This window comes from Harpegnathos saltator, unplaced genomic scaffold (assembly GCF_003227715.2).
Source record: "Harpegnathos saltator strain DR-91 unplaced genomic scaffold, Hsal_v8.6 scaffold111, whole genome shotgun sequence".
NCBI classification, from domain to species: domain Eukaryota; kingdom Metazoa; phylum Arthropoda; class Insecta; order Hymenoptera; family Formicidae; genus Harpegnathos; species Harpegnathos saltator.
This window is the reverse complement of record NW_020229886.1, coordinates 1107314-1208991: the sequence shown is the minus strand read 5'-3', so window position 1 is coordinate 1208991 and position 101678 is coordinate 1107314. Positions and strand designations below refer to the sequence as shown.

The 101678-nt window shown below is 36.9% G+C and overlaps 2 protein-coding genes and 1 pseudogene across 5 annotated transcripts; all 3 read right to left on the bottom strand.

Moving 5' to 3' along the window:
- Nucleotides 1-20024: 20024 nt before the first annotated feature.
- Nucleotides 20025-20360, bottom strand: LOC112589068 (uncharacterized; annotated as a pseudogene).
- LOC112589109 (pituitary adenylate cyclase-activating polypeptide type I receptor-like) lies at nt 20119-81757 on the bottom strand. 3 transcript variants are annotated; one of them, XM_025301183.1, is made up of 7 exons: nt 46693-46886; nt 45964-46149; nt 45821-45904; nt 42404-42638; nt 23246-23287; nt 23069-23161; nt 20119-20286 (listed from the first exon to the last, which is right to left on the bottom strand). In XM_025301183.1, the coding sequence occupies exons 3-6, from the start codon at nt 45886-45888 to the stop codon at nt 23099-23101; spliced, it is 408 nt and encodes a 135-aa protein (XP_025156968.1). In that variant the 5' UTR covers nt 45889-45904; nt 45964-46149; nt 46693-46886; the 3' UTR covers nt 20119-20286; nt 23069-23098. The 3 variants fall into 3 exon arrangements, with proteins under 3 accessions (XP_025156968.1, XP_025156966.1, XP_025156970.1); XM_025301181.1 differs by having other exon boundaries at nt 46703-46886; XM_025301185.1 differs by lacking the exons at nt 45821-45904; nt 45964-46149; nt 46693-46886 and adding exons at nt 75613-75663; nt 81651-81757 and having other exon boundaries at nt 20184-20286.
- On the bottom strand, nt 57422-58519 carry LOC112589108 (uncharacterized). Of its 2 annotated transcripts, none has more exons than XR_003113285.1 (3): nt 58304-58492; nt 57565-57750; nt 57422-57505 (listed from the first exon to the last, which is right to left on the bottom strand). XR_003113285.1 is itself a non-coding variant. In XM_025301177.1 (3 exons), exons 1-3 carry the CDS (start codon nt 58502-58504, stop codon nt 57489-57491), a joined length of 414 nt encoding a protein of 137 aa, XP_025156962.1. In that variant the 5' UTR covers nt 58505-58519; the 3' UTR covers nt 57422-57488. The 2 variants fall into 2 exon arrangements, 1 of the variants encoding a protein (XP_025156962.1); XM_025301177.1 differs by having other exon boundaries at nt 58294-58519.
- Nucleotides 81758-101678: the final 19921 nt, after the last annotated feature.

Sequence of the window (101678 nt, the reverse complement as noted above, 5' to 3'; positions counted from 1 at the left end):
TTTTGAATTTTTTTTATGTTATGCACTTGAGGCACTATCACCATTTTCTCTCTAAAAAATCTTTAGATATTCTAGAATAACATGTCCGAGTTTCAAAACGATCGGAAGGGTAGTACATAGTTTTAAAATGTGAAGATCTTGAGTGCGTCACGTACGGCATATGGCGCGCTGTACAGTCCTTTGCTTTGTATGCAACAGCATCTTATGATTCATTGTGTGACTAGGAATAGTTAAATAACTGGCCAAATTTTTTTTTTAAAGACTTAAAATACAAAATATTATGTTTAGTATAACGGCAATAATTGTTTGAAGAATTGAAAAGTTGAAGTGAATTATTTGCAGAATCGTATAATTTTTCTGGCCAAGTCATTTATTCTAAATCTGGCTAAATCTCTAAACCTCCTCACAATTTACAAACTGAAAACGGACAAATTAAAAACAAATCTATACAATTTTTCATTCAAATGTCTGCGATCAGTCTACGATAAGTGTAGTTTCTAAGGTCTGCTACGGGGAGGTTGCAGTACGTTTTTAGCCTCTTTATTATGAGATGTTTATCGTGAGTCTCCTCGCCTTTCACAAATCGGGGTGCTTTTTAATGTGAGTCCCCTCGCCTCTCACAAATCGAGGTGCTTTTTTAATGTGAGTCCCCTCGCCTCTCACAAATCGGGGTGCTTTTTTAATGTGAGTCCCCTTGCCTCTCACAAATCGAAGTGTTTATTGTCTGCAAGATTCAATCCTCATCACTGTCATTCTCGATTACAGGAGTAATATTATCCTCCTGAAACATTATGGTCAAGCATTCGGTATTTTTGTTTCAGTATTCCATGGACAACTTCTACTGCCCACCGAATTTTCGTTACATAGCGAGACTCATTTGATTCTTTTGTGGTCAATTGCTTTCGTTTCCCTTTCAATGCAGGCATCAACACTTTGATCTTCTTAAGTTCTAACTCAGCCTTGACGTCTCGAAAACCACGATCGAGAACTGCATAGTCATCCTTTTTCAACAATTTGCACAAGCTGTTTGGATCTTGTAGGAGAGATTTTAAGATCTCTGCGTCATTTACATTTGCAGGATATGATCCCAATACATCAACTACGTAGCCATCAGTTGTGCAAATCGTGAAAGGCTTGCAAAGTGGGACTTTCTTTTGCCCAGAAAATTATTTTCTTTGAAACTCATTATTCATACTTTTTTGATGACAAGCATACGTTCCATCAAAGATCAACATTAGATTTTCGTGACAAGTAAATAAATTCTTGGCAATTTCAGTATCGTACTGCAACCTCCCCGTAGCAGACCTTAGAAACTACACTTATCGTAGACTGATCGCAGACATTTGAATGAAAAATTGTATAGATTTGTTTTTAATTTGTCCGTTTTCAGTTTGTAAATTGTGAGGAGGTTTAGAGATTTAGCCAGATTTAGAATAAATGACTTGGCCAGAAAAATTATACGATTCTGCAAATAATTCACTTCAACTTTTCAATTCTTCAAACAATTATTGCCGTTATACTAAACATAATATTTTGTATTTTAAGTCTTTAAAAAAAAAATTTGGCCAGTTATTTAACTATTCCTAGTCACACAATGAATCATAAGATGCTGTTGCATACAAAGCAAAGGACTGTACAGCGCGCCATATGCCGTACGTGACGCACTCAAGATCTTCACATTTTAAAACTATGTACTACCCTTCCGATCGTTTTGAAACTCGGACATGTTATTCTAGAATATCTAAAGATTTTTTAGGGAGAAAATGGTGATAGTGCCTCAAGTGCATAACATAAAAAAAATTCAAAAAGATTTTGAAAATTTTTTTTAAACTGTATTTTTTGAAAAAAAAATTCCATAATTTTGTTATAATATTGTGGCATTGAAACCCATAACATACATTTTTTCCATCAAAATCGGTTTGACCGTTCTCGAGAAAAAAATTTTTATCGATTTTTCTTTCTACTTCCATAATTCCTATAAAAAATTTTTTTTAAATATAATCTCTTGGGAAATATTATCTTACATCAATGTCAACTTATTGTAAAAATCTCAACTAGATCCAAGCGGGGGCAGCACATACATGCTTATCCTGCTATGCTCTTTATTTCAATTCGGAAATTGTGTATTTTTATATTAATTTACCATCAGTCGCTGCAGCAGAATTCTACGATGGCCGACATCCCGAGTAGAAAAATTAATAGGGCTTTGGTAAGGGCCTGATTATTTTTCTCTAACATTCAGTTCATCAATCAGAGCTAGTAGTGATAGAAAGGACCTTACAAGATATATAACAAATGGTTTAGTGAATTCTTACAAAGCAATATTATAAAGATCTTAACAGGAAATATTAACAGGGGTTTTATGAGGCAATATTAAGAGGACTTCAGGGTATTAAGGAATCATATTAAGATGTAGAGTTAAAATCCATTCTAAAATTTGAGATATTCACTCTTGCAATTACGACTCGAAATATTTTTATTATTGCTGGAGTAAAAATATTCGTTCTTTTCATTCCAAGAAATTTAGACTGCAATTTCTTTATTTCTTTATAACGTTGTTCTTTATAACCTATACAACAAGAATTTCTTATTTTGAAAATATAGCATACTTTACGCATAATCCTGCTATTGGTTTTATTAAAGTTTGCTGCATTTCAAAACGAAGGCAACATTAGAAACATTAGAAAAATCTTTAGAAAAGGCTAATGAATGTGACAAATAATAAAATTAACTAATAAAACTAATAAAACTAATAAAACTAATAAAACTAATAAAACTAAAAAAAACTAATAAAATTTATTTTTAATTGCGGTATAATTAAAAAATCTTTAAAAGAATAAGATAGAGCATACCTGCTAAAACAATACCGAACTATTATAATTTTATTACATGCTTCAGATCTTATTGATTTTTTATAACAAAATTTGACTTTGTATATCTAAAGCATCCTTAAAAGATCCTTCTAAGGCCCATATCGGTTGTCCATGTTAAAGCCTTACTTATTAAATCCAAGTCATCCCTTAAAAATCCTTCTGAGGCCCTTCTCAGTTTTTCCTATCAAAGTCTTATTTCACAAAATCTAAGGCATCCTTTAAAAATCCTTCTAAGACACTTCTCAGCTTTTCCTATCAAAGCTTTATTTCGCAAAATCTAAGGCATCCCTAAAAAATTTTTCTAAGGCTCTTCTCAGCTTTTCCTATCAAAGCCTTATTTGTTAAATTTAAGACACTCGTAATGAGCCCTTCTAAGGTCCTCATCAGTTTTCCTTATCAAAATCATATTTCGTAAGATCTAAGGTATCCCTAAAAGATCTATCTTGGGGCCTGACGTAATAATAATGATAGGCATCCCTTTTCAGGGCATCCTACTTTCAGCCTTATCGGAGCCTTATGCTTCATGAAGATAACCCTAAGAATTTTTTGCTCGGGATGACGGTGGAATTTGTTGTTTGCGTGAAAGTATAAGCAGACACGATACGCCGAATTTCGCGGGTAATGAGACGGGAAGACGCCCCGACGTTAATTCTATGCTCGAAAAGTGGAGTCACGCGTCCGTTTATCGACATGCGCGTGATAAATACGCGGCTCGCGATAACCGGCAAGAACCACCCCGGAATCGTTCAGTGTCCTCGCAAAGCGGAAGCACATCCAACGCGAGATCGTGTGCGCCGTATGCGCGGCGCGAATGCAACAAATTCATGCGTTTAATTCGGCCGCGTGTGTATTCGGGTCAGTGAATATCTCATAATCATGAAAATCAAGTACGAGTAATTTCCGTGACTTTAATAAACGGATCTCCCGCGTCCGGTGGTCCCGGTGGCGATAAATAATTCATGAAGTTCCGGGGCTATAGGCGGTCTCCGGCTTCTATCTTCAGATTGCACGGCACTTGATACGGTAATAAGATAGATACGCGCGAGTCCGGGCCTCTTTTCTTCGATCCCGGTCGGCCGGATCGGATTAACATAGACCCGGAAGTGATATCGCAGTTGCATGCGGCGACACGATAAATTTTATCAACGCGAACAAACGATAATTGTATCCTGCCGCTGCCGCACTCTCGGCTTATTATGTATCGATGTGGAGATTACGCTATCACTTGCGCGCTGCATCACGGTTTATTGGCACTCGCGTGCGCGGTCTATTAATACTGCGGGACTGAATGAATTGCCGATGCCATGCCTGTTGTATTGTCAAATAGAAATCGAGCCGTACATCGCCGTCGATCGAACGTGCTAAATTTGCGTCGCGTGACGTCGGCACTGACGTTACAACAGCGATCGCATGATCTGTTGTTGTAACGTTGTTGATCGCATGTGCTGTTTGATATCGACACGGCTCGATACTTTGCACGCGGCGCGGAAATACACCATCGGAAATGCAACCAACTGCAAAAATCCGCGAATATCCGCTCCGGTCGCGATAAATCTCACTATCGTTCGCACGATTGCCAATTCCGGAGATTTCCCACGCTTGACGTTACAATGTCATCCCGGCCATCGTCATTCACGCTGAATTGAGCGTGTATATTTATCATTTCTGCAGAAAGTTTGAATTTGTAAAAATGTTATTCCTTGACGAACGCGCGCCCGACGAGAGGTCTTCTTTTCCTCTCTCTCGATCCGGCCGAGAACGCCGTGCTCCCCACGATTTTCGCGGGTTTTCCCCCGAGCGACTCTCGACGTATATTCTCCCGGGACGTACCGGAATTTGTCATGTACTTTTTCGTCAAATCACCGAGTACCGATTGCGTCGGAATGATTGCGGTCGCGCGGGTGCAGTGGATTGAAACGAATGCGAAGCGACGCGGTTGAAATGCATCAACGAACTCGGTTATCAATGCGAAGAATGGCGAGAGTTTAATTCAAACACGAACCACACACGTCACGTGGCGTAGCGCCAGGGTTGAGAAGCAACTCGTTACTTGTAACGAAGTTATAGTTACAGTTATCTTTTTTTGGTAACTCAACTTCGCTCCGTTTTTGCCGTCTGTAACTGTAATTTAACTTGATTACATTTGTTTGATAACTATTGGGTGTACAAATTAGTTCGGTCCGTTTTCAAAAGATGGCTCCGGCTGTTATGAATGGTTCATAGTGACTGCCAATTTTGGCGGTTTCAGAGAGGTTAGACATCTGCCAATAATATTCAGTTTATATCGCTTTGAGTTTCATACAAAAACCTTGCTTTTTACAGTGTTGAAAATGTCGAATTTTGTGTTAACCAAGCAGCATTTGCGGGAGGTTTCAATTTTCTGCTTTAATTGGAAGAAATGTGCAGCTGGAGCCCATCGAATGCTTGTTGAAGTTTATGGTGACGCTGCTCCAACTGATAAATCATGTAGGGAATGGTTTCGACGTTTCAAGGAGATTTCAATGTCAAAGACAAGCCTCGCTCTGGACAGCCAAAAAAATTCGAGGACAAAGAATTAGAGGCATTACTCGAAGAAGATCAGAGTCAAACGCAAGAGGAGCTTGCAGAATCATTGGGAGTGACTCAACAAGCCGTTTCCGTACGATTGAGAGACATGGGAATTATTCAAAAACAAGGAAATTGGGTGCCTTATGAACTGAAACCGAGAAACGTTGAAAGGCGTTCTTCATGACAACGCTCGGCCTCATGTCGCAAAAGTCGTAAAAAAATATTTGGAAACGCTCAAATAGGATGTTTTACCACATCCGTCATATTCTCCGGACATTGCTCCTTCTGATTACTGGTTGTTCCGAAGGATGCAGCACGATTTGGCAGGTCACCGGTTCACTTCTTTCGCAGAAATCGAAAATTGGCTTCAAACTTGGATCGCCTCAAAAGAGGAGTCATTTTTTCGAGATGGAATTCGAAAATTGCCTGAGAAATGGGAGAAAGTAGTAGCCAGCGATGGAAAATACTTTAATTGATCTGTTCATTCATTTTGTTTTGAAATAAATACATCTTTTAACACAAAAAACGGACCGAACTAATTTGTACTCCCAGTAGCTTAACTAATTTAATAGTTACTTTAATGGTTACTTTATATATTGGTTACTTTATATATTAAACTTAAGTTTCTGACAGACCAGCGCGATAACGTGACGCTTGATATCAAATAAACGTACAGTTATTCTAACTGCATTTAGAAAATGCGTTGTTGCGTGTTCAAAATTATTTATGCAAATAGAACTTTGATTGCAAATTTAAGAAAACATATGAGTGTATGTCTTTATTTATAAAATATCAATATATTTTTTAGTGAAAAAATGTAATTTTTGATGTTAAGATTACTTTTAGTATTTTTAGTGTCTATTATTCTCATCAAATTCATTCACTTTCTTATAATTGTTATTAATAGTCTTAAAGAATAAATATGAATTGCTTATTTAAATTAATGAATCTAATTTGTAAAATTATATACAGTATGAGAAATATAATAATCAACAAACCACCACTTTTATATACAATTGAAGGAATTTACACAATTACAAAATCTAAAATAATAGTACAATTATTGTAAAAAAGTAACTGAAAAGTAACGACTCGTTACTTTCTAAACAACTATAACTGTCACATGTTATTTTTGAAGATAACTTGTAACTGTAATTAGTTACTTTTTCAGTGAAAAAAACTGTAACTTTAACTAGATACTTTTACAAACTAGATAACTTTCCCAACCCTGCGTAGTGCATACAGCACTTGGATGTAAATCGCATTGATCGCGGCGATATTGATCGACGAGGAGAGTCACCGCGCGAAAAGACTATTTTTCGCGAGAGCATGAAATTATTTAAAGTAAATTCAGGAGTCACCTGTAGCGCTTTGGCGTTTAGCGCAAACAAAATCTAAAATTGAGATTCTCGCTAAAAATTGTATGGTCTGTCAAACGATGTTACCTATTTTATTTTTCTATGTTCTATGCTATTTTTTTATATTCTATATAAAAATATTTGTGTTGCAGTTAACATAGTGTTACATTTACGATTATCCTTGCATTCATCACTCTTGTCAGCGTGAAATACTAAACGCACAATTAATTTATAAGTCCCTACAGATGTATTACCACATTGAAATTCCATCATAGAAATAACGCCACGATATGTATGTACAAATATTGCCTTGTTTCACACACATACATCCTTTGTACATTTGCACGCTGTCTTAAGTCGAGTAGGTTTCAACGTTGCAAATACTGACTGATTCTGCTTGTGAAAACAGATATTTTACTCTTAAGCCGAATAGGTCTCGGAGATGATTTCCCAGAGAAGGGCAGGAGTACAAAATCTGTGAGTGAATATTTGAGAGGCACAAATTATCATGCTTCGAGTGTAGCAGTACCGATTGATTCTGCTGATGGAATCGGGTACTTTACTCTTGTGCCGAATACGTTTCGGGGGTGGTTTTTCAGAGAAGGGATGGGGTACAAAATCCGTGAGTGAATATTTGAAAAGCATAAATTAGTATGCTTCGAATGTAGCAGTACCGATTGATTCTGCTGATGGAAACGGGTACTTTACTCTTGTGCCGAATAGGTTTTGGGGGTGGTTTTTCAGAGAAGGGGTGGGGTAAAAAATCTGTGAGTGAACATTTGAAAAGCACAGATTAGTATGCTTTGAATGTAGCAGTACCGATTGATTCTGCTGATGGAAACAGGTACTTTACTCTTGTGCCGAATAGGTTTCGGGGGTGGTTTTTCAGAAAAGGGGTGGGGTACAAAATCCGTGAGTGAACATTTAAAAAGCACAAATTAGTATGCTTCGAATGTAGCAGTACCGATTGATTCTGCTGATGGAAACGGGTACTTTACTCTTGTGCCAAATAGGTTTCGGGGGTGGTTTTTCAGAGAAGGGGTGGGGTACAAAATGCGTGAGTGAACATTTGAAAAGCACAAATTAGTATGCTTCGAATGTAGCAGTACCGATTGATTCTGCTGACGGAAACGGGTACTTTATTCTTGAGCCTAATCGTGGTAAATGTAATTCGCCGTTGTTTCAAGCAGAATGGATCTATTTAGCTGCTTGTTTTGGACGGCACAAATTAGCACAAATTCTGGCCGTTGTATTTATATCTTTTTTTTTGTTTTTTTTTCTTTTTTTTGCATGTGGTCCTGCTAGCTTAATATTAAGCTAGCAGCGCCACGATTTTTTTCAAAACGGCACGTGGCACAAAATTTTTATTAATGGCACAAATTAGCACAAAATAAGCACTAAATAATGCAATAGGTCTGAATCGATTCTGCCGATTTGGTCCTACCAGCTTAACAGAGGTCCATTTTGTGTGTGCTTTCTCATTACTTGGCAATCTATAATTTAAAATATATTATTATTTTGTGTTTATATATATCTTATGCATATATATGTATATAAATATAGTGAAAGAATTTGGATAATTGCTCAGACATATAAATAGTTAGATGCAAAAGTGAACACAAATACTTATTAAATTACTAATATTTGAAAAACATTGATGATAATTAACACAATCTTGAATAATACATTTTTTGCCCATTTTTATTGCCTGCTTTTCCTATTTCCAATTTTGCCACATTTAATAACCTATAATTATATGTACTATAAAACAATAATCAATAATCATAAAACCTATGATTTATATAATTTTATATTAAGTAAAACTCATTTGCGATTTATATATTATAATATAAATAAATATATATATATATTACTATTCCATATTATTAAAATTTATAAAGCTTACCATACACGCGTATATATCAGGTGTAGTAAAAATAAATCCATTATTTTTGCATGAAATTGAAGGCTTTAATTACCATAGTTAGAATGATCCGATTTAGGTCAAATATGCGTCGTTTTGTTCGATAACTTGTTGCCATTTTGAAGGTAATTTCATTATGCCTCTCTCATAGAAGCCCTCGTCCCTATTGGAAAAAAATTGAGACAGTCGATTTTCACAAGCCTCTCTTGAAGCGAATTTTTCACCAGGAAAATTGTTCGCCATGGACAGGAACAGATGGTAATCACTTGGTGCCAGGTCCGGACTATAAGGTGGATGCATAAGAACCTCCCAACCAAGCTCCCGGAGCTTCTGGCAAGTCACTATCGATGTGTGTGGCCTGGCGTTGTCCTGATGGAACACAATTCCTCTCCTATTGGCCAAAACTGGCCGCTTCTAGGCGATTGCTTCCTTCAGACGGTCCAATTATTGACAGTACAGTTCCGAGTTAAGAGTTTTGCCGTAGAGGAGCAGCTCATAGTAGATAATTCCCTGCCAATCCCACCAAACACACAGCAAAACCTTCCTGGCCGTCAATCCTGGCTTGGCCACCGTTTCCGCCGGCTCACCGTGATTCGACCACGACCGTTTTCGCTTGACGTTGTCGTAAGTGATCCACTTTTCATCACCAGTGACCAACCGCTTGAGAAATGGGTCGATTTTGTTGTGATTCAGCAGCGATTCGCAGATGGAAATTCGGTCCATGAGGTTTTTTTGCGTTAACTCGTGTGGCACCCATACATTGAGCTTCTTCTTGTATCCAGCCTTATTCAAATAGTTCCAAACGGTTTTTTGTGCAATCTTTAGCTCTTGGGCAATCGAAACAGTGCTTACATGACGGTCGGACTCGACAATGTCCATGATTTTATCGATATTTTCGACAATTGGCCTTCCAATGCGTGGTGCATCTTTGCCTCATCGAAATTACTGGAACGGAATCGACGAAACCAAAATTGCGCGTGATTGGCTGTTACAGTATCAGGACCATAAACACTATTCACATTTTCAGCCGCCTGGCTTGCGTTTCCGCCATTATCGAAGAAAAACTGTAAAATATAGCGTATTTTCTCTTTGCTAGTGTCCATCTTTGACGCGCGCTCAAACAAAACTGAGTCAACTAATCACAAAACTGTCACAGAAGTTTTTTTAGTACGAAATCTCATCTTTCTAACGCCATCTAGTGGAATCCGATCGGACTTATACAACGCGAGATACAGATAACTAAAGCCATCTATTGGAAAAATAATGGATTTCTTTTTACTACACCTGATATTATATTAACGAGGCAATATTTCTCATGTTCCAAAATTGTATTGTACGTGACATGCTGCAATGCTCGATACAGTCTTTTATATACGATAAATGTTAGGCGGCCTGATTGCGAAATCTGGCTTTGTAGAGACCTCGGGGATAGATCGAGGAATATGTTATAACAATTTGGTGCTGATATATGACAGCAACGAGGAGAAATATTTTTTCTTGTAATATGGTATTTCGCAGGACTCGCTGCGATGTTTCGTACAACGCACGCTTTATTAATATATGATAAATTTTTGATAGCCGGAATGCAAAATTTGACTCTGTAAGGGACCTGAATAATAGTTCAAGGAATATTCCATATCAATTTGGCGGTTATATATATCGCCAACAAGGCGGAATATCTCTTTTCTTGTGAAATTGTATTCGCGTGATCTACCTTGACGCTTGATGCATCTTTATTTATTTATAATAAAAGTTAGACAACCTGATTGCAAAATCTGGCTTTGTGAGGATCTTGGGAATAGTTTTAGAGATATGCAATAACAATATGATGATGATATATTACATCAGTGAAGTAATATATCTCATTTTATAAAATGGTATTGTACGCGATCCGTTCCGACGCTTCATAAATCTTTTTTATTTATGATACATTTCTCACAGCCTTACTGCAAAATCTGGCTCTGTAGGTTTCTCGAGGATAGTTAAAAAAAGATGTTATAACAATATGGCGGTGAAACATATCGTCAACGAGGTGAAATTTTGCATCTCCTACAATGATATTTCAACTGACTCGCTCCAACGCCTGGTACGACGGGCGCTTCATTTATATATTATAAATTTTTGACGACCGGATTGTAAAATTTGGCTGTGTAAGGATGTGTAAGCCTGTGTAAGGTTGCGAAGATACTGTAACAGTTTAGCAATTATACGTATCGTCAACGAGGCGAAATTTTGCATCTTGTAAATATTTATATTAAGTAGATATTTATATCAAGTAGATATTTCTTAAATAGTACACTCAAACGCAAAAAACCCGGTACACTAAAAATTTGAGAAAAAATTACAAAATTTCAAATGATCATAACTTGGTAAATAATGAAGATACAAATATGCGCAGAAATCCAGAATGAAGCTTGAAACGTCCTCTTTAAGAATATCTGAATGGCAATTATGCTCGGCTATTTTTTTCAAAATGGCGGATGATAAAGTGAGAGGATGCAAAATTGATAATCAAAGGTCCGTGTTTGCGATGGTGGATGGTGTGCATCAAGTATCGCAGCGTAATGGGACCAAATGCACATGAAAGTATAGAGTGTTATCTTTACCGCTAAAATGCTACTTTACCGAGCTCGATGTGATCATTTTTCACTGAGTTGTTCCAAATTTTGCTAAAAATGCGGTTTTCTTGTTAAATTTGCATAATTCAGTAAATAAGTATCGCATCAAGCTCTATAACGAAGTATTTTAAAGAAAACATTCTATACTTTTAGGTACTTTTCGTCCCATTGAGCTGCGACGCTTACTTTGCTCCATGCGCTGTCGCACGCTCGAACCTTTTTTTAGCAACTTTTCATGTTCTCCTTTTTATCACCCGCCATTTTGAAAAAATATCGTTGCGCACAATTTCGATAGATCTTTCGAAAAGTACGATTTTAAAGCTTTCAAACCGTTTTTGAAATTTGCTGCTAGGATATTTAGGTGTCGAGATATTCAATTTCGAATTTGCAACAAATGTCGATTCAGCGAGGCTTAAGGGGCTAAGAGGCTCTGCGGTTCGTTTGGCTCTTTCATAATTTCAATAGCTGTGTTCATGTTTCTCTGTATAATAATTTACATAACCAGCACAATATATTCAATGATTTGCATTTATTATTTTGAAAGCCAGGGAAATGAAAGTAAAATTCAATTTAGGTCCTTCATTTTGCGTAATCGATATTACGTAATAAAGATGAATTGCGTTTTAAGATACCGCTGTCATTAGCTCAAATTATGGTTGTAAGTCTTCCCAATATAAACCGCATGGAGTTTTACTGGTAGGAAAAGTCCCATTGTATATAGTGTGTGTGTGTGTGTTTATATACCACAAGGATAAGGACCCCGTGGTTCGTCAGCTCCACAGTATTTCAAGATTTCACACCCTCCTTGTGGTGTATGTGTGTGTGTGTGTGTGTGTGTGGTGTTACAGCAGAGATAAGGACCCCGCAGTTCGTCACTCCTGCAGTAATTAATGACTCCAAACCCTCTCTGCTGTGTGTGTGGTGTGTGTGTACTAATAGTGGGTATGATTGCCTCGTGCGCGTATTACCTCATTCATACGATCAGGCATACTCCTTATTAGTCTTTTAATTTCATCCTGCGTAATTGTATTCCATTCGTTTTCGAGAATTATTCGCAGTTCTAGCAGTGACTGAGGAGCAGGTACGTGATTTCGTACTTTCCTGCCGAGGTTGTCCCATAAGTGTTCGATTGGATTTAAATCTGGACTATTTGCTGGCCAATCGAGTCGATTTATGCCAACTTCATCGAAGAAATCAAGCACTCTTCTCGCAGTGTGTGGTCGAGCATTGTCTTGCATAAACAAGAAGTTCTCTCCGATGAAGGGTGCGTACGGAACAACATACGGAATGAGTATGTCTTCCACGTATACATCTGCGTTCATATTCTTGTCAAAAAAGTGCAGATCTGTATGAGCATTAGCTGAAATTCCTGCCCAAATCATTACAGAGCCTCCATTGTAGCTATGCCTCTCACTTACCGTACAATCTGCAAATCGTTCTCCACCACGACGATAAACTCGTTCTCGTCCATCTAGAAAATAGACACAAAAACGAGATTCATCGCTAAAGAGTACTTTGCTCCGGTCTGCGTAAGTCCAGTCTCTATGCTCAACTGCAAAATCGAGCTACGCGATGGTGACATTTAAGCAAAGGTACAGCTGCTGGCCTGCGCGAAAGCAGATTTTGTTCCTTTAATCTTCTCCGAACGGTGTTAACGGATACATTAATGTTGCGGACATTCCTCAAATTGTTTCTAATTTGAACAGATGTTCGATGTCTGTCTCTTAACGAATTTGAAACAATAAATCGGTCATCATTGTGATTGGTACATCGAGGATGTCCCGAACCAGGCCTTCTATGGAAAGAATTGATTTGTAAGTACCTGGCATAAGCACGTTGCACAGTTGACACTGACAAATCAAGTGCCTGAGCAACGTATCTTCGACTTCTGCCATCTTCAATTAAAGCAATAACTTGAGCAGCTTTTTCAGGATTTATCGTCGCCATAATCGACGCAATAATTTCGATGCGAAACAATCAATTATGGTTTAAATTGATGAAGTTGCACGAAGCAATGCGCCTCGAAAGGAAAAGATCACGGAAAAAGAAAAGTCGCACGAGGCAGCGGTTATCGGAGTGAACACGTTCGGAAAAGGAAAATTGTTTATCTTTGTTTATTGTCTTGGCACATACATTTAAGAAAAATCCAGTCAAGCAAGGCGTTAAAGCCCGACGCACCGACAGAATCTCAGTCAAGCCAGAACGTAAGTCCGGCGTACTGACAAACTCGCGAAGTCCAGCGTACAAGAGATAGTGCCACTATCGGCGGTGGACCGTACGAAGGCCAAAAGCTGTACGAAGGCAATCTCTGATCGTCTCCGCGGGCACTCTTATATGCCCTGGGCAGCTCGAACTCGCGTGCGAGCCGAGGGGCTCGCGCGCGCGACAACCCAGATCGCCGCGTCGCGGCGGCTCCGTGGACTAGGAGCGCCAGGGAATTTCGACGTTCAGGTGGCGTCCAGCGACTCGGCATCCCGCGCGCCGGACCCGCGAACTCAGGCGCGATCCTGAACAGCATATTCAAGCTGTGTACCATAATGGCCAATCGTACGGAGAAGGTAGAGAGCTAGGGACAGCTTCGCGAACTAAAGTGTATACCACAGTGATCATGTGTAACTGAAGGGTAAAGAATGATAACTTTTGGTAAAAATTAAATTTCCAATTCGCAAAACTGTGTAAATTATTGTATAGAGAATAATGAACGCGGCTATTGAAATTATGAAAGAGCCAAACGAACCGCAGAGCCTCTTAGCCCCTTAAGCCTCGCTGAATCGACATTTGTTGCAAATTCGAAATTGAATATCTCGACACCTAAATATCCTAGCAGCAAATTTCAAAAACGGTTTGAAAGCTTTAAAATCGTACTTTTCGAAAGATCTATCGAAATTGTGCGCAACGATATTTTTTCAAAATGGCGGGTGATAAAAAGGAGAACATGAAAAGTTGCTAAAAAAAGGTTCGAGCGTGCGACAGCGCATGGAGCAAAGTAAGCGTCGCAGCTCAATGGGACGAAAAGTACCTAAAAGTATAGAATGTTTTCTTTAAAATACTTCGTTATAGAGCTTGATGCGATACTTATTTACTGAATTATGCAAATTTAACAAGAAAACCGCATTTTTAGCAAAATTTGGAACAACTCAGTGAAAAATGATCACATCGAGCTCGGTAAAGTAGCATTTTAGCGGTAAAGATAACACTCTATACTTTCATGTGCATTTGGTCCCATTACGCTGCGATACTTGATGCACACCATCCACCATCGCAAACACGGACCTTTGATTATCAATTTTGCATCCTCTCACTTTATCATCCGCCATTTTGAAAAAAATAGCCGAGCATAATTGCCATTCAGATATTCTTAAAGAGGACGTTTCAAGCTTCATTCTGGATTTCTGCGCATATTTGTATCTTCATTATTTACCAAGTTATGATCATTTGAAATTTTGTAATTTTTTCTCAAATTTTTAGTGTACCGGGTTTTTTGCGTTTGAGTGTACTATTTAAGAAATATCTACTTGATATAAATATCTACTTAATATAAATATTTACAAGATGCAAAATTTCGCCTCGTTGACGATACGTATAATTGCTAAACTGTTACAGTATCTTCGCAACCTTACACAGGCTTACACATCCTTACACAGCCAAATTTTACAATCCGGTCGTCAAAAATTTATAATATATAAATGAAGCGCCCGTCGTACCAGGCGTTGGAGCGAGTCAGTTGAAATATCATTGTAGGAGATGCAAAATTTCACCTCGTTGACGATATGTTTCACCGCCATATTGTTATAACATCTTTTTTTAACTATCCTCGAGAAACCTACAGAGCCAGATTTTGCAGTAAGGCTGTGAGAAATGTATCATAAATAAAAAAGATTTATGAAGCGTCGGAACGGATCGCGTACAATACCATTTTATAAAATGAGATATATTACTTCACTGATGTAATATATCATCATCATATTGTTATTGCATATCTCTAAAACTATTCCCAAGATCCTCACAAAGCCAGATTTTGCAATCAGGTTGTCTAACTTTTATTATAAATAAATAAAGATGCATCAAGCGTCAAGGTAGATCACGCGAATACAATTTCACAAGAAAAGAGATATTCCGCCTTGTTGGCGATATATATAACCGCCAAATTGATATGGAATATTCCTTGAACTATTATTCAGGTCCCTTACAGAGTCAAATTTTGCATTCCGGCTATCAAAAATTTATCATATATTAATAAAGCGTGCGTTGTACGAAACATCGCAGCGAGTCCTGCGAAATACCATATTACAAGAAAAAATATTTCTCCTCGTTGCTGTCATATATCAGCACCAAATTGTTATAACATATTCCTCGATCTATCCCCGAGGTCTCTACAAAGCCAGATTTCGCAATCAGGCCGCCTAACATTTATCGTATATAAAAGACTGTATCGAGCATTGCAGCATGTCACGTACAATACAATTTTGGAACATGAGAAATATTGCCTCGTTAATATAATATCAGGTGTAGTAAAAAGAAATCCATTATTTTTCCAATAGATGGCTTTAGTTATCTGTATCTCGCGTTGTATAAGTCCGATCGGATTCCACTAGATGGCGTTAGAAAGATGAGATTTCGTACTAAAAAAACTTCTGTGACAGTTTTGTGATTAGTTGACTCAGTTTTGTTTGAGCGCGCGTCAAAGATGGACACTAGCAAAGAGAAAATACGCTATATTTTACAGTTTTTCTTCGATAATGGCGGAAACGCAAGCCAGGCGGCTGAAAATGTGAATAGTGTTTATGGTCCTGATACTGTAACAGCCAATCACGCGCAATTTTGGTTTCGTCGATTCCGTTCCAGTAATTTCGATGAGGCAAAGATGCACCACGCATTGGAAGGCCAATTGTCGAAAATATCGATAAAATCATGGACATTGTCGAGTCCGACCGTCATGTAAGCACTGTTTCGATTGCCCAAGAGCTAAAGATTGCACAAAAAACCGTTTGGAACTATTTGAATAAGGCTGGATACAAGAAGAAGCTCAATGTATGGGTGCCACACGAGTTAACGCAAAAAAACCTCATGGACCGAATTTCCATCTGCGAATCGCTGCTGAATCACAACAAAATCGACCCATTTCTCAAGCGGTTGGTCACTGGTGATGAAAAGTGGATCACTTACGACAACGTCAAGCGAAAACGGTCGTGGTCGAATCACGGTGAGCCGGCGGAAACGGTGGCCAAGCCAGGATTGACGGCCAGGAAGGTTTTGCTGTGTGTTTGGTGGGATTGGCAGGGAATTATCTACTATGAGCTGCTCCTCTACGGCAAAACTCTTAACTCGGAACTGTACTGTCAATAATTGGACCGTCTGAAGGAAGCAATCGCCTAGAAGCGGCCAGTTTTGGCCAATAGGAGAGGAATTGTGTTCCATCAGGACAACGCCAGGCCACACACATCGATAGTGACTTGCCAGAAGCTCCGGGAGCTTGGTTGGGAGGTTCTTATGCATCCACCTTATAGTCCGGACCTGGCACCAAGTTATTACCATCTGTTCCTGTCCATGGCGAACAATTTTCCTGGTGAAAAATTCGTTTCAAGAGAGGCTTGTGAAAATCGACTGTCTCAATTTTTTGCCAATAGGGACGAGGGCTTCTATGAGAGAGGCATAATGAAATTACCTTCAAAATGGCAACAAGTTATCGAACAAAACGACGCATATTTGACCTAAATCATTCTAACTATGGTAATTAAAGCCTTCAATTTCATGCAAAAATAATGGATTTCTTTTTACTACACCTGATATATAGGAAATAGGAAGTAAAAATACTATTTCCTAGACAGGTACTTCGTTTTCAACATTGTTATTTCTTTTTGATGTTTAAATTAGTATAACCTTATATTGCATATGCATAAGAAAATCGATTATAATCTATGCAATGAATATTATATAAATTTTACGCACGATTGGTTAATTTTCTTGTGCATATATATTGTAGAACTATATGCACGTTTATCTACATAAGTCTTAAATTGTGAGAATTTAATGCACTCCATATTTGTTTTAATGCCTTCTTACTTAATTATCTCTTTCTGGTTCTTTGTATAGAAACAGTTGCTAAACAAGACTGGTGAGTGTAACGCTAAAGACAATATCTATCGCAATTTAAAAAAAAATTTTTACAAACGAATGCGCAATGAAATACTCGTGGAAAGGAATACGCAATGATCTTAAAATCTCTGACTTGCATTTCATCCAAATTATGGAAAGTATGTTTTATATACAACATACATACAAAACTATATACATAAATCACAATTTTTATTGTTAGAACGTTGGTATCAGTTAATACATATCTTTTTTCTTTTCAGGAAAGGTAACATCGCAATATAGTACATTCACGGAGACCGATTTCGATTCTATTGTATCAGAATGGCTACGTTTCGCAAAACTGGAAGAAGAGAGAGAAAGTAATAGAAAACAGTGCAGCGGAAAATAATACCCAAGATTAATAATTTATAGTTCTTTATAGTCCAATATCGTTTTTTCATTTTCTATCTTAAACCTTTATGTTTTATTTTCTGTTTTATGTGTTTAGTATATGATAAAAGTTTAATCCAGAATACATATAAACGGATTTAAATATATATAGTCTTTGAGATAGGTATAGTTCTTTATAGATTTTTATCTTAAACATTTGTTTTATTTTTTGTTTTATGTGTTTCGTATATAATAAAAATTTAATTCAGAATACATATGAACAAATTTAAATATATATAAAGTTTTTGAAATAGGTAAAAATATAATTTTGACAAAATTTTAAAAAATTATTTCTTATTACTTCGACAATAAATGCAGGAGGCAATTATATTAATGAATATATATTTCCGATAGAAAGGTTTATAAAAATATAATACTTATATGTAAAATAATATTTATTTCTTATTATATATTAAATATAACATAATAAATATTGAGAATTACATTAAATATTAGTTGAGACACTTATAAGGGAGTATTTTTGTTAATAAATATTTTATAATTATATATTTTATTTTATTTACAAATGTTACAATTAGACTTATAACAAAAATGATTTGATGATCTTCAACAAACACAAGCCACATTTTCTAATTTAACAAAATGTTTGGTTTTCCTACAATTAATCAAGAATTTGTTGTCTTTCGGATTTGAGTTTCTTAAGAAACATTGATTGTATCGGTATAATTAGAAAACCTAATCCCAATTTGTTACGAAATTTGATATTATATACGTATTGATACATCAATGTATCAATACGTATTGTATATAATATATAGTATCATATAGTATAGTGCATATAGTATCTCAGTTTCGTCACAATTTGGAGTTAAGAAGTTTTCTAATGTATTTTAATAATAGTCATGTTACTATTATATAACAAAGTAACAATAGTTATATAACAGTTAAATAAGTTATATTCCAGCTATATAACCTTTTATCAACTTATATAACTGTTGCATTAGCTTCTTGTAACTAATGTAACGGTTATGTAACATTGTGGTAACATCTTATATTTATGTAATGTATTTGTCATTTCGCATGAGTAGGAAATTTTAACGAACATGTATGTTACATACAACATGCACGTTACATTACATGTTACATTTCGTTACATTACGGTAATGTAACTGTTACATGTTTGTATTTGTTGGGATTGCAATACAATATTACAATAATCTTTTAATGTTACATATAAACATAATATATTATTCACTATTATTGTAATATTTCAACATCATACAGGGTGTCTTAAAAATACCGGAACCCCCGGATAACTTTGCAGGATCAAGTTTTCATGAAAAACTTTAAATACAAAAGTTGTAGAAAATCAAGTAACAGACTTGATAGTGACCTTGAATTTAATCTTGGTCACGACCTTCAAGGTCATTTGGAGGTCAACTTGCGTTTTTTAAATAGGAACCCTTATTTTTTATTACACTGTTCTTTTCCAATTAATTTGAACAACTGTTGTCTAAAACATTTTTTTATTTGCCTAATATTTTTTGAGATATTTGAGGAAAACTTGATAACTTTTTTAATATTTAACTTACGATATCTCGCTAACTTGTGGGAAGAAAAAGTGGTACTAGACTTTCTTGTTTTATTTAGTCTCAAGAATATATTGTTACAATAGAGCCCTGACTTTTGTTAACTTACTGAGTTTTAGAAATTTCAAAATCATCAAATTAACAAAAATCAGAGCACTATATACTAAAAATATATTCTTGAGACTAAATAAAGCAAGAAAGTCTAGTACCATTTTTTCTTCTGACAAATAGTTAGCGAGATATCGTAAGTTAAATATTGAAAAAGTTATAAAGTTTTCCTCAAGTATCTCAAAAAATATTAGGCAAATAAAAAATGTTTCAGACAAAAGTTGTTCAAATTAATTGGTAGAAAAAAACAGTGTAATAAAAAATAAGAGTTCCCATTTAAAAAACGCAAGTTGACCTCCAAATGATCTTGAAGGTCATGACCAAGGTCAAATTCAAGGTCACCGTCAAGTCCGTTATTCCATTTTCTACAACTTTTATATTTAAAGTTTTTCATGAAAACTTGATCCTGCAAAGTTATTCGGGGGTTCCGGTATTTTTAAGACAACCCGTATATGCATACATGTAGGTATATAGTGTATATATATGTATTTTCAATCGCATCTCCTGCATAATTCGACGACACACGGACACATCAACATTGCGTCTGGTCACTCTCATCGTCCAAGTCGCCATACTTGATGAGCACCTGTGTATGATTGTTGTTACCATGATTACTGGTCCGACTGATCATTGGCGATCATCTGCACGGCTTGGTATTGTTCCTGATGCTGAGCCAACATCGGGTCAGTCAGCTTGCAGTCTTCCTGCGGCACCGACGGTGCGGCTGGTTGATAGTCACACCTTCTCCTCTCTCGCCATCGGAACTGCGGTCGAGCGGATAAACTGAAACAGCCAACGTTCCATAATGAACTAGACTTGGGCACGATGCTGTCACTGGCACGATACGGATGGATCATGTCTATATTCATATATACATACATATATATATGTATGTATGTATGTATGTATATATATATACATATACAATACATATACAGTACATATGTATTCTGACTCCAGTTTTACAATAAGTAGACACGAATGAAATAAGATCATCATGACAAATAAATTTCCAATCAGTTTTGTTATGGACTTCATAGCTATAAAGATGTTCATTATAACCAATTATATGAAACATAGTGAAAAGAGAGAATATATTATTTAACTTCTTGCAATAGATTATAAACCGTATTTGATCAAATATAGGTAAATTATCTTCGTTGTACGTTACAGCAACATACATACCTTTTTTAAAAAGCGTTCCAAATATTCCGACCTATAAGTTATGATTATTTTTTCGTTCATGTCTGGAAGTAGAGCATGACTGAACAAAAGAAGCCAACATTGAAATCAACATAATTCTCTTTATATAAGAGGAAAATTAATTGATATAAGAAGAAATCCTCTTGATGAAATAAGAGGAAAACAGAATAATATCTAATAAATTTTAGATGAATGGTTCACTTTAATCGCTTTATCGAAAGAGGAATCCTTTTTTTGTAAAAGGCTTCGCTTGAGCGAAATATAAGACTATGAGAAAAATCACTTTACGAATAGAACTTTTTTTTTGGATAAATTTGAGCGCGTCACTCGCGTAAATCGCAACAATTTTTGCTTAACACGTGAACAACTTGAGCGAGAAATAAACATGCTTAGGCATTACTCTTCATTCGACCGCCAACTCTCCGATTTCATGGCTTCTAGAAATATTTCGAAATTTCTGCGCGTAATTTGATAAATTTCCAATGGGTCGTTGCTTTTTTTTTCCTCACAGAAAAATCGCAGATATACAAAAATTGGTAAAAGTAGCCTGCGGTAATAATTTATAAAATTCGAGCGTATAACCTTTGAATGATTCGTGAACATAACACGTTTGAAAGCATCCCTGCGATTTCAAAGGAAAAAAAAATTACGCTTGATGCACGAATGTAACATTTCCCAAATTGAAGTTTCTCTACGCACGACTCGTCAATGGTGCGATGCAGACTAAACGGTCAGCCTCGAATTTTAATCTACACTAACGAACATACGTATATTAACATTCGCTCGTCAAGCTGTGATTGTGCAGTTTTTATTGGCAACGCGGTGCATCGTAACTGATAATAAATCGTGTGTCATAAACAAGTAAGCACGGAAAAAAGATGCAAGAAGAAAGATAGTGATAGAATGAGCTAGAGAGGATGCGAAGGGCATAGAAAAAGTATAGGAAGAAGAGAAGGCAAAAAAGAAAGAAGGAAAATGAGGAGAAGAGAAAGTAAAAACAGAAAAGACTAGGAAAGGGATTGGAGTAGCGGAAAAGGATGAGCAGAGAGAGAGAGAAAGAGAGAGAGAGAGAGAGGGGGGGAGGAGGAGGAGAAAGAGCAACTGCAAATAAGGGTGAAAATCGGAGTGACTCAGATCAATAATAGTGGCAGTGGGTTGTAAAGAAAAGTTAGGAAAGTTAGGGAAGTAGAGAAAAAAAAGTTGAGATGATGAAAAGGGAAAGATGGGGATAGACAAATGAATGAAAACACAAGAGAGAATGAGAGAAAAAGAAGAGGTGTGAATAAAAGAAAAAAAGAGTGAATAAAGAGGGGTGAGTAAGAGAGAGGGAGAAGTAAATGAAATTAGAGTGAGATAGTAAAAGAAGAAAAGATAAGAAAAAAGAAAAGAGAGAGAGAGAGAGAGAAAATGAGAGGGAGATAATGAAGGAGTGCAAGAGTATGAAATGGGAGAGAGAGAGTGAGCGAAGAAGAGAATAAAATGATGAGAGAACGATAAGAGGATGAGGCAAAGAAAAGAGAAAATAAAATAACAAGAAGGGGAGGAGCGAAAGAAGAAGGAGAGAGCAAAAGGGTAGATGGGAAGGGAACAGGAGGGGAATAAATAAATAAATATATATATATATAATATATCTGTATATATATATGTATATATTATTTTTCGCTGTAGGTAATAATAATTTTTTCAAATTAACTAGTATAACCAGTAAGAATAAGGTACAGTAAGAATAAATAATAATCTTCCTAAAAAAAGATTAAATAATCTGTGTATAAGAGGAAATTTATATTAAAATCAATAAGATTTGCATTATACATGTATAACATATAATCCCTCTAATTTTGAGAATAATGTGTTTATAATATTTTCCTTTTAATCTTAGAGGAATCCTCTTGAGGCCATATACCATATAAGAACAAAGCCCTCTAAAATTTAGATAATTCCTTTTGTTCTGAAATTATTTTTTTTTTTGGGTGTTGCAAGCAAAATAACAAATACTAGCGGAGAGCTGTCGATCATCGGCTTCATCGCGTGGAAGCGTTTGGGTGAGAGATTGTTGGTTCAGTCGTTCGCATAAAGAGAAAATGAAGAACAACAGGTTAGCAAGAATACACAGACGACGAGATAGAATAGGCAGGAGCAGGGAGGCTTGTCAATTAATCCCGTGATTTTAGAGATAACGAATTCAATTTGTAGAGAATGCATCCCCGCCGCATTCCTCTTGATCCACCCGCTCTCGACCGGGTTTTATTCCCCAACGGGAGTTTTCCCTCGCGTGAGAAAGTAAGCGAGAAAGCTGGGTGGCGTTTAAAATCGATCCTCGGCCGCAAAAACCCATCCCGAACTTTTCGTCAATATCACATACCGAGACAGTCGTGGTCGTGCAGGAATTAATTCATTTCCGCAACAGCACGTTGTTCTCCCACTTCTTCTTGAACTGCGCCATTATCTGGCAACACTACGAGGAAAAATATCATTACACATTGTTATTACGAGAAAGGCAAAAGTGGCCGTTTAACCGCGCTGCGTTAGTGGAACTTACCTCCCCGTTGCAAAAGCCGATAGGTACCGCCACACACAGGCCCTGGAAAAAGGAGAAATGGCGTTTTATTTCGATATTCGAGGTCGGAGAAAATGCAGAACGGCAGAAATGTCCGTCGACTTTACTGCAACGCGCTTCACACAGATTACGGAGAAGCGAGCTACACTTCCGGTCAACTTTCAAATTTAATCTATGTCACCGGATTGCACGCTTTCGTTGTACACCATTGTGCGACATTGAGAGATTACGATTCGCCAGATTGCGAAATCGACGCGGTATCGTAAAATGAAAAAGTGAAAAAGTGAAATAAATGAAAAGAAATGAAAAATATCATATCAAGGTCAATTCGTAATATTGATATATATATTGTTTATAGACTTCTGTGCTCGTACCAGCGTATCTTTGCTTTGTGGCAGATTATTGCAGTCATGGCCGAATAAGCTTGACAAACAAATCGCAAAGATAACCGATGGATTTTCGAAGAGTTCCTCGCTACATGCTGCATTGCCAAGAGATATGCATTTTAACCCTTTGAAGCACGAACTTTTCTATGCAATAATAAAAGAAACTGATTATGTATTATATATAGGGGGTTTCCTGGGTCGCTGATTATGAATCTGGAGTAAAAATTTAAAAATTCAAAATGGCGGATCTAATATGACGACTTCAAATGGTTAACTTTGATATGATATTATGGATTTTAATTTCCGAAATCTGATAACAAATTCGTGATCAGCGACCCAAAAAATCTTCATGTACCTATTTCTGTCGAAATTGAAGAATTTTGAACATCTTTGTCCATCATATTGAATCCGTCATTTTGAATTGAAATTCTGACCCCGAATTCGTAATTGGCGATCTCAAAAAAGTAAAATGAACAAGTTTTGTTACGACTGTTTTTATAGATCACCGTTAAATGAATTTTTACTGAAAAACATATAATTTTATGCAATTTGTTTATTTACAGGATGCTTAAATTAAAAAAAAATTGACATTTTACATTTTTAGCACGTATATCAATATCTAACATATCTTAGAAGTACAAAAAATTCGGACGAGAATATCAAAAAGATAGCTTAAATAACTAAAAATGAAGAAAGATAAGGTGGGATTGTGGGACCCCACCATGCTTCAAAGGGTTAACAATGGAGTTTTCCCGGTAAAATAAAAAGGAAGTTTAAATTGAGGCAAGTGAAATGTCGAGGAAAATGCTTCGTGTATGATAGTATCGTTCAGTGAAATCGCAATTCTATTGATCCGATACCATTTTACACGACACGAGGCGGTTCGTCCGTAACGGTGTAATTACGTTGATGGCGTCGTGCGATTCCATGTCATAGGAGCAATTCCACGTCAATTTTGGTTGCTCGAGGCACGCGTAGGCACGCTTAATTCGACAGAAGACTTATTAACAATGTTCATTTACTCCAGTGACATTTTATTCTGCACAAAGCGTCGGGTATATGAAGCGCTTCATCGATAACTAATTACATTTAGTACGGTGCAATGCTGTTATTTAAAATCCGGAATGTATCATTGAATCCAGAATTTTCGCGTAATAAAAAGAGTTCAAATGTCAAAGTATAATTGGAAGAATATTTTCTCTTTTTCATGCAGCACATTGTAATATAAAGTGCGCGTACACAGGCGATTCCTTTATTATATGCAACGTCACGGAGCTATCACTATCTTTCAATTAAGATTGCTTTAATTAATTCTTTTATTAATTAATCAATTCGCTTGATTAAGATTAATCTTTTTTTATTATTTAATTTACTTAATCAAGTAATCTCAGATCGAGAGTCTTGTTTAGCGAAGTGTGTTTTACCAGCGAGATTGTTATTTTTCCATTTTTTCCATCTTATTTTTAGCGCTCAGTAATTTGCAAATTAAGGTTGTGAAGCGAAACATTCTCGGAGTCTCGAAACAATTCCAAACAAAATTAAAATTGAGATTTATCGACACCTGTCAAGAGTCATTCTTATTTCTCTCACCATTTATATAAAAAATGTCTGATATTCCAATACTTATATCGGAAAGAAATTGACCGATAAAGAATATTCGCGAAATGTGCGTCTCCGATTTCGACGAAATTTGGCAAATATTTGTAGAGCCAAAATTCAGAGAGACTCATATCTTTTTTATCGTCAATAGCTCAGGTTTAAGGGATGAAACTGGCCCTCAGAGTTTCATTCCTTTATGTCATGTCTTAATAATTATTGCAGATAGGAAAAAACTTTTTAAACAAAAATTGTACGATTCTTATGCCAAGTTTCGTCGAAATCGAAGACGCACATTTCGCGGATGTTCCTTGTGAGTTTTTTTTGCTGAACATGAATGTGATAATTGCAAAACACCTAGCGTGCGGCTTGTATTTCTTTCATCACACATATACAAAAAATACATCTTTAACGTAATTGAACTGATTTTTACCGTTAAAAGTACGATTGACTTCACAAAAAGTAAACATACATACGCATTTTTTCTAACTGCAACATTTTCCGGCTATTCGAGTTTCCAGTCTCGGGCTTGGCAGTTTTCAAAAGAAAATAAAAAAATCCTGTTCCTTGTTGTGGAAAGCTATCAACCCGCGTAAAATCGCATCGTATCCGAAATATTTTTAGGTATTTTAATATCCCAAACTTCACTCGCCAATTTATTTGTTTACTTGTAACATACTTTTTCTTTCCTTTTTTTTTATTTTAATCTTGTATCTTTTTTTTATTTTAATCATTGTATCTTTAAATGTCGTATATTATTTCAAGAATTTGTGGAAGAATGACAGACGAGTTAATTCCACGATGACGAATGCCTCGAAATATTCGAATATTGATCGTACGTAGCAGAAGAACGCATTTGTGTACGCAAAGTTTCTCAACACATCCGTCACTTCTCAATAAAACGCATGCCTTTTAACAACAAGAAGAGAATATTTATGTTTATTATGCGATCATATTTATGCGTCGTCCAACATTTATATACCAAGCGTATAATAAAATATTATTATTATTATTATTATTATTATACTCACTATTACTATGATTATATATATAATATATTCAATCTTGATCAGTCGAATTAATTTTACTTGTATAGTAGAAATTCTCTCGAAGGTCGTCGATAAAGATTAAAGGCGCTCACCTGGAAGAAAGCTATGATCGCAGAAAGGACTTCGTAAAACTGCTCCCAAGGATGCTTTTCGGGCGGCCGAAATGGGATCACTAAATAGTGAAGACCCAAGAGAGGTACTAACAGTAACGTTGATGACAAAATATTAGACGTTATTTTCGTAAAATATGGACAACGGTGATAAATATTACTGCGAGTTTCGTACTCGAAAAAAGAAACACAGTCATTTTTTCCCAACGACTAAAATCACTCCGCGACTATCCCAAAGAGCATCAGCCATTTGTTCATTCACTGAGACAAAATTGTATTAAAATCAAACAAATATTTGTTTGAATACGACTGTGAATAGATTTATTCAAATTAAGCGACCAATTTCTAATACAGAACAAAGAAATACAGAAGTTCTGAATGTAAACTTTTTTCTTGAATTTCAGAAAATAATTGCTTAATTTAAATAAATGTTTTCACAGTCATAAATGTATTCGAACAAATATTTGTTTAATTTTAATACAATTTTTTCTCAGTGTTCAAAGTATTAACTTGGTTTTAAACGAGAGCAGACTGGTGCTTCAAGCGAAAGTTTTACGGCAGATTTATCGGCGACTAACAACGCCGCTTCAAGATGTCGTCGAGTGAATTCTAACGGGTGGACGATCGAAGCAATCTCACGAGGAATAATTCCTCGCGAGGAGGATACATTTCAGTCGATGACTGTCGCGCGGAAAAGAGACCCGTTCGTTACTCCGCGCTCTTATTGTTCTTTTCTTCTCTTCTCTTTCCCCGTGCCGTCTTTCGACATGAAACGTGACACGCTCTCGGAAACGGTTAACATACAAGGTATAAAGAATTCAGCTCGTGTGTCATCTGAAAGCCTACAGCATGAATCGCGACGGGCGTGTTCCGACGGCGGCTCCGGTGCGCAGCTTCATGAGGAGCACTCGCACAATGTTAAATAGGAAGAGCAGGTTCAACATGGTGGATATGTACACGGGATAAACAAGCACACTCATATAGCTGCCCTCGTCGATCCAACACCTAATTGTGACAGTAATCGTTGCATCACGCCGTCAACCAGTGTTGCCAGATCAAAATTATGTTTTTTCATCAATCTTTATCCAAAATTCTTCAAATTTCCTCACTTTTGGTAACAATTTCACCAAATCGACAAAATTTTTCACCAACTATGCTAAATCTCAATTTTCTTATTTGTTTTTAATAATAACGCATGCGCAAACCTAGAATTATGAGTATAGATAGATTACTCGGATTTGTCGATTTTTAATGAGAAACGAAGATAGAATGGTCGCGTTCAGCGGAGGAAGCAGCTTAGTGAGCGCTTAGTGATTATTGGTGTATTCTTTTAGAACTTTAATAGACTCAAAGTTATTTAATATCAATTCAATTCAATTATTTTTCTTCTTTTAGTCTTAAGATATATTATAACTTCGAAATATCTTCGTTCCTTCCTTTTGTAATAATGAGGGGTGGTTATACCACAGTATACACAGTAGCGACCCTCTCTGTCGGCACCTTTGATGTTAGCGTTTCCAAAAATGAATTGCACCTTTGTTATCTAACCAATAGCAAGCACAGTCTACTTGAGACTACGAGTACAAACGCTTTGAACGCTAAAAGGAAGGCTATTATACGGTGTTCAAAGCTTTTGCAACATTTAATGAATCGTACTCTATATGATTTAATCAAAATTTAAATAAATATATATATATATATTGTGACAGAAAGATGGTCTGCACTTTTTAGCTATACTGCTGAACTAAGTGTAATAAGTTAGAGTGAGACATATAGTATATCTTTTCTGCGAAAAAGTGAGATAGAAAAGATGTCTATATCGCTATTAGTTAGGTAACATAGCTGCGCATGTGCAGTTCATTTTTGGAAACGCGAAATTTGGAGAGTGTCATTACTGTGTATATTGTGGTTATACTGTCCGTGTTTATACAATATGTGAATATTGAAACGTAGTCAATGAATGCATTCTACGTACAGTATTACAACCGCTCACTGAGCCCTCAATCATCTTTTACATCCGATTGGCATATTCCTTTAGATCTAAAAATATACGTCAATCAAATGCAAGAGCTCACTTAGTACTCAGTGAGCGATTGTAATACTGAATGCACCCAATCAATTCCATCCAATCAAAGGACTCGTGGAAATTATATACTAATAATCAGCCAATCAGAAAATGTTGGCCACTCTCTTTTTAGGCTGAATCTACAATAGATATAGCAAGCCTTAAGTTGTAAAAAAATTGACTAATCACAGTCAATTATTTTCTTCACATTCGATTATGGAAATTTTTCTCAGTACCGGCTGTCAAAATTTACCAGATTTATGCTTTTCCCAAAAAATTTTCACTAATCTCCAAAATGTAAAAAAAATCACCAAAGGAGAAGGGTCCCTAAGGCCTGTTTTCGGCACCCTTCAAAATTGGACCAAAATGGCTGGAATCACTTCCTTATACCTTTGGAAGTAATATTTAGTCAATTCCAGCCTAAACGGAAGTATTTAGAGTGTATACTTCAAGTATACATGATGCATCAGCGCGGCCGTATCAAGCATTTCTTTGGAAAACTAAGCGTTTCTGAGAAAAATGTTTCAGATAAAAGTTGTATGGTTTCAAGGACATAAGATGGTGTCATTGGTTTGACCTTGGATAGTCATTTGAAGGTCACGTGAATGTCGATTTCAATATTTTATATAGAACCCCCTATTTTTACATATCTTGTAGCTTATCTCGAGAGCTTTCCAAAACACTATCGTAGATCACGTAGAAACACTTATTACAAATACTTCTGAAAGAAATGACTGATGTATTTTCTGCCGCAAGGCTAAATACGAAGTATTGAAAAGAACTGTTTTCAGAACTGTATGCACCTTTTTGAGCAACTACGATCCCTTAAGCTTTTAATTCAATAGACCAAGTTCTGCTTATGTCCATGGCCTTATATCGGACCCGATCTCACATCTTAATGTCAGAGATACACAAAATGCGTGTATGCGCGTACCTAGGGACCTGGTTACGATAAAAATAAAACTACTTCTTGTCAGAGCTGCCTCTCGAGATTTTCTTATTACGCAAAAAGATATCTTGTTATTTTTGAGTTTTTCTTATTTATTTTTCTCCTTCTTTAGTTTTTAATCTTGCATAATTATTCAGATTTGTTCTATAGTGAATTGCAATTTATAATTAGGCGTTTCCAATATGGCAGAAAATATTAATGTTCCTGCAAACGAAACAATAACTATTCCTTTTAGTAGACCATCTATAACACATATATGCATTATCTGCAAAGCTAGGTCGCCGCTTGTTGTTGTACCTTCCCTGACTAAACTTCGGGTTTTTATTAAGCGTGGATTGATAACACAGGTCTACAAAAAATGGGATCATGATTGTTCTTGGGCAGCTGGGGGTCGTTTCTCAAGTAAGTTTCTGTATAGAATTCGAATCCGAGGTCAGAATTGGCCCATCACGTCAGGATTTTGAGATATTTGAGGTTACATACTCGAAAAATGGTTTTCTGGGCTACTTTTGAGGTTATGTATTTTGAGGACGCACAAAATATTTTAGCTCTTTTCTTCTAATTGTATCATTTAGTACTACTCTCTCCCTTCAAAATGAGCTGTCGAATGGTCGTCTACGATTTTTCCTTGCAAAGTTACGGCCATTTTAAGATAACATGATGAGATTCCAAACCCTATTATAATAGGTTTGAGGTCAATCTGAGATCAGATTCGTAATCAGCGACCCCAAAAACCCAAAAACCCAAAAAAAAATATATACAGTTTTCAGTCCAGGTTTTCGGGTTTATAGTTCAAAGTTTACAGGTTTAATACGAATGCTCATGAGATTGTTGGGCTATAACGGCTAGGGATGGGCTTCGTCAAAAAAAAGCATCGTCTTCGATTTAATCGATTATCAAAAAAATCGTTTTTGCATAATCGATATTTTCTTAAAAATATCGATAATAATCAATGCTTTTCCAGTTTATTTTAAATTAATGTGAAGTTATATGTTGCAAGAATAAATTAATATATTATTAAAACCTTAAAGACTCTTTTACAATGGCTGTAAGCATAAACTTATATAAGAATAAGGTTGTAAGCGTAAGCTACAAGAAATAAACCAATTAAAGTCGGTTGTTCTTATAATAGTCGACTGTTGTTGGTTTATTTTTTATTGTTTACTGTTACAGCTTTATTTTCGCAACTATTGTAGCCTGAATAGTAGTAAACAAATTCCCTAGTGATAAAAATTTAGTAACAAATCTAGTAATATAATCGACGAAAAAAAATAATCGATCTAAGAAATAATCGGCCCCAAAAATATCGGACTGATAATCGATTTTTCAAGCAAATAAGAATCGATGCTTGTTTCATTGATCGATGTTTGCCCATCACTAATAACGGCGCAGGGTTTGGAATTCATCATGTTATCTTAAAATGGCCGTAATTTTGCAAGGGAAAATCGTAGATGACCATTCGACAGCTCATTTTGAAGGGAAAGAGTAGTACTAAATAATGCAATTAGAAGAAAAGAGCTAAAAAATTTTGTGCGTCCTATACATAACCTATACATAACCTATACATAACCTCAAAAGTAGCCCAAAAAGCCATTTTTCGAGTATATAACCTCAAATATCTCAAAATCCTGACGTGATGGGCCAATTCTGACCTCGGATTCGGATTCTACGCAGAAAATACTTGGCAAACGAACCCCAGCTGCCCAACAACAAAACCTTGTAGACCTGTATAATTGATAAAAAGTGATAGGCAAGGGGACTCATGTAAATCCAACACCCCACTCTACTTGGCTCCTTAAAGGAAGATTACGTTTACGATTTTACTGTTCACGTGTGGAGAATCAACAAGAATAAATAATATGATTTCAATCTCGGGTCTCCTTAAGTAACATTTCTACAAATCTATCTGTAAGAAGCCTCATAACTCGCAAAGTATTTAATGAAAAATGACTTAGTTTATAAGTTTTAGAAAGCTCTCGAGATGAGCTACAAGATATGTAAAAATAGGGGGTTCTATATAAAATATTGAAATCGACATTCACGTGACCTTCAAATGACTATTCAAGGTCAAACCAATGACACCATCTTATGTCCCCCTTGAAACCATACAACTTTTATTTGAAACATTTTTATCAGAAACGTTTAGTTTTCCAAAGAAATGCTTGATACGGCCGCGCTGATGCACCATGTATACTTGAAGTATACACTCTAAATACTTCCGTTTAGGCTGGAATTGACTAAATATTACTTCCAAGGGTATAAGGAAGTGATTCCAGCCATTTTGGTCCATTTTGAAGGGTGCCGAAAACAGGCCTTAGGGACCCTTCTCCTTTGGTGAAATTTCGCTAAAGTTGGCAACTATACCGTGAACTTTTACGATCGGGCCGGCTTTCCGGTTTTTGAACTGAAACTTTTTCGTACATGTTAAAGGATAGATCGAAATATGAGAAAAATATGAGTCCCTCGCCGCGCTGCTGTGGTGGATATCCGGCTTGTGAGAGTGAATTCATGAGTGCTCCTTACAATATCCCGCACGTTTTATACCGTGTACAATATTTACCCTAGCGCGCATGCATCTTTGTGTATGTGTGTGTGCGCGCTTGGGCGTGTGCGTGTGCGTGCGCGTGTGCGTGCGCGTGTGCGTGTGCGTGCGCGTGCGCGTGCGCCTGTGCGTGTGTGTGCGTGTGTGTGTGTGTGTGTGTGTATGTGTGTGTGTACTAGGTCTATAAAATATATCTGAAGCTTCGCTTCTCCCCTCGACATTTCCAACTTTCGAGTTTCTGGAGCTGCGAGAGACGTTACATTTGAATAACGGAATTCTGAAGTGCAAATGCTAGGACCTTCGGGAACACGAAACGCAACTCGGCCACTCTGTCTTGGAAAACTGCTAATCAGCCATTTGAGGTTCGTAATGAGAATACCGAGCACGAAATTTCGCAGACACGAGCGCGATATTTCTGCAATTCTGTTAATAAGGAAACAGAGAGTGAAACAAGGACGAATCTGTTCTGCATGGAATATCGACCGCCTTAGCCCGCGTCTGAGTATCAGTGCTGCGAAAACGAACCCGCGCACACCACAGCGTGCGAGGGGAAGCGTCCCCTCCATGCGCCTTCACGCACCAACGCTGCTGCTCCGCCTATCGACGTGAAGCCTCGTCGCCTCACGCCAGCCTCGCCGAGCGAGAAAGAGAAAGAGAATGAGATAGAGAAAGAGAGAATGAGAAAAAGAAAGAGAATGATCTTCGCTCCTTCTCGGTCCTTCTCGCCCCGACTCAACTGCGTTAACGCACGTCCGAGCGTATTTTGGCTTTCTCGGCGTGGATCTGAGTCGTGAGTGCGATTATGATATATCGTCGCTGCCGTGAAAAGATCCCCTATGTAAATTTTCTTATCAAATCAAGATGTTTACATCAATATACTATATGTATATTGACAATTATATATTCACAATTTTATTCTACATATAATGACACAAGTATGTTACAATCAGAAAACATGCACATAGGCTTTTTTACGGCAGCGACGATTTTTGACAAAATATGAAATAAATATAAGGCGAAAATTTAATATAACGTGCCGGTACGTCGCCCGGAGCGAAAGTAACATACTGGCAATTTCGTAACGAACGTTCTAAGTCTTTATAAGAAACTTTTAAGCCGTTCGTTTATCGTTATGTTCATGGAATGAATGCGGAACTGATATTATCTCTTGAAGCAGCTGTAGCACTATGAAAGCAATAGTGCTAAGAGAAGTTTATGCAACGTGTAAATGTTTATCAAATGGCGTTGACGGCGTTAATTCGTTCTTGATGCGAATCCAAGTCGCGGACATGACAATCATCTATACGACTATGTTAACCTACTCATAATAAAAACCACTGTTGAAAACCAAGGCTAATAGCAGTTTACAGTTTGCAATGTACAAAAGAGGATAGCCACTCTTTGCCAGCAACGTGGACGGAATCAAGCCTTAAAAATAGCAGATATTTTTACATGTTTTATTATGATCACGTTTAATGAAGTCTAAAAAATAGGAGATATTTGCCTTATTGTTGATGTCTTATTGTTATAACGCTAAAATCAGTAAAGAAAACTATTTTCATACATGCGATAGTATGCATTATGCAGAAGAAGTGACATGAAAGCTTGTCAATAAATTTTAAAAATGCAAGGTTGCAAGTCCACATTACTGCTCGATGGAAACCGCGGGAAGGTGGTGGTTTCTTCCATCAGGAGGAAATGTAAAACAATTATCTAATAAGACTCTTTAATAGAGAAACATTAGATAATGTTCTACATTTCCTAAGGAATTAGGGAAGGAGTGAGGGAAAAGATGCGAAAGCAATAATTAATGCAATTGCATGCAAGCGTTCAGCAAACAGTAACAACTAACATTAAAATAACTACAAGAACAATAATCTATAAAGATGTAAACAAAACAATTACTGTCGTATTTACAGTTACCAGAAAGCATGCATGTGCAACTTGTTCTTATGAAATGTGTAGTACGTAGTGAAAAGCAAGATGTAACGCGTACATCTTTTTTTCCCTGCCAAAGTTGCTTGTACGTATTGTATGTGTGAGTAATAACAAAATCCAAAACTCTGCGTAGAATCGGAGCACGAATGCTTCACAGACAAACTTTGGTCAATAGTCACAGTTGTGACTGAACAGTCAGGAACTGTGACGCAAGACAACGTCGTCTGGACAAACTCTGTTAAATATCCTCATATGTATTGACCAAAGTTTGTCTGTGAAGCATTCGTGCTCCGATTCTACGCAGAGTTTTGGATTTTGTTATTACTCACACATACAATACGTACAAGCAACTTTGGCAGGGAAAAAAAGATGTACGCGTTACATCTTGCTTTTCACTACGTACTACACATTTCATAAGAACAAGTTGCACATGCATGCTTTCTGGTAACTGTAAATACGACAGTAATTGTTTTGTTTACATCTTTATAGATTATTGTTCTTGTAGTTATTTTAATGTTAGTTGTTACTGTTTGCTGAACGCTTGCATGCAATTGCATTAATTATTGCTTTCGCATCTTTTCCCTCACTCCTTCCCTAATTCCTTAGGAAATGTAGAACATTATCTAATGTTTCTCTATTAAAGAGTCTTATTAGATAATTGTTTTACATTTCCTCCTAATGGAAGAAACCACCACCTTCCCGCGGTTTCCATCGAGCAGTAATGTGGACTTGCAACCTTGCATTTTTTAAATTTATTGACACGCTTTCATGTCACTTCTTCTGCATAATGCATACTATCGCATGTATGAAAACAGTTTTCTTTACTGATTTTAGCGTTATAACAATAAGACATGCAAATATCTCCTATTTTTTAGACTTCATTAAACGTGATCATAATAAAACATGTAAAAATATCTGCTATTTTTAAGGCTTGATTCCGTCCACGTTGCTGGCAAAGAGTGGCTATCCTCTTTTGTACATTGCAAACTGTAAACTGCTATTAGCCTTGGTTTTCAACGGTGGTTTTTATTATGAGTAGGTTAACATAGTCGTATAGATGATTGTCATGTCCGCGACTTGGATTCGCATCAAGAACGAATTAACGCCGTCAACGCCATTTGATAAACATTTACACGTTGCATAAACTTCTCTTAGCACTATTGCTTTCATAGTGCTACAGCTGCTTCAAGAGATAATATCAGTTCAGCATTCATTCCATGAACATAACGATAAACGAACGGCTTAAAAGTTTCTTATAAAGACTTAGAACGTTCGTTACGAAATTGCCAGTATGTTACTTTCGCTCCGGGCGACGTACCGGCACGTTATATTAAATTTTCGCCTTATATTTATTTCATATTTTGTCAAAAATCGTCGCTGCCGTAAAAAAGCCTATGTGCATGTTTTCTGATTGTAACATACTTGTGTCATTATATGTAGAATAAAATTGTGAATATATAATTGTTAATATACATATAGTATATTGATGTAAACATCTTGATTTGATAAGAAAATTTACATAGGGGATCTTTTCACGGCAGCGACGATATATCATAATCGCACTCACGACTCAGATCCACGCCTAGAAAGCCAAAATACGCTCGGACGTGCGTTAACGCAGTTGAGTCGGGGCGAGAAGGACCGAGAAGGAGCGAAGATCATTCTCTTTCTTTTTCTCATTCTCTCTTTCTCTATCTCATTCTCTTTCTCTTTCTCGCTCGGCGAGGCTGGCGTGAGGCGACGAGGCTTCACGTCGATAGGCGGAGCAGCAGCGTTGGTGCGTGAAGGCGCATGGAGGGGACGCTTCCCCTCGCACGCTGTGGTGTGCGCGGGCTCGTTTTCGCAGCACTGCTAAGTATATGTGTGTGTGTAGCGTTTAATATAAATTCTTATTATATAACAATCCCCAGATACAACAGGAGGATGAAAAATGTCAAGAGAATAATTCGAGAGGATGTACCCTGTAATAGATACGGAGGAAGGAAGGAAGATGAACAAGCAGCATTATGCAGTGAAACAAGCGTAACCGGGGATTGGAGGATCGCCAGATATTGTGTCTAGTTATTGGGGATCGGTTATAAAATATTTACCATCTAATGAGGAGTATACTACAGAAAGACACCGGCAAAAATAAACATACAAACGAGAGGCGGATGCTATACCGTCGGGATGATCATGCACGAATACGCGCGTTTACGCGAGCACGCTTCTCCGATAGTAAAAATAAAATCTCACTAACGAGATGAGACCGTCATATCGAAAACGTAAATCGACCTCTCTGGTCTGCTTCTCGTCGACTTCATGTTTCACGTCTTCGGTCTCCAAAGCGGATTGATCCCTTTTTGATCGCTTTATTCTCGCGTCAAGAAATAACTCGATAAAAAATAACCAATCAGGCTCTTAAGAATAGTCGTCACTTTAAGCTTGCCTCCAGTCGGGTACACAGATTTAAATTTTTCAGCCGAACTGAAATTGCCGATACAGTCGCGAGCAATTGAACGTCGACGTTGCGGGTTGCGAATACAAAGACGGACGTCAAATACAAATAGATGCCTCAATTGTACTTGTACCATCTCATTCTTTTGTTCCCAAGGACATGTGTAATTACGCATAATTATAGAGAAAACGATATAATTGTGCATAAGTGTACGGACACAATATTCATCATAGAATCATTTTTTCTTCGGAGAGACATCGCGTGTATCATATGATTCAACTAAAGAACTCGGTCTGTCTCTAATTTTAAATTCAAATTTCTGAATATCTCACGTGAGACAAGCGACGACTATTAATACGGACTAAGCTGTCCCTATTTCAAAACAAACATCTTAGTCGTCACGACTGCGTCTTAAGGCTCATCTACAATGGCTGCAAGAATAAGGTTGTAAGCGTAAGCAGTAAGACATGGACCATAATCGATTATTCTTATAATAATCGACTGTGGTTGGTCCATTTTAGTTCCTTCTGCTAATTTTGGTCTTGCGTGTACTCGTCCGTTATTTGCGCAAGATGGTTTCTTATTGGACGTTTTTCCCTTTTCTCTTTCTCTTTCTGTCTCTTCCAATTATACCGAAGTAGATAGTCACTCGTGTGTTAAATAATGAAAATATTATCGCGACAAACATGATAAGCGTGTCTCGCGGCATGCTTATGTCCAATTCCGCGTTCAAACAATTGATTCGACAACATTTGTTTTTAATATAGCATTATTTTCGCCGAACCAACGCTTTACGCATCGATGCGGCTCGTTATCGAGCCTTTTATTTCATCACTCTTCCGATATGTTTCAGTCGACATTGCTCACGCTTTTATAGCTGTTATAGCTGTGCGCTGATCGTTTCATGCTTGTACATATTTCGCGAGCGCGCGGCATATTTCTGGCGACTAGTGCGAAGATCGAGTCCTCGTATCGTATCCTGATTTTATTTTATCCGCTGAAACTCATTTCAAACGAGTCCTCGAGCTTCTACTCGAATGGCGGTTTTAATGACCCGATAATAGTTGCCGCGCGGACGGAATAAGCATTACGAATAATCGCGTGATTTGCATATCGCGTGATATTGCATATGCGATATGCAAAATTCAAATTCGTCTCATTAGATAGCAATTAGTTATACACGTTTGTTTGTGGAAGAGTTTGGACACAATGGATTGTGTTCAACTCGCCGTTTATAAGAAATTTCGAGGGGAAATAAATAGATAATAGAAATCTCGTTAGCCTCGATGGACGGTGAGATTAAGCAGTGCCGCTCGCCGACGATTAATGCACTTAGGCACTTAAGGGGGGAATTTTGTCTGTAGGCCAAAAAATAAGCTATATTCACGAACTTTTTTCGGAAACTAAGCGGACAATTGATTTCAAACTTGGTAGAAACAATAATAAATATTTAACTTATAAGAATAAATTTTTATAGTGTTATATGAATATTAATGTAGCAGATACAGAAAAAATAACGAGACGTGTTTAAGTGCATTTATAGAAAAGACTATGGACTGCTATGTATTGTTATGAAGATATAAAGCACCGTATATTGTGTTTTATTATAATTTCATGAAGTTACAAATCCGCCAAATCGGATCCCAAAGGGTTCCGTTGTATTTATATGTTTCCACTGGTTACATTCTCTAAACTCCAACGAGAATTTGATTTTGTTCCGCGCTGTATTCTTTGAATTTCAGACCTCACGTGTCTCAATTGCTTATAATTAATTATCGCACGTCGTCTGCATTAATTAACTTTCCTTAAAGCCACCGAAGCAGAGCGGTTCCGGTTTACGAAATTATTAATGCGAGAGAACGTTGGTGCAGAAATGTTTCGTTGTTTCAGGTCGAGCCGAAAGATAACACAATCAGAGCCACGCGAATATTATGCGAGTGTTAGAAAATAATACAATACACCATTTCCTCGAGCCTTTCAAGTATACTAGAAGAAAATGGGGAGACATGATGGCTGTCAGGGATTCTCTGAATTTAATAAGTACGAAAATATTTCCCCACCTCATTCCTGTTCCTTTCCCTGTTATCCTTGCAGCTTTAGGATACGCAAACTTAATCCCTCAGCATTGGGTTGGTACGTTTATAAGGCAGGTCACGTACGCACGCATGCACACACACACATACACACACCACTGCATGAGGGTCTTTTTCGGAAGAAAAAGTTCTGATAAGTTACATAGGCTGACCTCTCTATCGCCGGGTATAAGAAGCTCGTTCATTATAGAAAAATCGAACGTGAGATTTAGAAGGGTCTTAAATCAAAGCGTTCTGCTAGATTGTATATATTTATCTTCTACCTTTCAAACAAAAATAGAATTCTAATTCAATTCTTTGATGTCGTTCCTTTGTGATGTCATTCCCTTGTCCGTTCTTTACATAATTTTGTCACCCTCCCGCACGTAATTTGCGAATAATTTTGTTACATCGATGACAAAGTGGGAACTTTCTTAATGAGATTATAAAAACGATTTCATTCGTTTAAACAAAAAATATCAACTTATTTCGCAAGTTTGTCGTACTATTATAGAGAATATCCCATCACTATCGTGATGCCCGTTGATAGCCCAGAACCTAACTTAGTCCAACACGATGACGATAGCGGTGTCATGGTAAATGATCGATGGTAAACATTCTGTATATTTTTCAATGCTCTTATCGGTAACAGAGAAGCATGGTAATCGTGAAAACAATTTTATCGAGACAGTATTCTCATCTGAGTGTCGTCCACTGGAGGAAAGATCGAGGGAATTATTGTCCGTATCGACCGGTTGAGAATAAATATGATGCCAGCGGAACTGATGAATCACATCGCAATTTGTCGCCGTTTATTATTCCAATGCGAGTTATTTCAATCTAACAAAACAAGCGCGACGTTAATTTCCCTCGATATTGATTCGCCCCTTCCTCCCTCTGCGGACGTTATCTTGCTGGAATCAAGGGCGGTCTTTTTCTTCGATGTATATATCGACAGTTTTCATCTAGCTGTCAAATATAATGGAATGGTAACATGATTGTCGCATCGCGGTTTCGGTCTTCTACTCCGGCGTATTTAATTGCCTCAGTTTCACGATGCCGGACATATTTAATTTTACCGGCGATCGTACGTACGTGATCGAGCGACCAACCGACCGACCGCGCATGCCCTTCTTGTTGAGAAATTAATGTCGATCAACATCATCTTTTTGCTGTCGATGTGATGCGTCAATAATCCTCTTGAGTGAAGCTCAAACAATCGTTTGAGCTCATCTAATTCGCTTATCGACAGAACATTTCAAGAACAGCCGGTTTCTGCGAAACCGAAAGCGCGTGCTTCTGTAATTCAGCGGGATCGATCGATTGTGTCAATTTCGTTTCTGATAGCATTGTTCTTTCATGATTCCTGTTTTAATATCATCCCGCGAACGGAACAGTACTCTCTTTAACTTCTCGGAGTGAAATCTACGTTTCGCTCGAAGCGAAAATTCGCTCGAAGCGAACATAAAAGTATCTGTTATATCCATGATAAAGAAAAAAGATATGATGAATGTTTGACATCAAAACTATCAACGCCGTCGAAATGATCAATTTATAATTTCTTTAATAAAAAGATAATAAAATAAAATTAATCAACGCCGTCGAAATGATCAATTTATAATTTCTTTAATAAAAAGATAATAAAATAAAATTAATCAAATTAACCCTTTAACGCCTACTGGTAACTATAGTTACCAGAAACGCACTTAAGAATCTATAACTTAGTCAAAAAAGGAGATATTTTCGTTTCCTTTGCACCATTGTAAAGATGAATTCTTTTTTTAAAAAATGGTATATAGATTGTATGTAGATTCGGTTTAGTCAGTTTTTAGCTCAGTTTTAATGATAACATGTTTTGTCAAATTCCAAGCAGGTATAGTTAGCATTGTTACTGAAGTGCATCTAGAAGTGCACTATAAATGAATAGATTGGTATCTGTTGTAATTTTATACATTTAGAAGCTTTCTCAGATACAAAATGGGATTAAAAGAATACAGAAATTCAAAATGGCGAATCCAATATGATGGACATGAAAACCAAGAAATCAACCTATTTTCGTGAAACCTGGTAATCTACAGTTTTTTATGCAGCGAAAAATGAAGGTGAACGATTGACTAACTAAATGGTGATCTATTAGATATTCTTCTGAAATAGTAAATTTGACGCTCTGAACGATAAACTTCATTCACAAATATAGTAAAGTTTTAGCTCAAAAATGTCAAACTGACTATCAGAGTTATGTCGTATAGATTACTCTTCATTTTTCTCTGTATAGGTTGCTCATTTCATATATGCTTTTAGGATCCAAGTCGTATTTACCAATAAACAAAAAACGAACGATAAAAAAGCTAAATTAACGAAACCAACAAACGAAAAGCGGGAGCTTCATGTACTTATTTAATCAGAAGTAAACGATTGATGCTGATTTTCCGTGTAATTGTTTCACGGTTTTTTCATCTGGATAATCATCTCTGAGTGTGTCCATGTTTATCATTTTTACCGTCATATTTATAAAAAAAATACAAATTTATTCGTTCAGAAGTAGACTTACTTTACATTTTCTGTTCAAATGTCGATTGTTAGATTTCGTTTTTCGTACATCAGGAAGTGTTACAACAAGCACATGCCTGTTAAGGAAAACAGTAAAAGACGTTGTCAATTGTGCAGCTTGAAAGGGAAGCAAAGCAGGACAAAAATAATTTGCAAAACCTGTAAAATTCCCTTCTGCATCTCTCGATGCCTTATGCAATTCCATTGCGGGTAAATAAATATTAAGTTCTGAATATGAGTTTTATATTTCGAGAAATTTTTCCAATCATTAGGTATGATATAAAATTATTAAAACTAAAAAAGAGAATTTAACCGATCAGGCATATTTTTCGCTTCTGGGAGTAGATTCTGCTTGGGAAGGTAGTTTTTCGTAGATATAAAATTCTGATATTTTTTTTGGTTATCACTACTTATAGTCTCAGTTCAAAAAAACTCAAATTTTATTCTTAAAATATTTATAAAAAAGTCGGGCGTTAAAGAGTTAAATAAAAAAATTTAAATTAAAGATAAAAGTAATATTATTGACTTCAATATATTAAAAATTATTCCAATTTACAGCGATGTACTTCATACTTTTAACTGACGTTGAATAAAATTAAAGAGAATGAATAAATATATTTTTTCCTTGTATTATATTTTGTCCTTTCTCAAAAATTGTTATTTCGACAAATGACAGAAATCTCATAATCGTTAGTGATTTAGTTTAATATTAACGTCATGTATGAGAATCTTCCCTTTTTTTTCTCCCTCATATTTTTAAATCAATCCAACATTTGCGTGGCCAATTTTAGACCAATGTTGACTCACGTTCCCCGAATCGTTTGGAGAATACCTTTACTTTTCCTAAATCGATATTATCCCGACGTCGAAAAACATTTAACGTCTGTCTCAAACAAACATAACGCGGTGAGCTCAAATAGAAGTTTAGTAGGAGATACTCTAATCGATTGTCGAGCTACGCTATCCATCGCTTTCACGGGTTGCCGAGTTTGATTGAATTCAACAAGAAACATTGTAAATGGAAAAACTATTCGATAGTGAGCTGCGAAATCGTGCTTTAGTCGGGAAGAAGGAATCCGACACATCGTGATGTTAGGAAAGAGCGATAAATTCGCAATCTCTTGGAAATCCTTTGTCAAATCGTCTGTGGAAGAATGCTCCTTCGTCTAATGTTAGCAAATTTCCCCCGAATCTCGCGAAAAATTAAGTTGATAGAAAATGAGTGCAAAGGCGACTTTATTCGTCTCTTTATCTCGTCTTGTTTCGCGCGATAAAAGCTTTCTTTATCGACCCTAAAACCCAATTTCCCGCTCAATGTTCCTTTTTCTTCTCTCGGTTTTCGCCACCGCACTCTCATCGTCGCGCGATGATTTACGATTTCTTCGTTAAATGTTCTCGCGGGCTAATCCTCTCAACGCGATCGTCTACTGGCAAATTGTTACTTACTGCTCGGTGTCCGCAGGATCGTTGCTGGAGGCGCGTAGTGCCGTGTACAATGTGACGATTACAGTCGGCATCGACCATCCAAGTCCCATCAGCCAATTCACTAATTTGTGCTCGTTGGTGAATGCGTTTACCAGCAGGGTGCGCAGATAGAAGCCCTCGCAGAACATCCAGGCATAGTTTGTTAATAGGAAGTAATGAAAGAGCACATACAATACGCGGCATATCTGCAAAGGATCTGCAAAAGATACGTGAAAGTTCATGAATGGAAGTCCTTTCAAAACTGCTCAACTATTTGCGCACGCGACAGTAGCTCAATCAGAGCAATTGTGACATCGAGCTGCAAAATCTGATAGAAACGGCGCCGTGCTTCTTAATGATGCGGTTGACCGTTATTACCAAATTTGCGTAAATTCTTTTCGTTATATGTTACAGCAACACATATACGTCTGAGATATGTACGATAACGATAAATCAAATTGTTCGCAGAAGGGAACGGAGAGGTCGCAACCGTTTTCTTCACGAGCATTTCTCTTCTTTGGAATATTTCGCGCGAAGATTGTTGCGTGGCTCGAAAAATTGGCGAAAAAGCAATACAGAGATAACGTACGAGAATAACAAAAAATAACGTAAACTGGCAACTATATAGTGACCAACTATAGTCACGGGAAATGTGACCTTTGTACGAGTCTCATATTCTAAACAAAAAAAGCCTTTTACAGAAAAAGGATTCCTCTTTCGCTAAAGTGATTAAAGTGAACGATTCATTTAAAATTTATTAGATATTATTCTAACCATTTTCCTTTTATTTCAAGAAGATTCCACCTAATATCAATTAATTTTCCCCTTACAGGTTGCGTGAAAAGTACGCGGAGCGGAATCTATAAATAAACGGTAGAATTATAAATTGTAATCGGTTATATGGGATCACTCTTCACATGAACCTAGGTTAGGTTTCATTTCCATTTGTCAATTCTTTCTGTGTTTACAAGCCAATTGAAGTTGACGTGTCAGTATATTTGTTTGCAATGGAAAATCTGAAACAGCGTGCAGTGATTGAGTTCTTTGTTAGAGAAGGTTTAAAGGCAATGGAAATTCATTCCGAGATGGTAAATGTGTTAGGGGAATCTGCTCCTTCAAAAACAATGGTTTGTAAATGGACACTTGAGTTTCAACGTGGTCGTACAAGCATTGAAGATAATCCACGCAGTGGACGTCCAAAAAGAGCATCAACACCAGAAATCATTGAGCAAATACGTGTTATTGTTCTGAAGATCCAAGTGTGACTACATGCGTAAAATTGCTCATACCATAGGCATTTCAGATGAACGGGTACGGCATATTTTGCATAAAGAATCACAAATAAAAAAGGTGTTTGAGAAAGTGGTGCCGCATACGTTAACAATTCAACAAAAACTCGCTCGAAAACAAATTTCTCAGCGTCATTTGAATCGTTTTAAGAAGAATAAAACCGATTTTGTGCGTCGTTTTATAACTATGGATGAGACTTGGATCTATCACCATGATCTTAAATTGAAACAGGAACGTTTACAATGGACTGAAGCTGGATGTTCAGCTCCAAAGCAAACAAAGCATAAAAGATCGGCAAAAAAAGGTTTTGGCATCAGTTTTTTGAGATGCTAAAAGGATTTTGTTAATTGACTATCTGGAAAATGGTAAAACAATTAACTCTGAATATTATTGTAACCTTTTGGATTAATTGGACGCAAAAATTCGTGAGAAAAGACCTGGTTTGCAGCACAAACAAATCATTTTTCACCAAGACAACGCACCTGCTCATACAAGTGTTTTGTCAATGTCTAAATTCAATGAATTGAAGTACAAATTGCTTGATCATCCACTGTATTCGCCAGATTTGACACTCGGCGACTTCTATCTGTTCCGAAACCCGAAACAATTCCTCCGTGGAAAGCATTTTTTGTCGAATGAAGAAGCTATAGCAGCCGTAGATGCATATTTCACAGACCTTCCAGAAACACACTTCCACGATGGAATAAAATTATTGGAGAGCCATTGGGCCAAGTGTATTGAAGTTAATGGAGACTATATTGAAGAAGAAAATCATTTTATGGAATTAGGTATTCTTTATTTCAGTTTCGCTCCGCGAACTTTTCACGCAACCTGTATATGAAGAGGAATATGTTAATTTGATGTCGGCTTCTTTTGTTCAATCATGCTCCGCCTCTAGACATGAACGAGAAAATAATCATATGCTCATGGGTCGGAATATTTGGAACGCTTTTTAAAAAAAGTACAATCTATCTAGTAAGAGCGTGGTCGGCCTTACTTATAACTGATAAACGGTACCGCCCTGAATCTCTTGTGAGCCGATAGAGGGACACTTTGTCCTTGATGCAAGCAAGATGCTAGCAAGAAAGATTCAGTTGGAATCCTGCTTTAACACTACGTCAAGGACAAGCAAAATTAAAGTCAGAAGGTTTAGATATATCGCTTGAAACTATCCGAACTCATCTCCGCACTCATGACCTGAAATGGCGCAACAAAATAAAGAAACTTCTGTTGACCGAAAAACATGTGACGAAGCGACTCGCTTGGGCCCACGAGAACATCGATCAAGATTATAGCGACATAATTTTTTACCATGAATGTTCTATATGGGCACGTTGTATCCTCACGCGAGCCTGGTCGACTTCCACCAATAGGCTTGTCCAGCGAACAGTAAAACACGAAGTAAAGGTGCATCTTTGGGGCTGCTTGTCAAAGCAGGGATTCGGCACTTTGCACCTGTTTACCTACAACCTGAATGTCGAGAAAATGCTGAAAATATATAAAAAGGCTTTGTTACCGTCTGCCAAACGTTGGTTCATCGATAAAAATGAGGTTTGGATTCTGCAGCAGGACAACGATCTTGAACACCGCAGCAAGCTCTATATCGAGTGGAAGAAGCAATCTGGCATCATTACATTGGATTGGCCGTCGCAGTCGCCCGATGCAAATCCCATAGAAAATGTGTGGGCATACATTAGCAGAAGCAGAAGCTTCGTGGAAAATGCACGTACACTTTGAACAGTTATATATTGCGAGATTCGTCGGATTTGGAGATCCTTGCCGCTAAAATACGCCGTCAATTTGATCCAAAGCATGCCTCGGAGATGTCAGGCAATTATCGACGCCAGTGGTGACTGGACGCATTATTGACATTATTGCATCCTTCTTCTCATCGAATACAATGCATATATGTATTTAAAAATTTTATTTAATATATTTTTTTATAAATTAACCCGACCACGCTCTTACTTGACAGACTGTACATGACGTATCAAGAGGTAACTCCCGGATCTTTAGCGCAGTGACCTGGATGTATCGGCGCGGATACAAATTTTCATGCTCTGTCGACATAACGGCGGAAATAAAGGCGCCGATAAGTTACAAACTTACCGAAAATACGTGAAGATTCTAAGGAGAGTATAAGCGTCACCAAGGATATCACGCCTCGTAAATTTCATTAATTTTTTGCTGCCCCTATAACAATCGCAAATATATTCTCACCATGAATCCGTTCGTTCGTCTTTTCGTTTTACCTTGTTCGTCTTTCCGTTCATTTTCTCTTTTGATTTCGGTCTTTTCTTCAATGGTAGACAGAAATGTGGCTCGGGAAACGGAAGGTGATCTCTCGCCTTTTATTGCTCTTACACGTTCCGGCGATACTTCTCTGCTTTCCGCTAACATAATGCGTCGAATTTGTCTTAAATGTACCTTCGTCTCATCTGCAAAGCAAAGTCGGCCAGTTATAGGACGTCGTAACGTTGTCCTGTGTATGACAAATGTCCACTAGGCACGAAATGTTTATGAAACTCGGATACGACAGCCTGCCTCAAGGATAGCCACTCTTGCGATTAGAAACGAATCGGGCAATCGTTTTGGGCTCTCGGCTGGCGAGCAAACAGAAAACGCACGGCAAAGACGAATTCAGTAAAATTCCCGTTCATCAAATATTTAAGGCGGTAATGACGCACGGCGGAGGATGCAAAGGATCTGTTTTTATATTTATTACGGCCGGACGACCGGATGTCGATGTTTTTGAGCTTTGGCGCAATATTAACCCTTCCGCTCCGTAATGCGGTTGGGCAGCGCGGCATTATTCTTAACCGCACACATGCGCACACATCCACACACACACACACACACACGTCGCGTTTCTTATTAATAATGCGACAGCACGTAAGCTGTAGGCCATGCTTTCACGTTCCACTGCTATTTATGAATAAGGTACCAGCCAGGCTTTAGTTGCGCACAAAATATAAATGAACCTTTTATTACCGAACAAGTAAATCCACGCGGCACCGGCGAGTCAACTCGTCTGGTAAAACTCAGATTCAGTAATGAATATCGATCTGCGTCGAAAAAGGACGAATTTGTCGGACCAATCGGGTTGACCCTGCGTAGACACGACACTCTCACGAGCTTCGATCTTCTGTAAGTATCTACAGTACCGGCCAAAAATATACTACCTTTAACCATTTGAGCCACAAATTTTTCCTTTCAACCGATTTCTATAAAATTTTGTATCCAGGGATTTTTTGAGTCGCTGATTACTACCGTTGTCAGATTTTCGAAATTCAAAATGGCGAATCCAATATGGCTGACGTAAAATTCAAAATTTAACCAATTTCCGTGAAACTAGGTACCCAGCAGTTTTTAATGTCGCTAATTACAAATCCGTTGTCAGATTTTCGAAACTCAAAATGGCGTAGAAATCTAGGTTTTTTCAAATTCTCGCTGTATCAAATCAGCCATCGTGAATTTTGAAAATCTGATGATGGATTCATAATTAGCGACCTAAAAATCCCTCAATATCAATTTTTCTAAAAATTGAAGTTTTTTTTAAGTTTTTCGTCCGCCATATTGGATTGATCATCTTGAATTTTGAAAATCTGATAATGAATTCGTAATCAGTGACCCAAGAAAACCCTAGATACCTAGTTTCACGAAAATTGGTTGAATTTTTAATTTTATGTCCACCATATTGGATTCGTTATTCTGAATTTCTAAAATCTGACAACGGATTCGTAATCAGCGCCCCAAACAAATTCCTGCGTATTAATTCTCAGATAAAAATAATTAATTCCTCGCCTTGCCATACATTTATTTTTAAAAACATTTTATTGTGTTTACTTATTTACTATTAGCAATAATAAATTTAAAACATTTATAAGTAATTACAATTATTTTACATTAGTTAGGGTCTTAAGAAGCTAAAAAATATAATTGCTAAGAAATCGTTAAAATTGCTCATAAAATATGAACAACTGACGGAATACAGGTGGGTCTCTGGGTGTCCGCCTGCGTCACAAAGGGTTAAGATATTTGAGCATAACTTGGTTTGAAGTGTATGGATATATTCGGATATGTATTAGATCATAATATGTTTTGATAACAGGTGTAGCTTACCGAACAAAGCATAATACTTTCAATCAAACAACATCTCGTGAAAAATTTGAATCTATTTTCTTTACCATGAAGGAAGTTATGCTCAAAAATTCTAAAACTAATATATTTTTGGTTGATTTTGGTACTACAGAGAAATTTATTTCAATTCGGAAATTGTGTATTTTTATATTAATTTACCATCAGTCACTGCAGCAGAATTCTACGATGGCCGACATCCCGAGTAGAAAAATTAATAGGGCTTTGGTAAGGGCCTGATTATTTTTCCTTACATTCAGTTCATCAATCAGAGCTAGTAATGATAGAAAGATAAGGACCTTACAAGATATATTTATAACAAATAGTTTAGTGGGTTCTTATAAAGCAATATTATAAAGGCCTTAAAAGGAAATATTAACAGGGGTTTTATGAGGCAATATTAAGAGGACCTCAGGGTATTGAGGGATCATATTAAGATATGGAGTTAAAATCCATTCTAAAATTTGAGATATTCACTCTTGCAATTGCGACTCGAAATATTTTTATTATTGCTGGAGTAAAAATATTCATTCCTTTCATTCCAAGAAATTTAGACTGCAATTTCTTTATTTCTTTATAACCTTGTTCTTTATAACCTATACAACAAGAATTTCTTATTTTGAAAATATAGCATATTTTACGCATAATCCTGCTATTGGTTTTATTAAAGTTTGCTGCATTTCAAAACGAAGGCAACATTAGAAAAATCCTTAGAAAAGACTAATGAATATGACAACTAATAAAATTAACTAATAAAACTAATAAAAAGCTAATAAAATTTATTTTTAATTGCGATATAATTAAAAAATCTTTAAAAGAATAAGATAGATCATACCTGCTAAAACAATACCGAACTATGATAATTTTATTACATGCTTCAGATCTTATTAATTTTTTATAACAAAACTTGACTTTGTATATCTAAAGCATCCTTAAAAGATCCTTCCAAGGCCCATATCAGTTGTCCATGTTAAAGTCTTACTTATTAAATCCAAGTCATCCTTTAAAAATCCTTCTGAGGCCCTTCTCAGTTTTTCCTATCAAAGTCTTATTTCACAAAATCTAAGGCATCCTTTAAAAATCCTTCTAAGACACTTCTCAGCTTTTCCTATCAAAGCTTTATTTCGCAAAATCTAAGGCATCCCTAAAAAATTTTTCTAAGGCTTTTCTCAGCTTTTCCTATCAAAGCCTTATTTGTTAAATTTAAGGCCCTCGTAATGAGCCCTTCTAAGATCCTCATCAGTTTTTCCTTATCAAAATCATGTTTCGTAAGATCTAAGGTATCCCTAAAAGATCCATCTTGGGACCTGACGTAATAATAACGATAGGCATTCCTTTTCAGGGCATCCTACTTTCAGCCTTATCGGGGCCTTATGCTTCATGAAGATAGCCCTAAGAATTTTTTGCTCGGGATGACGGTGGAATTTTGTTGTTTGCGTGAAAGTATAAGCAGACACGATACGCCGAATTTCGCGGGTAATGAGACGGGAAGACGCCCCGACGTTAATTCTACGCTCGAAAAGTGGAGTCACGCGTCCGTTTATCGACATGCGCGTGATAAATACGCGGCTCGCGATAACCGGCAAGAACCACCCCGGAATCGTTCAGTGCCCTCGCAAAGCGGAAGCACATCCAACGCGATATCGTGTGCGCCGTATACGCGGCGCGAGTGCAACAAATTCATGCGTTTAATTCGACCGCGCGTGTATTCGAGTCAGTGAATATCTCATAATCATGAAAATCAAGTACGAGTAATTTCCGTGGTTTTAATAAACGGATCTCCCGCGTCCGGTGGCCCCGGTGGCGATAAATAATTCATGAAGTTCCGGGGCTATAGGCGGTCTCCGGTTCTATCTTCAGATTGCACGGCACTTGATACGGTAATAAGATAGATACGCGCGAGTCCGGGCCTCTTTTCTTCGATCCCAGTCGGCCGGATCGGATTAACATAGACCCGGAAGTGATATCGCAGTTGCATGCGGCGACACGATAAATTTTATCAACGCGAACAAACGATAATTGTATCCTGCCGCTGCCGCGCTCTCGGCTTATTATGTATCGATGTGGAGATTACGCTATCACTTGCGCGCTGCATCACGGTTTATTGGCACTCGCGTGCGCGGCCTATTAATACTGCGGGACTGAATGAATTGCCGATGCCATGCCTGTTGTATTGTCAAATAGAAATCGAGCAGTACGTCGCCGTCGATCGAACGTGCTAAATTTGCGTCGCGTGACGTCGGCACTGACGTTACAACAGCGATCGCATGATCTGTTGTGTAACGTTGTTGATCGCATGTGCTGTTTGATATCGACACGGCTCGATACTTTGCACGCGGCGCGGAAATACACCATCGGAAATGCAACCAACTGCAAAAATCCGCGAATATCCGCTCCGCTCGCGATAAATCTCACCATCGTTCGCACGATTGCCAATTCCGGAGATTCCCCACGCTTGACGTTACAATGTCATCCCGGCCACCGTCATTCACGCTGAATTGAGCGTGTATATTTATCATTTCTGCAGAAAGTTTGAATTTGTAAAAATGTTATTTCTTGACGAACGCGCGCCCGACGAGAGGTCTTCTTTTCCTCTCTCTCGATCCGGCCGAGAACGCCGTGCTCCCCACGATTTTCGCGAGTTTTTCCCCCGAGCGACTCTCGACGTATATTCTCCCGGGACGTACCGGAATTTGTCATGTACTTTTTTGTCAAATCACCGAGCACCGATTGCGTCGGAACGATTGCGGTCGCGCGGGTGCAGTAGATTGAAACGAATGCGAAGCGACGCGGTCGAAATGCATCGACGAACTCGGTTATCAATGCGAAGAATGGCGAGAGTTTAATTCAAACACGAACCACACATGTCACGTGGCGTAGCGCCAGGGTTGAGAAGCAACTTGTTACTTGTAACGAAGTTACAGTCACAGTTATCTTTTTTTGGTAACTCAACTTCGCTCCGTTTTTGCCCTCTGTAACTGTAATTTAACTCGGTTACATTTGTTTGATAACTAGCTTAACTAATTTAATAGTTACTTTAATGGTTACTTTATATATTGGTTACTTTATATATTAAACTTAAGTTTCTTAAGCATACAGTTATTCTAACTGCATTTAGAAAATGCGTTGTTGCGTGTTTAAAATTATTTATGCAAGTAGAACTTTGATTGCAAATTTAAGAAAACATATGAGTGTATGTTTTTATTTATAAAATATTAATATATTTTTTAGTGAAAAAATGTAATTTTTGATGTTAAGATTACTTTTAGTATTTTTAGTATCTATTATTCTCATCAAATTCATTCACTTTCTTATAATTGTTATTAATAGTCTTAAAGAATAAATATGAATTGCTTATTTAAATTAATGAATCTAATTTGTAAAATTATATACAATATGAGAAATATAATAATCAACAAACCACCTTTTATATACAATTGAGGAATTTACACAATTACAAAATCTAAAATAATAATAGTACAATTATTGTAAAAAAGTAACTGAAAAGTAACGACTCGTTACTTTCTAAACAACTATAACTGTCACATGTTATTTTTGAAGATAACTTGTAACTGTAATTAGTTACTTTTTCAGTGAAAAAAACTGTAACTGTAACTAGATACTTTTACAAACTAGATAACTTTCCCAACCCTGCGTAGTGCATACAGCACTTGGGTGTAAATTCGTCTTTTTCGTTTTAACCTGTTCGTCTTTCCGTTCATATTTCTCTTTGATTTCGGTCTTTTCTTCAATGTAGACAGAAAATGCTGGCTGCGGGAAACCGGTAAGGTGTGAGTGCTCCTCCGCCTTTATTGTGCTTCTTACACGTTCCGGCGGATACTTCTCCTGCTTTCCGCTAACATAGATGCGTCGAATTTGTCATTAAATGTTACCTTCGTGCGTTCATCTGCAAAAGCAAAGTCGGCCAAGTTATATGGACGGTCGTAACGTTGTCTCTTTGTATGACTAATGTCACACTAGGCCACGAAATGTTTATTTGAAACTTCGTGGATACGACAGGTCCTGCCCTCAAGGATGAAGCCCACTCTTGCGATTAGAAACGAATCGGGGCAATCGTTGTGTTGGGCTCTCGCTGGCGCAGCAAACAGAAAAGCGCACGGGCAAGAGCTGAATTCAGGTATTAAATTCCCTGTTCAATCAAATATCTTAAGGCAGGTAATGACGCACGGCGGAAGGATGCAAAAGATCTGTTTTTATATTTATTACGGCCGGACGACCAATGTCGATGTTTTGGAAGCTTGTGGCGCAATATTATTACCCTTTCCGCTTCCGTAATGCGGTTGGGGCAGCGCGCAAATTATGTCTTAAACGCACACATTGCCGCACACATCACAACACACACACACACACACCGTCGACGTTTCCTTATTAAAGTAGTATGCGACCAGGCAGCGATAAGCTGTAGGTCCATGCTTCTTCACGTTCCAACCTGCGTATTTATGAATAAGGTACCAGCCAGGCTTCTAGTTGCCGCCACAAAATATAAATGAACGTCCTTTTATTACCGAATCAAAGTAATCCACTCTGCACGCGGCATGTTTCCGGCAGTCAAATCTGTTGGTAAAACTTCAGATTTTCAGTAATGAATTATCCGATCTGCGGTCGAAAAAGGACGAATGTTGTCGACACATCGGGGGTTGAGCCCCTCTGCGTTAGCACGACACTCTCACAGAGCTTTCGATACTTCTGTACAGTATCTACAGTACCGGCCAAAAAATATGACTACCTTAAACCATTTGAGCCACAATTTTTTCCTTTCAAAAGCCATTTCTAAAAATTTTTGGTAGCCGCATGGATTTGTTGAAGTCGATGATTACGTGAATTACGTTGTCAGATTGTTCCGAAAATTCAACAATGGCGAATCGCAAATCGGCTGGAGTAAAATTCAAATTTAACCAATTTCCGGTGAAACTGAGGTACCCCAGCAGTTTTAAGTGTCGCTAATTACAAATCCGTTGTCCAGATTTTCGCAAACTCAAAATGGCGTAGAAATCTAGGTTTTTCAGAAAGTTCTGCGTGTATTCAAGATCAGCCATCGTAAGTTTTGGAAAATTCTGATGATGAGTTCAATATTAGCGACCGTAAAATCCCTCAATATCAATTTTTCTAAAAATGAAGTTTTTTTAAGTTTTTCGTCCGCCCATTAGTTTGGATTGATCATCTGAATTTTGGAAAATCTGATAAGAATTCTAATCAAGTGACCCGGAGAGAAAACCCTAGATACTAGTTTCACGGAAAATTGGTGAAATTCTTTATCTTTAGTGTCCACCAGTATTTAGATTCGTTATTCTGAATTTCTAAAATCTGACAACGGATTCGTAATCAGCGCCCAAACAAATTCCCTGCGGTATTATATCTCGGAGATGGGAAAAATATTAATTTTCCTCGCCTTGCCGAATACATTTTATTTTTAAAAAACATTTTATTGGTGTTTACTGTTATTTGATGATTAAGCAATAATAAATTTAAAACATTTATAAGATATTATCAATTATTTTACATTAGTTAGGGTCTTAAGAAGCTTAAAAAAATATATTGTGCTAAGAAATGCGTTAAAATTGCTCATAAAATATGAATCACACTTGGACGGAATACAGGTGGGGTCTCTGGCGTGTCCGCCTGGTCACAAAGGGTTAAGATATTTGACGCATACACTTGGTTTGGAAGGTGTATGGATTATTATTTCGGTTATATGTATTGATTACCGTATGAACTTATGTTTTTGATATGAAACTCCAGTCGGATGGCTCGCTTACCGACAAAGCATAATAGCTTTCACAATCACACAACAACATCTCGTGAAACATATTTCGCAATCTCTAATATTATCTTACCATGAAGGAAAGTATGCTCAAGAAAGATTCTAAAACTAATCTCATTTTTGGCGTTCATTATTGCTCACTACAGACAAGAAATTATCTTTTCATTCGAATTAGTGTAGTATGATTTATAAATTTACACAGTTCACTCAGCCAAAATGTCTCGGCATGCGACATCAACGAGTACGAAAATTAGGAGTAAGTCGACTCCCTTTGGTAGTAGGCCTGAAAAATTATCTTTTGCAGTGTGCCTTACCTACCATGCGTAAGTCCTTCAGCGTGCCTAACTCAGTATGCTTTAAGTAATGATAGAAGTTAAGTAGCACCTTTAACAAGTAATATATTTATAACAAGATAGTTTAGTGGGTTCTTATAAAGCAATATTATATAAGGCCTTAACAAGAGAAATATTTAACAAGGGGTTCTTATGAGGCAAATATCTAAGAGGACCTTCAGGGTAATTTGAGGGATCATATTAAGATAATGAAGTTAATAAATCCATTCTAAAAATTTGAAGTGATTCATCTCTGCAATTGCGACTCGAAATATTTTTATATCATTGTCGTGGATGTATCAAAAATATTCAATTCCTTTCATTCCAAGAAGTTTAGACTTGCTCAATTTCTTTATTTCTTTATAACTTCTGTCTTATAACCTATTACAACAAGAAATTCTGCTTATTTGATTGAAAATATAGCATATTTACGATAATCCTGATTGCGTTTTATTTAAAAGTTGCACCTGCTACCATTTGCAAACAGAAGGCACATTAGAAAAATCTCTAGAAAAAGACTAAATGAAAGTATCGACCACCAACCTATAAATTAACACATAATCAAAAACTAATAAAGAAGACTTAGATAAAATTTACTTTTTAATTTGCGATATAATTTTAAAAATCTGCTTTAAAAGAGTAATCAAGGAGGTTAAGTCATACCTGCTAAATACGCAATAACCGAACTGATGATTATTTTATTTCACTATGCTTCAGATCTTATTAATTTTTTTATATAACAAGACGATCTCGTACTTTGAATCGTAAAGCCATCCTCTAGAATTAGATCTTCCATAGGGCCCTTATCAGTTGTCCCATTGTTAATAGTCTTACTTATTAATCCAAGTCCATTCTCAGTAAAACATTGGCGCTTCTGAGGCCCTTCTCCAGTTTTCTTCTATCAAGTACTGTATTTCACAAAATCTAGAGGCATCCTTTAAAAATCCTTCTAGAGATGCACTTCTCCAGCTTTTCTCTTATCAAAAGTCGCTCCTTTTAGTTTTTATTTGTCGGGGCAAAATCTATAGGCATGGCCCTAAAAAAAATATTTTTTAAAGGCTTTTCTCTGCAGCTTTTCCATCAATAAGCCTTGCAGTGATTGAGTTCTTTGTTAAAAGGTTTAAAGGCAATGGAAATTCATTCCGAGATGGTAAATGTGTTAGGGGAATCTGCTCCTTCAAAAACAATGGTTTGTAAATGGACACTTGAGTTTCAACGTGGTCGTACAAGCATTGAAGATGATCCACGCAGTGGACGTCCAAAAAGACATCAACACCAGAAATCATTGAGCAAATACGTGTTATTGTTCTGAAGATCCAAGTGTGACTACAGCGTGAAATTGCTCATACCATAGGCATTTCAGATGAACGGGTACGGCATATTTTGCATAAAGAATTACAAATAAAAAGGTGTTTGGAAAAGTGGTTGCCGCATACGTTAACAATTCAACAAAAACTCGCTCGAAACAAATTTCTCAGCGTCATTTGAATCGTTTTAAGAAGAATAAAACCGATTTTGTGCGTCGTTTTATAACTATGATGAGACTTGGATCTATCACCATGATCCTTAAATTGAAACAGGAACGTTTACAATGGACTGAAGCTGGATGTTCAGCTCCAAAGCAAACAAAGCATGAAAGATCGGCAAAAAAAGGTTTCACATCAGTTTTTTGGGATGCTAAAGGGATTTTGTTAATTGACTATCTGGAAAAGGTAAAACAATTAACTCTGAATATTATTGTAACCTTTTGGTCAATTGGACGCAAAAATTCGTGAGAAAAGACCTGGTTTGCAGCACAAACAAATCATTTTTTCACCAAGACAACGCATCTGCTCAACAAGTGTTTTGTCAATGTCTAAATTCAATGAATTGAAGTACAAATTGCTTGATCATCACACGTATTCGCCAGATTTGCACCAGCGACTTCTATCTGTTCCGAAACCTGAAACAATTCCTCCGTGGAAAGCATTTTTTGTCGAATGAAGAAGCTATAGCAGCCGTAGAGGCATATTTCATAGACCTTCCAAAACACACTTCCGCGATGGAATAAAATTATTGGAGAGCCATTGGGCCAAGTGTATTGAAGTTAATGGAGACTATATTGAGAAGAAAATCATTTTTTTAGAATTAGTATTCTTTATTTCAGTTTCGCTTCGCGAACTTTTCACGCAACCTGTATATGAAGAGGAATATGTTAATTTGATGTCGGCTTCTTTTGTTCAATCATGCTCCGCCTCTTAGACATGAACGAGAAAATAATCATATGCTCATGGGTCGGAATATTTGGAACGCTTTTTTAAAAAAAGTACAATCTATCTAGTAAGAGCGTGGTCGGCCTTACTTATAACTGATAAACGGTACCGCCCTGAATCTCTTGTGAGCCGATAGAGGGACACTTTGTCCTTGATGCAAGCAAGATGCTAGCAAGAAAGATTCAGTTGGAATCCTGCTTTAACACTACGTCAAGGACAAGCAAAATTAAAGTCAGAAGGTTTAGATATATCGCTTGAAACTATCCGAACTCATCTCCGCACTCATGACCTGAAATGGCGCAACAAAATAAAGAAACTTCTGTTGACCGAAAAACATGTGACGAAGCGACTCGCTTGGGCCCACGAGAACATCGATCAAGATTATAGCGACATAATTTTTTACCATGAATGTTCTATATGGGCACGTTGTATCCTCACGCGAGCCTGGTCGACTTCCACCAATAGGCTTGTCCAGCGAACAGTAAAACACGAAGTAAAGGTGCAAAAATGCTTTAGGGCTGCTTCTCAAAGCAGGAATTTGGCACTTTGCACCTGTTTACCTACAACCTGAATGCCGAGAAAATGCTGAAAATATATAAAAAGGCTTTGTTACCGTCTGCCAAACGTTGGTTCATCGATAAAAATGAGGTTTGGATTCTGCAGCAGGACAACGATCTTGAACACCGCAGCAAGCTCTATATCGAGTGGAAGAAGCAATCTGGCATCATTACATTGGATTGGCCGTCGCAGTCGCCCGATGCAAATCCCATAGAAAATGTGTGGGCATACATTAGCAGAAGCAGAAGCTTCGTGGAAAATGCACGTACACTTTGAACAGTTATATATTGCGAGATTCGTCGGATTTGGAGATCCTTGCCGCTAAAATACGCCGTCAATTTGATCCAAAGCATGCCTCGGAGATGTCAGGCAATTATCGACGCCAGTGGTGACTGGACGCATTATTGACATTATTGCATCCTTCTTCTCATCGAATACAATGCATATATGTATTTAAAAATTTTATTTAATATATTTTTTTATAAATTAACCCGACCACGCTCTTACTTGACAGACTGTACATGACGTATCAAGAGGTAACTCCCGGATCTTTAGCGCAGTGACCTGGATGTATCGGCGCGGATACAAATTTTCATACTCTGTCGACATAACGGCGGAAATAAAGGCGCCGATAAGTTACAAACTTACCGAAAATACGTGAAGATTCCTAAGGAGAGTATAAGCGTCACCAAGGATATCACGCCTCGTAAATTTCATTAATTTTTTGCTGCCCCTATAACAATCGCAAATATATTCTCACCATGAATCCGTTCGTTCGTCTTTTCGTTTTACCTTGTTCGTCTTTCCGTTCATTTTCTCTTTTGATTTCGGTCTTTTCTTCAATGGTAGACAGAAATGTGGCTCGGGAAACGGAAGGTGATCTCTCGCCTTTTATTGCTCTTACACGTTCCGGCGATACTTCTCTGCTTTCCGCTAACATAATGCGTCGAATTTGTCTTAAATGTACCTTCGTCTCATCTGCAAAGCAAAGTCGGCCAGTTATAGGACGTCGTAACGTTGTCCTGTGTATGACAAATGTCCACTAGGCACGAAATGTTTATGAAACTCGGATACGACAGCCTGCCTCAAGGATAGCCACTCTTGCGATTAGAAACGAATCGGGCAATCGTTTTGGGCTCTCGGCTGGCGAGCAAACAGAAAACGCACGGCAAAGACGAATTCAGTAAAATTCCCGTTCATCAAATATTTAAGGCGGTAATGACGCACGGCGGAGGATGCAAAGGATCTGTTTTTATATTTATTACGGCCGGACGACCGGATGTCGATGTTTTTGAGCTTTGGCGCAATATTAACCCTTCCGCTCCGTAATGCGGTTGGGCAGCGCGGCATTATTCTTAACCGCACACATGCGCACACATCCACACACACACACACACACACGTCGCGTTTCTTATTAATAATGCGACAGCACGTAAGCTGTAGGCCATGCTTTCACGTTCCACTGCTATTTATGAATAAGGTACCAGCCAGGCTTTAGTTGCGCACAAAATATAAATGAACCTTTTATTACCGAACAAGTAAATCCACGCGGCACCGGCGAGTCAACTCGTCTGGTAAAACTCAGATTCAGTAATGAATATCGATCTGCGTCGAAAAAGGACGAATTTGTCGGACCAATCGGGTTGACCCTGCGTAGACACGACACTCTCACGAGCTTCGATCTTCTGTAAGTATCTACAGTACCGGCCAAAAATATACTACCTTTAACCATTTGAGCCACAAATTTTTCCTTTCAACCGATTTCTATAAAATTTTGTATCCAGGCATTTTTTGAGTCGCCGATTACCGTTGTCAGATTTTCGAAATTCAAAATGGCGAATCCAATATGGCTGACGTAAAATTCAAAATTTAACCAATTTCCGTGAAACTGGTACCCAGCAGTTTTTAATGTCGCTAATTACAAATCCGTTGTCAGATTTTCGAAACTCAAAATGGCGTAGAAATCTAGGTTTTTTCAAATTCTCGCTGTATCAAATCAGCCATCGTGAATTTTGAAAATCTGATGATGGATTCATAATTAGCGACCTAAAAATCCCTCAATATCAATTTTTCTAAAAATTGAAGTTTTTTTTAAGTTTTTCGTCCGCCATATTGGATTGATCATCTTGAATTTTGAAAATCTGATAATGAATTCGTAATCAGTGACCCAAGAAAACCCTAGATACCTAGTTTCACGAAAATTGGTTGAATTTTTAATTTTATGTCCACCATATTGGATTCGTTATTCTGAATTTCTAAAATCTGACAACGGATTCGTAATCAGCGCCCCAAACAAATTCCTGCGTATTAATTCTCAGATAAAAATAATTAATTCCTCGCCTTGCCATACATTTATTTTTAAAAACATTTTATTGTGTTTACTTATTTACTATTAGCAATAATAAATTTAAAACATTTATAAGTAATTACAATTATTTTACATTAGTTAGGGTCTTAAGAAGCTAAAAAATATAATTGCTAAGAAATCGTTAAAATTGCTCATAAAATATGAACAACTGACGGAATACAGGTGGGTCTCTGGGTGTCCGCCTGCGTCACAAAGGGTTAAGATATTTGAGCATAACTTGGTTTGAAGTGTATGGATATATTCGGATATGTATTAGATCATAATATGTTTTGATAACAGGTGTAGCTTACCGAACAAAGCATAATACTTTCAATCAAACAACATCTCGTGAAAAATTTGAATCTATTTTCTTTACCATGAAGGAAGTTATGCTCAAAAATTCTAAAACTAATATATTTTTGGTTGATTTTGGTACTACAGAGAAATTTATTTCAATTCGGAAATTGTGTATTTTTATATTAATTTACCATCAGTCACTGCAGCAGAATTCTACGATGGCCGACATCCCGAGTAGAAAAATTAATAGGGCTTTGGTAAGGGCCTGATTATTTTTCCCTAACATTCAGTTCATCAATCAGAGCTAGTAATGATAGAAAGATAAGGACCTTACAAGATATATTTATAACAAATAGTTTAGTGGGTTCTTATAAAGCAATATTATAAAGGCCTTAAAAGGAAATATTAACAGGGGTTTTATGAGGCAATATTAAGAGGACCTCAGGGTATTGAGGGATCATATTAAGATATGGAGTTAAAATCCATTCTAAAATTTGAGATATTCACTCTTGCAATTGCGACTCGAAATATTTTTATTATTGCTGGAGTAAAAATATTCATTCCTTTCATTCCAAGAAATTTAGACTGCAATTTCTTTATTTCTTTATAACCTTGTTCTTTATAACCTATACAACAAGAATTTCTTATTTTGAAAATATAGCATATTTTACGCATAATCCTGCTATTGGTTTTATTAAAGTTTGCTGCATTTCAAAACGAAGGCAACATTAGAAAAATCCTTAGAAAAGACTAATGAATATGACAACTAATAAAATTAACTAATAAAACTAATAAAAAGCTAATAAAATTTATTTTTAATTGCGATATAATTAAAAAATCTTTAAAAGAATAAGATAGATCATACCTGCTAAAACAATACCGAACTATGATAATTTTATTACATGCTTCAGATCTTATTAATTTTTTATAACAAAACTTGACTTTGTATATCTAAAGCATCCTTAAAAGATCCTTCCAAGGCCCGTATCAGTTGTCCATGTTAAAGTCTTACTTATTAAATCCAAGTCATTCTTTAAAAATCCTTCTGAGGCCCTTCTCAGTTTTTCCTATCAAAGTCTTATTTCACAAAATCTAAGGCATCCTTTAAAAATCCTTCTAAGACACTTCTCAGCTTTTCCTATCAAAGCTTTATTTCGCAAAATCTAAGGCATCCCTAAAAAATTTTTCTAAGGCTTTTCTCAGCTTTTCCTATCAAAGCCTTATTTGTTAAATTTAAGGCCCTCGTAATGAGCCCTTCTAAGATCCTCATCAGTTTTCCTTATCAAAATCATGTTTCGTAAGATCTAAGGTATCCCTAAAAGATCCATCTTGGGACCTGACGTAATAATAACGATAGGCATTCCTTTTCAGGGCATCCTACTTTCAGCCTTATCGGGGCCTTATGCTTCATGAAGATAGCCCTAAGAATTTTTTGCTCGGGATGACGGTGGAATTTTGTTGTTTGCGTGAAAGTATAAGCAGACACGATACGCCGAATTTCGCGGGTAATGAGACGGGAAGACGCCCCGACGTTAATTCTACGCTCGAAAAGTGGAGTCACGCGTCCGTTTATCGACATGCGCGTGATAAATACGCGGCTCGCGATAACCGGCAAGAACCACCCCGGAATCGTTCAGTGCCCTCGCAAAGCGGAAGCACATCCAACGCGATATCGTGTGCGCCGTATACGCGGCGCGAGTGCAACAAATTCATGCGTTTAATTCGACCGCGCGTGTATTCGAGTCAGTGAATATCTCATAATCATGAAAATCAAGTACGAGTAATTTCCGTGGTTTTAATAAACGAATCTCCCGCGTCCGGTGGCCCCGGTGGCGATAAATAATTCATGAAGTTCCGGGGCTATAGGCGGTCTCCGGTTTCTATCTTCAGATTGCACGGCACTTGATACGGTAATAAGATAGATACGCGCGAGTCCGGGCCTCTTTTCTTCGATCCCAGTCGGCCGGATCGGATTAACATAGACCCGGAAGTGATATCGCAGTTGCATGCGGCGACACGATAAATTTTATCAACGCGAACAAACGATAATTGTATCCTGCCGCTGCCGCGCTCTCGGCTTATTATGTATCGATGTGGAGATTACGCTATCACTTGCGCGCTGCATCACGGTTTATTGGCACTCGCGTGCGCGGCCTATTAATACTGCGGGACTGAATGAATTGCCGATGCCATGCCTGTTGTATTGTCAAATAGAAATCGAGCAGTACGTCGCCGTCGATCGAACGTGCTAAATTTGCGTCGCGTGACGTCGGCACTGACGTTACAACAGCGATCGCATGATCTGTTGTTGTAACGTTGTTGATCGCATGTGCTGTTTGATATCGACACGGCTCGATACTTTGCACGCGGCGCGGAAATACACCATCGGAAATGCAACCAACTGCAAAAATCCGCGAATATCCGCTCCGCTCGCGATAAATCTCACCATCGTTCGCACGATTGCCAATTCCGGAGATTCCCCACGCTTGACGTTACAATGTCATCCCGGCCACCGTCATTCACGCTGAATTGAGCGTGTATATTTATCATTTCTGCAGAAAGTTTGAATTTGTAAAAATGTTATTTCTTGACGAACGCGCGCCCGACGAGAGGTCTTCTTTTCCTCTCTCTCGATCCGGCCGAGAACGCCGTGCTCCCCACGATTTTCGCGAGTTTTCCCCCGAGCGACTCTCGACGTATATTCTCCCGGGACGTACCGGAATTTGTCATGTACTTTTTTGTCAAATCACCGAGCACCGATTGCGTCGGAACGATTGCGGTCGCGCGGGTGCAGTAGATTGAAACGAATGCGAAGCGACGCGGTCGAAATGCATCGACGAACTCGGTTATCAATGCGAAGAATGGCGAGAGTTTAATTCAAACACGAACCACACATGTCACGTGGCGTAGCGCCAGGGTTGAGAAGCAACTTGTTACTTGTAACGAAGTTACAGTCACAGTTATCTTTTTTTGGTAACTCAACTTCGCTCCGTTTTTGCCCTCTGTAACTGTAATTTAACTCGGTTACATTTGTTTGATAACTAGCTTAACTAATTTAATAGTTACTTTAATGGTTACTTTATATATTGGTTACTTTATATATTAAACTTAAGTTTCTTAAGCATACAGTTATTCTAACTGCATTTAGAAAATGCGTTGTTGCGTGTTTAAAATTATTTATGCAAGTAGAACTTTGATTGCAAATTTAAGAAAACATATGAGTGTATGTTTTTATTTATAAAATATTAATATATTTTTTAGTGAAAAAATGTAATTTTTGATGTTAAGATTACTTTTAGTATTTTTAGTATCTATTATTCTCATCAAATTCATTCACTTTCTTATAATTGTTATTAATAGTCTTAAAGAATAAATATGAATTGCTTATTTAAATTAATGAATCTAATTTGTAAAATTATATACAGTATGAGAAATATAATAATCAACAAACCACCGCTTTTATATACAATTGGAGGAATTTACACAATTACAAAATCTAAAATACAATAATAGTACAATTATTGTAAAAAAGTAACTGAAAAGTAACGACTCGTTACTTTCTAAACAACTATAACTGTCACATGTTATTTTTGAAGATAACTTGTAACTGTAATTAGTTACTTTTTCAGTGAAAAAAACTGTAACTGTAACTAGATACTTTTACAAACTAGATAACTTTCCCAACCCTGCGTAGTGCATACAGCACTTGGGTGTAAATCGCATTGATCGCATTGATCGACGAGGAGAGTCGCCGCGCAAAAAGACTATTTTTCGCGAGAGCATGAAATTATTTAAAGTAAATTCAGGAGTCACCTGTAGCGCTTTGGCGTTTAGCGCAAACAAAATCTAAAATTGAGATTCTCGCTAAAAATAGAACTAAAGGACCGCAAGCTCGATTCCTGGCAGAGACAACATTTTTTGCAAACGTGCCGGATCTATTGGCTTGAATAACAAATAATAGCGTGTTTAGGTCAAAGTGGAAAGACCTTAACGAAAGGCCGTCGTTCATTGAGATACTCCAAATTCTTTTTGCGCGGTTCCTCGCATAATAATAAGTTTTGACTCCCGGTTTCCATTAGCAATACCGACGTCTATTAAATCAAAAGATCGCCCACAATCGAGACTCATCGCCGTAGATTGAAATTTCCGTCCTTAAATCTCTTGGACCAACGTCATTTTCCAAAGTTTTGGGTGTGTACTGTTAGGTGCAAATACTGTCTTTGTCATCGCATATTACCTTCTTTAAATTCACGTAACGTCGTGAATGGTCGTTACTTGCATAAATTTCTTCGAAAAATTCATTTTGATTAACCAGTTAGTAACCAAATTCCGCAAAAGTGTGTGGCAACAAAAGTTTAGCGCAAACGACAAATCAATACTCAAGCAGACCTCTGTATTGTATACGAAACCGCAGCATGAAAATAAAATAGATAATAAACAGATAATAGATAAATAGATGATAAAAAATAAATTAAAACAGAAACTCGGTTTGCTTCCCTTGTGGAACATAAGCGCTTCGTGATATTCTGCGAAGAGGATAAATTCCTCTTTTGAATGCATGACAATGACTTTTCAAAAATTTGTGACAAATATGGTTTAAGATTCTATTATCAAGAAAAATATATTCATTGCCGGAGATAACTATTATTTTAGAAAAAGAAAAATAAACAAAGCACCCAAAGAAAAGTAATTTCGGAACAAGTGAAATCATTTAAATTTTAGAAAATTTTATTTTCATAGTATATAGCCTCAAGAGGATTCCTTTAAAATTAATAGGAAAATATTATAAACATTTTATTCTTAAAGTTAGAGGGATTATATGTTATATGTATAATGCAAATCTTATTGATTTTAATATAAATTTCCTCTTATACACAGATTATTTAATTCTTTTTAAGAGGATTATTATTTATTCTTATTCTACTTTATTCTTACTGGTTGTACTAGTTAACTTGAAAATATTATTATAATATACAGCGAAAAATAATATATATATATTATTTTTATATATACATATACATATATAAAATATATATGTAAATAAAAAAAAATATTTTTATATAATATAAATATATGATATATTTATATTTATATATATATAAAATTATATATATATATTATATAATTATATAAAAAAATATATATATATTTATATTTTATATATATATATATATATATATATAGATGTACTTCTGGCTCCAGTAGATAGGCATGAATGAAATAAAGTCAGCATAACAAATAAATTTCTAATCAGTTTTTCTATGGACTTCATAGTTACAAAGATGTTCATCATAACCAATTGTATGAAACATGGTTAAAAGAGAGAATATATTATTCAACTTCTTGCAATAGATTATAAACTGTATTTGACCAAATATAGGTAAATTATCTGTTACGTCCTGTGGACTCCGCGCACTCTGGACTTCTTTTATAAATAAGGAAAGTTGAATTTATTATTACTTATTATATGGCCGGATGCGCTTAGGCATGTTATCACACGACGCGATGGTCCTAGAATCTCTGGAAGTTTCGATGCTCCGGAAATATTAACAATCCTTGAACCAACTCCAATCTTGTTTCCCACGCGTTTAGTCAACGTTAACAATATCGCGACATCCTTCTTAAAAATATCGACATTTCCTTCTTAAGATTGCTGCCGCGTTTTTTTTTTGTAAGAATAAAGAGACTCTCGAAATCCTCTTATTGCCGTATGCATCCTATCTCCTACAACATTATCTTAAAGACACTGCCACGAACTCTTGATCCCTACCTCTAAGAAACATTCGAAGCACAGTCCTATGACCATATTTCGGCATAAAAATTAGATTTCCGAAGCAATCCTGCAAAACCCCACTCTCTCTATCGAGCTGACGTTTTGAGAAAAGCCAAAAGGCCACCACACTTTTCGTCAGACCAGCAGCCAAGACAGAAGCTCCTCTTCAGCACCCTTCAGGGTCTTCTAACAATCTAGCCTACTGGTGGCTTAGACAGATTAGTGTTCCTCCAGTCTTTAATTATTCTGTGCAACGATCTCGTGTATTTTTTGTGAGCCATTGTGAGCAATCCAGCTGAAACCAGCTTCCGCTTCTTGGCGCAGAACTTGGGTCATCCATCCTCACAGACCCGCAACAATTACTCTCTTCATTTTCGACAAATATCATAGAACCAGCAGTAAGTTATTTATACTTTCTTTTGCCTGATTGACTCCTTTCTTTTATTTTTTTTCTTTTCTTCTCTCTCTTTTCTTTTCCTTTCCTTTGCTTCCCTTTTTCTAGTCCCTTGGCATTCCGCCTTAATTGTTAAATCAGGTGCCAGTGGCCAATCTTTTCGATCACAGTCGGACATAACGAACACGGAATTTTGCTCAGACCGCGATTGTTTATATATATATATATATATATATATATATATTATATATGTACATATTATAAAACCTCACGAATTTCAACGGACATACTTCATTGTGAACTTCCGCTTAGCTATCAATAAAACGAACTATTTGTAATTATAAGGCCATCACGTATTCCTACTAATTCTTCAAAACAAAAATTCTCCCTTCCTTCAACTGTCGCTCACGGTCATATCCCAGGTAAAGGGATTCAGTTCCTCGACCTAAATAAAGGACCACCGACGTACACTCAGGCAGGTATGGTGTCCCTCGGCGATGTCGTATACGCCTGTAAAACAATCGAAACCGATGACAGGCATATACGCATACGCATATGGGCGTACTGTACAGCGCGAGAGAAGCGAAGAGGGAGAAGTGGTGGGAGACGTTCCGATGTTGCATCCTTATCGCACGTCGCACGAACGAGAGAGAAAGCATTACCAGACGTGGTACGGTTAATGGTGTCCCCAATAGCTGTCTCACTCTCTCTACGCTTGAATGCAGGCAATATGAGTGAGACAGCTATAGAGACACCGCGCTGTCTCTATAGGTGTCTCGCTTGCTCTAATAACCATATATCGCGCTTTCCTCTTTTCTCCTTAGCAGAAATGCCGATCAAGGAGGCAATCCTGTCTATAGGCCAGAAAAATAAGCTATTTTCGCGAATTTTTTTTTTTCGGAAACTAAGCAGACGATTGATTTCAAACTTGATAAAAATAATAATATATATTTTATTGATGAGAATGAATTTTTATGGCGTTATAAAATAGAAAAGCGCGATACATTTTTTATGCCGTAAGATATGTCAAATTGCGAGCATAAATGCCATTGGCTATTACAGCGAATGAGACACCTATAGAGATAGCACGGTGCATATAAAAAATTAATATTTTTTTTATTTCGCTAGTTCACACGATAGATAGACATGTTTCGAATATGTAATTAGATGCTGAAGTCGATCGATCGACTTTTTTATATAAAAAAAGTTTTTTCTCTGATTTCAGAAGATGCTATATAGCGTTCTCGTTATTATTATTGTAATTTTTATTATTATTAAATGTCTCCTAATTTTTTTTTTATATTTTCAAGAGCGGAGCCTATATTTTAAGTAGCATTTTAAGGAAGATGTTGCATTTATTCTCCCTCCTCGTAGTCTTTTCAAAAGTAAAGATATGTTGCGTCTAAAAAGAATTGCACAATTTGACATATCTTACGGCATAAAATAAGTTTTTTTGTAAATTTCATGAAATATCGTTTTCTTCAAATAAAATATTCTTAACGTAAAATCATCGATATTTATGACGATTTTTCAAATATAATTTTTAAATGCCTTAAAATATTAAAAAAGTAGTTCGTTTTTTATTTCCTTAATTCAAACGAGTTAGCGGCAAGTTCGTAGATTAATTATTTTACTTGCCTTTTTGTCCCAGTCTACCGTATTTCGAGATTTTATAGGAACCGTGAAACGGCGCGCGCCTAAACACGTCACGTTATTTTTTGTATATTTGCTACATTATTATTCATATAACGCTATAAAAATTCATTCTCATCAATAAAATATATATTATTATTTTTATCAAGTTTGAAATCAATCGTCTGCTTAGTTTTCGAAAAAAAAAATTCGCGAAAATAGCTTATTTTTCTGGCCTATAGACAGGATTGCCTCCTTGATCGGCATTTCTGCTAAGGAGAAAAGAGGAAAGCGCGATATATGGCTATTAGAGCAAGCGAGACACCTATAGAGACAGCGCGGTGTCTCTATAGCTGTCTCACTCATATTGCCTGCATTCAAGCGTAGAGAGAGTGAGACAGCTATTGGGGACACCATTAACCGTACCACGTCTGGTAATGCTTTCTCTCTCGTTCGTGCGACGTGCGATAAGGATGCAACATCGGAACGTCTCCCACCACTTCTCCCTCTTCGCTTCTCTCGCGCTGTACAGTACGCCCATTTGCGTATGCGTATATGCCTGTCATCGGTTTCGATTGTTTTACAGGTGTATACGACATCGCCGAGGGACACCATACCTGCCTCTGAGTGTACATCCGCGCCAGATAAAGGGGTCATTCCGATCCTTGATCTGCACCGCAGACTTGCGAGTACGTCGAAGCTTGTGAAAGCAAGCGTCCAGTTACTTTCCTCCTCCAGGACGTAACATACGTCCTTCGTTATATGTTACAGCAACACACATACTTTTTATAAAAAGCGTTCCAAATATTCTGACTCATGAGGCATATGGTTATTTTTTCGTTCATGTCTGGAGGTAGAGCACGACTGAACAAAAGAAGCCGACATTCAAATCAACATACTCCTCTTCATACAGGTTGCGTGAAAAGTTCGTGGAGCGAAACTAAAATAAAGAATACCAAATTCTAAAAATGATTTTATTCTTCAATATAGTCTCCAGTAACTTCAATATACTTGGCCCAATGGCTCTCCAATAATTTTATTCCATCGCGGAAGTGTGTTTCTGGAAGGTTCTGTGAAATATGCCTTTACGGCTGCTGTAGCTTCTTCATTCGACAAAAAATGCTTTCCACGGAGGAATTGTTTCGGGTTTCGGAACAGATAGATGTCGCCGAGTGTCAAATCTGGCGAATACAGTGGATGATCAAGCAATTTGTACTTCAATTCATTGAATTTAGACATTGACAAAACACTTGTATGAGCAGGTGCGTTGTCTTGGTGAAAAATGATTTGTTTGTGCTGCAAACCAGGTCTTTTCTTACGAATTTTTGCGTCCAATTGATCCAAAAGGTTACAATAATATTCAGAGTTAATTGTTTTACCATTTTCCAGATAGTCAATTAACAACATCCCTTTAGCATCCCAAAAAACTGATGCCAAAACCTTTTTTGCCGATCTTTCATGCTTTGTTTGTTTTGCAGCTGAACATCCAGCTTCAGTCCACTGTAAACGTTCCTGTTTCAATTTAGGATCATGGTGATAGATCCAAGTCTCATCCATAGTTATAAAACGACGCACAAAATCGGTTTTATTCTTCTTAAAACGATTCAAATGACGCTGAGAAATTTGTTTTCGAGCGAGTTTTTGTTGAATTGTTAACGTATGCGGCACCACTTTTCCAAACACCTTTTTCATTTGTAATGTTTTATGCAAAATATGTCGTACCCGTTCATCTGAAATGCCTATGGTATGAGCAATTTCACGCATGTAGTCACACTTGGATCTTCAGAAACAATAACATGTATTTGCTCAATGATTTCTGGTGTTGATGCGCTTTTTGGACGTCCATTGCGTGGATCATCTTCAATGCTTGTACGACCACGTTGAAACTCAAGTGCCCATTTACAAACCATTGTTTTTGAAGGAGCAGATTCCCCTAACACATTTACCATCTCGGAATGAATTTCCATTGCCTTTAAATCTTTTTTAACAAAGAACTCTATCACTGTACGCTATTTTAAATTTTCCATTGCAAATAAATATACTGACACGTCAACTTCAGTTGGCTTGTAAACACAGAAAGAATTGACAGATGGAAATGAAACCTAACCTAGGTTCATGTGAAGAATGATTCTATATAACCGACTACAATTTATAATTCTACTGTTTACTTATAGATGTCGCTTCGCGAACTTTTCACGCAACCTATACAATAGCAAAAATTAATTGATATAAGAGGAAATCCTCTTGAAATAAGAGGAAAACAGAATAATATCTAATAAATTTTAGATGAGTTGTTCACTTTTTAATCGCTTTATCGAAAGAAGAATTCCTTTTCTGCAAAAGGCTTCTCTCAGAATATAAGACTATGAGAAAAATCACTTTACTAATAGAATACTTTCTTTTGGGTGAGTATGTCGTTTCTCATGGTCGTTTCGACGGTAAAAGCATATTCTTGTCTGAGTGTATTAAGAATAGAAAAAGGTAAGGCAGGAAACGTCATTATATTCATGACTTTGTCTCAACCCGCAATGTATTATCGTGAATATGTGCAAATAAAATAATTTATTCAATTTCGTGTGCTGCGAGTATAGGAGGAGCATGCGTAAAGTTCGTATCGCGCCGCACACATCGTCAACAATGCATATCGATCGTTCGTTCGTTCGCGCATACGCACATGCGCCTCCCAAGCGTTCAACATGCCGAGCAAACAAATGAATAGTTTTCGGTTGCGGTACACAGGATGATTCGAAACAATCAGTTGTCCTTAATATGCCATATTCTTGAGCAATTCTAAGACTATTTTTCCTCTTGCAAAATGTTATGCGATGCTTAATTATTAAGTTATTAAGATAAACAGCTTGTCTTTGTTAAATTTTGTTAAAAGTTTGAAGTTCTTGAAAAATAATATGCATGAACGTTATCGCATGCGTCGATTAGCACATCGCACCAACGCGACGTGTGCCCCAACGGTCAATTGTTCCGTCCCTGCCTGCCTTCTGTACCTAGCCCGTAATAGACCAAATATTTATCTTAATAATTCAGTAAGCATCGAATAACATTTTGCAAGAAGAAAAATAGTCTTATTGGGTTGGCAACTAAGTAATTGCGGATTTCACTGATAGATGGCGTTAGTTGAATCTTTAGGTATATTTATGTATTCGAAATGTCAAACCCATATTGTTGTTTGATAGTTGGTACTTCAATTGGCATTCAGTAAGAAAATTGTATCGATTGATTGTGTAGTTTTTGTTTGGCGTCGGTTGAAAAATGCAAAAGCAAAACGAGCATTTTCGTTATATTTTGCTTTTTTATTTCCGCAAAGGAAAAAACGCATCGCAAGCTCGTAAAAGGTTATGTGCTGTGTCTGTCGACGCCTTAAAAAAACGGCCTTAAAAGAACGGCAGTGTCAAAATTGGTTTGCTAAATTGCCTTCTGGTGATTTTTCATTCAAAGATGAACAACGATCTGGTCGTCCAGGTGAAGTTGATGACGACCAAATCAAAGCAATAACAGGTCTACAAGGTTTTGTTGTTGGGCAGCTGGGGTTCGTTTCCCAAGTAATTTTCTGCGTAGAATCCGAATCCGAGGTCAGAATTGGCCCATCACGTCAGGATTTTGAGATATTTGAGGTTATATACTCAGACATATAAACATACATTAAAAAACATTGGAAACAATTTGGCTACATAAAAAAACTCGATTTATGGGTTTCTCATGAACTTAAAGAAATTCACTTAACACAACGCATTGCCATCTGCAATTTGTTTATGAAACTTAACGACAATGATCCATTTTTGAAACGATTGATAACTGGCGATGAAAAATGGGTTGTTTTCAACAATGTCAATCCAAAAAGATCGTGGAGCAAACAAAATGAACCGGGGCGAACAACATCCAAAGGTGATATTCATCAAAAGAAAGTTATGTTATCATTTGGTGGGATTACAAAGGAATTGTCTACTTTGAAATTTTACCACGCAACCAAACGATCAATTTAGATGTATACATTCAACAACTAACTAAACTGAACAATGCAATTCAAGAAAAGCGATCAGAATTGGCAAATCGAAAAGGTATTGTGTTCCACCATGCAAGGCCACACACATCTATCTTTGATCACTCGGCAAAAATTATTGGAGCTTGATTGGGCTGCGTTGCCACATCCACCATATGATCCTGACCTTGCATCATCAGATTATTATTTATTTCGATCTTTGCAAAACTTCTTGAATGGTAAAAATTTCAATAATGATGATGATGTCAAATCGCACTTGGTTCAGTTTTTTGCCGATAAAAATTAGAAGTTTTATGAACATGGAATTATGATGCTGCATAAAGTTATCTCGTTCCATGAAAAAATTGCTTTTATTTTCTTAAAAAAATCCGCAATTACTTAGTTGCCAAAGCAATAGAATTTGCTCAAGATTACGGCATATTAAGAATAACTGATTGTTTCGAATCACCCTGTATGTATATATAACTGCTGTGTATGACGCAAAAGACGAATTCCTCTCTATCTATTTCACTTTTCGGTCGAAACGCTAAGCTGTCCATGTATGGTGAAACTCGCGCGTTATTTCACGTTATCGCGTTTCTCATTAAATTCTCTATTACGCCCGAAGTATGAGCGCTAAGGTCAGCTGCATCTGACTAAGGGGATTATTATAACTATCCTCGCGCTCGGTGAGTAATTTAACTTCGAAAAGTAGCATGTGCAGACGGGCTTCCGGCCGCCTCCTCACCTTTTATCTCGCCGAGCTTTTGTCGCCGATAGCCAATTTTAACGACGCGATTCCTCGACCGAGCCAAGCTGAGCCCAGCCGACGGGCTGACTGAAAACTCCCGACCGTTTAAATCTGCAGGATTCTCAGGGATTTCAGTCCCGCGAGGAGACAACGAGATTTTTTATTTAAGTAAAAGGTGAACTACACGGTAGACAAAGTCACACGGACCCCTGTGAATTTCGCCTGCCTCCTGAGCGTGAGGTCGTTTAATGTCAAAAATTGCAAGGATTTCCGGCGAAATACAATTTCGCTGGTCGCGCGCGCGACGTTTCGTCGTGAATCTCGCGTGATAAAGTGCTCGCCTCGCATTGTAATTGAGCTCCTTTCCCAGCTCTTCGATAAGAAGAACGATAAATCTTTCATTCATCGACGAAAAGGGGACACTTTTTTGAAATTTCAACCGCGCGTCTCAACCGAGGCACACATTTCCGAAATTGAAACTCGAGCATGATTGTAAAGCGACGTTAGAATCATGAACATTTCACGCTGGCCATGTTTTTCCGACTGCCTCGTCGTTGTTTTCCGCAACGGATCTCACCGCTGCTTTCACGACAATTGACATATAAATAAGAGGAAGAACACTGATTGCCGATGCACTTTGTGTATTTGCTTATCTTCGGAATTGAACCGCGCGCTCATGTTGATTGTAAGAATCACTGCTAAACGCTCCGCGCTTTTTAAATATTGATTACTTATTTATTTACGAAAATTGATTTCCTTCATTTTATCTCTTCTCTCCCTCTTGCTTTTTCGGGACAATATTTATGTCGACAAGAGTCAAATGTTACAAGACCGTTAGGAGCTCCAGTGGATTATATATAAACATTCATTGTGTCTCAATCAATTCAACGGCTTTTGTTCTAGATATACGTGCATACATACACACACATACACATTGTGATATACCATGTGAGCACAAAGAGCCAGTTTCATTTGAAAATGCAACGTACGCGCCATGAATTTAGCTCACGTCAGACATGTATGAATTAAAAACTCCTCCTCGGCTGTAGAACACGTCGGTCTAGAAAAAGAGTGAGAGAGAGAGAGAGAGAGAGAGAGAGAGAGAGAGAGAGAGAGAGACGTTATTCTGTAATTTGCAGAAACAAATAAAGGGTTACGGTTATCCTCGTACGTGTAACGGACGAGGATAACCGTATTTGCCGCGGTCTTATTTAGCGGAGTTTAAAGGAGGATTACATGCCGAGCAAGCCGTTTTCAAAGCTATTGTTACGAACTTTTTTTAACGAATTGTTGCAACAGAAACGGTAGGTTGAATGTGGACTTGAAATTTTCGCAATGTATTCATTAATGTTCAAAATATAAAATAAAGAACAATGGGTAAAAAGGGCCAATTTTGGCCCATCGCGGGGAACGGACAAAACATCATTTCCAGAGGATTTTGACCCGCTGAATACGATGCCGTCGTTAGTTTTCGTCTAAAACCCGGGGAAGGGAACATTTTCTAATCCGAGGATTTATCATCCAGTAATCGAAAGGCCCGGGAAGCCTTTGCGTAAAATTTGCGTAGCTATTGCAAACGTTGTGCAAGCGTTGTGTCAGCTAAATTAGCTGAAAACAGTTTAGATTTTCGATTTAATAGAATTATTTTCGATTGAATAATTGAAAGTGTCCTCTTTTTATGTAATTGTTATGTAAAATTAATTGTTATGTAAAATTTAATGTGATATGAATTTTTGTAAACGCGATATTTTAGGGAAAAATGTTTCAGACAAAAGTTGTATAAATTAATTGATAGGAAAAGACGGTGCAATAAAAAATAGAGGTTTCCATTTAAGAAAAGTAATGATCGGTGAATATGTTGAAAGTGGTGCCATTTGTAAACAAATAGCTGTTCTTTTCTTCCCCTTTTCTTACGAAATTCATATTATAATTCACCCTTATCGCGATTGTTAATACTAAGAAATTGCTCCATCGCTTTATTCGCTTAATGATTAGCCCCGATTATCCCGTTGACGAGTACAAATGTCCATTCTGCCGTAATCTGCAATATACAACAATATATAATCTATCATCGCGCACGTGACGTAAAGCCAGATTATACTGACCGTCCATATACCTCACAGTTCACATGTTTTCGCTGCAAAACCCGAGATTGCAAGTCGCTACCTCCAATTTGTATTCCATTTTACAATTCGCTTATTCTCCTCCTCCCGTAAGCTCGTTCACCATCGGCGCGCGCCATCTCGTATCTCTACACGAGCAAAGAGACTTCTCAATTTCGAAGACGCTTCCCGTGGCGCGGGAATTCGCAATTTCAGCTGCGTTATGACAAAAAAAGTACAAGTATCGACGTTAATGTCAACGTGCGTTAAAGACTACATGCCGCACGACGAGCATGGTTATGACAGAACACGTTCCACAGGATGATCAGGCTGTGCGCGCGGGTCCCGAAATGAAACTGGTCTTAATGAATAGCGCTTGTCAAGTACGCGAGAGGGGTTGACGTGGATGGCGTTATGTAAAAGCCGCTTTGTAGCGAAACGGCAAACGCATTATCGCGGCCGTCGATAACGCAATTATTATAGAACCTCAACGTCATTATAGAACTGCGAAAGCGCGCGGAGAACGTTGGAAAAATGCGGCGTAGACACGACAATGTATCTCTGAATTTTACAGTGATTGGTGAAAGGGAAGAACAACAGAGGTATTCGTCATTCGCTGATCGTTTATCGCGAGACAACTGGAAATCGCGGCGGACGGCAAATCAATTCTTCAAGAGCAAATCGCAAACGCACAAACTCTTCCTCATTATGATTCAAGATGGGCGAAGTATCAGCGATGCTTAAGGGTAATAATAACTGGTCCAAAAAATCGATCTTTTTCTTCATAAGTCGATAGTAAAACATTTCGAAAATATATTCTCAAAGTTATAGAGTGAAATTCAGAGTCTTACGGATGCGTGTCAATGCCGCCAACCAGTATAATCGGAGTGCACGACGAGCCTGTCCCTCTTTAACCCCTCTGTACTATATGATGCAGCGCAGATGTTTGTGAAATATTATACTTATACAATATTTGATTTATTTTACTTCGCACTGTCAGTCGCGCTTCAAATTTCAGGCCGTGCGGAACAGCTTTAATCGGTAAAATGTCGTCGTATCCGAAAGGAACTAAGCAGCAACGCAGCGAGATATCTATACCGGCAAAAAGATGCTTTCATGGCGATCAATTTAGTGATAAAAAAGGTGAAAATATAAAACGAAGTGCGAGTGCAAGAAAACTAGATCTAGTGTGTGCAAGCAGTGAGAATATTAAATAATTGGAGTCCAATGCACTTTTTACAGAGATTATCGAATTTTGTACTGTTTTTACTATACTATCAAACTATTTTATTTGCCGTGAGTATAAACAAAATGTGATATTTGAGCAAACAAGAAATCGTGGTCTCGGTTTCAAATCTGTACTTGCATGTCATTGCGGTCGTCGAGATATCAATTCAGGACATCGATTTTTATCGACAATGGATTTGAAATTAATCGCTGGAATGTGTTTGTCATGCGATTTTTAAGCATCAGCAAAGAAGGGATAAATGTTTTCTGCAGTCTTATGTAAAACCTTATGTAAAACGCCGAAAATTACGACAAATACCGACTGTAAAGGCAGAAGCGCCGTAGCTTGAGTAACACCAGAGAAGCTCGGCTGGCTGGAAAACAACAACTTTTAGAGCAAAATGAATTGTACGAAGAAGAGGAAAGATTATTATACGACTCTGCAATTGCTGATTAATAGCCGTAAGTTACTAAAAACTTAAACTTTTTGCTTCTTAAAACTTTAAGTGCGTTTTTCTTGAAAGTAGTTTCTTTTTTTCAAATTGGCCCGCACGATAACTCAAAAACTATTTAACCAATCCGGTCTTTTGCAGACATCTAAATAAAAATATTTTTTTCTGTATAAACCTATTTTGACTAAATAATTACATTAGACAATTCTTTTCCTTGAAAGAAGACAACAATTTTCTGTAAAATTGGAAAATTCTAGTTTAAAGCCATGCCATTTTCTTTCTATTCAACTTTTCTCTTCACTTTTAGGTTCATCGACAGTGCAAATTCATACAGAGTTAGGAACAATTTGGTTTTTTGGTTTCAGATGAATACAGCATGCGCCAGAGTGCGGGCCATTTGAAATCACTGGTATCAACAATTGCTTTAACATTCACTATATTGATATTATTCTTTTATGCAAATAATATTTTTCACTTGTTTAAAGTACCAATTAAGTCTTCTCAAAGTTTCGAAACTATCTGCTTAATACTTTTCTTGCAATAAATTCATAAAGTATTGCTTTTTCTCATCGAATTGCATGGATTATCTCCTTTAAACGATAAGCTCCCTTAATGTCGGCCGCCGCGCGGCGTATTCCGCGAGATGGGCTGCGAAGTCGGGTGCTAAATTATCCCGCCCGATAACGTCGCAAATGCCAAAACGTAATACCTGTTTGCCGCATGCAACGTGCTTTTCAGATATTTCAACAATGGCGTATACCGGTTCGCTCTCTCAAATATTACTTTCGATATTACTTTCTGCGAGGGATATACGCGAGTCGATGCGCGAGTTACGGCCGTCGCGGAGAAGCCCTTAGGGTGACAATAGGATAAATCCGAGATAGATGGGCATAAGGGATGGGTAGTCAATTGCTATAATTTTTTTAATATATGCTAGGCGTCAGCGCTGATCGGTCAGTTGTAAGTTGGATGTACTCGTACCACGAGTAAGTGTGTTTCATCCTGATGCCTAGAAACACTACTATTGTGAGTAAATAAATGTTTTATGTTTCTAGTAATCTCCAAAATGTTTCATACGTCAAAAAAATACCTTGCGAATACGGTTTATTTTGAGTTGCAATATTAGACCTGAGCTTAAACGACTAAAAAAACATCGTATTTTCATATTTAGTCTCGAAATTCGTCACCGAGACGATGTTTTACGCGGTATACGCATTTTTACGTGAACTCTCCAAACGGGGATAGATGGTCCATTCTTTTTCAGAGTTAGATGGGCATCGGATCGACATTTTCTAAATATATACCAGGTGTGTCGGTAATTCCTTTCCGGTTTTTTCGCTAAAGAAAACACGTTATTTACAATGGATAGTTAAAATATATTTATTCAAAGTATTGGCCATTTGATTCTATACATTTTGCCCATCTCTCAGGCAATTTATGGATGCCATTCCAAAAGAACTGTTTCTCCTTTGAGCTAAACCATTCATCGAGCCATTTTTTAACTTCTTCGAAATCGGCGAAGTACTGCTCTGCAAGCGCGTGCCCCATCGATGCGAAAAGGTGGTAGTCGGATGAAGCCAGGTCTGGAGAGTACGGCGGGTGCGATAAAACTTCCCATCCAAGTGATTTCAACACTTCTTTGACTGGTTTTGCTGTATGAGACGGAGCGTTGTCATGCTGCAAAATCACCTTATCATGTCTTTGAGCGTATTGTGAACGTTTTTCGATCAATGCACAGTTCAAATTGATCATTTGTTGTTGATAGCGATCAGTATTAACTGTTTCTCCAGGTTTCAACAGTTCATAATATACGACACCAACCTGGTCCCACCAGACACAGAGCATGGTCTTGCGATCAAAGCGATTTGGCCTTGCAGTCGATGGGCCGCCTTCGCCAGGTGATAACCATGATTTTTTTCGCTTGGGATTTTCGAAATAAATCCATTTTTCATCACCCGTTACTATTCGATGCAGAAATGACTTCCTTTCATACCTTTGAAGCAGCATTTCACTGACGATTTTTCGATTTTCCAATTGCCTGTCATTCAATTCATGTGGTACCCATCTTCCCATCTTTTGGATCTTTCCCATCGCTTGTAATCGTTCACAAATTGCTACTCGGCTCACATTCAACTTTTCTGCCAATTGTTTTTGAGTTTGTGTTGGGTCTTCATCCAATAATTCCTGCAATTCCGCATCTTCAAACGTTTTCGGCCTACCAGGACGTTTTTTGTCTTGAACATCGAAATCACCACATTTGAATTGTCGAAACTACGTTTCACATGTTCTTATGGTGGGAGCATGCTCACCGTAAGTCTCTACCAGCAAACGATGACTTTCAGCGGCTTTCTTCTTTTGATTAAACAAGAAAAGCAATGCGTGCCGCAAATGCATGTTTTCAGGCACAAAACTCAACATTTTCAAAAAATTATTAATCTATAACGCTGTTATTTTGGCGGAACGTAACTTGTGTAGTTTTGAGGTTAATGTCAGTAGAATAAAATGACATATGTATCAAATCATAACATTGCATATTTATGGCTAGTGACATCTATTACAAAAACCGGAAAATAATTACCGACATAACTGGTATATATACGAGGGTGGTCCGATAAGTACTTAGCCTACAAAAGAAAAACGAAAATTTTGGAAAAGTGGCGATTTATTTCTCAACATAGTCTCCTTTTAGCTCGATACACTTGACCCAGCGATGCTCCAACTTCTTTAACCCGTCTGAAAAATACGTTTTCTCGAGGTCTGCAAAGTAGGCCTCCGTGGCGGCGATGACCTCCTCGTTCGACTTAAATTTCTGCCCGGCGAGTGACTTTTTCAAGTTTGGAAACAAAAAGAAGTCGCACGGGGCCAAATCTGGAGAATACGGTGAATGGAGCAGCAGTTCGTAGCCCAATTCGACCAATTTGACCGTGGCGAGGGCGGAGGTGTGAGCCGGTGCGTTGTCATGGTGGAAGAGCACTTTTTTCTTCGCCAAATGGGGCCGTTTTTTCTGCAATTCGGCGTCGAATCGGCCCAATAATTCGGTATAGTACAGCCCTGTGACCGTTTTGCCCTTCTCCAGGTAGTCGATGTAGATCACACCATGTGAATCCCAGAAAACGGTGGCCATCACCTTTCCGGCCGATAGGACAGTCTTCGTCTTCTTCGGAGCACGTTCGCCGGGTGAAGTCCACTGTTTCGACTGTTCCTTGGTCTCTGGTGTGTACCAGTGGATCCATGTTTCGTCGACGGTCACGAAACGACGCAGAAACTCCTTCGGATTGCGCTTAAACAGCGTCAAACACTGCTCTGAAGTGGTCTCACGGTTGCGCTTGTTGTCCGGAGTGAGCAAACGCGGCACCCATCGCGCCGACAGCTTTCTCATGCCCAAAATTTCATGCAGGATATGACCCACGCGGTCTTTTGAGATGCCTACTGTCTCAGCTATCTCGCGCACCTTCAATCGGCGGTCTGCCAATACGAGATCGTGGATTTTTGTCATGTTATCCTCCGTGGTAGCCGTTTACGGGGCACCTGGGCGTGGCTCATCAAAAACCGAAGTGCGACCACGTTGAAACTCGTTAAACCAATTTTTGACGGTCGCCATCGAAGGAGAAGAGTCACCGTACACAGCATCCAAGCGCTCTTTGATTTCGCTGCGCGATTTCCCTTCCAAAAACAAGAATCGAATCACCGACCGATATTGCTCTTTTTCCATTTTTCTAAAATCCGCGGACACGCCCGCTTCCACACGCGGTCAAAACAAAACTACGAGTCCGATTCGGCTGAAATTTCGACAGTAGTCGTCTACGAGAATGTACTACAGGATAGTAAATTTCTCTTGCGATAGTGGCGCCATCGGGAGGTGAGGCTAAGTACTTATCGGACTGCCCTCGTATATATGTTACGGTTAAAGTGATAAATCCAGTTATTGTGTGGTATAATAACCGGTTATTGTGCATAATGAGGTCTTCAGCCTTGGTTAATTTGATAAATTATTCATATTTTTGTAAATTTTATCACATTAACCAATGATTATGAACAATAACTAACATGTTTTGATTAAAGCGATAAATCTCATGTTTCTGCAAGTTTGAACTTGTCTCAGTCGTTACATAAGCATTACTCGTCTGTCTCGAGGCGAATTAATACCAATGACTATACTTACTGTTGTTTACGTGCACGTTGTCAAGGAGATTCATCTGAGTAATTCTCTGCAAAAATTAACTGCCAAACGACGTTAACTTAGAAAATATAGCAAATAAAAGTTTCATATGTGAGATACTGTCCATCATAAGCGCGTAAACTGCACGCACAGTTATTAAAACCCACGCGTAAGTTGCAAGTGCGTTTTGCATCGCGCACTACGCGCCGCGCGCGGTTGTTGAAACCCACGCATAAGTTAAAAGCACGTAAACCGCACGCACGGTTATTAAAACCCACGCATAAGTTGCAAGTGCGTTTTGTATCGCGCGCTATGCGCGCCTAATTACGTGTGAGTTTTAATAACCGTACGCTTGTGCAGCTTACGCACTTTTTACTTACGCGTAGGTTTCAACAATCGTACGCGCAGCGCGCAATGCAAAACGCACCTGCAACTTACACGTAGGTTTAATTGTTCATAACTTTGTAATATTTTGATATCGTTTGGAGTATTTCTGCTAATATTCATGACAATTGGACATAAATGGTTTTTCAAAAATTTCTCCAAAATTATTTTCTAAATATCATTTCCACTTTAACCAATAAAGATTGGTTATGTAAAATAGTTATGTAAAATTCAAGTGATAAATTGCATGTATTTTATCACATTTACCAAAGCTGTTGGTTACTATGCATAATAACCAATTTATCACTTTAACCGTAGCATATGTTCCATTCGACTGTCATTTTTTCCTAGTACCTAACATTAAATGTCAAACTTGTCAATACCGATCGGTCAATCGGAATTGGATGTACCACGAATAGATGTGTTTCTTCCTGATACACAAAAACACTGTTATTATGAGTAAATAAATGTTTTATGTTTCTATTAACCTCCAAAATGTTTCACACGTCGGAATAATACCTTGCGAATACGTTACGGTTTATTTTGAGTTACAACATTAGACCTGGACTTAAGCGACTAAAAAACATAAATATTTAACCTTAAAATTCATTACCGAGATAGTGTATGTCTAATTATCCTTTGACATTTGACCATCCAACCTGGACACCTGACCATCTATCCCTCACAGAATATTTTTAATATTTCGTTATTATTGGCGTCCCATGAATTTTTTTTCACAGAAACTTTTCTATATCTTAAACATTATCTTCTCTTATGCGTTTACGGTTTATTCTCTTATGCATTATGTATTATGTGTTATGCAAAAGCCTGTGCTTTTGCCCTATAGATTCAAGAATAGGGCCCCTGAATGTGTTAATATGTTGTTGACCATTTATTGCATTAAAACAAATGAGTTATTTGCAATTAAAAAAACTGTTCATCTATTCCATACTTACTCTAATTAGGCAAAAGCCGAAAATTCCTGTCAGGACGTTGCACGACTGTCGGGGAAGATGTAACTGGGCCTCGCGTGTGCGAACTTACATTACGATTTTATTTCCCACCGGGCAAAGGAAAGACGGAAGAAGACGAACATGAATGAGAGACGAGAAGGCAGAATTACGTCGCGATAAAACAGCTCAGCGCGACAGTATTAAAAATTCTTTTAAAAATCTTTCAAGATTTTTCCACTCTCTGATCCTGATGAAAGTCTTCGCGATATTCTCTATCTCTCTCGCTTTCTGTCTCTCTTCTTCCTTCTTTATGCTGTTCCATGCCTCTCGATATTTGTCTGATTCGATGATCTACAACTATCGCTAACCAATCCCTCCCCTTTGGACGGAATAATATATGAAACATTACTCACGCTCAGATTTAGCACGTTCAGGCACGTCGTGTGATTGCTCCATATTAGATTAGATGCCGGTATCAAGAGCCGTTCTCGTCACAATATTTGTGTGCTATTACTGTAATGGAAAAAAAAAAATAAGAACTTTCGAATGAAAAGCGCATGGCGACGGGGAGAACCAACGTCGGAATCGTCGACCTTATTGATTTTCCAGTGCTACGAGCTTCAGTATAATAGTACTACGATATTTTCTTTCTTATTTAAATATATTTGCATGTATTGTATAATTTGGACGAAATTACTCGGTTTTGAATACGAATCAGTGTGGAGGCATTCAACGATGATAGACAAATTACCATTAATATATGCGATAAATAACAATTATTAGCTCATATGTTGTACCGTAGCGTCACTCTCACAATGAAATCTATTAATAAGAGCATGGAAAAGAATGGTTTGGTTGATTGAGCAAATCTATAGTTTGCCGAAAAAAATTAAACGTCGTAAATAAGCAGATTTGCTTGCTGCAGCAAAGAAGATGTGTATGAAAGCAATCGTCAATTTATTCATAGAGTAAGCCCACTTTTGTTGAAAAATATCTTAGTTACTGTAACAAATTACTTTTGCTACATGCGGTTTGTAACTAGCGCCATTTGTTACTTTACTACAGTTACTACAGTTATAGCTAACGCGACGAGCGACACGATATTCAACATGTGATAGCCAAATGAACGTCATATGTCACGTATCGCATGTCACGTTGCGCGGCGTGCAGCAAAGATTTTTGGGTGGTGTTCGCACGCAGTGAGAGTCAAATGTTTTGGCAATCGCGTCGAGACGCAAGTATATGCACGACAGAAAAGAAATGCGGTTAAATGAGTAAAATGAATGCCAGTATTAATATATTGTGCTCTGAGTTGTGTCTGAATTGTGTCGCGTAAATTATTAATACAACTTAGAAAATTAGTGTTGGGGTAATATTCTATCTACTCTTTAAGCCATAAATTGAGAGAGAGAGAGAGAGAGAGAGAGAGAGAGAGAATAAATGAATGAATGAATGAATGAATGAATGAAGGAATGAATGAATGAAGAAATGAATAAATGAATGAAGGAATAAAGGAATAAAGGAATGAATGAATGAATGAATGAATGAAGGAAGGAATGAATCAATGAATGAAGAAAAATGCTGCTGAAGCCACTGAAATGATCTGTGTTGCATATGGAGAGAACGCTGTAAGTTATGCTACGTGTAAAAGGTGGTATCAAAAATTTCGCCAAGGAGATTTCAGTCTTGAAGATGAACCGCGTGCTGGACGCCCTCAAAAGATTGAAACGGACGAACTGCAAGCATTGTTGGATATAAACTCTGCACAAACTGAAAAGGAGCTTGCAGAGCAACTTGGCGTTACGCGATAAGCCATTTCCACACGTTTACATGCAATGGGAAAAGTTCAAAAGGAAGGCAGATGGGTTCCGCATGCACTGTCCGAAGACAACAAAAATCGACGGCGTGACACGGCACTTACTTTGCTTTCAAGGTTCCGGAAAAAGGATTTTCTGCACCAAATCATTACAGGTGATGAAAAGTGGATACTTTATGATAATCCGATGCGTAAAAAATCATGGGTTGACCCTGGTCAACCTTCGACATCGACGCCAAAGACCAATATCCACGCCAAGAAAGTTTTGCTTTGCATATGGTGGGATTGGAAAGGTGTATTGTATTACGAGTTGTTACAGCCAGGTGAAACAGTAACGACAGATCGCTATCAGCAACAATTGAGCAATTTGAGTGATGCGTTTGAAGAAAAGAGGCCATTTACTGGCAAAGGACGTCGTAAAGTGATACTGCTTCATGACAATGCCCGACCACATGTTGCGAAAGTGACTCAGGACCATATCTTTGCGTTAGGCTGGGAACTTCTCCCGCACACGGCGTATAGCCCAGATATGGCGCCTTCCGATTACTACCTATTCCGGTCTCTGCAGCATTTCTTGGCTGATACACATTTTGTGACACTTGAAGGGATACGAAAATGCATTGATGACTTTCGCCTCGAAGCCGGTGAGCTTCTACCATCAGGGAATTCGCAAGCTGCCCGAAAGATGGCAAAAGGTCATCGATGCAAACGGGGAATATTACGTTGATTAATATAGTTTTGTTTGTTTTTAAATAAATTTTGAATTTTGCAAAAAAAGCTCAGAACTTTTTTGCGCTCCTAATACTAATACAACTTCGAAAATTGGTGTTGGGGTAATATTCTATCTACGCCTTAAGCCATAAATTGAGAGAGAGAGAGAATAAATGAATGAATGAATGAATGAATGAATGAATGAATGAAGGAATGAAGGAATGCATGAATGAATGAATGAAGGTAGGAATGAATGAATGAATCGATGGAAACGGGTCTGTGATCTGTATTTACATTTCCCGATAAATGTGTTTATTTATGTTTCTTTTGGTTAACATCAAGTATGTACTCTAACGTCTTTTTTGTTTTTGTTGTATCGCGAACGCAACTTTGTGTTAATGGAGTTCAATCATGAATGAAATTGCTAAATGTTTAAATGCTTATAACTTTTGACAGACGCATTTTCCAAACAAATATTTCAGATAAAATTTACTTGTTTTACCCCATAGAATCCAAATATGCGACATTTTATAGCAGGTTCCATTTAAAATTATAAAGTTACTGCCGTCGTCACCTTAAAGGAAAAGCGGAGGCAACTTTACGTTTATGTAGTTAGGGAGACCTCTCGAATACATGAAACTTCCTTATGAACAATTTTTTGATTTGATAAATATTTTTAAAGTTATGGACTTATAACCCTTGACGTTTTTCCTTCTGCGAGTATTACTTTTCAGTTCTTTCCTTCTTCAGGTTTTAGTTATAAAATAGTGTTTATAATCTTTCCAAAGCATCATTTTATTAACATTATTAAGAACACAACTTACGTAATGCAAAATAAACACTTAATATTAATTAGGACACTCAAATAAAAATGCCGATTTGTTTTAAATGCAAGAAAGAACTTCGTAATGTTCAACTGTTGCGCATTCATTTCAAATTTAAACACAAAAGAATCGTACACTATAATTGTGCGGAAATGAATTGCTATAGAAAATTCGATACTTTTGAATCGCTAAAAAAGCATTTAATTTATCATCATAATATGCAACAACCACAAAGGTTAACTATAAATCAGGATAAAGAATCAGATAACGACGATAATGTTTATCATGTAAGTAATACAGACCCCTATAACGACAATAATTCTTGGAAATTGATAATTCTGATTTGCACACAGCTGTTTTTCATGACTCATTAAATAATGATAATACTATTAATTTTGAAAGACATACATTTGATAAAATTGCTTCTTTCTTCGCAAAATTATCATGTAATTACGGTCTTCCTCAAAGTCATGATCAATATCTATATAAAGAGATTAAAACATTATTTTTTGATAATTATTTCGAAAAAATTGAAAATATCCTGAGTTCCATTCAGAATTCAAATGTCAATAAAGTAGTTATGAACGAAACTCAATCATTTTGCAAAGATTATAAAAATTCTTTTGAATTTATGTCAACGGAGTATCGTAGAATTAAATATTTTACAAACTGTGGCCAATATGTACCTCCGGAATCATATATTATTCGACATGGGACTGAGCAAATTCTTAGTGAAACAGGACAATTTATTTCATTAAGACATATGTTGGAGCTTTTTTTCCAAATTCCTCATGCTTTGGAAGATATATTTTCAAATTTTAATTTCTTAATAAGTTCTTCAAATAAGGTATGCAGCTGTGTACAAACTGATACGTGAAAACGTAAATTATTACTTTATAGATCAAATGATATTGTTTTACCTTTAATGTTGTATTCCGATGATTTCGAATGTAATAATCCGCTTGGTCCCAAATCCGGTGAATTTAGTGTAGTTTACACAGTTACTTTGCCTTCCTTCGGAATGTCAATTCTCTTCTGATAATATATTTTTGACATTAATTTTTGAAAGTAATAGTAGAAGAATTTTTGGTAACAGAAAAAATTTTGTTCCCTTAATTGATGAACTGAATTTTTTGGCAAATGAAGGAATTTCGGTTACGACTAACAATGAAGAGATAAAAAATATACTTTACTACGGAATTTTGTACTAGTGACAATTTAGGGATTAATTCAATCTTCGGCTCCGTAGAAAGTTTTAATGCTCATCACTATTGTAGAATTCGTAAAAATTTTAAACGAAATATGTAGATTCAATGCAAAGATGATATATCATATCAACGAAATCCGCAAAATTACGAAGAAAATGTCATTAAAGAGAACAAAAAGTTAACAGGAACAAAAGAAGGAAGCATTTTTAATCAATTAGAAAATTTTCATGTGACTTTAAATTCTGCTTTAGATGCGATGCATGATTTCGCTGAAAGAATCTGTCATTATATGTGTCATATAATAAAACACTGCATAGAGTATGATTATTTTAGTCTGGAACAACTAAATAGTCGAATGTCTGTATTTAATTATGGACCTATAGATCAATTGTCTGAACCTCCTTTTATTTTTAAAAGCTTAACATTAGAAATGAGTGCTACTCAAACATTATGTTTTGTAAAATATTTTGCCTTTTTGATTGGTGATCTGATTCCTGAAAGTGATACTTTTTCTTTGTTGTAGACTTTTAGAGAGATCCTTGACATTTTTGCCAAAAATATGCACGAAAATTGTCCTGACATTTTGCAAGTACTTATAAACGAATACCACAAGTTATATAATATTGTATATTATAAGTTATATAATAAGTTATATTTATTACTAACAAAAGATTATTTAAAACCAGAGGATCATTTAATTGTTCATTATCCTAATTTTATGAAGAAAGTAGGACCTGCGTGCCAATTTTCATGCTTCAAATTTGAAGCAAAACATAAGTTTAAAAAAGGCGGCTTCTGCAAGTGTTTATGTAAGAAAAATATAGCTTATACAATTGCTGTAAAGCACCAATTGCATATGTGTTACAGATTTTTAAGTTTTTTTTCTATTCTTCAAACTTTTTCAATTGGCCTATGAAAAACATAAATCAATTGAAAAAGACTCAGATTTTAGCTTCTTTACCTGATAATATTGGGTGAGTGCAAAAGTTCGTGCGGAGTTTCAATAGATGGAGTTATAAGCGTCGTAAAGTGTTGTCATTAATACCTCCATCTTCATATTATATAACGTTGGAAAGGTGACGTCTTCAGCTGTTATTAAAAAAAAAAATCATTTGTTTTCATACAAACTGCTTCGAGAAATATCACTTTAAAAATGAGTATCGATAAGGTGCATTTACGGCATGTTATGCTTTACGAGTTTCGGAAGGGAATAAACGTTGCCGCAGCCGTAAAAAACATTCAGGATGTTTATCAGTATGAAGCACCAGCTAAACGAACTGTGGAAAAATGGTTTGCTAAATTTCGGCGTGGAGAATTTAACCTTGAAGACGAGCCACGCTCTGGTCGACCTTCTGACATTGATGACGATGTTTTGCGTACTTTAGTGCTCAATAATCCGCGAATTTCAACAGAAGTTGCTACAGCACTAAACATTGACCGATCAACCGCTTTTCGGCGTTTAAAAAAGATGGGATTCGATTTGAAGCTCGATATATGGGTGCCCCATTTGCTGACCGAGAAGAACAAAATCAAGCGAATTTCTGCAGCCGTTTCTTTACTCGGGCGGCTCAATAACGAGTCGTTTTTGGATCGACTAGTGACGGGCGATGAGAAATGGGTCCTCTACAACAATGTTCAGCGCAAACGGACATGGAAACAATCAGGTGAGCATGGTGACGCAATGCCAAAGGCCAGTTTGCACCCGATGAAGGTGATGCTCTCTGTTTGGTGGGATTGCAAGGGCATAATCTATTTCGAGCTTCTCCCCGCTGGCGAAACGATTGATTCGGACAAGTACTGTCGCCAATTAACCAATCTGAATCGAGAAATAAAAGAGAAACGTCCGATTTTGTCAAATCGCAAGGGAGTCGTCTTTCATCACGACAACGCCAGACCACACGTTTCGAAAAAGACGCTGCGCAAACTGAAGAGCCTGAAATGGGATGTCTTAACGCATCCACCGTATTCTCCTGATATCGCACCATCTGACTATCACTTGTTCCGGTCATTGCAAAATTATTTAAATGGAAAAAACTTTGACTCTTTGGAGGCCTTAAAAAACCGCGTCTCTTCGTTCTTCGAATCTAAACCGCGCAGTTTTTATGATCGAGGCATCCGTATGCTGCCAGAACGTTGGGAAAAGATTATAGAAAACGATGGAGAATATATCATTGATTGAATAAAGAATTTTGTTTGCCTAATCACTGTGTGACTTTTACTCACAAACTCCGCACGAACTTTTGCACTCACCCAATATAACATCTAATTTTATTAGGTAACATGACAAATTTTATGCAGCTCTACATATTTTGCTACTGCAACATAGCAAATGAGCTATCCATATATTACGGCTATAAATTTGCTACACTAGCAAAGATTTCTGTTGTCATAGCAAATATTTTTTTTTTACCGTGAGATGATCAATTATATTTAGTTGTATGATTAACGAGACATTTCGTTTCGCACATTTATCGCGTCAAACCGCAATCACAAGTTCGTTATTACACGTTGAAGAGTAGAAAAGTTTTAAAAGTTGATGAAACTTTGATATATATGGTCGATGATATATATGGAATAGCTTATTTGTCCGCTTAAAATTGCGCTTCTTGTTATCGACAGAAACGAACTTTGCGTAAAGAACAAATAATCGGATATGAGGGAAAAGGGAGGAGTTGGAAAGTGAACTGCCAGATTTTAGCGAAGACAACTCACCGGCGACTTCGTATCACCCTGACGTGACGTGTAGTCGTCGAAGAAAGAGACAAAACGGAGAGAAACATTTACGTACGAGAAAACACATAGTTATCCGATAAATCACTCTCTCGCTTCTTGTCGAAACTCTCTCGTTCAAAAGTTCTTTCACCTCGGCGAGACAACAAACTAATTTAAAATCACTAATCGCTCACTCGGTTTTCACCGCTGAACGCAATGAATCAGTGCGTTATATGTTCTCGTTTGTTTCTCACGAACGTTTCGGAACGATTGTTTCGTGAGGTATGATCGGAAATGATCGGAAAAACCATTGACCTTTATATATATTGGAGCGAACCATCAAGGAGTAGGGATAGCTCACCTTGCGGAAGGACATGCGTATGCTGGATTGATCGCCATTTCTGTCAATGACTCTCTGTGATTGGTTAATACCTGTTATTTCGTCATAAGTTTAAAGCATTGGTCTGTCGGATATTGTATACACAGGGTGTTTGAGACTACACCTCTTCATTCAAATAGAGTAAGGTTTGGTACTATTTTTTCTTCCGACAAACAGCGGAATATCGTAAGATAAATATTGAGAAAGTTGCCAAGTTTTTCTTAAATAAATTTTTCTTAAATATCTCAAATAATATTAGGCAAATAAAAAAATGTTTCAGACGAAAGTTGTTAATCCTTTCATTACGAGCGCCGGATATGTACGGTATCCACGCAACGACTTGTGTGTATACGAGCGGCGTCTATAGGGTATATATAAAACCATATCGAGACGGCGCGGCATTGTTCAAACGTAAAATGTAAACCCGAACGCCGAACACTGCACCACATGCAATGTATACACTTTTGGCGTGTGGTCCCGTGGTGACACTCCGGCGGAGCAGACTACTGTAGCGAAAGGGTTAAAATTAATTGGTAGAAAAATATGATAAAAAAAAGAAATTGGGATTTCCATTTAAGGAAAATAATGATCAGTGAATATCTCGAAAGTAGCACCATCTGTAAATAAAATGTTATAGCTGTTACATGTCCACTTTGACACCATTCAACTTTTGTCGAAAACATTTTTCTCCAAAATACTTAGTTGTTGAAAGAAAAGGGGTGTACGGATGGTCTCAGACAACCTGTATAAAACTGTAAATTTTTGATACTGCGTCAAATGGTAGTAAATATCGTATGTTTGTAACTAAGTTAGTACTGCGCAAAAAAGAGACGCATATCCCTCGGGCTATGTATCTGTTCTTCACACAAGTGAACCATAGAATTTTATACTTTAGTACAGGAAAGGCTCACTCCAATATATACTATAGAGCTCAATGGGAATAACTGAGTGTACTTCTGATGAAACCAGCCGCCGCTTTGGACGCAGAAATCAACGAATTAATTAATTAATCAGGGACCGAGAAAACCGACTAATAAATAAAAAACACCAAATGTGGAAATGTTGGAGGTTTACAGATTCATCCGCCGTAACTTTGAGCGTGCGTGAATAAAAAAAGCTGGAAGTCCTGCGGCGCTTTGCACATGAAGGATACATGTGCATGACGTTCCTTTCATCTATACGCAAATAAAATAAATGGAGGAAATATAATACAGACGAGACAGGTGTCAATAAATCGTAAAAAGAAGCCTTCCGGGCTTTATGAAAAAAACCGGGCAAGTGAAAAAAACAACGGAAACTGTGACTCGTTGCTTCTCAGTAACGACGCGATGGTGAGGTACTTTCCAAAACGAACAACGGCTACTGGAATGAGCTGTGATTAATGGGATAATGGTAACGAGTTACTTTTCAAAAGTAACTTCTCAACCCCGCAAAGAAGTAGCTCGCAACGGTAACGGCGTTGCACGTGACGCGCTGCCTTCCGACCCTATTGCCCTTATCAGCTTACCCAACACGGAAAAAAAAGATTTGCTATGACAACAGAAATCCTTGCTAGTGTAGCAAATCTATAGCCGTAATATATGGACAGCTTATTTGCTATGTTGCAGTAGCAAAGTATGTAGAGCTGCATAAGATTTGTCATGTTACCTAATAAAATTAGATGTTATAATACTGTAGATTTGTCAGTATAACAAAGGTGATTCGTTACTGCAACTAATGAAAAATACTGTTTAGTATATGTAACAAATCTTTTTGCTCTTATATCAAAGAAAATTTATTTCAATAACGAATTCTATTATAGCTAAATCATTAGTTGCTCCAGCAATAGACATTAGGTACAATAATATATCATATAACTCATTCAAATGTTTAGAATATTTACTTTGCAATATATTATTAAAGTACACTGCCACTAATATAAATATATCTATTATATATATAGGGTGGCCCACGTAAAGTTACAAGTCACAAGTCCATAACTTCAAAAATATTTATCAAATCAACAAATTGTTCTTAAGGAAGTTCATGTATTCGAGAGGCCTCTCTAATTACATAAACGTAGAGTTGCCTTCGCTTCCCCTTTAAGTGGGGAGCCTACTTTACAAAGAAAATTTTCGACTTTATTTTTACATAAATCGATAGTAGTATTCGTTGATAATATACTCCTAAAGTTATGGAGCGAAATTCGAAGTGGTTCGATAAATGCAGCTCATGGAACAAATACGCGTCACGCAGATAAGGTCGCAGGTAATGAAGCATGGAGAGTCCAAACATCCATCAAGATCGCGAAAAAGACAGTTTCATGGCAATAGATTTACGAAACAAGACGATGAGAATGTGGAGCGGAGAGTGCCAGCGGAAGAAAAATAAAGAGTGCGAGTAGTGAAGATATAATTTATAATCCGATGCATTATTATAGAATAGTAGAATTTTTGTCTGTGTTTGGCGCACTCGCGGAGTTGCTTATTTGTAGGCAGTGCAAGCAAAATGTAAAATTCGAAGAATCCGGTAACCGCGGTTTTGGTTTTAAACTTATTGTTAGATGTGTTTGTGGTCACAAAGAAATAAATTCAGGGCCATTGATTAATACCAGTTTCGAAATAAATCGTCTTTGTTATAAGATTCTTAGGTATCGGCCAAGAAGGCATAAAAATATATTAGTAGACTAATGGATATCAATTCAAAGTATAAACAAAACTACATACGATCAAATTATGCGACATATATACACACACAGTGACGCATTCAGTGTTGCATATTTTATGTAAAAAAGCCGTTGAAGAAGAAAAAAGAAAATGTCAACAATGGAAGACCTCCAACAGAGTTCAAAATATCTGGCGATGGATCATGGAAGAAACGTGGGTTTACTTTATTATACGGTATAACGACACTAAACGGAAATTATACTGGCAAAGTAATAGATCTCGTCGTAAAAAGTGGCTACTGCCAAGCGAGTGGGTGGTATGAACAGTACGAAGAAGAGTGTTTTGCAAACCATGCCGGTTCCGCGGGTAAAATGGTGGTCAACGCTGTGCAAGAAATGTTTCTAAGGTCTAAGGAGAAATTCGGAGTGACGTACGTAAATTACATTGGAGACGGTGATTCCAAAACGTACAAGGCCAAACGTACAATTTTAGTAGATCTAAATCCATATGGCGACGACATTCCGGTACTGAAAAGTGAATGCGTTGGACATGTTGAGAAAAGGATGGGCACGCGGCTCCGAAATATTAAAAAAACAAAAAAGCTTGGTGGTAAAAGAAAATTGACTGATGTCTTTATTAAAAAGTTGACTATACATGTATATTATGGATTGGTAATAAGACGAAATGTTCATTCTGTTGCCGAAATGAAAAGAGCTATAATAGCAACACTTGATCATTTATGCTCCACTAATAAAAATCCGAGACACGGCAATTGTCCAACCGGACCAACGACAACTGGTGCAAGCGGCGCAAGGTTGAGGCGGCAGGGAAAGAAAAATATTTCGACCATCCTCCTCCACTGCACCCAAAGGTCGTAAAATATTTAATTCCTATTTATGTCGACCTTTCGAAGGAAGATCTTCTGACGAAGTGTTTAGGCGGACACACAAAACTCCAACGAGAGTTTAAATTCTACTGTCTGGCGCCTAGCTCCGAAATATTTACATTCAGGCATAAAAATTGTAGAAATCGCCGCCTTCATTGCTGCGAGTGTACATTTTTCGCCAATAATTATGACGCGCAGCGAGTGACGAGGCAAGAGCGACATTATGGTACATGACTTTTCTTCTCGGCTACACCCAATCTATCTCCAACTTTTGTCTGCATGATCAGCTATCAAACACCCTGTATAGATACATATATACATATGTATAAATGTAACATATGTGTATACAGGGTGGTTGATTATAAGTTGCCAACCGTGCGAGACGTAGGTCCGGCGAGATAAAACAACGAATAGCAGCGCATTGTCTTTCCCCTCGACGCGCACCGGCAACAGTTTCTGGATCAACTGGGCCGCGCTACGGCCTAAGCAGCTGCAACGCTTCTCCAATCATCTATGTCGGCGCGCTCCCATTCCTCAGATTTCTGTCATTAATAACTCGATAATTATTGCTAATCTCGCAAAACGGAATGGGACTTTATGTTTATCTTAACCCAATCTACCTTCACATTTCGGGTTGGCAACTTATAATCAACCACCCTGTATATGTGTGCACAAATAATACGCAATTAATATTTTTATATTATATATAGGAAAGCAGCGATAAGATATATACCTGAATGTGCCATAAAAAATTTGCTCGTCTTTCACATAGTGATTCACATGGTCGCTTCAAGGTCTAGTTTCCACTTTTTCCTTTTCTTACAATTACTGTATATACAGGAAAAAGACAAGGTAATTTTAATAGAAGTTGAATCGCTTTTTCTCTGTAAACACACAAATTTTTTAAATTAATCTATTATATAAGTTACAATCTTCATTATTCTCGAAGTATACTCGATGTAAAATCATTTTTGCATAATTATGGACAATTATAGTACATATTTATATTAGAAACGACATGGAAATATTTATTAATTTAAGAAAAGCATCATAATAAAAAGCAAAAATTTTATTATTTTGTTATACCTGGATCCGAATATAAATACTTTAAATGCTGGATCTATTTTAGCAATCTTTTTTCTATAAAAGCGGACAATTTTAACCACTCTGCATACAATTTCATTACAGCATGAGGATATAACATCTCAAAGTCTTTCTCTAGCTAAAATAAGAAAAAGTAAAATTAAGTGTAAACATCACAAATATTTTAATACAAGAAACAGGGCAAATAGTCAAACAAAAATATTCAGATATACTTAATCTAATTTTCAAGTTATTGCCGCATTTAATGGGTTAGTCTCCCAAGTTTTGTAAACATTATAATTTACTTGTTAAAGATGAAGTGCGATAGTTTCAAATTAACATTTGAAAATGTCGCACCTCACCTTGAAAAAATAAACTGCAATGTTTATAAAATGTCAGAAACAAATTTATAATTCTTGCGACATTAACTGGCAAACCAGAGGAAGTTATTTCTCCAAGTCGGGGAAGCCTAAAATATCAGAGTATTTCGATATAAAAAAAATATTAACTGCAAATGAAATTTAAAACAAAACGTTATTTTTATATTACCTTACTAAAGTATATCCTTGTGGTTCTGCAAAACAGAATATAGTTTAAAATAATCTTAAATACTTTGTTTATCCGACTGCAAACATCTTAATCGTGTTTTTGAAGTTTTCTCCCATAATTGAGTTATTTTAATCCATGGTTTATCATTATTTCGCAACCACAAAATATATTCTTCACAATCAGCGTAATCTAAGATTTTAGAACATTTCATTTAAACAATATTGAAATATATGCAAAAGTTTATCTAATTTATAACACATACTCTCTAAAGAAATAACTGATTCTTCTCTTTCTTCTTTCTTTCCTTGAACTTTAATCGTTCCAGCTTTAATTACGAAGAAATTTTTTTTGTACGTACGAAGATTATTCAAATATAAATCGGATTTTTTACCTGCGGACTTAGAAAGAGCCGCAAGCGGGTCGAGGCGCTCCAAGCAGTTAGGTAGATATGTGTGGAGGGGAGCGACCCTCCGCAACATTCCTCAGTTGCTGTTCCCTCGTCAGTAGCACCATGACTGAACAAGAGGTTCAGTCTCAGCCTAGGACTGTTGCGCAACGCATTATCATCCGATTTCCCGCTAACAAAGGTGTCAAACCAACTGAAATTTTGACCAGACTCCAAGCACAGTTTAGGGATGGTACTCTGCCAAGAACCCAAGTGTTTGATTGGGCCAAAAAATTTCGCAGTGGTCGTAATGCTGTGGAAAACGAAAGTCATGAACGTCGTCCGCGATCGAATGTCACTGATGAGAACATTCGGGTCGTTCGCGAACTTGTGGAAGATGAACGGCGCTTAACTGTTATCGAAATCTCATCGGAGGTGGGCATAAGTATTGGGAGTGTTCACACAATTCTCTCAGAATACCTTGGATACCATGACGTGTCAGCAAGGTAGGTCCTACGTCTCCTCACTGAGGCACAGAGAAATGTCCGGAAAGACTCGGAGAAATATACTGGACACCTCTTGAACACCTCCTTACAGTCCTTCTCCTTACAGTCATATAAAATTTTATATGTATATAATTAAATATAGATTTTTTGTACACATTTATACATTCAATACATTTAATAGAAAAACTTACTTTATTTTCATTGGGAATAGCTCAATTATTTTGTCTCCAATAAAACTCGCACGTTCAGAAGTAATTCTATAACGTAATAAATATTTTTAATACGGAATAATTTTACACGCGGGATAAATAAATATAAATTTCAAAGTATTTCGTACCAAGCATCCAAGTTATCTTTTAATTCATAATATCTGCACAGTAATATCTGCTAGTATATTTCTAAGTCTAGTCTTTTCGTCTAATTCTCCTTGAAGTTCCGATTTATCCCCATGTGACTTTTACATATTTGGATCCCTGAAGGAGACTTTAGGATGGGAAAGATTCAACGACGATGCAGCAGTTGAGCGTACGTGCGTAATTGGCTGTCGGAGCGCCCTTCTTCTTTTTTTGATGAAGGGATCAAGAAGCTACATATCCGATGGAGAAAATGCATTTCCGTTGAAGGGAACTATGTAGAAAAATAATATATCGCTTTTGTAATTTCATCCGCTGCCAATAAATCTGTAAAAAAAATCCGGTTTATATTTCAATGGCTCTCTTATTCGAAATTTCATCAAAATCTTGCTTATGCCAATACTTTTTCCTTTTCTATACTCTCTAAATATCCAAGTATTCTATATTAGGTGTGTGAATTAATTCGGTCCGCTTTTTTCTTCCAAGAAAAGACTTAGTATGAAAAAACATGAAAAAGTACACTAATCGAAGTATTTGCTATCGCTTGCTATTATTTTTTCCCATCTGCCTGGCAGTTGTTGCATTCCGTGACGGAAAAACGACTCGTCCTTCGAAGCGATCCATTCATTGAGCCACTTCTCTATTTCTTCATAATTGTTGAAGTGCTCGCCCGAAAGTCCGTGTGCCATCGATCTGAACAAGTAATAATCGGATGGAGTAATGTCTGGTGAATACGGCGGGTGAGGTAAAACGTCCTATCCAAGTGCTTCCAAGGTGGCCTTCACAATCTTTCCAACATGTGGCCGAGCGTTATCGTGCTGGAAGATCATTTTGTCGTGTCTCTTTGCATATTCCGGCCGCTTATTCTTCAATGCGTTGTTTAAACGGATCAATTGTTGTTGGTAAAGTTCGGCAGTGATGGTTTGGCTCTGTTTTAATAGTTCATGATACACTACACCCTTCTGGTTCCACCATATACAGAGCATTACTTTCTTGCCGTGAATATTCCGCTTTGCTATCGATGTGGATGGTTTTCCTGGGTTGCTAATGAATTTCTTTCGGTTGGGATTATCGAAATATATCTATTTTTCATCTCCAGTCACAATTCGATGCAAAACACCTTTTCTTTTTTGCCTGGCAAGCAAGATTTCAGACATAGCTTTTCGCCTCTCGATGTTTCTTTCTTCCAATTCTTTCGTATGGCACCCATCTTTCTTCCTTGTAAATCTTTCCCATGGCTGCCAAACGCACAGAAATTATTGATCGATCAACATTCAACAATTGCGCGAGCTCATGTTACGATTGACACGGATCTTCATCGATTAGCGCCTGCAATTCCTCGTCCTCGAACTTCTTCGGCTGACCTGGACGAGGTTTGTCATCGGCATTGAAATCATCACTTTTGAAACGTCGAAACCATTCTCTGCATGATTCATCGATGGGAGCACTTTCACCATAAGCTTCTACGAGCATTCGATGAGCTTCAGCGGCTGTTTTCTTCAAATGAAAACAAAAAATGAGAACTTCCCGGAAATAATGCTTTTTTGGCTCGAATTTCGATATTTTCGAATCAGATAAACACAATGTTATTGTGACAAACCCAAACGTTTATCAACTGAATATTATTGCTAGATATCAAAACTAAAAAATAAAGCCTTTTGCAGATATTAGAGGTTAGAAAATTACATGTTACAGCAATTGACCGCCAGATAGACCGAATTAATTCACACACCTAATAGATAAACAGAAATAATTTAACATAAATAAATTCGATACACAAACATTAATGTAATTTTCTATGTTTATAATTTTGTGAACATTGTAAATATAAAATTTTATATGTATATAATTAAATATAGAATTTTTGTATATATTTATACATTCAATACATTTAATAGAAAAACTTAATTTATCTTCTTTAGGAAATAACTGAATTATTTTGTCTCCAATAAAACTTTCACGTTCAGAAGTAATTCTATAACGTAACAAATATTTTTAATACGGAATAATTTTACACGCGGGATAAATAAATGTAAATTTCAAAGTATTTCGTACCGAGCATCCAAGTTATCTGATAATTCATAATGCACAACAATATCTGCCAGTATATTTCTAATCTTTTCGTCTAATTCTCCTTGAAATGCATATGTAGATAATATGGTATTTCCTTTAATTAAATCTTTCAAAATGTATTCTAAACCTTGAAATAAAATAAATATAAAATAGATCTCAAAAAATTTTTGTAAATATTGTATGTGATTTTGAAATAAAAATTGTTTTTCGCATATTTACGTATGTACTGCCACCAGAATAATTATTTTTTAACGCTTGATTTATACATCTTGACGTCGACGCTCCACTTTCATAATCATTCTGCCATCCGACGTTATCATTTACCGTTTTCTTTTGCTTCAATATTGTGTCAAATATCTTATTGTGTAATTCTTGGTATCTACTATTAGATTCTGTATTATATTTTTGCTTCTTTTTGGGTACCTCAACTACTTCAGCACATGTTAGTATTTTACCTATTAAAATTGAATAATCATTTTGTAAAATATAAAAAATACAAGAATAAATTTTAGTAAAAATAGAATAATAATACTTGTCAAAACAATAGTACAATTTTAATGTCGTCACTGCCATAGAAAAACCTATGTGCATTGTTTGTAAATTCAAGATATGTATACATCATCATATTCAGATTTCAATTCTGCATATAGTGCCACAAATATCTCGAATTTACAAAAAAATGTACGAAGGTATTCATTGTTGTCAGTTGTTTCTTATATTCAGGACCATCATAAATTCATTTTCCAATGCTGTATGGATCATTTCATTACTTACAGAATATCTGAAGGGGAACTTCAGATGATCTTTGATACAAGATTCGACTAGGAATATCGGTCATAGGAAATTTTTCCATAGTAAACGGCAATCCAATTGTGTACTAATTACTAAACTTTTACCTTGCTCTTCACTTTCATGTTGAAAACATATTTCCATATTACAATTTGAATCAGATAAATTGTCTGTTAATAATTCTTCAACTTGTATGTACTGAATTTTTTCAATAACTTTCTCTTTGTTATTCTGATGATTATCAAACACATCCTGTCCATGTGTTTCTTGCAAATTTTCTGTCTGCTGTAATAAAAATAATGATTTAATATTTACAATTTCATGAGATACATTAGATATAGATTACTATTAATAATATAAACAGTTTCTTATTTCAGATTTTTTATTAAAAAATTCCTGCAATTTTTGTCGAAATAAAATTTGTGTTCCGATTTTGGATATTAATTCTTTTATATAAATATCGATCAAATATTGTAAGATAATGGGTGTAATATCATTTCCTAAATGATTTTAACTATATGTTATTAACTAATTTTAATACATTTTTGCGATTAACTTTTCATTCTTACCAACTATTCCAGATAATTATTTTATTAATAATTTTATTAATATTTATTAATAATGAAAATAATGAAAAAATTTAATGAATGATTGTTAAACCCAAATAGAAACATATGCAGTTTGCATGGATACTCGTCCACTTATTCAATATTAATACATTCAAAATTAATACATTCTCATTAATTATAAGTTATATAGTATGTAGAAATTAGAAGAAACGTTGCACTTTTATGCAACAAGATATGCAACAAATAAATACAAGTAAATACAAGGAATAGATCAGTCATAATATCATGAACATGTATCTGATAAATTATGTCAACAAGTACAGCCAAAAACAACTGATGATTAATTGTATATTTAGAAGCAGGTACAGTGTCCTTCGGCGATGTCGTATACGCCTGTGAAACAATCGAAAGCGATAACAAGCATATACGCATACGCGTTGGGGCACTACAGTATGCCATATAGGCGTACTGTAGAGCACGAGAGAAGCGAAAAAGGAGAAGTGGTGGGAGACGTTCCGATGTTACATCCTTATCGCACGTCGCATAATCGAGAGAGAAAACATTAGCAGACGTGGTACGGTTAATGGTGTCCCCAATAGCTGTCTCACTCTCTCTACGCTTGAATGCAGGGAATATGAGTGAGACAGCTATAGAGACACCGCGCTGTCTCTATAGGTGTCTCGCTTGCTCTAATAGCCATATATCGCGCTTTCCTCTTTTCTCCTTAGCAGAAATGCCGATCAAGGAGGCAATCCTGTCTATAGGCCAGAAAAATAAGCTATTTTCGCGAATTTTTTTTTTCGAAAACTAAGCAGACGATTGATTTCAAACTTGATAAAAATAATAATATATATTTTATTGATGAGAATGAATTTTTATAGCGTTATATGAATAATAATGTAGCAAATATACAAAAAATAACGTGACGTGTTTAGGCGCGCGCCGTTTCACGGTTCCTATAAAATCTCGAAATACGGTAGACTGGGACAAAAAGGCAAGTAAAATAATTAATCTACGAACTTGCCGCTAACTCGTTTGAATTAAGGAAATAAAAAACGAACTACTTTTTTAATATTTTAAGGCATTTAAAAATTATATTTGAAAAATCGTCATAAATATCGATGATTTTACGTTAAGAATATTTTATTTGCAAGAAAACGATATTTCATGAAATTTACAAAAAAACTTATTTTATGCCGTAAGATATGGCAAATTGTGCAATTATTTTTAGACGCAACATATCTTTACTTTTGAAAAGACTACGAGGAGGGAGAATAAATGCAACATCTTCCTTAAAATGCTACTTAAAATATAGGCTCCGCTCTTGAAAATATAAAAAAAAATTAGGAGACTCTTAATAATAATAAAAATAACAATAATAATAACGAGACGCTATACAGCATCTCCTGAAACCAGAGAAAAAACCTTTTTTTTATAAAAAAAGTTTTTATATAAAAAAGTCGATCGATCGGCTTCAGCATGTAGTTACATATTCGAAACATGTCTATCTAGCGTGTGAACTAGCAAAATTAAAAAATATTAATTTTTTATATGCACCGCGATGTCTCGCTCGCTGTAATATAGAATATGTGTGAGATAGCTATAGAGACAACACAGTGTCTCTATAGCTATCTCACACATATTCCCTGCATTCAAGCGTAGAGTGAGTGAGACAGCTATTAGGGACACAATTAACCGTACCACCTCTGCTAATGCTTTCTCTCTCGATCGTATGCGATAAGGATGCAACATCGGAACGTCTCCCACTATTTCTCCTTCTTCACTTCTCTCGCACTGTACAGTACACTTATATGCGTATGCGTATATGCCTGTCATCGCTTTCGATTATTTTACAGGTGTATATGACATCGCCGAGGGACACCATACCTGCCTCTGAGTGTACATCATAACAATTGTGTAGATATAACTTGATAAAAATTATAACAATTAGCGAATATACTAGAATATTAACAATTTTTCGATAGACATCTAGTGAATTTCTTTACTTTTGTAATTCTCATCTTATTGCAAAATACATAATTGATTCCCTAGATAAGAGTTGAATAGAATTTTATTCAATGAAACAACAAGATATATCTTCAGTTATGCTAAACAAATCTAATATAATTGTCCACTAACTGCTCGAAAACTGTATATAATTTCTACTAGGACAAATAAATATTTTTTCAAAGATCTACGTACCATCTGCAGACGAATGTTTTAAACACATGCACATGCTTTCCTCTTTTCTCCTTAGCAGAAATCCCGATTAAAGAGGGAGTCCTGTCTGTAGGCCAGAAAAATAAGTTATTTTCACGAATTTTTTTTTTCGGAAACTAAGCAGACGATTGATTTCAAACTTGATAGAAATAATAATATATATATGCACAGCAGACACATGTCTTAAAAATATTTGATACAATTTCATAAAAAATTCGTCCTTTTACTTACCTTCGAACTTCTCAATAATATCTTCAGCGATATTCCATTGTTCAAGTAATTTTCTTATCTCAGACATTTTTAATATTGTCAACGAAAATGAATAAGCGTGAAGAAAATTGTGACCATAATATAGCACGACTTAATCGTAATCGCGTTGAAAATAATGAAAAAATCGTAGTACGCAAACAAGTATTGCAACTATAAGGTTGTTGAATTGCTCTCTCTCTCTCTCTCTCTCTCTTTTTCTCTCTCTCTCTCTCCCTCCCTCTCTCTCTCTCTCTCTCTCTCTCTCTCTCTCAATTTATGGCTTAAGGCGTAGATAAAATATCACCCCGACACCAATTTTCAAAGTTGTACTAATAATTTACGAGACACAATTCAGACACAATTCAGAGCACAATATATTAATACTGGCATTCATTTCACTCATTTAACCTCATTTCTTTTCTGTCGTGTACATACTTGCGTCTCGACGCGATTGCCAAAACAATTGATTCACTGCGCGCGAACA

What these genes read in the sequence shown, in the direction of transcription:
- LOC112589109 (XM_025301183.1), bottom strand. Translation starts at nt 45,888, where the DNA reads ATGAAATTTACGAGGCGTGATATCCTTGGTGACGCTTATACTCTCCTT. An exon ending in GATCCTGCGGACACCGAGCA is followed by an intron (nt 23,288 to 42,403) that starts GTAAGTAACAAT and finishes TCCTTTTTCCAG; the next exon opens with GGCCTGTGTGTGGCGGTACC. An exon ending in TCGGCTTTTGCAACGGGGAG is followed by an intron (nt 23,162 to 23,245) that starts GTAAGTTCCACT and finishes TTTTCCTCGTAG; the next exon opens with TGTTGCCAGATAATGGCGCA.
- LOC112589108 (XM_025301177.1), bottom strand. Translation starts at nt 58,504, where the DNA reads ATGGTTAAAGGTAGTATATTTTTGGCCGGTACTGTAGATACTTACAGA. An exon ending in TACTTGTTCGGTAATAAAAG is followed by an intron (nt 57,751 to 58,293) that starts GTTCATTTATAT and finishes TTTGCTTTGCAG; the next exon opens with ATGAGACGAAGGTACATTTA.